Source organism: Serinus canaria, chromosome 14 (genome assembly GCF_022539315.1).
Source record: "Serinus canaria isolate serCan28SL12 chromosome 14, serCan2020, whole genome shotgun sequence".
NCBI classification, from domain to species: domain Eukaryota; kingdom Metazoa; phylum Chordata; class Aves; order Passeriformes; family Fringillidae; genus Serinus; species Serinus canaria.
The window spans coordinates 4,727,314-4,871,492 of NC_066328.1; positions in this window are offsets into that span (position 1 = coordinate 4,727,314).

Genomic DNA, 144,179 nt, shown 5'->3' on the forward strand with positions numbered 1-144,179 from the left:
CCCTTTAGTCCTCACCTACTTCAGCTACAATTCCTAGAGAAGAACTCTTAAGCTTGTGATGTAGTGAGGACAAATAAGTGTCAGGAGAGAGAGATTTGACCCTTTTAGAAAGTGTTTGGTGTTGTAAATACCTGTCCTTATTCTGTGCCACCAATGGAAAGGGGCAGGTGAATTTTGAACCTAGAAGGGAATGATCTCTGGCAGCAAAACTCTTATTGCATCAGGGCTCTGTGTTCTAAGAATATTTACTTCTCCTTACTGGCTTATTCCTCATTGTTGTTGGTTTGTTATTTTCCCTGTCTTGGAGTGGATTAGCACAGTTTGGGCTACATAAAGATGGTGTGAAGCAGACAAATCAGAGCAAAGCCAGAGATTTCTTCCTTGAGAAAAAGAAACCCTCTCACAATTGGTGCAGCTGCTAAAGTGCTTTTCCCTCTCTAATCTTTCTGACATCTGGAGTTGCTGAATCCAAGCAAGAAATACCAGTACTTCAACAGATCTGTTCAATAGAGTCTGTAAATAGATAAGATTTAATTCAATTAATGGAGGGGAAAAAAGAAAAGGTGAGGACAGTAGTTTTAGTAGACACTGCCAGCACTGCTTGCTGGTTTTTTTTTCTTTATCCCTCCCTTAGCAAATGCTATTACTGTAAGAAGCAGAGCTGATAGATTGAGTTTCTTTGCTGTTGTGGTTTAGGAAAGTTCAAGAAGTCACCTATCAGAATCTGGGGGCCTTACAGGCAAAGGAATTTCAATTTCAAAGTACAAGAGACAGAGGTCTTGAAACAAAAGATCATCAAACACTAATAACTCCTGACTGTTGCTGGAGCTGTGGAGTGGGTAGAAAACTGTGTCTCTCTTTAAGGGGCAGAGAGTGTAACAGTGAATCTTGCACTCAATCCTTTGGGACAATATAAGGGTGATGCCAGGCAAGTCAGATGTGAACAAACAGATTATTTAAGGCCACTGGAAAAAAAAAAAAAACAACAAAAATCCAAAACCAGCATGTGCATGGCTGGGAAATTGCTGCAATGTAAGAGGAGTTGTATGAGAAGTCCCAAATGCCTTTTCCAAAGCACCTCAGAAAGGAGCTTGTCCTGGTGAGTCCTGCTGGTGTGAGAGTGTGGTGTCCTTCAGACCCCAGCTCCAAGCATGGGTGATGTTCACTGGTGACTGCAGCATCTGCAGGGGGGCACTCAGGTGTGGTTAAAGGTGTGCATATCACCACAGACATGGCAGGCACACATTTCATTATTAAACTGCACAGAAGTGATATTCCATGGAACAAAAATCTGAATTTTCACCTTTGAAAGCTCTTGCAAATGTCACCTTAATTACCCAACAAATTTTGCCTTCCCTAAAGTGCAGTTAGGTGGAGTTTTCAGCAAATAAACTGTTTGTCACAAAAATTGTGAAACTTTCCTAAAGAGTGGCCTTTAAATCTTCTTGTGTTGCTGCTTTCCCAGACAAGCTTTCTCAGCCTGCAGATTTACTTTGCAGATTTGTTTGTAGATTTAGTAGACTCTCTTTGCTCCCAGTTGTATGATGTTGCATTTGGCTGTATTAAAATGCATTTTTTAACTTGCAAGTGATTCACATCTCTCTGCAAGAGTAAAAGTAACCTGCCTCTGCTATTTACTACTCCACAAAGATTTGCAGCAGCAAAAAATTGTACCAGCAAAAAATTCATCATGTGGTCTTACTGTGGACAAAAATCCACAATGATGTGGGATTGAGCTCTTGCTTTGACCTAGGACTGAAAAGAGACCAGTTCTCATTTCTTATTAACACCTACATCTTGAATCCAAGTCTTGTTTGTATTTTACAGAGAAGTTCTTCATGAAAAGTAGAATTAAAAGCCAAGATATCAATTGTAGCTGACCTATAACTGATCCAGATTTTCTTTAATAAGCAGATTAAGTAAATAATGGATTTGCAGCAGCATCTCTGTGGTATGAAATCGCTGCTGTGTGATTGTTTTTGGTTTTGTTAGTGTCCCAGTATAACATTAAATGTCTTGTCTACTGCCAACCAGAGAAGGAAGTGATGTCTAGTTCTGCAGGTAATATTTAATAATAATGCATTTTGAAATAGTCCTGAAATGCTCCTGACAATCACAAAATCTTTTAGCATTAATGTTAGCAAAAAACCCAAAAAACAAAAAACCAAACCCAAACAAACCCCCCAAAAAATCCCAGAGAAGCAAAATGATGAGCATTGCTCTTCCAAAACCTGTGTAACTATTCCTGAAAGCCATTGGTGTGTATTCTCTAGGTTTGTCAATACAGAAAAGAGTGTGATTTAGAAAGTGGTCCCCACTACTTTTCTTTTGACAGAAGGTCTGCTCTGTGTTTTACAGACAGCCATAAAAGGCTCCTGGTTTTTATTGTAGCTTGACAGTTATGCCAAAAGGCCCCACAACCCCCCCAGATTTCTTTTATCCAAATTTGTTTTGTTGATAATTAGTTCTCTCTGGTGCTGGCCCTGTTGGTGGGTGGGGCAGGAGGTGGAATTGGTATTTCTCCAAAGCAATAAGTCACTTTTAGCTGGCAGCAGGGTGGATTCCTGCAGGGGAAGGATGGGACAGATCTGGGCAAACAGAGCTCCCAGAACTGCACAGGCAGGGGGACTCTTGAACAGAGCAGAAAACAAATCTGTAGCTGTGAGATTTCCCTGGACATGGAAAGAACCTCACAATATTTAACTCAAAGTCTACTGGAAGCTTCCAGGAACAAAGATTTAAGAAAAGAACTGGCCCTGTAGGGTTATTATGGGCTCCTGGTGGCTTTGTTTGCAATTTGTTTTAACCTTTTTTCCCCAGTACATCAGAGCTCTCTGTCTTTTAAGTCATTACTGACTTAAAATCAGTAGTCAGTGGTCTTGCAAAGCCTGCTCTAGTATAAACCCATTCTTGGTGTGTTTGCTTTAAGGAGAAAAATAATAAATAAATAAAGGAGGCTTAATATTCAGTCTCCAGGTGATTTAGGATGGTATTGTGTAGTGTGACATGTTTATATCATAATATTGAACACCTGTGTCTGCAAGATACACTTAGAATTAATGGCACCTTGCACAGAAGGATGACTTGGAAGAATTTATTGCATTTTCTTCTCGGGGTGAGTGTTTTGGAAGGGCAAGGTGCACTAACCACTAGGAATGTGTGAGAAGGGTCAGATCTGAGCTTCTCAGGACAGAAATTACAGGAGCAGTTCCATCAGGTGGGTGGTCTCCAGTGAGAGTCAGGAGGTGGGATCAGCAGGAATGCTCCATGGATCTGTATCAGTAGGAATAGTCCATGGGTGGGATCAGTAGGGATGCTCAGTGGGTGGGATCAGCAGGAATGGTCCATGGGTGGGATCAGGTAGGAATGCTCAGTGGGTGGGATCAGCAGGAATGCTCCATGGATGGGATCAGCAGGAATGCTCCATGGATGGGGTCAGGAGGAATGCTCAGTGGGTGGGGATCAGCAGGAATGCTCCATGGATGGAGTCAGTAGGAATGGTCCATGGGTGGGATCAGTAGGAATGCTCAGTGGATTGCATCATTAGGAATGCTCCATGGATGGGACCAGTAGGGATGCTCAGTGGGTGGGATCAGCAGGAATGGTCCATGGATGGGGTCAGTAGGAATGCTCAGTGGGTGGGGATGCTCTTTCAGCTTGCCCTGGCTGTGGTCCATGGGTCTGCATCCACGATGCTGCAGACACACAGACAGCAGTTTGTGTGTCCCACATGCCCCAACACACACATGGCAGCTGCTTTGCTTCTCACCCCCAGTGTGGGGCTGTGACTGCTGAGGACACTGTGCCATAGCAGCAGGGACACTCCTGCAGCACTCTTGGCAGGCTGCTGTGGGGCAGCCAAAATAGGCTGGGCTTAGCTCTGTGATAGTCTGGTTCTACAGCTCCCAAAATGAGGTGAGCTTGAGTACAGCTGGCAGGGCTACAGGGAGCTTGGAAATATTTCCAGTGTGTTGTAAGCATGGAAATAGGTGGTACCCCAAAGAAAAGAGAATTTATATCCTGGTTATCAGTGGATTTCCCCAAAACTTCACATAGGGCAAATTATTCAAGAATTTTAATCAAGTGACTGGGTTTGTTTGGATTAAAAACCCTTCAGCTCTGTTTTCTCACAGCTTCCATGTTTGTGTGATTGCTTCAATTTGCATTTATGGGTCTAACATATTGAAGTATCAGCACTCAGATCTAAAATCATCAGTGTTAACACTATGCACTAGGAATTTTTATTTAATGAGAATACTAGTTTTAAAATATATATATAGACAGTGAAATAATGAGAGAATACCAAGGAGCAAACAGGCCACTTCAGTTTTTAAAATCTTCCTCTGCCACTGACACCTATGGGAGCCATTACAATAATTTATTTTCTTTATCAATTTATTGCTTTTGCCTTTAGGCTGGAGAGAAAAATAAGCCCCCAGCCTTGTGTGGCTGTACTGAGGACAGCAGCAGCATTCACTGCTACCATGTTTTTTGGGATGTTTTGTACATTTGTCTAGAGGACTGATAATCAGGGGAGAAATAAGGCACTTTTTCAAACCTGTTCGAGTCAGAGGAATATTTGGTGATTTTCCTGGTGATGCATCACTGTCCCCTTCCATTTCACTGCAGTGAAAGCTGAAAGCTCTGTGCAGGGTGGTGCAGCTGGGGTGTGGAAGTGGGGCAGAGGAGTTTTCATTTGAGCTGAGCATCAGACAGTGGAGCAAACACTGCTTGGGGCCATGCTAAATGTCCAAGCAGAGACCACCACAGCCCAGGGGAGCATCTGTGACCCAGACACCCTGGCAGGATGTGAGGGTGAGCTGCAGGGAGGAGTTTCCAGCACTGCTCCCCTCGCTCACAGAGGGAATCATCAGGAACAAAAAGCACCGTCACTACAGATGGGTGCCAAGATTTCTTTTGTCTGTCCAACACTGCCAAGAACAAAGTTTTGATCATCTTGGCTGTCCCAAGTCCTATCAAACAGCTTTGAGATGACTGAGTTTATAGTACTTGAGTTAATATTCTCTCCTATTATTTTTTTCTCAGCTGACTGTAGGTAATAGTAGCCAATTTCTTGTGTGCAGAGAAAACTTGTATTTCAGGGAATGCTGCTTCTCCCCCATGTGAGACTCTGCTGATCTCATCTCAATATTGCATTTTTTAGGCCAGTCAGACTGAAGTTAGAATATATGAGAGTTTTCCTCATCTGAATTGTGAATGGGCCTGGATGGAATAGAATATTTATTTGTGTTTGATCTGTATGGTTTGCATCATTTGCAATGAGTTTGTATGGAATGGTAATGTTTTAGTACTTAGATGATAAACTGTTGAAAAGTGACAGTCCATTCACTTTGCACCAGCAATAATGTGATGTATTGCACAGGCCAGTCCTCTGCAATACAGAGAATTTGTAGTGAAGAGGTTTTCTAGTCCTTGAGGCACATCAAGTGTTTTCTAGCACTTCAAAGCACTGTGTGTGAACATATTACAAAAGCAACACCAGATATTGTGGGTTTTAAACCTTCTGGTTCTACTCCATCAAATGAACTATCCCCCTTTTTGATTGTTTTATTAAAAAATAAAAAAGCAAAGACATGGAACACCCCAACCCCAGTGAATTTCAGATGAATTGTGTGGGTGTCCAGATTCAGGTCTTTGTGCCAGCAGAAGGACTGTTTATTATTTCTCCATACATATTGCAATTATCCACCTACACCAACATGACCATGGGATAAAGGATTGTTCCCTTAGCACAAAATCTCCTACAAAGTGCAAGGTTGGGAGGAAGATCCAGCTGGAATTAAGCTGTTTCTAGCTCAACTTTGCTCCCCTTTTTGTTTTAGGAACTGGGGAAAACTGCTGCCCTTGTCTCAGCAAGACTTTTTGTTACAGGTGCCTGAGCTCAGAAGTGCTGGGGCAGGGAGTGCAAAATGTTTGTCTGTATTTGGTATTAAAAACCCAGGAATGGTGGAGAGACCAGGGAAATGGGTGGTGCCCAGAGCTTTGGAGTGTGTGAAATGCTTTGTTGGTGAGCAGTGTTAAGTTAAAAAGGGAGGCAGGCACAAGGATTTGTCAGCTCTGTCCAATAGGAAACATCCCACCAAGTTAAAATAAAGAAAAGGTTTTTTTTTTCTAAGTTTATAGAGATTAAAGTCTTGGTTTATGATTAGGACTTGTTAGTAAAAGTAGGTGTATAAGGCAGTTGATAATGCTGGTAATGTGGAGTAATATTTGCAGTAGGAATCAGGGGGTTTTGGTACTTAGTTCTGCCATTGATTCACTCTGTCAGACTTTGTCAGCACAGTGTCTTCATTTCTATGGTGATAAAAGATGGCTGATAAATATGCTCCTAAAGATCTAGTGGATTTTTCAAGATTTTGGGACTGTAAAATTTTCACATAATCAGAGTGGTATGATCATTTGCAGCAATATTTTTAATTTTTTCTCTTCATAAGGAATATTGCTTCATTCTTCTTTTGAAAGTTAGTTTAATTAGGAGTAAATGTTTCATGATACACCCACAGGAGACGTTTATTTACTTCTCAAGGTTTCATTAGACCCCAAACTGTTATGTCTTCTTTGATGATGAGACAGCTTGTCTCATTCATGGTCAGCCACTAAATCATTCATGTCAACCCTTATGTTTATGTAACACCACTGCACACAGGGCTGAAGCTGGAGTCCTAAAGCAGCTCTCCAGTAACTTTTCTAGGAGTTGCTCTTGGGTTTGACTCTACTGGAATAAATTATTGGGATGAACAGAGGCAGCAGCAGGGAGCATGGACCCAGCTGTGCATTCCCCAGGCACGTGTTCCACAGGCTGGGGCTGCCAGCCTGCCCTTGTAGGTGCAGGGGCCCTTGTCCTGAAACAGCTTCAAATGTTTGATTTGAAAGGGAAAACTAGAAATGGTGTGAAGGCTGTGGAGAGGAGGAGCAATAAAGATCTGCACTTGGGCTCAGCCAGCCTGGACAGGCAGACAGGAGTCTCCAGGATGAGAGAGGCTGAGTCTGTGGGCAAAGGGTCAAACTGGGGCTGAGACACCCAGGTTCCTCCCTGGCAGGAGCAGTGTCAAACTGGGGCTGAGACCCAGGTTCCTCCCTGGCAGGAGCAGTGTCAAACTGGGATTGAGACCCAGGTTCCTCCCTGGCAGGAGCAGTGTCAAACTGGGATTGAGACACCCAGGTTCCTCCCTGGCAGGAGCAGTGTCAAACTGGGATTGAGACCCAGGTTCCTCCCCTGGCAGGAGCAGTGTCAAACTGGGATTGAGACCAGGTCCCCCTGGCAGGAGCAGTGTCAACTGGATTGACCCAGTTCCCCCTGGCAGGACAGTGTTAACTGGGATTGAGACCCAGGTTCCTCCCCTGGCAGGAGCAGTGTCAAACTGGGATTGAGACCCAGGTTCCTCCCTGGCAGGAGCAGTGTCAAACTGGGATTGAGACCCAGGTTCCTCCCCTGGCAGGAGCAGTGTCAAACTGGGATTGAGACCCAGGTTCCTCCCCTGGCAGGATCAGTGTCAAACTGGGATTGAGACCCAGGTTCCTCCCTGGCAGGAGCTCTGGCAGTGCAGGCAGCTCAAGCTCTGTGCTCAGGGGGCCTCTGCAAAGCTGAGATAATAAAGTTCTTCTGCTCTCACCCACGGCGTGGTCTGGGAGGAGGCTGAGCCCCCTCAGAGAGAAGCTACTGTTCTCTGTGCCTCCTCAAGTGCCACACATCTCTATAAATTTAGAAAAAAATAACCATTTCATTATTTTAACTTGGTGGGATGTTTCCTATTGGACATAGCTGACAAATCCTTGTGCCTGCCTCCATTTTTAACTTAACACTGCTCACCAACAAAGCATTTCACACACTCCAAAGCCCTGGGCACCACCCATTTCCCTGGTCTCTCCACCATTCCTGGGTTTTTAATACCAAATTCAGACAAACACTTTGCACTCCCTGCCCCAGCACTTCTGAGCTCAGGCACCTGTAACAAAAAGTCTTGCTGAGACAAGGGCAGCAGTTTTCCCCAGTTCCTAAAACAAAAAGGGGAGCAAAGTTGAGCTAGAAACAGCTTAATTCTAGCTGGATCTTCCTCCCAACCTTGCACTTTGTAGGACATTTTGTGCTAAGGGAACAATCCTTTACCCCATGGCCATGTTGGTATAGGTGGATAATTGCAATACCCACATCCCAGAGTGGTTACCTCAGTGTTACCCACTCCACATGCTTGGCACTTGGATCAGTAACATATCACAATCTTGTGGGGTGGAAGGGACTATCACCAGGTTTCTTTTTTCTTGAGGATAGACATTTTGATTAATTTTTTCCTTCTCTTCAGGGTTAGCACTTTTCCTTATATATATTTCAAAGTAGGGAAATTGCTCATTTGACAGCTGTGGATAAAACATGAAATTTTAGATAATGTTTTAAATTCACCAGAGACAAACCTGCTTCAAGGTAATTTATAAATTAAACTGAATTCAAATATTGTCTTGTGGCATCTACCTGTAATGAGAAAACTTTCTTGAAGTGGAAAGAGATAGCTGGTATACATATGATTTTGCAGCTAAAAATAGGACTTTTAGGGGTTGGGTGAATCACTTGTTGAATGAGCTTTTTTCATTTTGTATTTAAGTTTTTCTCTGCTCACCAGCTTGACCAATTTCAAGCTTACTATGTGAAATTTAATGGGAGTGTCAGAGTGTTTGCAGTTTCTTTGGTGTGAATTTGATTTCAAAATTATGTTTTCTCCCATCTCTTTTTTCCTCTCTGTTGTGGGACCACGGATTGCTTTGGGTTGGAAGGGATCTTAAAGCTTATCCCACCCTCTGCCATGGGCAGGGATTCCTTCACTATCCCAGGTTGCTCCAAGCCCCAGTGTCCAAACCCATCTCCTCAGGGCTGCTCTCAAAATACTTTCTTTGCCTTTTATCTGTCTTTTTGATGCCTTAAGGGAAGAGAAATAATCCTTTGAGGAAAAAGTGGGATTTTTTTATATTTTGGGAAATGCTGTTTCAGAGCTGCTTTATTTTTCTTCCCTTGGATTTGATCCCTATGGTTCCATCAGCCCACGATGGTGGTATGGAGAGCAGGGCAATGCTGAGGGAGGCTGTGCCTCAGCTCACTTCCAAGGCTGGGAGCCCCTGCCCTGCCCTGCCCTGCCCTGCCCTGCCCTGCCCTGCCCTGCTGGGCACTGCCCTGCCTGGCTCTCCCCTCTCCTGCCCTCTCCCTTCTGTATTTAATTCAGTGCACAGCATTCCTATCTCCCTTCTTGCCCTTCACCTGCCCTGCCAGTTGATTTTTTGGAGCAGTTCCTCACCCCTCACAGGCTGCAGGGGCCACACCTTTAGCAATGGGCAGGGAGGAGAGGTCACTGGAAATGTTTGTTTTATGTCACAAGCCCTGTAGCTGCATTGTGGCTCCTGAAGGAGGGCTGTGCTGCCCAGCAAAGGCCACTGCCTCTCCCAGTTTTACAGTTCTGATAAAAATTCTGAGCACTGAGAGATCATTCATTCAAGCCCATGAATCAGAAAAGAAAAGAAACAAAATTATCCTTTGCAAGCAGTAGTGTGCTGTAACATGCCTCTAACAGATTGCACCTTTATTCAATTTCTTTGTAAGGGGCCATGTGTCAAAAGGCTTTTTCCCTAGACCTGCTAGCATGTTAAATGGAAGGACAGCTGATTTCCTTCACCTTTTACCTTGCAGCAGTAAACATTGTGGCTGGGAGGTGACATCAGTCAAAAACTGTGCCAAATCCAGGTATGGCAGGCTCCAGGGCAACCTGTACCCAGTAGGTTTCTAATTCTGACCTGTAATTGCAGTCATTTTCAGAAACTCAGTGCTTTGCAGCTGAGTTTGCCTTAGTCCACTGAAGTGTAGAGCTAAAGCTGCTGTGGTCTTGCAGCTGAAGGACGTGAGAAAAATATGTGGTTAAATATCCATCCTGGGAAAGCAAGGATTTGTAGCATTTGGGTGGTTTTCAAGTGGGAAGGGCAGTATTGCTCCATGGTTTGTAGGACATGCAGCAGCTCACGTGTCCTCTGCTCACCAAGTGACTTAATGACAATCCCTCATCTTCTCACTAAAAATATTTTGCAAGATTGCAGAAGTTTTGAAAGAGACAAACACTATGGAAATCAAGTTATTGGGTTTTTCACTTTTAAAGTGAAATATTACATTTGTTTCAAAAGTAAAAATGAAGGCAAAGATGACATTAAAATCAAAAAAGACACGAAAGCAAACCCCCTCTCCCTGTGTGGATTGAAAGATAGGGAGCCTCCCTAAAGTTTTTCAAGGTTTTTATTTCAGAAAGTCAATATTTTAGCAGAAATTACTCCAATAAACCAGTTACTTCCTGTAATGTGTGGTATCTGGACTGAGATCACAGGTAAAAGAACTGCCTGGTGCAGACACCTGGGTTTGAGCATTTCTTTATTTTTGCAGCACAGCCCTCAGCTGTCAGTGTGTTTTTTGTATTTTGCCTTAATAAAAAGTCTTTATTTCATCATCTCAACAGTTTTGCCCTCAGAACACAGAGCTTTGCCTACTGTGTTGAATGGAGGGCCTGGAGGACAAATGATCCAGCTGTATTTAATATACAGCCATCAATAACTCCATGAGTTACCTGCAGACTACAGGGGCAGCTTTATGAAGGTGAAGGAGACAACAGGAATAGTGTGTGGTGGTGTCTGTGTTCTTGTATGATGTACTGGGGGAGTATTAACAAAGATAATAAGGTTATTTGTTCTTTATGTCCTGGTGTGAGGGGGATACCTGAGCCTTGCAGCAGTTTTCCTGAGGTATTTCCAGGGACATCACCCCCAGGAAGCAATCTGGATGCTGGGGGTTTGTAAGCTGCCTTTGGGACAGCAAAGAGAGCTGCTGGAGGCCAGACTTGTGGTGCTGGTGGCACACAGGTGAGGTGTGGTTTTGCTGGGGCAGGGGATGGAGCTCACTGCCTGGTGCTACTGGGGTTTGGTTCCCAGCACAGGTAGCAAAGGTTGCATTTGGCTTGCTAGTAGTGCAGAAGGTCCAAAATAAGGCTATAAAATGCTTTTTTTCTCTTTTTTTTTTTTTCTTCCATGTTCCTTAGTTCCTTATCTTCTTTGGTGTGAGGGTTTGGGGCTTAAAGGGAGGAAAAGTGATCACAGACGTGAAAGTCAGCCCTAGTGAGAGAGGAAGTGATAACACCCAATACTCTGCTGTATTGCTCTGTACCATGCAGTCAGTTTTTCAGGGTTTTTATCTCTCCTTTGGATTAAGAGGCTCTGAGGCACAAGAAGGTTTGATGTATTTGCTGCTGCACAGAGATGTGTCTACGGTGTGTTGGGTAAAGGAGAAACTGAAGAGCAAGCAGGCACATGTCAGCTTGCCCTCCTGCAGCTGATACAGACTAAAAAGGAGGCAAAACCCAAGAGCAGGAGCATCAGCTGTGCAACCCCTGGGGGCTGCAAGCAGCTCAGGGAACCTCTTGATGTCCTTGCAGAAGTTAAACTTGGTCAGTCATTTGCCATCACATTGCTGAAAGTGCTGTCCTCACTTATCAACAAAGTGCAGATCTGGGGAGGGCAGAGCCAGGGAGCCACCACGACATCTCAGAGCAGGTCCTGCCAGCAGGTACAAATCATCCCCCTGGAAATGTGCCCTGGCAGCTCTTGGGAGGTCAAAACAAGCAAACAGAGCTGGCTTGGGAAGGAAGGGCTTGTCTGGATTAAGGGCTCTGACTGCTCTCTGTAATCCAAATGTATTTAAAAAAATGTTTGGAATTGTGCATGTGTTTGCAGCTGCTGGGAACAGGTTATTGACAACTTGTGGATTTAGGAAACATTATTTTTGGCAGTTTGCTGCTGAAGGTAAAGTGAGTAGTGGCGGGCCATAGGCATCAACAGGCAGCTGCAGGTAATTTAGATTTTAGGTAAGTTTCTGAAGCTGTCATCAGAGGCTGCTCCCTCCCAGTATGACCAGCATGACTCCAGAACAGCCTGGGCTTTTCTTTTTGTTGCAAGGAAGGGTTTAAACTGCTGGATTGTCTTGTTCATCTGTGCTAGAGAGAGCTGGACTGTCCAAACAGAAGAAAACAGGTCCCATATCACTCACAGATCATATTTGTCTGACAGTTTCTTGTGCCTTTCAGTCATTTTTAATTTATACACTGTCTTCACACACACTGCATTTTTTGATTCATTGTATAGGGAATTACTGCAAGCTGTTTTTTTCAGTTTTCCTTCCAATACCTACACAAAACTCAATTAAAACTAATACCAATTAGCTGTGAATGACTCTTGAGAACCCTATTAAACAAAAAATACGAGCAGATGAGACCTCTTTAAAATATGGGAGAATGTCAGTTTTAACATCCATTATGTTGCTGTACTTCCAAACCATAAAAGTGACAAGAACAGCATGCACTGTGTAAAAGAAATTTGTTATGGTCACTTAAAAAAATGTTTTTATTATTATTAACTGCTGGAAAGTCAGACATAGATAGTAAATATTCTTTGATATGGAGTACAGATTTTCATGAAGTGACATTTCAAATTTCCCAACTTCAAATATTTGTTCCATTAAAAAGTGTTTTGCTGCTGCTCCAAAGTCCTTACAGTATTTTTAAATGCTGTAGATGTTTGTGAGGTCTGTGTAGCTGTTACTACCTTATGCTTGCTCTGTGAAAAGGTACAAATTGTGCAAAAACTGAGTTTTGTGTGCAGAACATTTGCTGAGTGAGTGAGGTGGTAGGAATTTGCCTGAATGAACATATTAAGCCATACCAAAGGTCCAGGTAACCAGCGCTGGTCAATAAAAGGTGTCCAGGGCAGACAACAAGAAAAATACATGAGCAAAAAACCAAAAAGACCTTTTAAGATACTTTCCCAATCATCTGTGACTTACAAATTTTTGGATACTTGTAGTTGTTAACCCTGAATGAGATTTTTTTTTTCCTCTGAATATATGAATATACTTATGTCTTGAATCCATGTAAAATTTCAACACCAGCAAAATCTCATGGGAATAAATTTCAGTAGCTCTTTATAATGAAATGTATCTTTTAAATGGTCTGATCATAGGTTAAATAGCTTTGTTCTTTTGAATTTCAAATTTGCATCTGACACTGGTTTCCTATTAACCAACTCCAGTTGCTTAACTTACTACAGAAAATGTTTCAGCTGTGGTCCTGATTTTTAAACATGAGTTTATCCCTCACCCATGCCTTTTTTTTAATTATTTTTTTATTATTTTTGTTAATTTTTTTTTCTTCTTACTTGTTCTTTCTAATTAGAAATCAGCTTGAAACTGAGCAAACCTCAGCCCCAGTTTCTGGACTTAGTGAGTGGAAAGGCAGGAGTTGAGGAGCACCTTCAGAGCAGGTTGTACACGGCAACAGCCTGGGCAGGAACACATAAAAAAGACATAATAGATGAACTGCAGAGCAAACTGAATTAGATGCACTTAGAGCAGTGTAATGAACTGGTGCCTTTAGTAATTAGCCAGGGCTGAAGTGATCTACTGTGGATTATATTCTTTGACTCTCTAATAATCTAAGTCACATTTCCCCTGGTTGACATTTACCAAAGGCCTCAATTTTCTGGTGTTTCATAGCTCACTTTTGAATGCTCAAAACCTGGATGTTAATGTTGAGAGCTTCAGTTTAAATTGTCCTTTCTGCAATTTTGTGCGCTTCTAACTTTATTACAATTCTGTCCTTTAAGTCAGATACATCAGACGTTATTGCAGACATATTAGAGTATAAAACTTGTCTGGACTCAAAAATGGTAATAAAATTGAGATCCTTTTCCATGGAGCTGGCTCTTTATGGACCTGTTTTCCCTATAGAATATCCACCAGCTTCTTCAGGGCTTCATTAGTGTCCAGGCCTATATCAGACATGTGCTGCTGGATATATTCTGGTTCCAGGCTGCAGATGTACAGCAGAGGTGCACCCAAAAGGGTGACTCAGTGCTGCTGTGACATCCTGCTTGACAGTCCCAAAATCTCTTTCAGGCCTTGCTCTTTTTATGCTGTTTTCAGTTGGTTGATTGATTTTGGTCCCTTTTTTTCTTAACATTTTATTTCATTATTTGAATCAGAAAATATTGTTCAATATGTGCACTTTTATGTTACTGCAAACTTCAAAAGTTAAAATAATGCAACTTTAAGTAATTTAAAATGACAAAAATGTATAAAGGCTGAAATGTGCATCTAAATTCCCAGTGGTGATGCTTCCCTGTGAAGAATTGAAGAACCTTAAATTTTTAAGTGTTTTCTGAAGGTTTTGTTTATTACTTTGAGGCCTATAGTCTACCCTTAATATGGGAACTCATATTCTCATCAATGTCTTGCCTCTGAGAATGGAAGTGCTGGGTAGAAGTTCAAGTACCTTGATGGTCGTGTCAGTGTGTTCAGGTTTCATAGGAAAGAAACCCTAGAGAAAACCACAGAGAAATTCAAACACTCCTGCAAGCCATGAGTGATGGCAGGTAGTTAGTTAAGTGTGTTTACAGGTTTCTTTTTGTCTCTTTTAGGACATCTTTGGAATCATCATCTCATAAGTCTCAGGCTGGTGTATGTCAGGTGTTGGCATCAGGATTAGGACTTGAGCAGTCAACAATTTTTTTATTTTCATCAAAATATGTGTATGTTGACAGTGTTTACCAGCACTTATTTGCATAGGGGAAAAGCCTTTAAATGCTGCTGCTTATCTGGTCTTTAGCCCCATAGCATTTATAGCAAAGATGCTGTTAGCTGAGTTGTGTTATTTAATCTGGTGTTCAAAGAAAATGTCAACCAGACCAGCTCTGAAAATTAAACTGTTCCAATGCCTTTAGGACTTCTTTCTTCCATTGGCTTCAAATGAAAATAAACAGAGATTTTTCTATTCTTTATGGAAATCCATCTGTTCCTGTTTCTCTTTTTGTGTGGTTTTGAACTATTGCATCTGCTTTTCCTTGCTCCTTTCCAGTATCTGTCATTGCTCTTGTTTCCTGTTGTATTTCATTTCTTCCTCTCTTCTTTTAATATTTAAATCACTCAAACCACCCGAGTTTTTAATGATCTAATTTTCCAAATCAACCAAATACCTAACACTGCTGGGATTTCCTGTCATTTTGCCTGAAAACATTCCTCTCCTTGGCACCCATTCAGTGACTTGCAGTAAACCCACAGCACTTGAAACAAAGGTTACATTGCTTCCCTGAGGTCTCTGCTCAATCTTTGCTACCTTGGCAGGCTTCACAATTAGCAGTAAATACATTTCTGGTTGCAACTTCTCAAATTTAGCTCCTGGAACACCACCTGGAGGATTGTCTTACATTTGAATTTGCCAGCTCTTAGAAAGGCAACTGTCAGAGCTGCTCTGAGTTTTTCCTTCTATTCCTACAGCTGATTGACTCTCTTTTATACTGAGTTCCCTTCCAGATGAAGCTGGGAGAACTCTTGGTTTTCTGTGTTAGTTGAAGGTATGGGCTGTTCCATTTAAAGCAAATCACATTGTTAAGCCGAGCCTGGGTGAGCTCCTGTAAAAGATCATGAGAGGGGGACTGAGGGAAAGGCATATGGCAAAACTGGCTGGAGAGCTTATGGACACCCTGAACTTCACCTTGTGTCAACCTTAAACAGCCCCAGGAGGTCACTGTGCTGGAGGTTATAGGGCCTTCTGGGGCAGCAGAGTTACCTGAGGTGGGCTGCAAAGGTGAGCGTGGCCTTATGGTGTTCTCAAAAGAGAGAATTGCAGGGAATTGAGGGAGAAAGGTGAATATTTCATCCCACAGGCCTTTTACAAATGCCAGTTTTGGCAATAGCAAAGCTGTGCCTTCTGCAAGAAGGAAAAGGGCTGGGTGGCTCCTATGGCTGTGCTGCCAAGGGCTCGGGCTGCAGAAAGCAGCTTTGGGCTGACCAAAGCTGTAAAAACCAATGATTCAGTGGAGTGGACTGCTCCAGATCCCTGCTCACACACATTCTCTATAAACATGACTCAAGTCAAATGTTTGCTTCACATGTCTCAGCATAATTGAGTAGGTTCCCATGCGTGGTGATAGTGTGTGGTGGAGCATGTGGCTGGCTTGCTCAGAAATATCTTTCAAGAGCTTTAAAAATCTTGACTCCCTCCTATGACTGTTGGACAGTGCATGAGGTGCATAAAATGCATTATTCTTCCACTTGCTGATTTCTAGTGTCATACAGGACTATTGATGTTTTGTTTGATTTGCTATTTCTGGAAAATGATACAGTAGGACTTATACTTTGCTTCCTTTAATTGTTTCAAGTGGAAGAGGCTGTTAAATGAGCATTTTCCAAGCCCAGCCTTTGCTGGAGCAGGGTATTTTATTCCATTCCCATCACAAGTGCTTGAGCAGGTATCCTGGGGAGGTAGGCCTCTCCTCCTCATTTTTGTAGAGGCATGTAAATGGAGAGTGGGGATTTTAGGAGCCTCTTGCTCAGCAGTAGATAATTTAAAATCCAGGAAAAATAACCACTCTGATATTTTGTGAAAAGAGAATCTGAAAGATGTACAAGAACCAACTGAACTTTTTAAAGCATGAATGAACATGACCAATAAGTGAATGGTCCTGGAAGCCCATTCTCTTTTGCTGTTCAGCTGTTTCAAGTGCAAGCAATCACAGTGCAGACCTCTGTGTTTCAGAGCCTGGACATGCCTGCTAACCCAAACAGCAGTCTGGGGCTCTTAGAAAGCTGTTTTGAGGCAATGAAGAGGGGATTTCATCTGAAAACAAACTCATGTTTATTAATGAGAACAAGGTATTTTTTCTTGCTGTTTGAAGGATGATGGATCTTGGAGTGATTGTTTGTGACCATGATGTACTGCTCTACCTGCTGGCTCACTCCTGACTCCTGTGACATTTCCCTTGCATTCACAGACAGCTTGGCACTGGGGATAGCCCAGATCACCTTCCAAATATCTCCAGTGAGAAGTGCCCCATGAAGACAAAACAAAAAGAAAATCTTACAGGTGTTTTAGAATGCCAGCTCTTGAGAGACTTCTTATTTTAACAAGTTTGAATTAGGTTGTAATGGCTTGAGTTTTACACCAAGTTCAAGGTGAAAACTGTTCTGTTTGACATGGCTGCTCCCATCTCTCATGGCACTGCTGTTAATATGCTGCTGTTGACTTTCAGTGAAAAAATAGCAATTTTATATACATCTTCTACCTTAAAATGTAGCATCATCATAATCCACTTTTACTTGGCAAAAGTTAGAATTTCAGTTACCCGGGGTTAAAGTATTGTTGGAAGAATTGTTGGAATAAGGCAAAAGTTAAGGTGGTCACTCATCCAGAACTCCAGCCAGGCTCTAAATGAGCCATTCTTTATCTCTGTGTAGTTGAGATCACTTTCCTCCCTTTCCCCTTGTTTAGCTTTGTGTGCTTTCATCTGAGACTGAAATAAAAAGACCTAAATTCTGAAAAGATACATGTAGCACTTTTTCAGAGACTCAATAGAACTGGAATAGTTAGGAGCATGTTTTGGGCACTTATCCAAGCCCAAACAAATCTCTACATAGTCTGAGGAACAAGAACTGAGTTGCTATTACAGAAACTGCTTTCACAGGTGAAAAAGAAAACAGCTAGCAAGTGAGATAGGCAGAGTAAAACAATTCTGCCTTTCCCAGCTGAATAACAAGTTTTTTCAGCCTCTAGTTTTATTTGGGTTTCTTTTTCCTTTCCACTTCACCTGTAAAAGCTGTGGGTTTGGGAGCAATATATTTTAACTCAACCTAGGAAAAAAATAGTTAAGAAATATCAGATCACGCAAGACAGGCCACAAAGCAGTGGGGCAGAGAATGGAGTTTAATTTTTTTTGTTCAAAGCAATTCTACAAGGCAGTTCCTGATCTGGAAACTTGGTTCATTTTGTTGTATGCAGAAGCAGCCTGATATGTTTCTTTACCCCAAGTCTGTATACTCTGTACAATCATGTACTCTTGGAGTGAATGACTTTTGGTGTGCACACGCTTTCCATAATTCATTTAGAATTCTCTGCTCTCATTAATATTCCAGCTTAAACACTATGAACTTGGTCAAAGTAAGTTGTTTTAAATATTTAAATAAAATGTATTGAAAATAGTCGGCAGTTCTTGCCTCCCTTCCCCTTTTGTTATTGATGACTCTCTTAAACTCCTCCAGTCTCTTCAGGGAGCATTTCCTCATCTTGGTACAAAGACCCTGGCTGCTGCCTAACTTAAATGGAGAGTTTTGTCATTTCTGTCAGGGGAGAAAATCTTGTCTTTGTGACATGCAAAACCACATGCAGAAAGCCTCTAGGAGACATTTCTGTTTAAAAGCTGCTTGCTGACACTATGGGGAGGTCCATCTGCAAGTGGGGAATCCATGTGTGTGGTGGTCATTGCTCCCAATGTCCTCCTCCTCCTCTCAGGAGAGGCTCTTGAAGAGGGCAAAGCAGCACCCCTGCTTCTTTGGCCTCAAATTTGCATTTTTTTAGCCTAAGTGCACATACTGCACCTTTAGTCTGTAGTTTTAATTATGCCATGTTAATGCTAAAGACACAATCATGGGGTTTTCACTTTGCAAGAGGGGAGAATTGTTTCAGATTCATTTCCTCTGCCAGTGGCTCTTCTGTATGAACACTCAGACTATGCAGGAGGGAAAATCTCCCAGTAGTCAGCCTGCAGCTGATGGTTAAAGAGGCTTGGAAACATCATAAAGGTCAAAAATATCGTAGCTATAAATGGAAGTGTTTCAAGTTGGGGAGCGATTTATGGAAGAGGACAGAATGAATTGGCACTGGAACCATTCTTTTCCATTATTTCCCTAAATGACTCTTTTAGTAGTGTTGAAATCAAGATAATCAAGTTTGAAAATTAATGGGAAGGAACAGCAAATAATTAGGAACAATGCTATCAAGTAGGTAACTGCTCTGACTACTGGCATACCTGATTCTGTAGCTGCAGTGAATGCGACTATAGAATGAAAATAGGAGTAGATTATCTTTCCATTCAGCTCCCCCACCACCCTACTCCCCCAAACCATGAAAGTGTTGGATTTTTTTTTGTTTGGTTTATTTTATTATGAATAAAATAACACTTAGAGAAGTGTCACTAATTCATAAAAAACAGAGAAGGGTAATAAATTAGAGAAGAGTACAAAGACTTGTGGTGATTTTTTATAATGAAACCTGTGGTGTTAGCTTTTCATTGTGGCCCAGATGCAACCAGCTCTCATGCTGTGTAGCCCATCCCTGTTTCAGAGAATCCTGACGGTCAGATGCCTATTCCTAATGGACTACCAAATTAACATGACTTTTTAGCACAGTTTTCTTTTGGGTTTTTTTGTTCTCATTAGGATTTTATCCTTTGGGAAAAAAAGAATCACTGATGCGAGAAACTTTGGGAAGTTGTATGGGGTTTAAAGCGTTGTAGTCTTGAATGCATATTCCACTCTGGATCTAGTGTTCTGTGTCTGTGAACCACAAGATTTTTTTTTTTCCCACCTATTTTTTCATTTTTAAAGTGCTGTTCCTATCTTGGGCCGCTGTCCTCGATTGTGCTGCCATTTTTAACTTTGTTAGAAACACTCTCACTCCAATTGGATTATTAGTGTAAATGGCAACCGGCTGGGAAATCTTTTCAGCCTTTTGAGTGCTTTGAAAGGAAATCTTTCATGGCTCTTTGTATCCCACACGCACACAAATTGTAGTGCAGCCTGCTGCAAGCTGTGTGTAATATTGGCCTGTGATCTAAATTGGCTTAGGAATGCAGGAGGATTCACAGGCAGGGCGGGGGAGTCTGAGAGGAAACCTCCATGCCCGTGCATTGTGCTGTGCTGTGGCTGCAGTGCAGTGTCTCCCAGCAGGCTCTGTCACCCTTGCTGGGGACACAGAAAAGTGCCAGCCACACTTATTTCCATGGGACAGACCAGGGGCACACATGAATGCAGCAGAGCCAGACTGAAATCGCAGCAAATTCTGGATCTGCTTCTTCCCATCTTAACTTTAATTCTTCAAATAACTTAATATTTTTTTATGCTGATCATGCTGTTTTCTTTATCACCATAAATCATTGTTTTATGCTGATGACACTGTATTTCTCTATCACCATTAATCATCTATAATGCTTGAGAAGGAAATGTTAATGAAGAATACAATTTATTAAATGTCACCCAGTGGGTGGGCTACAAGGTGGATTAAATGCAAACCTTATTATAAACAGGGCCAAAATAAAGTAATGACCCAAACAGACTTGTAGATCTGTGTGGGAGGTACTGGAAGGGGTGAGCAGGACGTGGTCAGTGCCTGGGACAGCAAGGAAGGGTTCTGCAGGATGGGACAGCACCTGGGAAAGGCTGGGACAGCCCAGCAGAGTGGGAAGGAGTTGTTCTGGAAATCAAGGGGGTTCCCTTGCTGTGTGCAGTGTGCTTTAGAAAGTCCCAGCTTCCCACCTGGCACTGCTCTTTGGGGAGGCATGGCAGAAACAGGAATTGGAATTTAACTCTCCTCCTCCTCAGGCTCCCCTGCTCTTTGGAAGCCCAGGATACCCTCTGATATTTCCCTTGTCTGATCACAGAATAACTAACTCTTGCAAATCAGGGAGAGAGACTTGAATGGCTGACAAAACAAATGCCTGAAGCCATAACTATTACTTAGAGAATGTTTTAAATCTTAATTCAGCTCAATCTTTGATTGGCTAGTTTGTCTCTGCTATAAACTTTAAAGACACGTTATTTACCTGTCATTTTAGAGATTGCTTCTATACCCTGTCCACTTGTAGGCTGCTTGTTTCCCAGAAGGCACAGATTTCTTTTTAGATTTTAATTTTTAATTTTTGCCACATTTTGATTATGGCGTTATTAAATGGGGTCAGTGCTCAGTCAACTGTTAAATAAATTGCAAATTCTACAAAACACAGCCAGCAGAGTCATTACTAACTGTAATGCTGAAACTTCAAGCAAAATTACATCTGGCTACAATGCTATTCAGATGCATAAATTATACAGCCTCTGATTATCTTAAGGAAAATTCAGCTATTAAACTTATTTTATGGGCACAAAACAAGGGGAACTGCCAAAAGGAATCTGTGCATCCTAAAAGTCATGAGAAGAAAAATAATTGGCAAACCTTTTCCGCCTGCAGTTTTATGGAATGTTCCCTCTCCCTCCTGATGTTCAATCAGCCTCCACCACTGGCACAGATGAAATCACACAGTGTCAGAGCTGGTGGGGGAATGCAGCCTGTGTAGCTTTGGAACAGCAGGTGGGTCCAACATTTCAAATCTGACCCCAAATATCTCCCACCTTCCATAGGGACCTGGGAGGGGTGAATCTCCAGGGGAGAAAATTGTAATTCAGTGCAGAAAACAATAAGGATGTTGGATGGTGGGGTGTTGAGTGTGCTGCACAACTCCTCCTGAAATCTTCCAGCTGCCCTGGAGCACACGAGGGACCAGCCCTCTTCCTGTGCCAGCAGGGCACTGGTGCCTGACTCGTGTCTGGGAGTGGGGAAGGATGAGGAACAGAGCCTGGAGTGGCTGATGGCACAACAAATGGCGTTAGATCACACACCACAGCTGTGCCAGAAACCCCTCAGACTCAGGGGGATGGCAGAGTGCTTCTTTCCTTGCTCTCCCACACCCAATTTTATTTCAGTATTGCCAGTGTTAAATTCCAAATTACCTTTGAAGAATAGCAAGTACATTGCTTAAAACAGCCCTGTCACCAGATTTCCTGAGTTGCTTCAATATATTTTAAACCATTCTTATATTTGACAAGTAATTGCCAAAATAGGTTATATGCCACTGACCTTTATCAAAGTCTGATTTTTTCCAAGCCTTGTCTCACAGTTCCGTCCTGTAAAGACATTCAGGGAAGATAATTGCTCCCTAAACTAATTGCCTTCTCTGCTGTTCTCTTCTGGACTTTTGCAAGACAGAGGAAATTTTGCTGTTATTTGTTCTTTGAATAGGTCCCAGTTCCTCAGACTGGAGATAAGAGAAGGTACCCAGTTCAGTTTTCATTCCTTCCTTCCTTCTTGTAGCAAGAATTATGAGTCAGGAGCATTGCTGCTTTCTTTCTGGTGTATTTCTACACAGAATTTGTAGAGGAAACCATAATTTTATAGTCCAGTATGTGGTGTTATATCAAATATAAATATGGCTAACAGGAGTAATGGATAGTGCCTGGGAGTACACGAGGAAGTACTGCATTTCTGTTCCTAACATTATGCAACCTGAATCTGCTCTTTCCTCCCTGATTAATCATAACTATTCAGTATTTCAATATGTATTGATTTTTAAGACATATTTGATCTATGAGGAAGGGAAGATTAATCTTGTTTTAACGAAGCTCTTCTGTTTAATTCAGCTCTGTGAAAGGTTGTGAGTGATCCACTTGGTGCTTGGCACAGTTTTAGTGGAGCCAAGAGCCCCTCCTTGGCTGAGGGATATTGATAGCTGCTAAATATGAACAAAATTATTAATGGCACTGAAGCATACCTGGGTTTCCTGTAAATAGCTGGTGTCAGGACAGAGATAATTCCTCTGGTGTTGCAAAAGGAGTTGATTTTTTAACACTTGGACATTGCAGTTAGAGGAGGCACTGTCCCTCCTGTGAGTGGTTTGAGTGTGCAGTGTGGTTATGGTAGAAAAAGGAGAATGCTATTCTCTGAAAATAGAAATACACTGAAGGAAAAAATGTTGAAGAAAATTTTCTATTCCTGACAGAGGGAGAATGTTTGATGTATGAACAGATTAAAACAAAAATAAGCAGGACTACATCTTGTAATTGCAAGATTCCTCAGCCACTTCCCCTCCCTCTTTGTGAGGGTTTCTTCACTCCCTCTGGAAGATGCTCAGTAGACTGCATTTCTTCTGAGCTTTATTTACCCCTTTTCCAGTGTTAAGCTGAAATTATTCCACAAAGGCAGCTCCTGACCTAGTGTTTTGTACTACTGTAGCTGACAGCCATTCCACTTGGAGATTTAGAAGTTAGTGGAGCTACACTGCAGACTTTGACTCTGTGTGTGTGAATGTGAATTGCAATCTTTTAGGAAAAAATAAACATTTTGAAATTAGGAAGCTATTTAGAAACACAATTTTTTTTTTTTTTTTTTTTTTAATGCAGTTAAAATGCATAAACATCTTCTGTGTATTTGCTGTAGTTTTCTATCTTCAGTTTTGTGACCTTTAACAGAAGTTTAAAAGGAAATTGGAAAAAATATTTCTCTCAATTAAGTGGTTAAAAAAAGCCCAAAAAAACCCAACTATTGCAAATTTTGTAAGCAGTGGGTTATAAATCCAATTTTTTACTCCCCCTTCTGGTTGTGGTTTTAAGGAATGCACACACATGGAAAACAGGACCAAGATTGTCAATTTGTTATCTGAAAACGTTTTAACATCTATTTCTAACTGTGAAATGTGTCATCTTGGGAGCATATAATTTCTTCTATTAAGATGCTGTGTGTATATAATTTAAAATAACAATGCAAGCAGATATGGCAGTGTTGTGGTGTTTTTCATCTCAAGCAGCTTGAAAAGAGAACAATTTCTGTTAGCTTGGGATCGCAATCTGATAGTCCTCCTCACACAGAGCAATGGTTTATTACTTAAATGCTCCTACCCAGATCAGTGTTTACTGGAGACACAAAGTGTGGGTCAGACAAGTGAAGTCACAGGGCCAGCTCACTGAAGGCTTCTTAGCAATGTCAGGTCACTAAACAATGCAATCAGAAAGGCCTTTATTGGAAAATGCTGCTTTCACAAGAAATGCACAAAATTCCTCCAGTGCAGCACAGGATGCAAGAGCATAAAATAACCAGGTTTTGGAAAGCAAATAAAGACTTCTATGTGTGTGTGCAGAGGTGGATTTCAGGATGAAGCCTTGGCACTACACTGATTTTTATTTATTTCTGAGGGGGAGCTGTGGACTTGTCCATCCTTGCTGCAGACGTTGATTTAAGAGCTGTTCTGCCTGTGTGCTGCTCCCACATCCTTGCAGGTGTGGGAATGACTTGGGCACAGCTGTGCCAGCTGTGAATTGGCCCAGGGAAGCCTCATTTATTGGAGACTTATATTATTAAAAGTGTGCTGTTTGATCCATTAGGGAAGCTGCCATAAGTTTGGGAGTGCAGGCGATGCTGAGGAGTTTATATGTTCTGAGAGCCCAATAAACTTCATCTACTTCACTTAGAGAGTGCAGCAGTTTTAGATGCCTGGTTGCTTTCCCAGATTTTGTTGCCTTTCTAATTGAATCAGACTTGGGGATTTGGAATTGAATTGGTGTGAAATACACAATAAAGGTCTGTAAGTAGTGGAAGACTGGCAAGGCCTGGGCTTATATTTAACTAGCATGGGAAGTGAGAGGAACCTGACTACAAGAGTCTCTGCAAACAGTTCCAATGCTGTTCTCTATCCCTTTTTATTCTGTAAATGACTTTTGTTCTGAAGTGAGATATGACTCCCTTCCTGTAGTGCTGCACGAAATGAGATGACAGCAGCATCACATCCTCAAATTTAACTAGCATCATCAGCATTGAGAGGGAAAAATTGCATGGCCCATAAAAGCATCCTAAAGCTGGTTGCTTTAGGACGAAAGATGACAGTTGGAAAGGGAACTGTTCTCCTAAGGAATATAAACCACCTATTCAAAAATAGGAGTAAGAGATATTTTTGGATAGTAGTACTATTTTTTGTTTGTTTCAGAATGAGCAATAAATGGAAAGTGCAGATCAAATCTACCAAGTCTATTGACATTGTGGCTGTGTGTTAAATGGAAGGAAGACAGGCCTTCCAGGTTTGCCAGAAAGAATAACTGAGGAAGTAAATTATGTGACAACAATATCACTTAGGAAAGGATAAAGATGAACATCTCTGATCACAGTGTAAGAGATATGACATTGTGAAAATGGCAGCTATAAACCAAAGAGGTCTAAGGAGGGCAAGCAGTGTTTCAGATAAAAGTGTGAAACAAGGGTTACTTGCAGGGTAAGGAGAATGAGACACTGAAGAGCTGCTGCCTTGGGCAGAGGGGCAGAACTGTTGAGCAAGTAAGTGGATGAAACTCTCTTATTTCTCTGTCTTACAGTTTAAATGACTTCTTTGTGAGCTTCTTGCAGCTTTTAAAAGATGTGTAGGAGCCCATTGTTTAGAAAATTTTCAGCCCTGCCAAAACCCATGTGGGGCTTCTGAACTACTGCATTTTGCAGTGCCTTAGTTCAAGGCCATACAACTCCAATATAACCAGAGAAGCCACTGCTGTGACACATGATAATGTGCCATTCCCAAACAACATAATTTTGTATGCATTTAATTAAAATACATGCACTGTTTGCACATTGGGCTGAAATCAAAAGAGGTGCCCACACATTGATCAGAAAATGAAGCATAGCCATGGTTAGAGCAGAAGGAAATAGGTTATGGCTGTGACAGTGCAGCCTGTATCAGTGCAATGCAGGGGCTAATGCATGTGCTTAATGCAGAACAGTTTTAAAGATTGCTGGGATATCGAATTCAGACCACCTTTCCATCCTTTTGAAAGCATTTTTCTTATTTCATACCCCCATAATCCTTTTAAATATGTATAGATTGTGCTCAGGTTATAAGGTAGAATGATTTTTACATGTATAAAAATATGTTGACTAGTGCCTAAATGCTGGACTCCAAGGCTGTCAGTGCCTATTGTATATAATTTTCCCAGACACACAGCTAGCCTTAGGCTGTGAAGGTAGGAGCTCTGTGTCAGAAAGACTTTGACAAAAGATATATAGCTTTTAATTTGCCCATGGAACAGAGGGGGCAGATTTATGACCTAAAATACAAGGCAGAGAATTGGCTGTATACTTTCAGCTAATGGGTATAGAAATGAGGATATTCACAATGGCTACTCCATGTACAGGCTGCCTTTTTTGCATGTTGAATAAACAGTTCAGAAAAATTTACAGGGCTATAATTTAAAACAAAAATCAGGCAAGTGACTGAGACCTGTGAATGCATCTTCTATCTTCTATCTTTTCTTGGGCTTACAGTACCTTGTAAAACTGTAATTCTGCTTTATCTGATTACTTTGTTTGCATGCATATCAGGCTAGATTATTAGCATTTGTTTATTGGCTGTTTTTCATTAAGGGCCTTTGCAGACATTAAAGAGGCTGACAAAATTGTGGAACTCTCAGTACCAGTTTTTACCAGATAGTAAAAACTCCTGTCAACTTTATCTGAATGAAGTTGTACTGATTTATGCTGGCTGAGGATTTGGCCTGCAGAATTGATCTTGGATTTTAAGAGAGAAACTCTGATGATGTCCTCTGTTCTTAACTCCTTTGACAAAGATAGCTTTAGAAAACCATTTTGATTTTGTGGATTTATCCTTTGTCCTGGCTGTCAGAAGACATAGCAGTTAAAGATCAAAGGGGAAGAGATTTGAAGATTAAACATCTTTGAACTGAAAATGTCCTGCAGCCCCATAAATTCCAGCAGAGATCACTAAATCCAGAGTGCAATCATCAGCTGATTTGTGTTAATGATGCACTGATGGAAACCTTCAAAGTGCTGTGAGCTCTGTCCCTCTGCCAAAAGTGATGGAGCCCTGTCAGGGATCCCACTCAGAGCTGCTGGAGTGCCTGGACCAGCCTTGCAGAGGCTCCTCATGGTGCTGTGCACGAGCAGGACTGGCTGCACAGGACGTGCTTTCAGCCAGAGGGATCCCAGAGGCACAGAGCTCTGGGACCTGTCACCACAACACCTCACAGGAGTCTCGTGGTGACACTGATCTCATCCGTCCCTGTGCCAAGGATGTGGATCTGCCACTGGGTGTAGCCAGGAGAGCAAAGGAATGAGACACAACTGCATGGCCTTCAGCAACCTGTTCTAGTGGCAGGTGTCCCTGACAGGACAGCTGGGACACAAGGGTCTTCGAGGGAAAACTGAAGAGTTTTTGAGGAACTAAAATGTCTTTGAGTGATCACAGAGTCTTTGCGGGGCCACAGAGTCTTTGAGGGGCCTAAAGGGTCTTTGAGGGGCCTAAAGGGTCTTTGGAGGACTGAATTGTCTTGAGGGGCCTAATTTGTCTTGAGGCAACTTGAGGGGCCTAAAGGGTCTTTGGGGGCCTAAAAGTTCTTTGAGGGATAAAGGGTCTTGAGGGGCCTAAAAGCTCTTTGAGGGACTGAAGGTTTTTTGAGAGACTAAAGGGTCTTGAGGGCCTAAAGGGTCTTGAGGGCCTAAAGGGTCTTTGGAGGACTGAACGGTCTTTAGGGGCCTAAAAAATCTTTGGGAGACTAAAGGGTCTTTGAGGGACTAAAGGGTCTTGAGGGGCCTAAAGGTTCTTAGAGGGACTGAAGGGTCTTTGAGGGACTAAAGGGTCTTAAAGGTCCCTTCTGCAACTTTCCATGATCTGCAATGACAAAACAACCACAGCTCATAATTCCAACAGAGGCCTTGTTCTGTGCTCTTCTATCTTTGCTTGTTAAAGACACTGCAGGATGGAGGCTCTACCTCATCTTAAAGAATTCCCAGAGGTTAATAATCCCAGCAATTCAAAATTTGTTTCTGTTTTGCTCCTCAGCTTTCACCAGCTGAATCTCATTTTGAGGATTCCTGTTTTTACCAGAGGTGTAACTGCCAGGCTGAAAGGAGCCCTGGGCTCCAGTAGTGATGGATGTTTCTTTGGAAGCAGTTTTCTAATGAATAACTTCTGTAATGGAGCACCTGCAAAAGACAGAGACATAACAACTTACTTTATTCTTTAATTCTTCAAAGATTTAAGAACATGAAAACAATAGGCTAGGAAAAAAAAAAACAACTCTGGAAGGATTATTCTGATATAATCCCTATTTATTCTTTTGTTTCTTCATGTAATAATAGTATTTGCATGCTAATTAGTGATTAGAACTGAATTTTTAGGAAGAAATTTGTTTTTCTCACGAAACTTATTTTGGGAAATACACTTTCTACTACATTCATTTTTTATAGATAGGCAATCTACTTAAGCCTGCATACCAGAGGATAACATAAAGATGTTATTTGAAAATAAATTACTGCCTCAAGTAGCTTCTGTAGTGTATTTGCAAAATGCCAGTTCTAGAAGGGCAGTGGAATTATTAACTGAAGATAAATGGCTAGAGATTATATAATTATGAATTCTGTGAGAAGACCTTGTCAGGAGAAAGATATAGATTTAATTTTTTTTGCTTTGTTAGCATAATCCATATCAAAAAAAGAATTGAGACGTTAGAATGACAATGATTCATACTTTCTGTGACTTTCAATGATTGGATTATGGTTTGTTGTTTTGGTTTTTTTTTATTTTCTTACCAAGAGAGGCTTGGATATTCTTTGTAACTCACTAGGTTTTAACAAATGCTGCATTTGCTGAACTGCAAAACTGAACTGTATTTTCTGAAGTAAAAACAAAAATAAAATAAAATGGTTCTTCCTGCATTTAAGAGTGAGAAAACCCTGGAGCAAATGGCAGCTTTCCAGTGAAATCATCTTGGGATTTCGATAGAAGAAAGCAAAAATGAAAATTCTAGTACCTTAGTACCTGGGATAATGATTCACACCTATGTAAAATACACTTAAAGAGCTGGAGGTCAGGTTTGGTGGCACTGCCCCATCTGGTTTTAAACAGTAGACACTTTAGGCCTGTAAGCCAGATGGTTTTGAAATTACCGCATAAAATCCCTCTTACATTGGCTAATTTGTGGTGATGGTTTCTAAAGTCTGATTTCCTTGTTCAGATGGAAGTTTTCTAAAGTGTCTTTTGAAGTTAGAATTTCCTTTTTTTGCTGTTGTCTTCAGATTCTGGCATTTTCTAAATGGTGGGCTCACGAGTCAGGGCCAGAGATGGCAGGTTCCTGGGAGTGAAGGAGAAAGAAGTTTGTTTCAGTGGCAAAGATTTTATAGACTAAGCACTCTAAATGAAAAACAGTGGCATTTAAGTCAAACTCATCTCATTTCTCTCCAGCTTGTTCTCTGTTCTGCATTTTAGCATTGAATGATTGCAAAGAAATATAACTTTGTGCTATGTATGGCAAAGCTTTTATTCTTGCTTTTTGATTGTTGTTGGGCATTCAGAGCTCTCCCACTGATACTCATTTCATTAGTAGGCATAAAAGTTGTCCAGGGCCCAAAGAAACATTAAAACATGTAGCTGTTACTGCTCTCAGGAGACAGATAAATGTCAGTGTCAGTCAGTGATTAAATATGCAAAAGAATTCTTGCATGTGCTAGAAACTTGATGTTACAATTAATTAAAAAAGAGGAAATCTTATAGACAGAGCAGAATAACAGAAATTGTATGGAGATCACATCAAACTCAGAAATGAAGAAAGTAATTTTAGGAGCTTCTCAAACTGTAATGAAGTCTGTGAAAAATTAGCACTAATCAAGGATCATCTGAGTGCTCAGTCCAGCTAAAATCTGCCCTGCAAACCTATGTGTCTCTATGAACCTTGCCCATGGCACCCCAGTTCCATCTTTTTTTTTTTTTTTTTTTTTTTTTTTTTGCCATCTGCACGCACTCTCTAACTTCTGTGTTGGCCCTGGTGGCACACAGGCAGCCTTGGTGACAGGGACTTAAGCTCTTGAAATCAGAGATAAAAGAGCTCAGGTGGCTTCAGCAATGTTCCTGTCCCCAGCCATGCCCTGGAGAACAGAGGTGTTTCTGGGTGGCACCTTGAGCCACTACCAGGCACTAATACCTGCTGTTGATGCCTTAGGATTTTAGCTTTTCTATCTTTCATAAATTTGTAATCCTGCAATTTTTAGTGTAAAACTATAAACTCCATATCCAGTGTGAGCTGCTGCTTTCCCATTTTGGGCAAACACAACAGTTCCTCTCCAGGCCTGACAGTCAAGGACACCTCACTGCCTCAGGCCCTGAGAAATAGAAACAAAAGGGAGGTGCGGGGAGCAAACATGGGGTAAATGACTTCATTACCTGAAGCTGTAATTGGAAAATTAACCTTCAATATGCAAAAGAACCAAATTTATAAAAGTATGAAAACCTGTGTCCATTTTTGGGTGTAGCTCCTCTGAGGGGGGCTTCACCTGCCTGAAATGTACCTGAAGAACTGCTTTTTATTCCCCTAATTTTGCCTGGCCTCTGTTTTTGGGTAGTCCCAAAGCACCTCACAGGAACAAACCCTTTGGATTGTCCCACCAGAGACATCTGCTCCCCATGGAGTGTCCCACTCCCTTCCCAGTGGCTGTGACTGCTCCACGTTTCTCCTTCCTGATGACAGCCACAGTTCTTGTCCAAGGACTGGGGAGAAAGGGACAGACCTTTGGAGGGGTTTCTTTGGGGAAAATATTGCTTTTCCTGCCCTGCAGCTATCATCATATATGCATGTATGTTCTCCTCTGTCAGAAGAGAGAAAAATTTTCTAGGATTCAAGAGCCCTTGAAAATTCTTAGGAAAATGAATGAGCAATTTCCATCCCAGTGGGAGGGGGGTTTTCATTGGAACTGGCAGCTTCTAAACATAAAATACACACAGGGACACCCAGAGTCACTCTTTGGAGTCTGGTGTGTCAGGATGGTGGAAAAGGAAAAAAGATTTGCTTACTCTTCCTACCATATACATTTCCTTCCCATTCAGGGAGGGCTGGCATGGCCCCTCTGTGCCATTCTGTCGAGAGGCAAGAAGACATTTTTAATAGCACTGTCGCTTTTCAACCAATCCAGTGACAGATACGAGTGAATAATATAAATTCTCTAGCCATTCCTTGGCATTTATTTCAATGTGAGTGTATTTTTTTTTTCAAGTAGAAAACCCAATAGTAATTTATCAAGGGACAAATCATTTTTTCTGGGCAGTGGAGTCTGCAAAATCCCCATTTTTAAAGCACTAAATCTCCCTCCTTTGACAGGAGTAAGAAAGCATTAAAAGCTTTGATTTAGCTGGATCATACAAAATAGTTTCTCATAATTATCCTTTTGGATGATATATGCTTGTCTTTTTTCCCCTTCTTATTAAACCTGAGGTTTCCATTTTTCATCCAGCTGTATTACTAAATTAAATTGCCTTTTGTTGTATTCAAGTTAAGCACTTTGCCGAAAGCTTTCCTTGTTCAGGGAAATAACATTTACCCAACGTGCTCCCTGTTTTACTGTTTAAATTTACTGTTTGCAATTTTTTTGGTTTGCTAAACAATTGGAGGGTATTGTTTGTTTTAATAGGAATAATGAATCAGTGGAATTTAGTGTTGTATCTTAGAGTACAGTATCTGGGGCAGGGGGAGGGGAAAAGCTCCCAAGGAATTCTTATTTTGAATTGAAATGTAAATTGCCAACATGACAGAAAAAGGTTCTTGCATGTCCAGCTTTAGAAACTTTTCATTTTTATTGCTGCATGAAAAGGAACTCTAGTTGGCTATGGAAGAATTCCATGGGGGATAAAGTCACGCTCATTGACAAAATAATAGAAAACAGTTCAATATGCCACTTTTCTTGGGCACTTTGCATCTGCCCATTCGAAAATTGCTGTGAAAGCCAGAGGCAGCTTCAGCCAGAGTTTTAATTCTGTTCTTGCAAGGAGAAAGCTGAAATTTGGTCTAAATGGACTAAACCATATTAAAATCTATACCAAAATTTAATAAAAGACTACCCATGATCAGCATAGCAAAGTAAGTTGCATATTGAAAGATTTATGAGATGCTGTTGAAGAAACTACTCAAAGAAATGAATTCAGAGGCCACTGTTTGTCATGTACTTCTTTCAGGTGAATTCTCAAAGAGCACAGGATGTGTGGAGCAGATTCCCTGGTTGCTGTCCCCTTCTTACTCAGGACATTTCAGATCCTGCCCCGGATCTGTCATTGTTTGTCCTTTGCTCTGTTGCTCCGAAGGTCACTGTGTTGGAGCTGGCCTTCCCTGGGCTGTACCAGCCAGGCTCTACAGATCACAGCCTGGAACAACACACACTCTTGTCTTGAACACAGACTCCAAAGTTAATAATGGCATGAATTATACAAGGCCTGATAAATATGGAATTGAAGGTGATAAAGCAGAGCCAGTGCAGCTTTATGAAAAGTAGATTGTGTCAGAGGGTGTGAGGGACTTTTGAAAAAATTTTAAGTGTCGTGGATACAAACCAACATCCCTGATGGAGGTCCATCTCTGGGGTTGGGTTCTGTGGTGTGGAATTATCACTAATCAGTTAAAGTGGTGGAAGATCAGCACAATGCCCCAGTGGGTCTGATGGGAAAGACTCTGAACATCACCAGGCTTTGCTGGTGTGATCAAGTGAAAGAGGAGCTGGCTTTCTGTGGAGAGGTTGGAGCACAATAAGGAGAAGGATCAGAGAGATGGAAAAGAAAGCACAGAAATCCATATAAAACAAGCAAGACACGGGATTTGAATCTGCACCTGCAGAGGTTTACTTTGGCACAGCAGGATGCCAGCAGGTACATGAAGGTTATGGCACTTCTTTAAATTGGGCTGTTTTTAAAACAAAGATACAGATTGCCCTGACTTGGAATAAGAGGAATGGAATAGGTGACTTCTGAAAGTCATGTGCAACTTCCATGATACAAGGGTTGGTGAGAGCACATGCAGCAGTGGCAGGAGAGAGAAAACCCTGAGGGAAAGGGGACACACACTTGTATAAATGGGGAGCCCCAAAAAACAATTAAGGTACAACTGGTATGCTGAAGGAGCTTGTTAAGCCAGGTGTTAGACACTCAGAGGATGCAGGTACAGGCAGCAGAGCTGGCTCTCCATTTATGCACTTGCAAGGTTTTTATTGCACTGGAAGTAAGCAGGAAGGGAAGACTGAAGAACTTCAGGAGAGCCAAAAGATTTGTGGTGTGTGTGAATGTGGAGCATGAGTTTTGACTTGTTGGACAGGAAGTTATGGTTGTGGTGGCCTCTATCAGCCCTGAAGATCTATGAATGTGTGATTTCCAAGAAAGCTTTGAAAATCTCATCTAAAAGGCTCTGTTTGCCCTTTGTATCCTCTAAAATAAATTGAAAAGACAGTCATTTAGAGAGAGGCTTTTTCTTCTCCATCATATACTCTCATTTTTCCCTGGTTTTCATTTAAACCCTGCTGCTATTAACAGATGCTTCTTGTCTTGATAGTTTCAGGCACAGCACTAGTTTGTTGCAAAACTGATCATATTGTTTATTTATTTAATTATTAGTATATTGTCTTTTAATTTGTTTCTTCCCCTGCAGTGCATCCTATAAAAATGCCTTGGAAGAGAATGCAAGGCTTGGTAATAAAACATTGCAGGAAATATTTGGCCTCCTGTATAAGTTAGGCAGTGGCTTTTCTGCCCCGTTTCTAATATTTTTGTGATTTTGGTATTAATTATGTGGAAGTATCAGAAAGGTGGAGCTTCTCCTCCAGGCAGCTAAATATTGTAAAAGGCTTCTTAAGGCTTGTGAGGAAAGCACAGACCTATGAGTCAGGGAAAGATGAAAATTTCATAACACAGCATTTTGGTTTTGATGCTTTGAAGTTGCAATTTTTTTTTTCTTTTTTTTTAATCTCAGGTTTTACAGATCATTTAGATCCTAATGTTGATAATAATTAGAAAAGTGTGGGCACTTAATTTGTTTTAGGATTGCTGCCAGCACTGTGTGGATATTTGATGTGATAAAGGTGCACACATTGTTACAGGTAGTGAATGCTAAAATTTATCTCATGGATGCTCTGATTGTAATTAGTACTCTTTCCTTTTGCTGAGGCTTTGGACCATAAAATTCTTGTACATTCTTTCCCAAGTTAACATTTTTTGGCTTTTCTTTCTGGGAAAAAACCCACAAAAAACAACCCAGCTCTAATATTACCAAAATGAAATTTGTGCTGCTCTAGACATGTGCTCCTGCACTACTGATTACTTCCTGTTACAAGATTAATCAAATATTAATAAACTAATAATGAATGCCAGATCTACATAACTGTCAAGTTTTCTTCTGGATTAACAGCACTTCTCATTGAATTATCTCTGGATCTGCCTGACAGCCCAAAGCTGGTTATTAGTTTCTCAGTATTCTGAAATATCAGCAAAAAGGCAATATGAAAGTAACAGTTTTTCTTATTGAAGTATGCTGCATGAAACATCTATCTGGTTTCCAGGCTCTTAAAATAAACACATTTTTTTGCTGAATTTGGGCTGGAATTTGCATCAAGCTTTCAGATAGGAAACTCTACCTTGTTTCCAAAAATACAGTTTTGATAATCCATAACTCTTGTATGATTCTGTTAATTATGTGGTCTGGTTTCAATTTAGTGCTGTTAGTAAAAGCATTTAGTTATTAATCAGAAATATTTCCCAGAAATATGGGAAAAAGCCTTACCCAGTAGCTCTGCTAGAGTATTTTGCTAAGCTTCCCAAACTATCCTTCAGTTTTGAAAGGGAAAAGAAATTGTGCAAGACTAGAGGGGTCTGAGCCCCTTTCATTGCACGTGTTGAGGTTGTTGATGATACCGATGTGTTGTCAGCCACGTGGCAAAATGACAGGGGAAGGACAAATTGCTACTTTGCTTGTGTGGCTAAGAAGATTTGGTAGCAATCAGAGGGTTGGATGGATGAGAAATGCAAGGAGAAAACATCCCTGTTCCACTTTCCATGGGCAAGGCACTCTGTTCTTGAGCGAGGCATCTGCTGCTGTTGCCTGCAGCCCTTGGGGGTTTGTCACTGCTCAGAGACTCTGCAGCCTTGGGCCTTCCTGGGGAGGATCTGCTCCTTGGGCTCTCCCAGGGGATGTGTCAAACCCATCTAAAAAACCTTGAGAGCCTCTAAGTAGGGGCAGGCACAGGAAAACTGAGGAACCAAGTGATTCTACCAATGAAATGTAAATTGTAGTGTATTGGGTATGTCTGGAGACTGGGGGGGTTGGTTGTTCTCTGTTCTACCAAGGTGCTTTAATTTTTTTTTTTTTTGGAATATCTAGGAGAAGACACTCTAGCCCCTACAGAGTCCATGGTATTCATTGTCTCAGGTGAAGTTCTGTTAGGTTTGCACTGTCTATACTGTTTTAAAACAAAACTCATGCTTTCCTTAATTATTAATTATCTTAATGTATTTCCAGTATTGAAAAAGAAAGGGAAAAAAAACTCCCAAATATCTCCCCTGCTCCACATCCCCCCCCACAAAAAAAACAAAACTCCAAAATAACAAATGTCTCCAGAGTCCCCTGAGTGAAGTTCTACAAATGCAATAACATTTAAATTATACATATCCATGTGGTGGTTAGAATAGTTGACAATGTCAGGCAAAGACTGAGGACTACCACAGTCACTTTTATTTCTAATGAAATTATGCTCATCTGCACTCTGTTAGGGAGTATGCAAATTGATTCAAATTCAGACTTTTTAAAGTGCACCTAAGAGATGACCGAAAATCAGTTCCAAACGCTGTAGAACTACAAGGCAATGCAGATATTTATTGTCATGAAAGCAATTTCTGGCTCCTTTGTATCCCCTAGGTATAAGTTGAGGGCTTCATTCATTTCCTGCTGGGATTTAAAGAGAACCACAAATGCTTCTCCTTATTCACTGGCCCTGTAATTTAAATAGAAAAATCACTATGCATTATCACTGCTTGGCAGTCTTTTATCTAATTATTCAGGCCAGTTCTTTTCTGTAACAGAGGAGGTTGAACAGATTAAAAAAAGGCAGGTCAAGTTGGAACTTCAAGAGACATTATTAAAGTTATTTATTCTAGTGGCTCTTTATGCCAACAGAGAGCCAATGATATGGGGATGGGGGACAGTTCTGAAAGTGACCACCTCATTCAAGAGAGCCAGCAGCTCACCTCAGCTCCTGTCATCAGGAGCTGGTGGGAAAGGGAATCCCAGATGGTAGATTGAGACAAGAAAAGGCAAAGGAATTGCCTGGGATCCAGGGAGGGAGACAGCATTTCCCATGTGTTGCACCAGTGGCTGTGTGTTCTGCAGGCTGTTTTATTGATGCAGTATGATTTAACTTACCACAAACGTGGGAATTTGGTTGTGTGTTGTGGTACTCAGCCATGTTCAAGTTTCTGATCTCTGTATGAAGCTTCTCCAATACACAAGGCTTCTTCTTGGATACTTTTCCAGGCAGAAGCTTCATGAGTGGTCCCCCTTTACCTTTGGCAATCTGGTAGCTCTGGGCCTCAACTCACCTTTCCACAGCACTGTGGTGCAAGCCCTTTTTTTCCTTCTGATAAATAAACTTTTCCCCTATGTCTGAAGAGGATATTCTCATAATAGACAGCATGAAGCAAGTCTAGAGAATTCAGCTGGGCCATGTCCCCGTGCTGCTCTGTGGAATGTGGCTAGTGACAGGGGTGACTGCTCCAGACTTAGTCAGAAGCAATCTGGAAACCTCAGTAAGATGCAAAAAAATCCTTCAGTCAGATTCAAAAAGTCCTTACTGCATCTACTGTGTCCTTCTAAAGTGGCACAGAAAGATGTTAGCAGCTGTTATTTTTCATGTTGGAATGGGAGCTTCAGCATGTTCATTACCTTTAAAGTCAGTCTTTCTGCAGTGTGACCAGACTTATGACAACAAATACCAAAGGAGAGGAATTCTCAAGTTTATTATGAAATGTATTGTGAGGCTATGATGAAAAACTCATATATGGAGCCAATTACTTCATATATACATATATATCTATATCTCTGTCTATACATATATCTCCATATATATATGTGTCAAGGCTTTCATTTATTCAAACTTCTGAGGATATGCTTAAATCCATTTCTAACCCTCAAGCACTTGGACTTAATTCTAAGCCTTACTATAGAGAAAAGTGACTAAAACTTGTTGAGGGTTTAAATGTTCTACTGATAGATTTAGGTTTAAAAATTGGAGATTAGGCTACTGTTCTTGAGGTCTTTTGATGGTGGAGGCCTCACTCCCTGAACCCCACCTTCACAGCAGCATCCTCCCTCTGGAGCACTGCCCAGCCCTGCCAGGGTCCAGCTGAAGGGGTTTTTCCACCTGGTGCTGGAGATCCAAGTGACTGGGCTGGTGTGGCATGGTCTGAGGAGTAAACTCCTCATAGTTCAACTTTGTTCAATCAATACTTTAATAGAAAGTTGCTTCCAATGTCTGCAGGTGAGGCAGCCAGAACCTGCACCCTCAGAGCAGCACTGATATTTCAGGGCCATTTAAGAATGCAGAAATCAAGAACAAGGGCTGAATATTAACAGTTGTCAATTGACTGCCTTAGCACATGGTTTTATTATTGAATTAGAAACACTCTGGCATGCACAACTGGCTCCACCAAATGCCAGAAGGAGTTCTTAAGATGAATAGTAAAGACTGCCAGATAATGTAAGGAACATTAATTGGAAAAAGAAAATCATACTCTTGTTAGAACTGATACAGACCATAATGAAATATCAAGGCCAAGACTGAAAAGATGTTTTTTAAAAACAAATTCATGTAAGATAGGCTCATTTAAAAGAGACTTTGGGGAACATCAGCCTCCATATATATTGACTTGAGTCCTCGCTTTCATGGCTGACAGGAAGAAATAGAATATTGACATTGTTGGGGGGGATCTCATCTCGATGATGATGATAATTATAATAATAATACCACTATCTGATAGCCAACTAAACACACAAAAACCACAACTGATATTGAACACTGCCTTTATACCCACACTGAAATGCTGCTAATGTGTGTTTTCTTATACATACCTGCATACCTTGAAGGTGATTAGAGGGCATTTGCTTATTCAGAGACTCCCATTAAAAACAATGGGATTTTGATTATGCAAGTAATTATACATGAAAATTTCATTAACAGAAAATGGGCTGTTATGTCTGGATTTCATTTCCATTGTGTGTGCTTTTGGTGATTTGTGTGCATCCAGAAAGGAACTTTTTTTCCCCAGCTTTGTTAGTGGTGAGGCACAGGATGGATAACAGCAAGTGCTGCTGTGTCTCATTTCCAGCTGGGGTTTTGGTCTGACTGAACCTGGGTTAGGTTTGTGTCTGCAGTGTCACTGTCTGAAAGGCTGTGCTAGTTTGGAGGTCAGGGCACAACTTTTTCCTGTTACTGTTAATAATTGCAACATGTCTACTACAGAATCCTCTCTTCACCTCTTCCCTCTCAGGAGTTTCACATTATCCATATTTTTTTTGCATTCCTGCAGAGGCACAGCCACCCCATCAGGCTGTGACTTCAGCTGTTTGGCAAAGGGCTGCTCTTTGGTAGTGAAGATGGATTCAGTCCATCTATTTTCAAAGTAAATTCTGGCTGTCAAAGAACAGCTTTGCCATCTATCAACAAGGTAGATTTATCTATCTAAATTTCTTCTTTTCTCTCTCTTAAGCAGCAATACCTGAGACAATGGCTGCTGTGAATCCTCAGCTGGTTCATTCTGTGGGGTCACCTTTAGCCAGGCAAATGTATAATAAAACTACAATGTTTAAAGCAATTATTTATTGGTTACCTCAAAGATTTTCTGGATCTTTAAGTAGCAGTATGTTCACTGGCCCTCATAAGACATTCCAAGACTAAATCCTGTCTCAGGAAGCATCCTTCATGACAAGTGTTGGTCTCCTAGGGTGAATCTTCATTGTGGAACAGGTATTTATTTGTCTTTTCAGGCAGGTTAACAGAAGCATGTGTTGAACTCATCAGATCCACCAGCAGTCTGTAAAATGAGAGAACAGCCTCTCATGTCTGGTATCAGGACAAGATAGTTAAAAAATGAAATTAATGAAATTTAAAAATCAACAAGACAATTTTTACTTGAATTAAAGTCAGTGTATTCCATTGGGTAATATCCTGAAAATAGAAAAAATTCATGTCAATGATTCAGTTCTGAAGATGCATATTCTCTCTCATAATTTTTCCCTTTTAGTTTAATAATGGTGCCTAGGAGAAGGAAAGGAGCTGGTAATATCTCTCTTAAAAATTTTCTAGTGAATTCTGACATTAAAAGAAGTGTGATAATTCTGATTATATAGTAGTAGACTTTAAAAATTCAGGAGGCTTTGTCTGTATAAATGCAAGACGTTTCCTGGATCCTGTTAGGTTTTGTTAACATGACTGTATGCATAGACTACAATGTTTAAAAGAAAATTACTAAAAATGTTTTAAAAAAGTTAAAAATATCAAGGTTCTTTACATCTATAATCCTGTATTAACATTAAACTGACAAAAAGATCCATGCCCAATCTTTTACCAATCCAGTGCTGTTGTAAATTCAGGTACATTTGCCCAGTACATTACCCAGATAGCAAGGTGTGGATGTGTAAAAGGCTGCTGGTCCCTCAGGGCTGTCATTTCTGTCTCTCCTTGCTGTTCAGGCACTGCTTCCTGCAGAAGATCTTACTAAAGTACCAACTGAGAATTTGCATGCTGACTAGCAGAGGATTCCAGTAATTTAGGTGATCCTCAATCCTGCTCCTTTTGAGTTTGGCTCCTGATTGAGAGGCTGTCTCTGACTGGGAGTGAGGATTGTTTGTCCCACAGTGCTGTACTTTATGGGACAGGCACATCCAGCCAGGAGCACTCACACCACAGCATCTCTCAGACCTGCCCTCCACAGCAAATGTGGAGGCCTCTCCCGGGGACAATCTTCAGGCTTTGTGACTTTATAGCATCCCCCAGGGATATGTGGGCGTTCTTTGTATCTCACTGTATCTTTGTATTTTCTCTGTAAAGCTGGATGCACACCAAGCTCCTCTATCCTGAATATTTATGGGATAGACTTAGTATAAGGTGAGGTAGTTTCTACTGAGTTGCAATAATTGCAGGAGCCAAGTTCAAACCAGAGTGTTGTGTAGTGTCTGATTTGCTTACCTTTCTTATCTATTTCAGCATTGGGAATATAAATTTTATACTCCCAACAAATGACCAAGACTAAAAGTACATTATAGTGCTGTACTGGGTGCATTCCTATTGTTCAGCAATGTAAAATGTGCTTTTAGGGGACTTTTCTGTAAACACAGTACTTTTTTTGTTGTTTTGTTTTCTTAATTTTTAAAGCTTTATTTTCAGAGCACCACACTTTTAAATGTGAGTAAGGTCCCTAGCTTCTTTTATTGCAGAAATAAATTTGTTCCAGTTATTTTCTGAGCCTTTTTTGTCACTAAAGACTTGATCCCCTAAAGTAGGAGTTGTTTTTTCTCTGTTTTAGCAGTGTCTGCTATGAAGGGATGGCAGATAATTAATGACCCCAAACTAACAGAAGACGCTGTGGCCTTGGGATTTGGTGCACCCTATAAAAATCCATTCACAGTTATGTGTTTCAGAAATTTGGAGAGATACTTCTTTGACAGCTACACAACACAGTAAAATGGAGAAGGTGTGTTTGGCCAGCAGAACTTCCTCCAGATTATATATCTCAGCAGTCAATGTTGCAAGAGCTGAGTAAAGGTAATTGATAGTTTTAGACCCTACCAAAATTCATCCTGTTGGGCTTTTTATAGAAGGCTGGGGAATCCAGCTGCTCTGCACCTTGGCTAGTCCTATAACATACTGTCACTATTCTTGCCTCCAGCAAAGGCAAGTTGAAAGAAAGGTAGATCATCCATCCAGCCTGTGGAACAGAAGAGAAATTGCAATGTGAATTTTGCCTCTTCAGTAGATCTGTCTTCCTTCTGAATTTTCCTTTTTTTTCTTTTCTTTTTTTTTTTTTTTTTTTTTTTTGGCTTTTCTATATTCGCTTCTTTAATCCAAAGGGGAAAAAACCAAATCCAGTAAAGATAATGAAACAAAAGGCAAAAAGCCCTTAGGAATGGTCCCTGCTCAGTGGAATTAGAGCTAGTCAGCAATCAGTGTGGTGTGCATCCAGAAACGACACGGAGGTGGCTTTTTTACAGGGCCAGGCTATTTACAAGAAGTAAAGCCTGAGATGAGTTATGGGAGTCATTTCCTCATGTATAGAAGTGAATTTTATCACATCTCTCTCCAACTTTATGTCTTCTACTTTATCACTAGAGATCTTGCTGGCTTATAGCCACTGTCCCATTTTAATAAAGTAAGGAGAGAAGGCCTAATCTGGAAAATGCTTTAGGCCCATATTTAATTTTAAGGCTGCAGAAGAGTTGATGGCATTGGTGGAGATGTTCATGTTCACATAAAATGTACCATGCATGTGTTTAAAGGCTTAGTTGGACTTTTCCCAAAGGGGGCTGCTGAAGTCCTTTGCAAGTGTTTCAAGTCACACTTCTGAACATAAAGGTTTCTCATGGGGTTCAGAAACCTTGGGTAAAATACAGCATGGTTCTCATTTCTCTCTTGAATTTGACAACACATCTTAGAAAAGGAGGTGGAACTGCACAAGAGAATTTTGTTGCATGTTTTGCTGCAACAATTGGGCCATTTTGTTTAAGGTGGTAGAAGAAAAACATGATCTGTTGGATACTTCAGGAGATGGATGGAAACTCTGAACGAGGTGTACATTTTGAAGCGAAGCAAATTTTCTTGAAAATCAGAGTGAGGAAAATTGTCTCTTCTACTTTTCTAGTTTGATAAATCAGTGTTTGGGAGTGTAAGCTGTGCTTTCTTCAGTATTAGCAATAGTGTGTCTCTGTGTCTACAAAAGAACAAGCTGAAGATTTCTTAGCAGCTTCTAGGATGTTTTTGTTTGGTCATTTTTGCCTTGCTGCTTGCACCATGGTTCACAGGCACTGTGAGAAAATCACAGAATAAACCTGCTTTTTTATATGCTCCATCTTTGTATTTTGAAGGCCAAATAATTTCTCATCCTGGTTTGCAATAGTGTTCGTGCATGAGGGATACTTGGATTTATCTTTCTGTTGGACTCATTGGTGAATTCATTGTAATAAAGCATAATACAGTTTGGATGGTTTTGGAAGCAGATAACCTGGCTGCTGAAATCTCAGAAATACTCAGTTGATCCAGTTGTCCCCTGCTCTGCCCCTCATAATCTGCCAGAAATAATGTGAATTTCCGTTTTGCTTTTGGAGGGTACTGAGCTAAAATTTTCTGTAAGTGACATGAAAACATTCTAGAAATGAAACAAATACAGTGTGACTGTGTGGTGTAACCCCATCTGACACAATTAATTTGAATTAAGCTGTGATTCATTCTAGTTAATATTACAGATTATGCCTTTTGAAATAGCATATATTTGTAACTGCTGTCCTATTCTTAACATAGATAAGTGAATTGCTCTATAAAATACCATGTAGACTTTTAATTCTTTATTGATACTGCTGGAACTCTGAATTCCTTTTAGAATATATGCTGCAGTGTTGTAAAATGTGATCCTTCCACACACTGTATTGAATTTCATGGCAATTTAAATCCACTGAGGATATTGCTGAAATAATTTGATGTAGATATTTTTTCCAGTTTTAACTGTCAGATTGATCTTTGTTATCTTAAAGTCTAAATAATCATTTGTAAATGGTTTAAAGTGATTTGTGAGTACTAATAGTCAAAAGTCAAGGATTGAAATGAATACATTTCTTGCTCTTCTTCTTTTCCTCTGAATTGACTTTTTCCAGGAATGTGTGCCATCATCAGTTCTTTAAAGGAAATCCCAGAGAAAATTATGTTTGAATGCTCACATATGTGGCTGACAGAGGCACCACTTCCAAGAGCAGCAGGTACAGGTCATTTTCAACCTGAGAAAAATTATATCAGGCCCCATGGACATTAAAGGCCATTTTAGTCCCTAGAGCTTTCTGAAGAAAGCAGGTATTTGATTTTAAAATGGTTTTCTCTGCTGCTGTGGAAGATTTATATATTCTAAAAATTTATTTAAACAATATTTTATCTTCAGCAGTCTTTGGTGGGAGATGGGAGATTTAGAAGGTCACATGAGAGAAAATATATAGCAAAATCACTGAACCATTAGAGTTAAATGAACATGGCCAGGGAAGGACCTGTGGACTCTTGGAGCAGAGGTGAATTTCACCTGTTCTCAGGTGAGACAGATTTATCTAAAAGCTGCACTTCTATCACTGAAGATTGGGAGTTTTTTACATGGGGAAGTTCCTCCTGCATATTTGAGAAGCTGAAGAGCAATATGTTTTCAGACAAACCATAAAGATCAGTGTTTTTCCTTCCCTCTAAATCTTCCAAAGATCCCAGTTTGATCTCAGCATGATTTTGAAAGCTTTGATCTTTTAAGGTTTAATTTAGTCCAATGACAACATGGTTCTCCAAGGCAATTCACCTTTCCCTGACTTGTTTAAAAGAAGAAGAAGGAAAAGGGTGAAAAAGAAAGGCAAAAAACACTTTGTAAGTGAGGAACAAAACCTTCATTAGAGAGAAAGCATCTGAAAATCTCTGCTCCAGCAAAATAACCCTTTGCAATCCCATTAGCCTGCCATCAAAAAATTGTTCTCTGTGGTGGTTATACTCTCTACACACCCTTCTTAATCTACTTTGAGATACTAAAAAAATCCAAATAAATAGTTTATTTACTGTTTCAGTTCAAAGCTAATACATTTAAAAACTGTAAAATTGTTTCACAGTTGTGTAGGACAACCTTTGCTAAACTCAAATGGAAATAAATAACAGTTCATTGTACCCCAGCTGAATCTTTTTTGTCAAACACTCAGATGCAGCCCTGTGTTAAAAATCTCATTATATCTCTTATCACATGGCTGCACGTTCAGTTTAAGTTGCAGCAAGAATTGGCTGCAGTAGCCATGCCTGCTGTAAGATGTGACCTTAATAATGAATGTTGCTTTGGAACCTAATTCTCTTTCTGTTTTCCATCCCTGTATGAGAAAGGGAAGGTGCTGGTAGGAGTCCACAAATAGGCCTTTGCTCCTGGGTTCTTTGGCTGGTTGGGGGAGCACTGGGCTGTGTGATTGCAAACATGAGCTCTTTCATGGTCATTTGCCAATTGTCAAGGAGCACAGAGAGAAAACAGGGGCTATGTTTTAATGGATGGAATTAAACAGAATAAGAGCAGCACGGCTGGAGTGCTGCTAATATATTTATTTTGTGTCATTCTGGTGGGTACTGGGCATTGGAACACTGACCCTTTGCCCACCTACCCCAGCAGAAGTTTCTGCTGGACCAAGGCTTAGGAAGAGCTAAGAAACCATAATGTACTTAACAGATTATGTAATTCCCTTCCCTGGAGGGGAAAGAGAGTTTCTCAACACAGTTTGTGATAAGCTTGTTCCCTAGAGCATGAAACATTAATCTACATTACTAAAGCCTCTTAGCTGAATATTACTTAGTGCCCTGTGCACCCACTGAGGTTCAGAGCAGGGTGAGGGGGGCTCAGTTTAGTGATGCCTTGCAGTCCCCAAGATCTGTCTGTTTGTGCATTAATGTTGTTCAAAATGACAGCTGAACATGTTTTCTTAATTGTCAGTAAGCTGCTCCCTTTAATTTTCATTTTGTCACTTTTCTCATTCTTTTCATTGTCAGTTAGATGTGACAGAAAAACAAACAAACAGCATCTCACCTTGCCACTGCCTTGGCAGTGTACTGTGGTGTTTCATCCCACAGTCATTTTGGCAGGTGTATAGAAAGGATTATATAGCACAAAATGTATGCTTTTGGAAGGAGAAAATTGAGGGTGGGATAGGAATCTTTGGGCTCTCAGCATGCTGGTGTCTCCCGTGGGGTTTAAATAAAATTCCATTTGTCTGCACCACATACATTGCACTAAGCTTTTGAGGTTTGCGGTGTACACTGGAATAAATGAGCAGCAAACTGTTTTGCCTCTCAGAGTTCTTGAGCTGAGTTCTTTGTCCCTCTCCATCTAACTCTGAAACACCAAACACTGTGGCAAAAGACAAATTAGAATCCCAGAAAATGGTGTGATGTGCTCTGCATTTGCAGGGTGTAGATGATCAGCTCAAACTTACACCTGCACGTGAGATGCACAGGAATTTTCCCTCCCTCAGAGCAGCTGGACCTGCTGCAGGTTTTTCCATTCTTCTACAGAAAAGTTGTGCAACAGGACATGATCTGGAAGTTTTGCCTAACAAATCCCCTGCTGTTACAGAAACCTAAAACCCTGGGGGTAGCTTTGCTCCTACCTCCACCCTTTGATATTTTATGATTTCTATGCAATTTTAACTATTCTGGTGCTATTTCTTGAATATTGGATACTGCATTGAAGATTTAGTTCAGTGTTCTCCAGCAATACTTAATAACCATTTAATATTAATATTCTTCATCAAAGTCACGATTTTATTTTAAATAATTCTTTTTCTCATTATGTCTTAACAGTTGATCGTGTTATCATGGATCTGTACTCAATATGATAGCTGGGGAAGTTTTTATTTTCTAATAATGAAAACTGAGGTTCTCATGTTATCACTAGCATCTGAAAATGATAGTTTTAGACAGCAACAAGAGTAATGAGACTTTCAGTTTGGTCACAAGAGATGGCAAAACTATTTGTTGTAGCATTTTCAATTTTTTGCCCAGGTGAGAAATAGAAAAAATATTCTGATGTGTTTTGACTGTCTGCTCTGCTCCCAAAAGGATTAGAAAAACCTCTTTCATATTAACTTAGAAGGAAAGGTTGGGGATGTTGTTTCACTGATACATTTCATACATTTCAGTACCCCAGGTCTAAATGATTTGGAACTTCAGGGATACATAAAAACAGCCCAGGATTAGTGATGGCATCTAAGACAAATGGATTCATACCTTTTTTTATGCTGTGTCTTGTCAAATTGTTAATGCATTTACATTAGCTGATTCTACAAGATATACAGCTCTGTGTGCCCACATATCTAACATAAAAATCAAATCCTTTATCTTTTCCCATCATTTGCTCGGTGTTTCTCTCTTCATCTTGCTAATTTTCTTCTTTTATGGAATTATGATAACTTACTGATTTATATAATTGTAGAATGCAAGGAAGACTCCACATAATTGAGATTTTAATTAATTTTGTGGCCCTAACTTTTTAATTGTGCCAGTATTATCAAAGAGAAGGGAGAAATTTAGAATCGAATGATAACAGTAAGTTTGACAAACTGTTAAGAAACCTTTAGTCTGTTACTAGTCAAGAAGAGACCTTGACAGATCTATTTGTAGGTTTTTGTCTGGAAAAGGCTGATAGGAGGAGGAATTTAACAGAATTTGTGTATTTTCAGATAATTAAAAATAAAAACATTGCATCCTCCAACTGTTGTCTCAGAGTAAGGCATTATGGATACATTCAAATCCCAAGCAGAGCTGGTTTTTCCAGAGTCCTGAGGAGATGTCAGGTACAGAGAGCAGCAGAGGAACCAAGCCAGTGGAGGTGCTGAGAAGCAGGGCTCCAGTGGGGCTGGGAAGGGCTGGCAGGGCCATGTGCCAGCTGTCACTGAGCTGTGCATCCAGAGCTGCTGGAACAGCTTCTGCTGCTGGCCTGGGGCTCAGGCTGTGCTTGGAGACGAGACCAGAGTGAGGCTTCTGGGGACAGTGAATCTCAGGGGTACACTGAGAGCAGGGAGCAGGAGATGCTGCTGCAGAGGAGTGAGAGTGCAGGCAGGCCACTCTGTGAAACATCTGCTTCAGGCTCTGGGAAGTCCCATGGCTGTTGTCTCATCTTAGAGGAAAATTTGGTGTTTGAGGAGGAAACAAAGGCAGAGAGGAGCTGACAAGTGTCTGCCTGTGTGATCCCTCCCTGAGAGCACTGCAGGGCTGGCTGGCTTCAGCTCAGAGCCCAGCTGGGCTGAAGGTTCAGAGAACCCCTGTAGAAAGAAAGGGGCTTCAGGGATGTTTTGAATAGTCAAATATGAGTTACTCCTAGAAATAACCACTGCACAATCTTAGCCTTGGACATCATGTAACTGCATAACTACAGGTGAAGAAAAGCCACAAAGCATAACTGGTTTGGCTCTCTGTGTTAGAGGCTTGGGTTTGTTCTCCTGAATATGTGATTTTTCTCAAAATTGGAGTTCTGAAAAAGATCAGTGCAAACCCCACAGGAGCAGAGTTAGTACCTGTGTAGGGTTTTCTGTCTGGCATTGGCAGTAGGTTTGGCTTTCATGTTGGCTTCAGAGAGGGAGAAAAGAGAACCTCAGGGAGAGGCTGACCTTGCCAAGGTTCCATGAGAGCTGCTGTTGTGTTCTCTGCACAGCCCTGGGGATATTGTCCTGGGAAGTCTGACCCTCTCAGAAACTCAGACACCTCTCCCAGTCTCTGAATGTCATGTCACCTGCAGCAGGTGCTGTCACACACCTGAGAGAGGTGGGGACTGACCTGTTCCTGCAGCAGCACAGCCCTGGGTGACTGCTGTGCCTTCCCATGGCCCTCAGGCTGCTGAGCTCTCCCCAGTGCCAGTGCTGCTGTCCTGGTATTTGCTGAGATAAATGCAGTCCACTTCTGCAATCTACTTCTGTTATTGATGTTTATGGGATTTTTGTGAAATGTCACCTGCTTGGGCTTTTTCAGCGTTCATATTGATGGTATGTTTTTTTCTGGTTCGACAGTTTTTCTTGTTAATCTCTTTTTAATTAAAAAACAAAACAAAGCAAAATGGTTTTCTGCACATGCCTCCAAGCATGGAACTGAGTGTCATATGTCTCTGCACCTGTCAGGGCTATACAATAGGTGACAAAGAACCAAAATGTGACACAATCATTACTGAGCTTGGGAATGTAAAAGGAATGGGATCTATTCCCCTGCTTAATAGCTCTTTGTGACATATAGGCATCTTAATGATGTTTTATTTTGGATTGAGAACATTTTCAGCATGAATTTTTGTTAGCGCTGGCATGAAGCATTGGGATTTTTGAGGATAAATGATGTGTCTTGAGTTAAACCATTCATGACATATTGTTAATAGATAACCATGGGAAAAAAATACTGGAATTTACAATTCTGGGGAAAGAAAGTGGAACAACTGCTGCAAGCACATGATTGAAAAACACTACCTGCTTTTTTCACTGTTCAGAAATGTGAAGAGGGCTAAGCTCTGCTTTTGTATTAATTCATGGCAAATCATTTGCCCACTTCTGACACTAACAAGAGCCTATTCCATATTTGCAGGCCCCCAGACCTCCCGTGGTAGCTGAGAGCATTTCAGCACGATGGCTGATCGGGCCTGCACTCTGACACATCCTGCACTGATCATTTATCACAGTCAGAGATGATTTATTTACTTCCGACCCTTCCTGAGTCGGCAGCCTGCCTCCAGGATAATGTGGCTACTGACTTTAGTTGTGTTATAAATTAATAGATTCATTTCACTTCGTGCTCACAGACTGTGCTTGCTTGGGTTTCATTTTAATTAAAGATACAGTGGGAATTACTACTGAACCTCAGAATGCCGATTTTGACCAAATTACCTTTGGGTGTAACTCTGGAAGAATTTGGATTTTTGCACCACTGGAGAATTTGGTGCTCCCTTTCCTGATGTTTTACTTCTCTGTTTTATGGAACCATTGCAACTGTTAGCCTCATTATAGTTCAGAAGAAGTTTTGTCCCATGTGTCCTTTTGTGCAAGTCAGTCTGGTGGCATTTGGGATGAAAATGAACAGAGGACCTGAAGGCAGGGGTTTTTTACTCCTCTAAAGTGGAGAGATAGCTTTACCAACCCAGCAATGTTCCCATGGTAAATCCCAACATTTTTTTGGTACCCCTCTAAAGTGGAGATAGCTTTACCAACCCAGCAATATTCCCATGATAAATTCCAGCATAAGGGTGCACACTGGTAGCAGGGATTGCAAAGCCTCTTCCATGGCACACATTGTTCTCCTGGGCTTCTGTACTCTGAGGCTCCAAATTGCAGATGAGAATTAAAGGTCTTTTCCCAACTATTCTATGATTCTCTATCAATGCTGGGCTTTTTTTTTATTTTTCCTACCATGGAAGACTACTGACAAAGAATGGTTCAGTTGCCTAGAGGTGTCTAATTTTGTTGTTAAAAATTTTAGAAATCTATCAGCTAATTCTGGGGAGATATGTTTTCTATCTGCTCTTTTAGCAGACAAGAATATGTTAGCATTTAGAGCTGATCAGAATTTGAAGGTACCGCGAGGCTGCTTTTCTTTAGCTCACACCGTATATGCGTGCATATTCCTGTAGGCATCTGTCATAAAATCCTTATGGGGTTATAAAGATTTCCATTCTGCTGAGACTCCAGGCAAAGCATCACAGGAAGGAGCTTCACTGGAACCCATTCCTGTGAAGTAAAAACTCTGCCAGTCCAGCATTAACATAACAGTATCAAAATAGATGACAAGTCTCTTGGTCTTTGGCACGCAGACTATGCTTTACCTGTAATAGGGATGAGTTTAGCCCATCTTTCCTAAAAGGAGTGCAGCAGTAACACAGATCAGTAAATGTTGCAGTCAGTGCTGCAAATGGGAGAATTATAGATCGTCTGCATGTATGTGCTGTAACCTTTCAGAGTGAAAAAGCAAATTTATTTCTATATCTTTCATAATTCTCTCCGTTTGCCCGATCACTGCCCTTGCTGTGCTGTGTTATAGCTTCTTATTAGCCTTCCCCTTTGTAATGGAATATTTTATGTTGGATACTCAAATATCTATAAAGCCACTAGTAAAAAAGTCTGCATTTACAATGTAACACAAAGAGGGCTGCTGGGATGTCTGTAATGCCCCTCTATTGGTATTGGGCATGGATTTAGTAGCAGAGAGATGCAACCAAGATATTGCAGCAAATAGATTTATTCCAGCTGGAGAGCAGAATGTTTGGGCCAGGCTCCAGGCAGCCTTCCCCAATAACCTCCATACTGGATCTCTTAAGGCCAGGGAGCTCTGCAAATAAATGGGGGGGAAATTTCAAATGTAGAGGGAGGTAGGCTCATTAAATATTTATTTGGCTTTCAGCATTTTTCTTTTCCTTCTGCAGAACTGTCTTGTCTTTCAAGACAGCAGACTGAGGGTATCAGACTCTTGGACACGGCTCTTGTAACAATCCATTCATTTGCTCGTGGCAGCTCATGAGCCCTTCCATAATTTGCTGCTTTGGGGTATTTTTTTCCCCCATATCCCTGCCTGAAATATTGTGCTGAACTACAATCTCTTGTTTGATTAAGCATAGTTCAAATTTACCTGCAGGCTTGGGAGGTTTTTTTGTACGACTTTTTCAAGTTCAAATTGTGTGATTCTGTCTTGCTGCTACAGCTGTGGCAACATAGGCATGAAAATCAACACTCTGTTTTTTCTAAACATTGACATAAAGTTCATGATCTACTGTCTGTATCATTATCTTCAGTCACATTAATTTGGGTTAATTATGCATCCTTGTGTGCACTGATATGTCTAGCTTCATCAGCTGTCCCTCACCCTCTTTCCCTGGAGTTCTGGTCAAGAGCATAATAACTGAAGATTGGATTAAAGAATCTCCATAAGTAGTCTGAAGTGAAAAGCTGACCACAAAGCAGCTTTTGACTATTTGCTTTTTTAGCATTAATTGTTGTTGAAAATCCTATACAGTAGCCAAAGCTTCTAGATCATGTTCTTGAATTGTGGTATCTGTCTTTCTTTTTAAGATCAGCAATTCCATTCACCCTTTTAGCTAACTCTTTGCTATCCTAAAACACATCTGAGTTATTCAGAGCCTTCTTGACCAAAAATAGCATGGTGTCATAATTTTGCTTTATTGGTTCAGTTGAAGTTGAATGCTATAGATTCATTTCTTGAAAACTAAAACACTGAGCTTCTGACAGTTACAAAAATGTTGAATTTGGAAAGACATGCTCTGATTTAACTTTAAGTAATTACAATAAATTATCACTTGGGGATAAGTTTAAAATGCTGAAGAACTTGCAAGAAAATGTGTTCCCATTAAATAATGGAGTAGAAAACAATTTCACCTATATCAGTATTTATTGTGAAATTACTTCTGGTAACAGGGAAAAGGAGGAAGGAAAACATCCCTACAAAATAGCTGCTAACTAACACATCTCAGCAAAGCAAATTTTAAGAGTTAATAAAGTCCCACAGAGACTGAGCTTACAAGGATTTTCAGTGTTGTGCCTCTCAGCATGTTAGGGAAGAGAGTTTGGGAACCAGAGCAATAAAGGGGGTGTGGAAAATCCGTGAAATAATTGACACCCTTTAACATTCCAGACCTTTGCTCAAGCACCCAGCTGGCCCAAGTGGGTGCAAAGGTTCCCAGGGCTGCTCAGGGATCTGGCTTGTGTCTCCACTGAGCAGAAGGGTGAGTCCTCCAGTCCCAGTGGCACTCAGGCACTTGGCTCAGGTCTCTGCCTTAATCTTGGTCTTTTTTACTCAGCCATTACTTCTGCAGTAATCAAGCTCTGTAGAATTGGTAATTATTTATCATTTGAGGCTTTTTCCCCTCTAGGCTCTGTCTGTTTGATTTATGTACCTGGCACCTCCTTTAACAGCTGCCACCCTGGTATGTATTTATTTATCACTAAAGAGGGAAGAAAGTGGACTAAGTTCAAAGCCTTTAAGCAATCTGAGCATTTCTTCCTAGAAGAACCTTACATAGCAATAAAGTGTGGAAATGTAGCTAGGCAAGCTTGGGAAAGTGAGACATGCAGAAGTCCTTACCTTTCTGAGCAGGAAAAGCAATGTTCTAGTTACTATGCCTATTTTTAAAATAGGAAGCTAGTTCTTACTTAGTGAACAGGTTTAAACTAGTCTAGCTTGATGATGAAGGTTTTATGGGAAGATTCATGCAGGTGATTTTAAATTGTGGGTCATTTGAAATGTGATAATGGCCACCAACAATAATCTCTCACACTTGGACAGTATCACCTTATACCATTATATATTCAAGGATGAGTTAAAATCTGTTTGTGACTGCACTTTTAACCAAACAGTAGAAGTAAACTTATGTTTTAAGTGTTGTGAGAAGCCTTTTGGGTTCACAGTACTAAAAAACTTCTAAGCTGAAATACTGAGGGGTGGTCCTCATCATAAATGGGATTGATTTCACTGAGATAGGAGTTGGATGCTGCCCCCTGCTCTCTGGGATGAGAGAAAATAGATCCCTCTCTAGAGAGGTGATGGTTCCTCCTCAAAAAAGCGTTTTGGAACTCATAACACCCAGACAAAATCCTTCTCCTTGGTGTTGGCCCTGGGTGCTTCATCCCCACGGTCAGGGCAGCTGGGATGGATTTTGCTCTCAGCCCTGTTCTCCTTTGCTGTGCTGGTGTGTGTTGTCTCAGCCCTTCCAGGATGCAGCATCACCTGTCAGCTGCTTTGGGGAGCACTGATGTGCACAGGGGGCCCTTCATCTTGAAATCAAACTCCCTTTCTCATCTGCTTAAAAAAAAACCTGTTGAATATCACACATATTAATTTGGAGGTGTTTCTGAGGGTGGACTATATTTTTTTTTTATCTTTTATTATTTTGTATGATTTTATGTGTATCATTAGGAGGGGAGACCTTGACAGACTATAATTTTGAAAGTCTTTACTCCTTCCTTTCCTGTTTAATGGTCCCTCTTCAGCAAAAGCTTTAAATACTCATTTAACCTGCCTAAGTCCATCCTGTTGGAAATTCACTTAACAAGCACATGGGGTAAAATTTTGACCCTGCTGAAACCTGATGGTCCTGCCTTTGGTGGCTGAACTTCCTAAGCACATTTATTTTAATGGGATGTGAGTTAATGTGTGGGTGAAAGAGAGAAAAATAAGATGTAAGAATAAATACTACATGGAGGTACTTAAAAATTGTAGTACAAAGGCTGTGCTGTGGCAGCAGTGATCCTCTGTGGTTGCAGTGAGGAAAGAGATAGAACTGCAGTTTGGTTGAAAATGATGTCTGGGATCTTTATGAAATTTAAAGAAATGTGAAAACACCTGCATAACCCAGGAGGAAAATTTAAAAAAAGGTAGTTTGTTGAGGGTTTTTAATAATTTGAAATTTTCTTAGAAGTCAGCCTGGCATTTTGTCCTGATTGCAAATCAGCTGGTAAAACAATGAAGAAGCCTATTCAAATAAAAAATTTCACAAACTTTTCCTTGTCAAACTTAGGATGTGTTACCTCCCTCTCACATCATAGCTTTTTCCTGAAAATGTTTTGAGAGCTCAGCATTTATTTATATCATCAGAGACCTCAAGTCTAAATCTTGTCTTTTTTAAATCAATACAATGAAGCAAAGACAACTGGAATGTTAAAGATGGTTTTCTTTTAACCAATAAATGAGGTTTGTAAGCTTTGCTTTCTCTTCTTTCTACCATGCTAGCCTTTAACTCTTTTATCACATTAATGCCAGTGGCTCAATACTGTGAATTCTGTGTCCTGCAGCTCAAGCTCCTTAACCCAATTAACAGAATGCACTTCCCTAATGCTGTTTGGGCCCCAGTGACTGATGAGTTGAGTGACCCTGTTTGGACATCCTTAATATTCTTCAGAGCCTAAAACTCTGCCTCACGCTCAGTCTGCCTGTGGGAAAGACTATTGTCTGCAATTCATGAAAGGAGAAGCTTTTGCCATCCCATCCCTCATTAAAAAAGGGGGGAAATACCAGGTAGATTAAAAGAATTAAGGATCAAAACATTGGTATAAAAGAGAACAGTTTGGGTTGTTTGTTTGGGCTTTTTTTATGTGTTGATGAGGACAAATTTAATTGACTCGTGGCCTGATCTCTGGAGCTTGATTTGGATGTGGAGCCCAGGTTCAACATCCTGGAGACCTGAAGGGTATCTCCTCCTGTGTCAGAAATATTCCTCTGTCATCACCCTTACTTGTGTTTTGCAGTAAGGTTTTAAGATGCATTTCAGTGGCATTAATTTGTTCCTTTAAGATATTACCACAGTGGCAAAAATCCAAAGAGGCACTGCTACATGGACTGTCCTTCCTCCATAATGCTAAGAGTTGTTAAAATTAAAAAAAAAAGATCTGCAAATCAGAATGTTGTTAAAATTTAGTTTAGTTTTGTTCATCTGATACTGTTGCTAAGACTGTTATTTCAAGTGATCAAAAAGACTGAATGTTTCAATCTCAGAATTGGTCTAGGAATAAAGTTTCTTATAATTAAAAAGAAACAACAACCAAACCTGTGTTTTTGCCTCAAGGTAAAATTTCTCTATTCCTATGAGGTTATATTATTAAATAGATGATATAGATTTTTTTGTTGTTGTTGTTGTTGTGAAGCTTTTAGTCACTTACAGTGGTCAGTCTTTAATAATATGTGTTCACATAAAAGTGTTGTGCAAAACTTACCTGATGATGATAAGGAACCCCTGGCTACATAAGAAGTGTTATTGTTTGTGTGAACACAGTGCTGCAAAATTGACAGACAAATATACAGATTAATCTGTGTTGAAAGTAGCTGCTATAAGTATTGCTTTTATTTGCAGGAAGAAAAGAAATAGAGAAATTAGCTGAGCTCAGAATACACTTAGAACTGGGAACTTTCATGTTTTCAGTCTGTGATGAATTCTCTGGATGATGCTGCAGTACTTTCTTGTAATAAATTCCTATTAAACTGTCAGAATATTCAGCCATTCAGTCTTCATCTCCTGATTTTGTGAGTCACGTTGCAACAGCATATCAGAAGAAAGGCAAACATTTCTCATGTTAATTAGGAGACTGGGAATTCTTTGTTATTTACTGCTTGCACCATCAAAGGTGGTTGCAGTTTTCAAAGAACTGGTGGGTTTGCTCACGTTGTGATTTCTGCAGAGAAACTCACCAAATGTATTCCATCAGTTCAGCTTCCTGCAGACCAGAAAGAAAAGGAACAAGCTTTTATTCTTATTTATGGCACCAATCTGGAACAGACATCTCTGTGAGCACTGTTTCCTCCTTTTGCTAAGCAAAACATGCACTTCACTGTACAAAGCAGGGCTCAGTCACCACTGGGGACTGAAGTGCTGCAGGGAACAGCCTGGGGAATGAATCAAGGAGCAGAGAGAGCTGTTCTCTTCCCTCTGCTCCTGTGGGTGCAGGTTGTCTGTGCTGACCCTCCTGAGACAGGGCTTGCAGAGGTTTGCTCTGCTCCTTCTCCCTCTCCTGGCAAAGTAGCCTGTACTTTGAAGTAGCTGAGCTTCAGAAACTGAGAAATCATGAGTTAAATTCCACAGCATTAAAAAAAAAACCCACTATTTGTTTGCCTCTCTGCTTTTAACATGCTCTTTCTTATGGCCCTTCCTTCCCCATTTGTTTTCCAAAATAGCACCAGAAGCTGGTAGAGATTTTCCTGCTCACAACTGATGAACTTGTGGATCCCTCAGTTCAGAACCCCAAAACCCCATGTTTCTTTTGTCAGTACCTTGTCATATATATGCCTAGATGTTTCTTTTTTTCCATGTTACTTCTTCTTCCAGTCAGCTGAATATGTAGCAGGAATTTGGCAAGCTTGCCTTCAGAAGTTGAGGCCATGAGTTAAGGACAAAACTTATTGATAATGTCATGATGTAGGTTTGGAATTAAATGTGTTTCAGCTACAACTACTGCACAACTGTGCACCAAGCCAACCTTGCAAGGCAGTAAATCATTGCTTAGGAGCTTTTACAAACTCATATTTATGTTACAGCAAGGAAGTTTACCTTGGGAACAGTATAATTTAACTGTTCTTTGAAAAATTGCTATAATGGATTTTCACATGGTAAAATGTATGCTCCACAGATAGCATCTCGTTCGTGTCAGATAGTGCTGTGTAAATAATTGTAGGCAACATTTTTAAAGTAAAACATAAATACCTGATAGTGAAGAAGTCAGTAACAATTTGTGTGTTTTCATCAAGAGATTTGACACAGCTGTTTCCAGGCAGAAAATACTATATGGCAATTAAGATTAAGAGTTGGGCAAACTTAATATATTGTTCAGAGCTCTCAGAAAAGGTAATTTTTGATGTCTGAGTGGCAAGGACATTTGGAACAGTTTGGGAATATTTTAGAGATTTAAACTGAAGTTTGCAGAGTGGTGTTGGCAGCAGCTGTGGCAGTTCTGGATCTACAGGCTTTCCATCCTGGCTGCATGGGATCACTGGGACTGCTCTTTCTCCAGGGTATTTTACCCATAGCAACAGCAGAGCCATGGAGTGAGAACTCAGACATGATCACCCTGGAGTCTGCTGTGAATGAAATTGCCCAGAATTAAACTGGGATATGTCCTCACTAATCAGAATTATGGACAACAGTGAATTTATGCGATGCGCTGAGCTGGCCCCAGTCCGTAAGTTTCCCCTTATTCTTTTACCTTTTTGTGCACCAGAAGCAGCTAAAAGTGCTACAAATACACCAGAAGAACATAAGAGATTTTTCAAACATCCAATTTTACAGAAGTGGATGCAATTTGTAGATTTGGATGTAAAAAAACCAAACAGAGGCAATCTGTGCCAAAATCCTCAACTGAGAAAGCCTTAGGGATGTCAGATGATTTTTTCTTTGGGTCAGCTTTTCTCTCTTGGTACAATTTGCACCTTAATTCCATTATTCAAAGCTATTGACTATTCTGAAAACAAGATCTTATTCACTTGAAGTCTCTCTATATGAAAAATCAGACGTGCAGGAGCTATTTTAAGAAGCATTTTAACCTCAGACTCTTTATAGACTTCATTAGACATGAGAAGACAAGAAATAAGGATTCAGCATTTGTATGATTTTTGAAATGACTTTTTCTGTCTTAAAGAACACTTACTGTATCAGTTCTCTTTGTAATGGTTCCCTCCCTCTCTCACTTAATGAAACCTCCTTGGCTGCCCAAGGTGCTATTTTCAGTCATGAAAGGGAAGCTTGGGCACCCTGTAGAATGTTTGCATTTACAACAGCACTGACTGACCTTTACATAAGGTTCAGCAGATGCTCTGGATTGATAGTTCACATTCCTCACTCTGAAATAAGCATAGCTATTTCCAAAGAATACCAATTCATGGTTGGACAATGATCTAAATCCATCTGAAATTGCTGTATTTTAATACTTAGAGGCTTTCTATAATGGGAGAGAGGGAGGCAGAAATCCTTGTTTAGAGTTCAAGGATAGAAAAGGAATGTCTGCAAGCTCTCTCAGTATATCACATTTATTGTGTTCTTATGCTTTGTTGCAAATGTCACAGCTCTACAGTTGCATGGAAAGTGAATCTCAGCTAATAAAAGGCTTCACCTTTCTTTTCTTTCTCTACACAGTACTTTGTAATAAATATCCAATACAACAGCATTTATTTCCAAGTATATTTGATGCAGAGAGATGGGGTTTCCTCACAGGGGAAAATCTGAGTTCTGCACAATGCTGTTCAGCATTTGGAATGAACTCTCACAGCTATTTTTCTTATGTTAACGTGCCTTGCTTGCAGTTTTGATAATTTAAATTTTGCTGAATTATTTTTTTTTCTTTAACTAATTCATTTGACATTAGCTATAACTTAGCATTGATCAAGAGGAAGTGGTGTAACCGGTTTCACAGGTACTATCTAATGATTTGGAAAGCTTAAATATAATTAATTTAGTCACTGAAATGGATTGTTGGCTGAATTCATGCAGTGTATCTGTGTATGAATTGCTGCTATAGGTTGCATCCCGTGAAATGAAATTCTTTTAAAGGAGTAAATTGTGTTTCCCATCAGTTCCCTGAACATGGAGAATATAGTACAAAACCAAAGAGCAGAATAAAAAATGAATGCTATTCCCCTTTATCATTTCTTCACATATTTTTCTTGTCTAAAAATGAGCCTGTGTATCTCTGTAAAGTCAAAACACCTAAAAATTCTGAACCAAGCAAGCTAAAGATACATAAAAAAAGGCATAAAATTATATGAAATTCTGTATCCTCCATGTCAGGATCACGGGACACTGAACAAACAGTGTAGAGTCTTTGAGATGGCTTTGTACCAAGGAATTGTTTAAATGGAAATTTACAAAAAAGTGCTGACTTGCCTGATGAGCTGTCAATAGGAGATTTAGGGCTCCCCATGTGCTATCAGCATGCTATAATTGATTAGAGTGTTGCTATCCTGGAGTGTGCTAAAATAAAGGTTAGAGAAATCCTGAGGATATCAACTACCTTTATCAAACTGCACAATTAAGGGTACAGTACATAATCTGGGAACAGAAACCATCCTTCAGGAATGAGTGATCTGCTTCATTTGGAATGAGGGAATTTTTTCTAAAAGTCATGAAATACTCTGAAAATGGCTGCTCAGAGGAGGGGATTTAAACTGGCTCATGATCTGTTTCAAAAGAGTAAGACTGTGGATTATTGAAGACAGAACTCTGAGGAAGGTGCTTGATTTGGAATCCAAGCAGTCTGGGGTGTAAAGTGGCTCTGTTAAAGCTGTTCCCTATTTTTGTGAGCAATTTTGAAATCAATCTGCTTTTAACATCTCCCCAAGGGCTCAGAGAGGCACCTTCTGTCACCCAGTGGTGAGGCTGGTTGGGGTTGTTGGAGTCCAAGTGGTTTGGTAGATGATTCTGGCAGCCCTTCAAGGCTGCAAGGCACAGCCCAGGAGCACGGAAACAGAGGAGGGAGATGGATGAATTATTTCTGTGGTTGTGCCTCAGGTGTGCAGGAACACCAGCAGACAGAACCCAGTGAGGTTTAGGGACAGGGAGGCAGGAGATGGACAGCACAGGGAGAGCTCTTGGTCAGGTCTTGGTCACTCTGAGATGTCTTTACCCCCCACTGTTGCCTGCTGGTCAGTTTTCAATTACTCAATTATATCATAGAACCATTTAGGTGGAAAAAGCCCTCCAAGACCATGGAGTCCAACCATGAATGCAGCACTAAACCATGTTCCCAAATGCCACTCTACACTTGTACCTCTCTCTAGGAATGGGGACACCACCACGTCCCTGGGCAGCTGTGCCACAGCTGGATGGCCCTTTTGGTAAAGAACTTTTTCTGAATATCCAATCTAGACTTTCCCCAATGCAACTGAGGTTGTTTTCTCTTGTCCTCTCATCCTTTCAAATACTTACTGAATTTTTTCAAAGAAGCCCTCAGAGTATTGGGCAAGATACTATTTCCTGCAGAGGAGAAATTATCCTAATATTCCTTAGTGGGCAAAGATTACATTTAAAATCTCATTGCTATTTTAAACTTTGGGCTTCAGCTACATTATCCCAATAAGGATAGTAAAGGAAAGAAAATCCCATCAATTTATTCAAGGAAAACAACATGATATTTCAACACCTCCACAGATCAATTTATTTATTTAGATAAATATCTGCTTGATACAGTATTGAAGCACTTCACATTTTCAGAATGGATTATGTTCTTTAAAAATGTTACCACGTAGTCAAATGCAACACTCCAAACAAGTGAAAATTTATTAAAACTATTTTTCTAGGAATTTAAGAAATATTGTATTTCATCTCTGAACAAATGAAACCAAAATTTTGAAATGTTCTGGTAAACAAAAGTCCATTTTTCTTTATCAGCTCTAAATGCTGCTTGCTGAAAAATGTTTCAAGATATTGAGAACGACAGTGGAATATTGTGGCTTTCATGAACAGCTGCAAGCAGAATGGTGGTGTAATGCATTTATAGCTATAGTAAACTTAAATTGTTGCAGACTCAATGTTCTTTTCCAGCCAATAATTAACATTTTTTTAAATGCTTAAGCATTGCATTTTATTATTATAATATATTTGTACAGATATATTAAAAGGAAAATTAAAGAAGCTAAGAAAACTTGATGTATAAAAGAGCATTTCAGAGTTTTGAATATGGAAAATCAAATTACGAGTGTCTTTGTAGCTTTTTCCAAAAGTATGAGCAAGATGGACTCCCAAGTCTAAAAGCACTTTTGATCCAACCATAGGGTAGCAATCATTAAATATATCATGTGCAGTGACACTGGGGAAGGCACTGCTCTCCATTCTGCTCAATGGACCATGCTGCAACACTTGTTTCATATCTGGAAACCATTTATGATTGCTGTTAAAGAAGTCAGTGCTTTACAGTGCCAATGAATCAAGTAAAGTCATCCCATTCATCTGTCTGTTCAAAACCAAAATGTTGGAGAGAACAGACAAACACAGACTCTAACCATGCAAGGAGTTTGATCAGAATTGTTCCTTTATCTGTGTCAGTGGAATGTGCCAGACCAGAAAGGAAGCATTCTGCATATTGTTCAGGATTTAGGATTGCCCCCACCTCAGTCCTTACTGTTAAAGTAATTTAAATGAAACCAAAAGTTTCAAAAGGACAAACTGCTTGTCTTTTCAGCAACTGTTCACTTGAAAATTTGGCTTTTTGCAAATCTAATTTGGGTGGGATTTTTGTGTGGTTTTTCACTTATTTATTCTTCAACGTGACCTTGTCTTCCTCCTTTGTAACAAGGACATAGAAAGGAAAAAATCTGTAATCTCAGTTCCTGTGGACAATGTCAGCTCAAGGTGAAGCCCTTTGAGTGAACAGACTTGAGCAAACTTGAGTGAGCTTTTTTTCCATGTAGGCAGGTCATTGTGCATTCAGCCCTCACAGACAGAAAATAACACATTCCAGCCAAGAAGGACAGGGTGTTTTTATTTTCTTTGTGAGGAGAAGAGGTTTGCCTGGAGGATTCTCTCATTAATGCCAGGAAGAGAAGACCACCAGGCAGGCTAAGCCTGTCCACAGTTCCAACCTGTAACAAGTGGATCCCTTTTTCCTGCAAAGCAGAGCCACGTTTCCAAAGGGGTCTCAAGCAAACAAGCAGCTGCTTTTTCCCTCATTGGTCACATGGGGAATCTTGGAGTGCTGGAAATACTGGGAAAATGAATAGCAGGGAATACCATGATTGATCTGAAGTCATCAGGATTGAATCTGGATTCAGAAAACTTTTGAAGTGGTGGGAGTGATGTGTGAAACCAAGTGTGAGAGCGGGGAGCAGGAATTTCCCGTCTCTCAGTACTGTGTTCACTGATGGGGCTTTCCATTTAGAAAGGAAGGATGCCACAGAAGTCAGGGCAAATCTCATTTTTCAAATTCCAGATTCACAAGCAAATGCAAGGACTTGTGAGTTCAGCTGTGTCTTTTCAACTGTGCCTCTTATGCTAATGTCTGGTGGAGATGTAAATTTTCTTGAGGTGCTTACCATGTGTTTATTATTATCTATTCCCACTGAAGCTACAATTCAGAGCTGCTTCTGATCAAGACTCGGTTATTTATGCTTCATTACAGTCCCATGTTTTAGGTTTTAGGGAGTAAGGACTATGTGAGGGCTTTTTACGTGTTTGCATGGCAGTACTGTAATTAGATTTTTATTACAGGCTAGACTTAAAAAAAAAATTATGATGGCTCTGAGCAGGGATATTGATGTTCCCATTGAATGCAAATAGTAGAATAACAAGGCTTTTTTACTTCTTGCTAATGAATAACACATATTGCCAGGGCAGACTGGAGGTGTGCTCCTCAGAAAGTCAGTAAGAAAAGTCAGTCAATAAGAAAAGGAGATGCACAAAAAAGTTGTGTGGATGTATTGATTGTTTCCTAGTGTATAATGAGATGTTGGACTAGGGAGAGGAGGGAGATCCCAGAATGGAATTACAGGGGTTTTTTTCAGGATCACAACCTGGGACAGGACCTGATAATTGCAAAGGACAAAAGGAGTGGAGCCCTTATCACACTTAGCCAGTGCCTAAACAAATATCCTTCTCCTCAGTCCTTGATGTTTATATCTGTGATTTCACTTCATTCTCAATGCCTGCCAGTGGCTGATATAAGTAGAGATTTTTTTACTCTTCCTCTACTCCCTGAGACAACATTAAAATTACCATTTTACCAATTTGTCAAATATTGTATCTCCTGTAAGTAGTGTCACATTGCTTGCTAGAATCCCAGGCCATGGGATAAGGTGCTTGTGTAAAGCAGGCAACAAATGACCACTGTGGGAGCTCCCCAGTGCTCTCTCTTGATTTCAGCTGGCATTATAAAGACATTTGTTATTGAGATTGTGGATAAAATTGAAACTTTACAAATGTGCCAAAATGTATGTTGCAAAATTGATTTCTGTGTCGTTATTTCCTTAGAATTACATGATTAGGATCTGAAATGGCTGAAATCAAGACATATACATTAAGAATGGCTCAGAATTTGCCTACTGCTCTCAGATCTTTAAAAGACTGTAATTTTAAACCTTAATTCCTTATTGGTTCTCAATTCTTGGGAAACAAGGAGCTCTTCTGCAGTAAGAGTTTATTTGCTAAGAATTTATGTGTGCACACAGATATGTAAGCACACAAATTTATTACTGACTGTTATATGTGTGTTAGACCACATACATGCCTGTAAAAGATTTGTATATAAAGTTCATTCCTGTTTTTGATACAACTGTCTTATTCTGTTATTCATGGTTATAGTGTCACTGGAGACTTAAGAGAAACTATTTTCAAAGCAGGTGTCAAAAAAGTAAAATGGCATGTGATTTCTGTGAGCAATACCTGCTCATGTCAATTGGATAACTCCAGTTACTTTCCCAGACCTTGGATCAGGACCTGGGCAGCAGGCAAACTCTCATACTCAAAACCCCCAAGGAATGCCTGCAGCAGGAATAAATGCAGCTAATTCCCATTAGTTCATCTCTACAGCCACATCTCTTAATTTATGTCTGAATTTAGGCTTGTATCTCAAGCTTATGAATTTCAACTTTCATTGATTTACAAGGCTCCAAAATTAAGGTTTTTATCTGACCAGAGAGCAAGTATAAGACCAGAAAAAACAAATTCCCTCATAGGTTCCTGTTGTAAGGAAACCTTGAGGCTCACCAGGAGGTGTCAAAAATCTTTATGGCACAATTGACCCAAATCCACTGGGAACAGACTGAAACCATCAATTGCTGCTTAGAGTAGGACAGTGCCACCTTCTACAATCAATTTTCAATATGCCATTAAATCACTGGGTTTTATAGTAGATATTTGGATGTAATTAAATTATTCATACCAACCACTGCATATGAAAAATTAAAGGGGCTACCTTGAAAATGATGCAAATATTACCTATAAAGGATTCCAGGCTTTAACTTAGACCTGTATATGAAATATTAACACAATTCCATCATGGACCTTAGTACCAGCTGGAAGAGGGCACAAATATCTGAAATTGCTGGGTTTCAACCACCAGTTTACTGACCATCTCTAGCAGTAGGACTGCTAACTCATTGATTGTAGCCTCATGTTGGATTTTTCAGCTTCCAAGGAAAATGTCTGAGTTTGAGGATGTGGATGAAGACTGACTGCAGGATTGCACCTCACCAGGTAAAACCTTGTTTACCAGGGAGCCCTGGGTTACTGCTCTGCTTAAAGGCAGGTTTTGTGCCAGAATTCAGTCCTTGGTCTTTGCTTTGCTCAAAGGGGGGTTTCTGCAGCTTCTGGCTCAGCACAGCACAGGGCAGGTGTGAGGTGCTGGTGCAAGGGACTGACTCACTAACCCCAGATTTGCTCAGTGAGTTTGCTCCCCTGTGTTCATGCAGTTATTGCCCAGCACGACAGGATTTCTCTGATGAGATTTTTCATTTATTGGTTGGCTTGCTGAAATAGGAGGTGGGGCTGTGCATTATTGACTGGAGAAAGGACAGAAAGGAAAGTAAGGGCATGTGGCTGCTGTGTGCCCCAAGCTCTGCTGCCACCTGTGTGGGTGACACAGCTTTCTGGGGCCATGCTGGCCCTTCCTGCTTCCCTTCTCCCACAAAGTCTCTAGGTGTCACAGCTGTGTCCTATTTTACGCAGTTTAGGATAAATGCATCAATTCCCCCTTCAACATTTTTTGCCAGCTACTGAAAAAGTTTTGAATTAATTCAACAACCTCCCCCACAGACAGACAAATATTTCTCAGAAGCCAGTGTGCCTTTTGTTTCTGTTAGGGATAAAAGATTCAGCCAGAGATGGTTGGCTACTTATGTAAAATATTAAAAGTTTCTCAGCTATCATGCTGTACTAGGCTGAAGTCTGCTTGTTTTCTGCTGTTAAACAGCCCATCTTTTGTCGTGCCAGGGAATGATACCTGATTTAAGATAATATATTTTCTTTGCTGGGTCTGTTTATGCTTGGAAATGATCTTGCTATATCCCTGTATTGAAAATTTATGAAAGGTACTAACATATTTCTTGCTGTATATTTCTTGTGAGCACACTTTTGCAACTTTAGCACGGTTTGAAAACTACTTCTTGCCCACAGCTAGCAAGAAACAATGATTTCATATTTCCCAAAATGGAAGCCAGTCAACAGCATTCCTCTTTATTGCAAGGAGGGGATACAATAATAAAAAGGCATTTGCTAGAGGAATATTACCAATGAAGTACAATAATATATTAAAACAGATACTTAAAGTTGAAATTTATGAGTTTGTTTTTCTGTGCCAGTCATCATATTTTCATATGTTAACATCAAAATGTAGGATCTCAACAAAACCTTTAATAATAAAAACAGCATCCATCAAAAGCCAGAGTAGAATTTTAGCCCATGATATGAAGAGTTTATTCTCTGATTTTGGGGGTGGCCTTTTTTTTTCCCCTGATTAATTTTATTTTCCTTTTTCTTTTTTTTCTAATTAAATATTTATCAGTGTGTTCCTTCATATATCCTCAGACCAATAATGCATCTGTTCTGCCCCTTGTTTTTGCAGGAGATTAATTTGGAAAATGAATGTTTCATTTAGAGAATAACAAAACTAATCAAAGCTGGGGATGGGATTCTTGCTAATGAAGGCAAACACTTCTGTGTGCCATGTGTACACACTGCCAAAACCACAGCTAGCTCTGCACATCTTCCAAGTCATCTCCTATCATCTCTCTTTTCTTGTGGCTTCTTTTGGTGTTTAATAAACCACTTTTGAACTGAATTATTCTAGAATTTCTTAGAGTAATCCCCAACAGGCAGTGCAGTAATTCTGTGGAGTTCCTTCTTCATTTACCCCGTTGTTACTGAAACCTGGATCTGACCCCTGGGGTTTGCCAGACTCCCTGGGCACGTGTGTGTGTGCACATAGGCAGCAGAATATTTGGAAATGAAACCTGGCTGTTGCTTTGGGACCAGCAGAGTCAGGCAGGTTCAGGCTGTTCAAGCACTATCAAGTGCTAAACAACACTGGGTACAGCCACAGGCCCTGTGCTGTCTCTGGCATCCTCAGCAGAAGGTAAGTTTATTTTCTTCAGTGCATAATGTCATCTGGAGCCCTGGCAGAGGTATGATAAGGTCCCAGAAAAATTAATTTCAGATATCAAACTGGCAGAGTCTCATGACCAAAAGGGTAATGAGTGTTTTTCAACCCTCAGACCTCTGATTATTGATGTTCACATATTTAAACCAGGTCTTTCCTCTGAACAAGGTCTGGAGGCAGCAGCAGCCTAAGGTTCATCAAGGAGAGACCAGGCAACCACAACGTGTTCATGATGCACCTCCAGGGGCACTGCCTGGAGAGGTCATGAGGGCAGAAAAACAGGAAAATTAAGCTACAGTTTTCTGTTTTGAAGCATTTAATTTGATTTGAATGAGAGTTTTGAATGAAGGCAAGAGAACGCCTTCTTCTGGAAAATTAATTAGCAATTTATGCTCTTTATTATTTTATTTTTTTTAAAGTGAATATTGGCCAAAGGCTTGCATTCAGTCATACCTGAGAGCTTCCTGGGGGTGAGAGAGAGCAGCAGGGCAAGGTTTCAGGGCTTTCTTCACCTCAGGACATACAGAACCTGCTGCAGCTTGGCAGGGGGTGTCTTAGCAGGACCCAAGCCTTGGGTACTTGGTGTGGCTGTTCAGGTTTCAGAATTATTGAAGAGGGAAAGGAAGTCACAAGCTGCAGGTCCACAGGAGTGGTTTTGAGGGACTGTGAGAGCCTTGAAGAGTTGTAGAAGTATTGGAGAGCCAGGGGAAACAGAGGCAAAACATCTGGTGGGCTTCTGGATCATGTAAGGACAAGCAGGAGAAGACAGTGTTGCTTTTTGAAACAACAGCACTTCTGTTAATACAGAACTGGAGGGGTAAATAAACAGGGATTCAAGTTGTTACCTGGCTAGAGGATCCTGTGGTGCAAAATTCAGTGATTTTAGCTTTGTTCATAGCAGCCCTTGAACTGACTCAGGACTAGATAAGCTGAAAAACTCATGTGTCACTGCAGCTGCTGTTACAGAGGTTCTCTTATTTTCCCTGGAATAGTTAGGTGTGATAGCAGGGACAGATTCACACCTGTTTATGAGCAACAGTAAGGCTGCACTTATGTGCAATAAAAAAGTGAGGCAAAAATACAGTGAATCATAACTTCAGGCAACTTAAGGTTATACTTCTGTTTTTTCCTCACTTCTGAAACTGTCCACATATACATCACAGCCAACAAATAAGTAAGAACTAAAAAAAATAAATGAATTACCTTTAAAATAGCAATTAAAGCAAAATAGGTGTTTTATTAAATGCCTCCATAGCAGCAACAGTCTGAATCTGGCTGTGGTTCTCAGCCCAGAAGCAGTTTGATTTTTAAGGACTTTTGCCCCCCTTACATCCCTTGTCTTTGATAAATGGGATCAGAGGAAACGTTGCAGTTCTGCAGGAGATTGGCCATTACTTTCCCCTTGGCTGGTGTGCAGATACTGTGTGGGGTTCTGGTGTCCATCATCCTCCTGTCATTCCCCCCACCCTCTTTTTCAGGTAGCCATCCTTTCCACAGAAATTGTTTGAGATTTCCTGCTGTCCAGCTGTGTGTGATACTCTCAAATGTTTTCTGTCTCTCTTTTGGATATCTCATGAACAAAAGGATGGGTCTTGTCTGGCACAAACACCATGGAGAGCAGACTCCCAGTCCTGAGCAGGAGCTTCCCTTTAAACAGGAATTTCAGCAAGACATCAGAACCTCCCTGTGTTCTCAGTCTCCTGGTTCCTTCTCTGTGCAAGGTTATGTGTTGCAGATATTTCAGTTCAGAGCCTCAGAAACTCTGAACTGAAAATGGGTTTAACCCTGTATATTAATCACGTTTTTCAAGAATTATTGTATAAAGCAAAGCTGTACTCTTACTTTTTTTTTACATTTAGCATTGTCTAGTTTATGTCATTCTCAATTTTCCTTCCTCTACCCTGCTCCAGCTGGGTTCCACATAGGACATCTTTGAAAAATTATTACATTACTTGCACATTTCTGGGGTTATTTTTGTTTTGCACTTTGAAGCTCTGAATGAACCCAGGCAAGAAACCCAAATTGTTAAATACCATGGGGTGAAGGAACAGTGAGAAAACATAATGATTTGCCTGGGGAATGATGAGAAGTCAAGATCAAGGTTATTTCTCAGTAAATGCTTCCAAGCAGGAGGCAAATGAATTGCAGAAGCCAGGGGTAGCATCAGAATGTCATGAGGGGCAGAGGGGAATTTACCTGGGTCACTGTCAAGCTTGCCAGCTCTTTGAACCAAATTGATGCTGGTTCATTTTCAAGCTGCTATTTTGGTGCTCCTAGTGCTGAGTTAGATGGAGCTTTCAAAGGCAGGAGGTGCACTGACACTGGCTGCACATGGTGGGGGAAACAGGAGCAGGATTTAATGGCAGAAGATAATGTATCCATGTAAACCTGTGAGGTCTGGCATTGCCAGCTGGAGAGTCATATTTGGCTTCCAACCACGTGTTTGACACATCTGGAGTGGGGCAAACAGGTTCAGGAGGTTGTCCCAACCTTCTTGGTGGTGCTGGTCTCCCTACCCAGAGCATGATTTCATTCCCACAGGTCTGGGGGGATGCTGAGAGACTGGACAGGGTCCTGAGGGGGTGCCTGGGGGCCTGGTGCATGAGCTGTGCATGCAGGATGAGGGGCATGAGTGGGTTTAAAGTGGTATAAATCTGATAACCTTGAACTAGAGGCAAACAAACTCAGCAGAGCCAAACCCAGCATGACCAGTGGCCACAGCCTGAGGCAATGGTCATGTGTTAGAGCATGGTGTGGGGTTCATCACTTGGTTGTTTTGCAGGGATTGTTCCATGCCCTTGTGCTTGAAGAACCTTTTTTGTGCTTAGCTCTCTGTGTCATCGTCCCCAGTGCTAGAGGATGGCAAAGACTATAGATCAAAGTTTCTAAATTTACAAGAACTGCCTTGAAAACTGAGAGCCCCTGCAGCAGGACCTGTGGAACGTCACCATCTGCTCTGCTACAGATGTCACCAGCCTCTTGATTAGCAGTCATATCCCAGGATTGCTGTCTGGTGACTCTGGAATGCAAAGCTGGTGTTAGAGTTTTGTCACAGTCAGCCTAATCACAGACACTGCACTGAGAGAGCTGCAGTGGAGGAAAAGAAATGCCACGTTAGGTACCAAGAGCACAAGTTTAATGTAGAAGTATATTTAAGATGCCCAAACAAATCTGCCGAAATTGGGGAAACAGGTTTTGGATTAAGAATCTTTTCTGGAGATTTTCATTCAGTGATTGTTGGATTATCAGTTGAAGATTAGAAAACAGCTTTGGTGGTTCCTTTTCTCAGTTTATAGCAAAGTAAACCAAAATTTTTAGCATCAATACCAGTTCTCCATGCTGGTCATTAAATAGCCTCAGTTTCCTCATATCATTCCATAGAGTCCTCTTGGCCAGCCCTGCTAATTCAATTTTTATATTGAAAAGGAAAACCATGTTCAGCCAGGTTGAGTACATCCCAGAATTTTACCATGGTCTGCATAAGCAAATGGCAGTCCTAAAGAACCACAGATTTCTGGGATACTGGGATGAAAATTAATGTTGGGAAGTGATAGAGGGAAAGAAAAATCTCTTTACCTAAACAAGCTCCAAGGACTGGATTGTTTTGGTTTTGGTGGGGGCTCCTTGTTATTTTTTTCTTCTCTGAATCTGAGTAAATATCTGCATTCTTCATTTATACCAAGTGTAAATCAACCAATTAAAATGAGGAGTAGGTATTAAAGAACAGATTTACTCAAACAGAGAAATCACCACCATGTGATATTTTGCTGAGTAGGCTCATCTTGACCAATATGAGATTTGGACCACTGAGAACTGGAGACCTGAGTCCCATTTGGAGCTCATCCCATCTTGTTTCCTTTTTGAAGCAGGGTTTCTTTCTAAAATCCTTTTCACCGGAGGCTTGTGGTGCATCACAAAATCATGCCAGAGTAAATACAGATGGAATATCGAGCTGCTTCATTAAAATCCCTGTGATTTGTGTAAGGAGCTCCAATCTATTGGAACCTGACTTGTTAGTTTAAATTCCCTTACTGAGATATAGGTCAGGTTTAAATTAATAAGTGGTGACTGCAAAATCTTAATTAAAATGATACAGTTTTGTGAGTAGACAAGCACTCCTTAATTCATGTTGGGCTGGGAATATCTTTTTTCTATTGGTAAAAACCTGCTTGCAAAGGTGTCAGACCAAATTAATTCCTGTGGTTAATGTAAGTGACTTAAATTACCAAAAATTATAAATCTAACCCTTCAGTCACAACTACTACCTTCAAGTATTTAGGAAAAATTACTGGGTTTTTTTAGGGGTGGAAGGGAGGAATGGGGGCGTGCTCGATATCTGTTGTTTCCATTGAATAGTGAAAAGCTTAATCATAATTTAAAAGGATCCCTGATATTGTTAAATTATTGCCTTCATGTGGGGCTTGATTCTACACTGCCCTGCAGTTTCTGTGCCACAACAGCAGGATGAACATCAAATGGCTCTGAATTCCATTTTTCAAGTGTGCCGTGCCTTTTCCTCCCCATTTGCCATTCACACAGCACTGACATCAGGTCTGAAATAGTGTGCTGGCAGCGTGGGGGGAGGTCCTCAGGCAGTGATCCCCTCCCACCAGACACCTGAGAAATCGTGCTGCAGATGTTGATGCAGAAATCCAGAGGTGCACCAGGCCTGCCTTGCACAGCTGGAATGGTCTGGCCGAACAACAGGCTGAGGGCAGGAGAGAAAGAGCAGCACAGGTTGGGGGGTTTGCTTATACTCCACTAGAATTCCAGTTCACACAGGTTCTTGAGTCACCTTCAGAGGTACAGTGCTGAATATAAAAATTATTGCTAATCTCCCTTCAGTTCTCCAGCAGGCAGAGGCAATAAACCTCAGGTTGATATTCCTCCCTGCCACCACCTTCTTTCCCCTCCTTTTTCTCCTTTGTCCTCTGCAGGGCTGCTTACAAGTGCAGCTGGGAAATAATATAATGTCTGGTCTAAGGATATATTGTGGAATCTGCTTTTTACCCCAAGAAGACTTCTATATTTCTCTGCAATAGCTTTCCATGGTAGGCACAGCCTGGATTCATGATGGCTACGTGGAGGAAGGGGATTGTGTGAGCCTCCAGCGTGGCTCCTGCTATCCTTTTGTCTCTTCCTCTAGCCCTAAATAAGTATAAACAACATGTAGACAAGACAAAACCTCAGCAGTGAACAAAAGCTGCCTGCATGTTATCCATCAGTATTATTTAAGTAGGACATGCTGGGCTGTTCATGATACACTCATACTGTAAGTGATAAGCTATAACGTATGGTATTCATTTACTTCTCCATTCCAACAGTAATATAGCAAAGACAATAAATTTTCCTGTTTGTTCTCTGACCCACTGTTCCTGGGTTAAGCAGCATGTTTGTCTACATTTGTCAGTTGTTACAAGCTTCTAGCTGCTACAGACTAGGGTATTGATGAACCCTGGAAAATGGAGCCTTGAATAATGTATAAAGCATTAAACATGCAACCATTTCGCTGGGAAAAAGGGGGGAAAAGTGTATTATATGTTTTCTCTGTTGTAGTTCCTTCATTTACAAAACATATTTGTCAAGTCTTTTGCTAAGAATAATGCCAGGATGCAGTTTCCCATCATTCTTGTTAATGGGACTGTCTTAGTGTTACAGTAAACAACCATAAGTCTTGTGTCTCAGCCATTGTGCAGCACGCTTAGTTTTTTCAGCTTCCAATTAAGGGTATTTTAAATTTGTTGTCTACAGTCATAAGAGTGGTGGTGCAATTTCTGGGCTTGCATCAAGAGAGGGGCACTAAGGAAAAAGGTGTTTTACAAAGCAAGAGAGTACTTGCAGAATTACTGCGTGACTGAAGTACATATATCGGGTTCTTTAAAAGCTCAAAACTTATTCCTACCTGTTATAGCGATTTATTACTAAAAAAGCAGCACTGATTCATGCATTTTCCTGAACAAATTTACGTGATAAACCATCAATATACATTTACATTAGCAAATGGAACTCTCTATCATATTTCTGGGACCAGAGTCCAAGACTTCAGTGGCTGTGAATCAATGCAGCTGCATTAGCTTCAGCGGAATGGGGCTGATTTATATCAACTGAAGCTCTGGTTTGTTAAATTCTTCCTCTTTTGGAAGCATGTATCAGAGCAGTGGAAAATTGCTGGATGTGATTTAGCCCCTATTTGATATGCCCCAGAATTCACCATTGCACTGGGAAACTTGAGCGAGCCTGTGATGATTTTACTGACACAAAAAAAAAAGTTTGAATTGCCCTCTTCTGCTGGCCAAGGCTGAGAGGTTCTGCTGGACTCTCTGGAGGACAGTCAGGGTGCTTCCATTTGTCCTGTCTCACTTCTGTAGGTTAACATGAACTGGGATATTTAGAGCTGTTTCCACAAGGACTAAATCCATGTGAAAATACAAACACCTCATTTTTAAAAAAGGAAAATTGCTGCACATAGATGTGAGCTTTCTAATGCTGAGCATTTAATGAGCTAGCATGGTTACCTCCATAAACTAAGGATACTGTCCCATCCTGCCACACGTTGGTTTCTGCACATCAATCCCTTAGAGAGAGATGTGGATGCACTGAGATGGGAATGCAGCCCATCAATTTCCTCAGGCTGACACTCCTGAAAGCCTCAAGCCCTGCACAGAGGCCGAGTCTGTGCAGGCACAGAGACGGAGCTGCAAGGCTCCCATTAACAGTAACAGCCAAATCTCTGGTGATTGAAACAAGTGTTTACCCCAGGTGTGGTGCTCCTCTGCAAATCATCTGTGAACAGAGAAGCACAACAGTTTATGAGACAAGGAAGGGAGTGGGCATGTAACTGATGTCAGAAATATAAAATGTTTGGGACGTGAATCCTCTTTTCTACCTTTCTTGGAGGTCTTTCCTATCCTACAGATATGATAAGGAAACAAGCAGTGCAGCAGAATATCTGCTTCACATCCATAGCTGGAGGGATTGCTGTGAAATGGGTTTGGGCAGGGTTATTCACCAGCAAAACAGAAGGGGTTAGCAACAGGTTTATCCAATACTTGATATGGGGGCCAAGTATCACTAATGGATTCTTTCAGTTAAACTTCAATTAAATTTTCAGGATCAAAGCAATTACTCTTAAAGGTGAATATGACTCCTTTGCAGTGACAGTTTTTTGGGGTATTTACAAAAAAAAATTAAAATTCTGAAGATAAAGATTTTTTTTTCCATTGGTTGAATGCATAGCTTTGTGTTGCTGGAGAATATCCCCAATGGTAACTTCCTGCAGCTCTTTGTGCTTGTTGGCATTGTTTATTGGCATTTGGAGGGAGCAGCTCCATGGCTTTTTGCTGCATACAGGCTCTTCCTTTTAGAATTAGTTGCCTGAGGTGTCCTTCCCCCCATATAGGTAGCAAGGGTGAATTGACAGTTCCTAGGAGGGGAGTGCAGGTTTCTGGTGCTTGAACAGGTGGGTATCTATGAAAGGCTGATGTTTAACCTCAGGACTTCATTACCAGACTCCATCATAAGCAGCATCTCAGGATATTGTCAGTCTACAATTCTGAATCTATGACATTGCCTTCACTTTTTGATTTACTGACTATGTTCTTAACATGAACCTTGCTAGTTTAATTCTCATCAGTGCTGCTATCTGCAATCCATCTTCTGAAGGAAATTATGGATCTCCTGAAAAGCAGGAGGAGATATATAATTCAAGAAGTTTTCAAGATTCATTTTCAGGAAGATGAAGTGCCAACCACATTATGTGCTGAGTGGGGTTCTTTGAACAGTAACAATGCCACCTGCAGCACTAAACATGCATTATGAATAAATGTTTTATGGCAAGCAAGCCAGGAAAAAGAATGGTCAGTCACTACTGCCGTGTCTTTCCCAGCAGAAAAAGAATTCCTCTTCTGCAGCTCTAATGACTTCTCTAAAAAAAGTGGATATGAATATGGAACTGGGTTCCACTCCTGTGTGGTTTGCAATGAGGAGAGCAATCCATGCATTTCTGGAAGAGATGGAGGGAACACACCAAATGTGGAGCTGTAAAAAGAGCAGGAAGCCCATTCCCAGTGAACACATGATTAAAGTGCTCCATCCTCCAGAGGGGATGGGTGAGGGACCAGCAGGTGCTGTGCTGTCAGTAACACTGGAGGGAGGTGTTCCCCTCTCCATTCTCCCACTCAATTAAATTAACAGTGCTCCACCTCACTGATGCTGGGCACTAGAACAGAATGTGAAGGAAGGAATGCTGAGTGTTTAATTCCAGGTGAGAAGCCATGGCTGGGTGGGGAAGCAGGAGCAGGTGAACTCTGGGCTGGTTACATACATTGGATTCTTGAAACTCTTCCCAGGGGAACCTGAAGAAGAATTTAGCCTTTGAAAACCTAATATTTATACTTTATTCCTGCCACTCTACGTCTAAGTTACTCCAGTTTTGAGACACCTTATTGGCATAAAGTGGGAAAAATAAGGAGTTCCTGAAGAATAGGGGTCCTGATCCAGCTTGTCCAGTGTTCTCAGGAACATTGCCAGTTTAATCCTGGCAGGATCAAGCAGAATAAAAGCTGAAATCATAATAGAGTAGGGCTTGTATAAAAAGTTATCTGAAAACTTTTTTTTTGATCCTTTGATAAAATAAAAAGTTAAGAATTTCACAATAAACCATCAAAAATTCTGTTGTTTTCAACAACTGTCTTCTAAAAGTGAGTGACTTTCTGAGCTGCTGAATAATTTGTAACAGGTAGGATACCTCATAATCTTTTTCTCTCCCTTCACAAATTGTCTGGCAACACTTTAAGAGGCTTTCAAATGATCTCCTGGATAAGAATTATTTTTCTACTCTGCTTTTCCTGACCTGTGGCTTGTCTGTAGATTGTGTGAATAGTCAGTGGAATACTGAGTGGAGCTCAGAAGGGCTTTGGGAACAGGAACAAAATGCCTGCTTTAGAGGCAAAAGAGCCACTCTCCTGAAATTCAAAGTTTAGGCTAGCCATGCTCATCATGACATTGATTATTAAATTATTAACATCTTTGCAGTGTTGGGGCCTTGGTTTGTTTTGGGTTTTTTTGGATTATTTTTTTTGTTTGTTTGTTTGTTTTTGGTTTTTTGGTAGACAGTTACCTCCAGGTTTCAATAATTTTGGACATCTTAATTGAAATGCAGTCCAGCAAATTTCTTTTTCGTTCCTCCATTTTCATCATTTTTACCTTTACACATATTTTCTTTCTCCTTCTGAATGTATTTTTGGAATTAATGTAACTGCATGTCCTCCACAGAAAATTTCAGATTCTTTGTTAACTTCCCTTAGGGACTGGTATTTCTTTCACTTTTTGATTTTGCTTCAAATAGAAATTTTGTGTTAATTTTTTAAATTGGGCATTAGCAACACTATTCCTTTGTATTTATGTTGATGATGTGGGTTGAGGGAAATGTTTTATGGTTGGGATATATATTCCCTCTGACATGCCTGTGACCACTGTACTTCCATGTAGGGTTCTCCTTTTGCAGAGGAAGTTGTGCAATATTTTTGAGGAAATTTGCTAAATGTTTTCAAAATCTGATGGAATTATCATCTACCTGTAAAAATAGTTGGAAAGATAAATGAAAAGTGACTGAACCAAACCATAACTATAATACACAAGTGTTTGTGTTTTAATGTAGACGAAATAATCTCTTTTCATCAAGCTTCTGAAATTTCTCCAGAGTGCTTTTCCTTTCCTCTCCTATTTGTAAAATTAATCAACCCAGAACAAAGAAGATGACATTTGGAAAAACTAACTCTTGGTTTGTTTATAAAAATAAATTGAGAAAACATGGTTTCCCCACATCTTTTAAGAAAGTTGTTTTTTAATATAGTCACAACTGGTTAGATCATTCCCTTGTGATCAAATAAAAATATATTCATCCTTTGAATAACTCTTCCTTCATTGGGCACCTCCCTCAAAATTTCTCATTACTCATTAATTTCTCATTGCATTTTGTTTACTCAAAACAAAATGCAATCCTCGATCCTTTCTCATTCAAAGCTGCTAGATGAAAATGAACTTTTAGAAACAATCCAGAATCCATTTGTCAGGATAATAACAATTCTCTGTAACAATTCTTTCTGCCTCTTCTCGCTCCCCCTACCCACATTAATTATAATGCTCTAACAGAACAGAGCTGGATTCCCTTTTTTATTAAGGTTTTTTCACTCTATTATTGATTAAGCTTATTTCCCATGATAAATAACCTTCCTGTCAAAAAATGATTTATGAAAGCCAGTGGTCTTTCTTTTTCCAGTTTGCTTTTCCTGTGGTTACATATTACATATTATCTCCTGCTGGCTGGTTTGGGCAGCCTTTGAATCCACAATTACTGATCCTCATTAGAAGAACTGAATTTCAGTGCTGTAAAAGGCTTGGAGATCTATCAGGTGAATCATTTAATTTTAAGTTAGAAACAGAAGCATCTTTCCACAGCCAGTATATGTTCTTGTGATGTGCCTTTAAGTCTTCAGAATGTTAATAAAATAACAAGGATTGTGCTTCTGGAGACCAGCATTATGCTGCTTGGTGGAAAGACTGAAAACCAGCCAGGTTGCACCTGATGTGTTCATTGCACAGGACGAGCTAACCTGATTAGTGATGAAAGCTGCTCTGGGTTTTATGTCTTGTATCCACAGCTGAGCACCTTTCCAGGAGTGCTTTGTCCAAAATTCCTGTCCAGTTCTTTCACAGTCTCACAACAAAATCTTCATCTGTGTCTGGGCTTTTTCCACGGCATTCTTTTTTGTTTGTTTTATTGCATCTGTGTTTTCTGTCTCCCATTTGTACAGCTCCAAATAGCCAGTCCTCTGTTTGAAAAGTGTTTCAGAACAAGCAGTTCAAGCCCAGGGGATCACAGCCTTTCTGTGGGGTGGTGGGATGGTGGCTGTCTTTGGTCTGGGCTTGGCACTGCAGAATTCTGATCCACAGGCAAGTTTTCTTTGCAAATGAGCAGTCTTCAAAAATGTCCACAGAGAACTGTCCCTGCTTTTTTCATAAATCCTGAAGAAGGCTGACTGCACAACCCCAGGTTTAGGAACTTTTTCACCTAATTCCCATTGCAGTTCTGCAGAGATAGATATTGCATTAGAGAGACCTAAAAAAAGAAAAAAAAAGATTGTTCTTACATACCCTTGAATGGTCTCATGAAGAGCCTAGTGCTTATAAGTGAAAAGGCACAAAGCAAAACCTGATATTATCATTGCTTTAATTCTTAATCTTTGTTCCTTCAAGTCTGGGTTCTTAATAGAAGCTAATGGGAACTCCGTTTTTTTTCCCAAGCCAATGGCAAAATTAAGAGTCCTGAAAAGAGAGCAGGCTGAAATTTGGTGTATTAAATACCTAAAACCAAAGAGAATGAATCAGTGCCAAAAACATAGCAAATCAGCAGAGACAAATTATTTTTCCTTGTAGTATCTCTGTCCTCTGAATTAATGTTGATAAGGATTTCACAAATGTGATACTTTCTTGCTCCAGATATCCTGCTTACCTGGAGGAAAAAAAAGGTAAAAGGTCCTTATCTTAGTCTAGAGTTGTGTGGCCATAATATTTCAAGTCTCACAAATTTTGAAAGGAGCACTTGATGCTGTGACAGGTGATAAAATCAAAGGGGCCAGCAAAGGACAGGACAGTGCTTTCTTGCTTTCTTTTAGAGGGGTTTCTGTGAACAGGATACTCTGTGGACAGCAGCTCCCTGAGATCAGAGGCTGTTCTCAGTGTCACTGATGTTTCTGCTCTCGTGTTTTCCACAGTAACTGCCCTGCCCAGCTCTCCCCTGTGTTATCCTGCCTGGAGATGGGGAGCTGCACTGCAGAGAGCCTTGGGAGAGCAGGCAGCAGGAGCAGAGTCTCAGGCTCCCATCCTGCCCTCTGACACAGCCCCTGGGCTGGGCTGCTGGATGTGCTCTATCAAATCTGTCATGGATGCTGAGCTTAAAAGTGGTTTCAGTCAGGTTCAGCCATGACAGCCTGCCACCTCAATTGTCATTTTCTGGGTAATTGAATTTTATTTTTTTTTTTTTGCCTATTAAAGTAAATTAATGCATGACTGTTAAACATCTACATTGTTATCTGTAACAATTAACTACTGTTAAGTCCAAATATAGAACTTTGACTCTCTGAAATGAAAATCAAGGGCCTTACTGTGCTCTGAGGTGTTGTGTCACTGTTCACTATTTACAGAATTCCTGGAGAAAGGGCCTGGATTGTAAAGATGGACTCATTGCCTATATGCATTAGGTAACAGTGGAATGAGTATTATGTAACCAAATCAAAAAGAGTGAGGGAAATTTCAATACAATAGGCCAATGAAGTTTTAAAATAATAAGTGCATGAAACACATTTAATTTTACCTCCTTGCTCAGGTTTAACTACTGAAAAAAGGGATTTTGCCTGAACTCACTGATTAATTTTCAGACTTTATGGTTGAGGTGCCTTTAAATCTATTTAGAAGTTGCAAGAATGACTTGCTAAAGTGAGAGTTTGTCTGGAGGGAGACATGAATTAAACACTGGATTGTGAGCTGAGCAGGCTGGGCTGTGTCCTGTGCTGTGAGGACTGAAAGCCCAGTGGAAGAGAAGGTTATGTATCTTTAAACTGCCTCATCTCTCTCCTGGTTGCAGAGTGCTCTGGGGACTGGGAAGGCCTCCAGCACCATCCTGCATGTTCCTGATGTCCTGTTTGAGGCACTTTCACTCTCCCTGGTGACCCTGTGCTCCTTGCAGTACCTCTGGAGCTGTTATCAGCATCCAGCCCGCCCTGAAACTTGGGCATTGCTTGCTCTGACTGATTTTTTCAGAAATCTTCTGGGAGCTGAGCAGAAGAATTTAAAGTTTTGCACCTTTTGTCAGGGCAAGGAATATTACATCCTTTGCCATGTAGCCTTCCAAAACACCAGCCCAAGGTTACTCAGCGACCGAGCCACGCCTGTGACCCTGGATTTAGGCTGCTCCAACACTTCTCTCACTTTAAAATTCCTTGTTGCTAGCTGAGAATCTTACTCTCATATTTTTAGTGAATATTGGCCTTCACCATGTAAGGGAATCTGTTCCTGCTCAATCCAGATCTTCGCTGGGTTTGTTTGTTGCCCTTGTATTTTAAGTCACTTAACAAGAAAAGAGTTTATGCTTCTAGGGATTCACCACTCTTGAAATAATCCACTGTCCTTGGGATCACAGGGATTTATAAATCCTTGTTTATTTTTGGAGGCATAGATTGGGAGAGGGAAGCAGAAAGATTCAATTGCTTGTAAACTTTCAGTTTGAGGCAACTCTCAAATGAGGACGTTTATAATCAGAATATTTCTCTCACACACTGAGGCATCCATCTGGTGAGTTTCCCAGAGTTTCAAATCCAAAGAATTTCTTGGTTTTCTGAGATTTTTGTTTTCTGAAATGCCGTCAACAGCACAGAACCAAAAATCTGCATTCTGCATGGCATCTACTGTCTTAAAAAAAGCAGAAATAAGAAAAGGACACCACACTGTGTGGTTTTGTCTTCTAAAATGGATTTTAGTTTTAAGTCATGTTTTTAAGTCTTTTTGGTTTTGCTATCTCTGCTGTATTTCAGTGATATCTGCCATAAATATCTCTGTTTGTTTTAGTAGGAGGCATAACATCTGAGAGGGGAGCTTGGCATTTCAGAGACAGAGAATTGTTCTTATTTCCAGAAATAGGCACACTAGGAAGTGATGATCTGATTAGCTGAAGTGTCTGGCACTAGGGATTTAACCATGAAAAACAGCCAAGGAGGGATCCAGAGGCTCTGCAGACACATTGGAGATGCAGGACATATCCCACGAATCCTACACATTCTGCAGGGAATGTTCTATAGAAATGTTCTATTGAATGTTCTATTCAAAAGGGACAGCTTGTTCTTCTTAAAAAAGTCTAGGAAGGTCTTGCCCAGGGTACTCTATGTTCTGATCCATCACCACGAAATCTTTATTATTGTTGTGCTAAGTAACATTTGCTTTGATTTTTATGTTTGCTGTCTGGGATTGGTTTCATATTCTTGAGGTGTTCCATCCAAAACCTTCTAGAATCTGGTAGTCTAAAAATAAACCCCAATCTGAGTCGTGCACAGATACCTTGAAAAACAGTCATCACTTAGTGGTCAGCTGGCAATTAATAGTGTGTCCACTAAGAGCTTCAGGCTTTTGAAATCTTCACCTTTAGGATCCACAGAAAACTTTACTCTGGGGAATCACTGGAGTGAGCTGAGAAGGCAGCTGAGTAAGATGTAAACTGCAGCAGGAGTGACTTTGTGCAAACCTGAGTTGGATGGGCAGACCTGAAAACTTTTTATACTTTAAAGGGGAAAGTTGTTTTCCTATAAAGTTGGAAATCACTCAAAGACCTCTCCTCTGTGTGGCAAATCATTAGCATTCTGTTTCTACATGCTTTTGTTGGTTACACTTTTAAATGCTTTGGCTTAATGGTGTTGAACAAAGTAATGTTCAAAAGAAAATTCTCTGAGAGTAAATAACTGGGGCACCTCCCTACTAGGGATATTGTTTAGATTAGGTAATTTCAGCACACTGAATCTCCAATCATCAGGTATTTAAATAGGAAATGCATGGAATGGGTGAAGAGAATGTGCTGGGAGAGTGGAATAGGCACTTTGGGTGCAGCTGGCAGTGTCATTGAGCAGGTATTCCTGGGTGCAGGTTTACATGAGACTCTTACTGTCTCACATTTTTAGTGAATATTGGCCTTCACCATGTGAGGGAATCTGTTCCTGCTCAGTCCAGATCTTCACTGTGTTTATTTGTTGCCCATGTATTTTAAGGTGCTTGACAATAAAAGAGTTTAGGGATTCACCATTCTTGAAATAATCCACTGTCCTGGCAAGGAGACTAGAGATGGCAAGGAGAGTAGAGATGTTATCTCAAGGTTTGAGCAGCACATTGGTCTCCTTGGCCATCCATAATGTGAGACCTCTCTCTGCAAAGAGATCAGAAAGGCCTGTCCAGAGCCTCTCCCCTGAGAGGGTGTGTGGGGTGCCTTGTTGTCTGACACACTGCAGGGAAGGGCAGTAGATTGTTCCCCTGCAGCTTGTGAAGAGCAAAACCCTTCAGCAGCTGGAAAGCAGTGAGCCAGGGAAAGGAGAGAGTCCACACAAAGGGCATGTCCCTCTGTAAGGAGGGAGAAAAATGTGCACCCAACAGCTGGCAACAGCTGTGCTTCTCATGGAAGAGCTGCTGGGAACCTTCTAAGCACATGGCTCTTGGAGGGTCCTTCCCTTCTTGGCTGCTCAAACACAAGGAAGGGTTGGAGGGTGGCACTCTGACACTCCCCGCCAAAATGGGCATCCTGCACGCCATGGTGCCACTAATCAATGCAGAACTCTGCTTGGAGACATGGCACACTGTGCAATGTATGAAAAATATTGCTTTAACTGAGGAGAGAAGTGAAATAAATCATGTTGATACAGCAGCACCAACATGTGAGTGCAGAGGCTGAAGTCCAAGGAACACGAGGTAAGGATTTGTTACTTTAGTTGTTACCACTGAAACACTTTTGAGTGCTCCTGAATTTAGAAGTGCATTACCATGCTGGCTCATGGTCTGTAACTGCAGAAAGTGTGTTTACCAACGAGGGGAACAGAGAGAGAGAGAGAGGTTATTTTCAAACTGTTGAGAGGTTATTATACAATCAATGGAGAGTGAAACACCTACATTAGAAACTGCATAAAAGCACTTGACAATGTCCTTTTACTAACTTTCAATAAAATGTATTAGTATGATTGCTATACTCCTTGTGTTCTAAAGCATGAGACCTTTTTTGACCTATAAGTGCAAGATCCTTTTGGAAAACAGTGATGGAAATGTTTTCTCCCTCTTCTGTCAGCAATTTCTGTCATCCAGTTTCCATTCCTGTTTTTGTTTAGAAAGGGGAATTAAAAAGTATTTTTTTTTATTATTTTCTCAAAGCCTTGCAAAGAGGTTTTCTGACTTTCTTTTATATTTCCATTGACTCAAAGGGTGTTTCTTTCTATGTGAGCCTTCTTAGCATGTATAAATGAGCAAGATGAAGGAGGAATTGTGCTTCATCCCTTCTGTAGGCAGGTGGTTTGCAGTTTTGAGGGTGTGATTTGGTCTAGATTGAAGAGATCCTTGCTTTATTGAGAAGGCAAAGAGGCTACATCCATGTTTTAAGTAAAACTTAAATGTATAGGTACTTTTCTCCTGGAGTTTAACAGTTCCCTCCCCATTTCCACTCCAAAGAGTGAAGTCTAATTAACATCAACAATCTTTCTATGGCTAAAGTGTTTCCTTTAAAAAAAGTTTTTAGGAACTGCTTTAAAATTATCAAAAATGGAGGTCAAGCAATGGCTTTATAACACTCCATTGAGCCCTTCTGTATGCCAATATACATTTTTCATCCTTAGCTTAAGGTTGTATTAATAAAGAAGAGGTCTGCTGCACATTATGCATCTCCTGATCTCGGCTATTTCACAGGAACAGTAAGCTGTGAAACTTGAGGGTGATTTTTTTTCTATAATAATCTGCTTCTGTTCCTACTGATGAGGATCCAGTGCTCCTCTTTCTGACCTTCCATGTTCACCAGCCAATCAAGCCTGAACAGTTTCAGCAGTGTTAAACTTCACAGCTATTTCTGTTACTCTGAGGTCTGTCCCCATCGATTTTTAAGAAGTCAGCATGCCAGGAATTCATGTCAGATGTCAGCAAGCTTCAGAGTCACCACTGATAACCTGCTGTCTCAGCACATCACAGCAGAACAGAGCATTCATGTTGTTCTGCTCCTGATTGTCTGGTGAATTGGGAAAACATTGTGCAAAATGCAGCAGCTTCACTGGTGAGAGAAATTGCTGAACAGCACCTGCATAGTAAAGAAAGACCATCTGCTTATTTTCCATAGCCACTATTTCTCTACCCTGGTATCTGGTTGTTGTCAGGCAGGATCATGCAGCTGGTTCAATGAGAATATATATGTATCTGTGTAAGGAAGAAAGAGAAGAGAGAGAGAAATCAGGAGCAGGATTCTCTTTTCATACAACTCAGAATGTTCCTGTGGGACTGACAGCTACAAGACACCAGCAAGGACAGGAATTCACCAGTGCTCATTAGGCTGACTGGGCTGTTTATCAAGAAAATGTAAACAATTATGGTTTTGTGTAGTTTAAATCCATATACTTAAACCAAAAAGGCTTGATGGGGTGTAAACTCTTCTTTCAGAGCATAAACCTTTTTGCTGAGAGAGATGGGAAGAGCTACTTCCCATTATCTCTATTTATTCTTCCCATGTGTGAGGCAGGTTTTTTATTTTCTTGTGCAGCACAGAGTAGTGATTGCTGTCACAGCCCCTGCATTAGATCAGATGAGTTAATTCCAGGTTAGTAATTTATACACTGTAATACAAGTACTGTCCTTGGACAGTAAGAACACCTGCATTTTCTTTTTGGTATATGATACCTTAGAAAGTTACACTACACTAAAATTTAGCAACTTCTGCTGTTGTGGGAGCAATTGTGCTCCTCTTTACTGGAGGTTTCATAAACCTATTCACTGTAACATTCTGGTTAAACTGAAGACAGCTTGTATTGATTTTCTCTTCCTCTTCTCCTCCTCCATTTTTTTTTTCTTTTTTTTTTTTCCCTATTTCTTGTGCTTATCCATGTGGAGGACAAAGAGAGTGTCTAACTAAGTATTTTTCCCTTAATCAGGCTGAGAGAAAAGAAGGGTTTCAAGGTCAGTTACAGTGCAAGATGCTTTTTATAACCTCCATCATCTTGTCTGTTTCTTCTGCCTTGAAAAGAGAGGGTTTTTTCCATGACACCAATTACTATACAGTCTCTCTCACAGAATTCTTCCATTTGGGCTCATGTTTGCTCTCTCAGGGAAGTCCCCCATCTCCCCCAGCACTGTTTTGGTGATGTGAGCTTCTGACCTTTGGGAAACTATCCTGAACTCCACGAATTCCTTCATCCTTCACTTCACTTATTACAGCTGGTGGTTACTATTTGTCTTGTGCTGTGTTAGCAAAACCCTGTGCAGATGGGGAGTATAGATTTCTTCACTGAGGCTAAATTGGCAAAATATATAATGCAGTATCAATTGCCCTTGGTGCCCTGAATTCCTGCCTTCGTTAACTAGGCTGCAGCAACTGTTGAAGTTAATCTGTCCACTGGCTGGGGAGAGAGCGTCAGAAGAAGTGAAGATGCCTGTCTCAGGTTTTGTCCAATTTATCCTTTATTTATTTGGTGTAGGTCCTGACTGCAGTGCTGTTTGAGGTGCTGGTGTGCTCTGAAGCTGTCACCCTCACAAATCCCTTACCATGTGAAGCAGTCCTGTATTCCCCACTTACATGGAAACGTTGAAGCCTGGCCAAGTTGGATAGATTTTCCATGACATTTATGACAGAGGTGGGAGAGCCCAGACCTTCTAACCAATCTGGTGCTCTACTCATATTTCCCTTATTTGGGACAGAAATATGCATTCACTTTGAAAGCAGCTGAAGTACTCCAGGACATTTCTGCTCTGTGCCTGTGTTCAGCTGAAGTTAATACAGAGCTTGTTGAATAGATCTCCTTTTGTCCCCATGTGGGAATGGCAACTTCCAGCTGAGGGCATTGCACAGAGGAATGGGGTTTGTGTGTGTGTGTGTTTTAAACCCCCATCTTTATCTTTACAACAGAGGGGGAGGTGTTAAAACATTTGGATATAGGAATTCTTTTTGGGGGGAAGAAATGGCACACAGTTTTCCTGGTTTTGTGCTAAGCAAAGCAGTCCTCACTACTCAGGAGCACAAAATGTTAGCAGGGATGTTTTGGAGACAGCAAAGGAGTTCCTGCTTCTTTGTACCCTGTGGTGTCATCTCCACCTACACATTAATAAGCTCCTGTACCCAGTGGTTATCCTTTTCTTCCAAATTCAGCTTTGAGCTGATATCTCTGTTTACCTTTGTGTTTCTGCTGTAGGAGTCTCTTGGCAGAATGGTTAGAACAGGTTCGAGGTTACTTCAGATGGGAAGTTTAATACTTTGGTGCATTCAAAAAAGGCAATATCAGAGTCTTCTCTTCCTTGTCCAGTGAACTGACATTCCAGCTACCTGATCAATATATCAAACATTCCTCCTCTTGCATATGTTTAAACTCAAGCTCTGAGTGAGAGGAACACTGTATGTGATCCTCAGAGCTCTGCCCTGTGAGAGCACCTTGCTTGCTCTCCTCCTGTCACAGATTTGATGGCTGTGGTGCTTCACTCTGCTCCAGCTGTTCAAATGGCATTCAAAGAGCTGTGTTTCCTCTCCTCTCTCCCAGGAGCTGCAAGTTCTGTTTGAGGCCATTCTCCTGCTGCCTTAAGCAGAGATTCAGAAATATCCACATCTCAGTGAGGGATCCAGCCACTATCTGGTTCTGGGCCTCCTCCTGGAGACCACCCCACACTTCTCTCACGGGCTGTCCCTGATGAGAATGAAATACACTTTAGTTTCTTCTACCTCTGGCTTGAAGGGCTATCCTTATGTCCTCTTACCAGTTTCACTTGAAAACTACTGCCCTTCCTTGGAGTCCTTCATTAGTAACACCTGAAGGTCTTCAACACCTGAAGCTGTTTTATTGAATGCAGCTGGGGGCAATTAGCAAGAAGGGCTCTTAAGGAGGAGCTTCTGCTTCAGAAAGTGGTGGATGGCAGCACTGGTTCTGAGTTGTTCCTGTATATGTGCCCTGAACACTGAAAAAGCCTCTCTAAGGTAAGAAAATTCTCCTTCTGTTGTGCTTTGTTGTTTCCAGAGTGGTTGAGCCTGTTGAGTACACGTTGGGAATGGGAAAAGGAGCCTGTGTGGCAGAGGAAATTATGGAAAACCCCTGCTGCAAGAGCAGATGATCAAAATGCCTGCTGAGAGGTGACAGAGGGGGGCCAGTCACTGATGGTAGTGAAAGGCAGGAGGTAGACCCTTCTGTTTGGTGTGATGAACAGCATCTTTCCTCTGTGGTACTGCTCACCTAGTTCATACCAAGGACGTGCTGTCCCTTTTCAGGAGCTGCCCAACCTCTCTGGCCCCCACCAGGAGGGTGAGATTGGCCTTTAGTGCTGCCCTGAGCCTGGGCACAGCTCTGGGACAGGCTTGGCTCCAGCTCTCCTGCACCTTGCAAGGCACAACCTGCCCCTGCTCAGTGTCAGCTGGCTCCAGGGGAGCTGTGCTGTGTCCCCCCATAGGACTTGTGACTGGGAATGGAGGCCTGGGCTTTGTTCCTTTGTGGTGTTTATTGCTTTGGGTTGCTGAGATGGCTCTGTGCACCATCCCAGTCCTGAGACATTGCCCAAAGAGAGACTGAATTTACAGAGAGAGGCGGGAGGAGAGAAGTGGCAGCAGGGCAGAGACAAATAGAATCACCATGAGGCTGGAATAAGGGGTTTTAAAGCTTTCCAAAGACAAAACAGTAGATTTATCCCAAAATGAAAGTAAATTCACACTCATAATCTTTCACCATGTGCAGCTTTCTGCAGCTATAATCCACACCCTGATTATGTTGCTGCCATTATGATCAGAGTAAAACAGCATTTAACACAATGTAGCTCTGCTGCTTAGATCAGCTGGTGGGTTTTTGTAATATTTACATTCTTTGTACCACTTAGGTCTAAATTCTGAACTGAGTTCAAGAAGCTGTGAGTTTCCTTTTCCATTATTCCTGATTTCAGCAATAGTCAGTGTTTTCCTTTATAGATCACTGCATTGCAGCAATGTTGACTATCCAGAGGTAACAAGGATTAGCATGGGCAGAATTAAGCAAGGGATACTGAAGTAAATTTTTCTCTCAGGGCACCTGCTGTTAAGGGGAATTTTACACAGCCTTGGAAAGAAAAGTCTCAGAGTTAGCTCTGGTTACTGCAGTGTGCTCTGCAACGCACTGTGCAAAAAATTATGTCCTCTGGTGAGGTAAGAAAGAGCCATTGCATTGTGTTGGTTATTAAGTATTTATTCTTGCTTTATTCCCCATAGTTTGCAGTCACAGCAATAGTTGAATGTGAGTTTACAAGGAAGCTGACTGCCCCAAAGCTCTCTGCAAAGTGAGAGAGAATAAAGTGGATTTATTTCAAAGGCATCCCATCCCAGCGCTGCTCAGAGTCAAACTCGTGGCTTTCAGATCTGCAGGGGTTTGTCCAAGGGTTCTCCCTGATGCTCTGAGTGTTTTCCCCTCTGAGAGGGTGTAGCAGGATGGAGCTGCAGGGTGTGGGTGCCAGCCTGGCCCTTGGCATGGGCTGGCAGCATCCCTGGAGCTTGGGAGCCCTCAAAGCCAGCCTTGCCCTTTGCCACAGCTGCTCACGGAGGGGTTCACTAAAATCTGCCATCTCCAAGGAGTGCAGACAAGGTCTTTGTTTCTATTTGTGGAGGGAGTTTCTTCTGTTGCTTGAAAGCTTTAAACTCTTTTTCTTACCAGAAGAAGAAAAGAAAACAGGGAGAAGAAAAAAATCCTCCTTACCATCTGGCCATAACCTTGTACAATATGTTACATTTCAAACTGTAAGAAAATTTTTATGATCAGGTTATAATTTGTCAACTGCCTACAGATCTTTAACTTAAAAATGTACAGTGCAGAATCAAGTTGCTCTGTATATTGTTTTCTAAGATGAGTGGAAGGAGAATGGAGGAAAAGAAGACACTTGAAAGTGTTTTAATTGCACAGGGATGTCATTGCCTCTAGCAAGAGTTCTCCTGCTTCTGTCATAAATTTTTCATATTGCCTCGTGAGAGTGAAAACTGGAAACTTTACCCTCTAAGTGAAAGTCGATGAACCTCACCCCAGCCTCAGATCCCAGCAGCCTTGCACTCAGGAATATTAATTTAATTAAGATCGCTACAATAAATTCTGGGAGGGAGCTCTCCTGGCACCTCAGGTAACTCGAGCAAAGAAGGAGGGGAAATGCAGCATGGATCTGGGGCAGAGAGGAGCTGTGGCACAGAGCCCTCAGAACAGCTGTGCACTCCTCTGAAGGGACAGCTCAGAGATGGGGGACACCTCCCAAAATAGACAGCGGGGGTTTGGCTGGGAGGATCCAGGGCATCCCACGGAGCAGGATTGTTTGATTTGCACTGCCCTGGCCTGGCTGCAGGCTGGGAGAAGGTGGCCAGGTGTTTGTAAGGATTGCCTGTGTCCTAGGAGCAGAGGGACAGCAGGAGTGTGGCTGCCACCCTGCCAGTCACAGGCAGTGGCCTCTGCAGAGGGACCTGGGCTGCTCCTGGGGACAGGGCAGGGAGCTGCCAGCTGGGGCACTCGGGGCTGGGGTTTAATTGGATTAGAGAGAGGGGGTTAATTAGTGCTGGCACAGGAGGTGGCTGACCTGGCTCACCCAGGAGCTCCAGGAGGGGTAACCAGCAGATACCACATGCCAATTATGACTTTTGGGGTTTTTCTTTTTTTTTTTTCTTTTTTCTCTGAAAAGGGAAGCTGGGCCACAGAATCAGTGCCACAAAAGATATCAGAACAATGCCAAGTTCTAGGAAAATTACAGCCCAAAGTTAAACTATTTCATAGTATTGGCTTTAAAAGAAATCTGAGCTCCCTAAGAAGTTCAGTGTGAAATGACAGGCTTAATAATTGGGCTTATTGTGTGGATTTAAAGGTTGAGGTTCCCTGAAGTGAGTCTCTGTTGCAGGGGTTGGGCAGAGTTTGTGTGTGGCCACCAAGGGATGTATGAGAGTTCTGGTCTCTAATGCTGACCCTAGAGCTGCATGTTCCTTCAGTTTAAAATAATTGTTATTGTGACCAGTTACTGATTTATTTCCTCAGAAAGTTTAGAAGTATTTTACTTTAAAAATGGCATGTTTGGTACTATGAGAAGAACAAACCAAGAATGCAGTTTTTTCTTTTCTTTTCTTATGAATCAGCTGCTATTTAAGTGCTAGAAATGGCATCATTTGCAAGCCCATTCCATGCCCAGGGACCCAGCTCAGCACACTGCTCAAGCTGGGCTCTGCTTTACATCCTGGACTTTGGTCGGGGTGCTCCTTGCAGTCCTTTCTGATTTTTAGTAGTTTTGCCTCTGCTGGTGTGATGCACTCCCTGCAACAAAGGGAGGTGTCAGAGTCAGGACTGTGATGCCTCCTAGGACAAACTGTCCCCAGTGGGACCAGTCACACAGCTGGCATGAGAAACTGAGTCTGGTGGGATGGGGAGATGTGCTTTCAAGCTGCTCTCAGGCCCCCTGTGAGGGAAAAGGGATTGTGGGACTTAATAAATGAAATCTACTTTTTTACTTCCTGAAATGCTCCTTGAACATCATTTGTATTTTATTCATGAGATTTAAAAATTGAGTTGAACACCTAAGCTGACAGAGAGCACACAATGGCTGAAAGGGTGCTAAAAATAAAACAACAAGAAGGAGAAAATGTGTGTCTTGAATATTTAATATTTTAAATTTTTTTTTAAATTATTATTATTTTAAATTAAGCTTGGGTTTTTTTTTCCTTGTCTGTCCCTCTCTCTGCCCTTTGCTAAATGGCATGGCTCAGTGAGATGCACAGACTGGTGTTACTGCAGGCATTGCAGAGCCCTTAACTGCACTCTCTGCTCCCCATATTCCTTCAGGCTTCATGTGCAAAAGGGCAGCATAGCCAAATGGGATATTTAGGCTTTGGTTCCTATTAAAAGAAAACAAATGCAAGGCTCACTGGTTTCAAGGCAACCTGTGGCTACTTTAACAAGTTAAAAAAAAGGCATTTTACTGGTTTTCAGATCTTAGGAGATGCAGAGAGAAAAGATAAAAGTAAATGTTTTTCTGGATAATCTTGCAGTTCCTGAGAATCAACAATAAAAGGCAATGATTGCTGGCCAGTGAAGTGGCTGCCAGGTTCAACTAAAATGATAATTTTCCAAAATTCTGCCTTTGTCTACTTCATCGACCCTTCTAATTCCCAGGAGTAATGACAGCTATTTCTGTTCTAGCTGGTGCTCAGGTGAATTTGGACCACTTGCAGCTGTGTGTGTGCTCTGCCCTGGCAGTGGGCTGGGCCCAACCTCCCTTCTCTTTAAGCTGCAATCTTTCAAAATCCCTATTTGACCCAGCTGCTGTGGATTCAGCTCCTCACCCTGTATTTTTTGGGATGGTTTCCTCCATTCACCCCATTCATGGGTCAGGTCCGTGTTCTTGATTCCTATTTCTTCCATTGCCCCCAAAAAGGGAAGACATCCAGCTCATTCTCTCAAGGGAATGAGTGCTATGGTGTTTTCTGAAAAAATAAAATGCAGTAAAATAATGGAGATCAAAACTGGTATGGGAGAAAAAGATGCTAATTTTATCTTTTAATATTTTATTGCTGGTATCAGTATTGCTAATAATAATGGTCAGTTTTAAAGTGGGTAAAGAGGATCATGCAAGAGGTCAAACATATTTAATATTCTGTTTCCAAAATGCTTCAACTGGGATAAACCTTTCATTTTAAAAATGAGGAGTTAGGGAAGCAGATTTCATCATGAGGGTAAATAAACTGTTTTATTTGGGAAGTTATCCTGAGAGGGACAGTCACCAGAGGTTTACCTGCAGCTGGGTATTTCTGAACAGCTATTTCATGCTAAAGGGCCTCAGTGATTTCTCACCAAAAGTGTTTGTTTTGTGCTTTCTTTGTGGCATTTTCTGTTATTCTGAGCATCTCAAGTGCTCCTGTTGAGGGTCACAATCTGTTGGCATCCTTTACTGGAAGGGCAGGAGCTGTTACCATTCATGGAGGAGTTGCCAGGATTTTTCCTCTCAGCTTTTCAAGTTCAAAACTAAGTCAGTCTTTTGAAACTCTTCTCTCCATCTTCTTTCTAGCCCCTTTAAATACTGAATTCTGAGCAGGAGCCTCTTGGGCTGTGGGGTGGTTGGCAACTCCCCTGACCCAGCTGAATTATGCAGTGCTTGTGAGTTACCAATATTCTGAGCTGGATCCTAGTCAGCTGTAAAAATGTCATGTATTACCCTATAATTTCTCTGAAGCATGTAGATTCTTCAGTGTAACTACTGATGCCTACATAACTTTTCCTTGTGTCTTTTTTTAGCATACTCTAATAAAATTCTATGATTTTTTAATAGGAGAAAATACATTTCTTCTCAGTTTCTTTTACTTTGATCATAGGCCTTTCTTTCTTCCTCTCCTCCCCCCCATGAACTGATACCTGGATTCATTTTAATGTTTTTAGTTTCTTACCATGCAGCAAGATAGCCTGAAAAATGCTGCTGTGATCCTGAGACAGCAGCACCATCAGGATTTTGCTTTCACCAAGAAGCAATACAATTTGTAGAAAATATGAGAGAGGACCCAAGGTCTCCAGATCATATTGGGTAATAGATGGATTCTGGTGCCAGGGGCCAATCTTATTATTCTTGTTCACTGCTGGGGGGGTGAGCAGCTTGCTGACTCAGCACACACAGCTGCTGCTCTGGCTCTGCCCTCCACACATCTGGTTCTCTGCTAGGTTTGAAGCTTGGCTCACTGCAAGCAAGGATCTGACTCTTCTTTTTAATAAAAATTCAGATAAATGTTCAGGACAGCTTTTCTGGATGCTCAAAAATGTATGGACTAGGGCTGAACTTAGGAGTGGAGAAAATTTGCCATGTCTTTCTTAAGGCTTTTCTTTATAACTGTATTTTTTGGATCAGGAAAATGGAAAAATTATCTGAATCTGGGCCTTTAGCCAGGGCTGAGCCTAAGAGATGAATTATTTAAGAAACAAAGTGAGGTGATTGGTTACATTAAATGTGGGTTTTTTTTTTTTTTTTTTTTTTTTTTTTTTTTTTTTTTATCCTGCACTCTCATACTGAAGTTAAAGAAGAGTGTCAGGGTGATGAGCTGCCAGCTCTGATGGGTCTGAATGGCCCAGAGCAGCCTCCCTGGGCTGAGACCACCCTCTGCTCCTGCCCAGGAGCCCCAGTGATGCCCAGCCCAGCCTGGGCACTGGAGTGAGCAACCTGTGGGCAGCCCTGCCTGGGGCTCTGAGCCACACTGGGGCTCCTCTGCTCCTGCACAGACAGAGCAGAGCTCTCTGGCTGGTTTGGGGACAGCAGAGCACCCAGCTCTGCCCATGGCTGGCTCAGGGGTCACCCTCCTGTCCAAGGTGAGCTCTGTGTCAGCTGAGCTTTGCTTAGAGAAACATCCCCACAGAAAATGTCTGCTGAGTGCTGAAGCTTTGTCCTTTCTCACTGCTGCCAGTCTCTGTAAGGAGGAGAGATGTCCCATAAGGGAACCAGAGCCTCCTGGAAGTCACTCCTGTGCCAAGCAGTGTGCCATGGGACAAGCCAAGAGGGACAACTTGCCATCTCCTGAATTTGACCCTTTTGCCACCCAGCACAGCCCTTCCCCTCGGTGTCCTGGCTCTTCAGGACACCCACAGCCACATTTTGGGTGGGTTTCACTTTCTGCTGGGGGAAGGCTGGTGGGGGCTGTTGGAAGGGCCGTGGGGCTGCCTGCCAGGAGCTCTCGGGGCTGCTCCATCCTGCTGGGCAGGGAGATTTCAATTCCCTAGGAGCCAGCCTGCCCACTGTGGGGCACAGGACAGGGAGATGGGCAGGCCTGGCTCCTCCTGCAGCCCTGGCATGGGCTGGCTCAGCCTTTAAGGTGAGGTCAGATATTTGGGCCAGCTGCTGTTGTGAAGTTTCCCAGTTGCACCTTTCTGGCAGGCTCTGTGGCTCTGCCTGCCCCCTCCCATCCTCCTCTTCCCCAGATGCCAGTGAAGCCCTAGCAGAGACTCTTCCTCTCAGGTAGCCTTTATTTTTCCCCTCATGTTGCTATTGTGTTGGCAATTCCAGCTGCAAATGTTGTGTTTGACCTTCAGGAAGGGAGCCTGGTGATTTGAATTCATTTCAAGCACTTTTCTGACAGCAAGCCTTAGCCAAAGCCCTTAAGGTTTCCCCTACAAAAGCCTCATGACAGCTTTGCTTGAGGCTTACAATGGCCAGTGCAAGTGGAGGTGGTTTGTAAACTCTAAGTGGCCTTATTAACTCCCCTGCAGAACTGAAATGATGCCCAAGCCTGTGCTAGGCTCAGTCCCAGGAGCTGAGGCAGGAGCCCCATGCACTTCTCATCCCAGCACACCAGCCTGGGAGGGATGGGGGTGCCTCTGAGCCTCTCCTGACACCACAGAGTGATGGAAGATGGGAGTCATTGGAAAACCTGTGAGTTAATCAGGGTTCCAACCTTTGGATTATCCATTGATCTCAGTCAGAGCCAGGCTGGTGCCAGTTTTTCTGGTAAAACCAGGTGGTTGCACTGCTGTGCTTGCCTGGGCTCGGTGCCAGTGCTGCCACCAAGGGCAGCCCTGTGCCCTGTCCTGCCTCTGGCTGAGGGGCTCCAAGCCCCTCTGCTTTGCTCATCCCAGTTCTGCAGCACCAGCACAGCTTCACTGGGAGCTCCAGGGCAAAATAAACAGTGCCCAGATCCATTCCTGGGTCAGGTGCTGGCACTTGGCAGCTCAGCTCTAGGATCTCAAGAGACCTTTGGGTGAGATGCTTCATTTCCTTCTTCTTGATAGCTCCCACCTCCCTTCCCTCTGTTTCCTTCAGCTCAGATCCCTGTAAATGCCGAGTATGATTGCTAAAATTGTCTTACTAACAATAAATTAACATCTATGCCTCCTGTCATATTTATTACTCCTCAGAACCAAATACACAAGAACTACAAAATGTCATTTTGTCCTCAAAAAACTGCACTCTTTGTCAAAGCCAGAATTTCATTCCTTGCTGCTTGGGTAGGCAGCCACAGACATGGATCCTGGTTCTCAGACAAATTACAGATAACCTGGAACACGTGGCTGGAGAGGCCTCCTGGTAGTGCACACTGTCCCAGCAGGATGGCAGGAGTTTGTAAATGGATATTTTTATTTTTTTTTTAGTGTTATTTTTGTTGATTTTTAGTGCTGGTTTTGGTTTTGTTTTTTTTTTTTTTTTTTTAGTGTCATTTTTCTTGGGCTTTTTGTGTCATTTTCTCATTGCCAATCAAAGCTATTTCAGACTCTTACAATTCTAATTGGTAAAATCCCTTTCTAATAATTGGCACAAACTTCTAGGTAATCTAAACATGCTTTTCCTGCTCTAAGTGCCTTCATGTGTCATTTTTTCCCTTCTCAGTATTTTCAATTTTCTTGTCCCCATTTAGGGACCATCCTCTAAATTGTTAATTTTTCTCCCTTCAGAACTTGTTCCATTGTTGGATTTGCCAGCTTGCAATTGCCCAACTCGCTTTTATTTTTTTGCTTTCTAAAGTCAACATTTGCTGTTCTCCAGCTATACAGTAGCAATTCCAGCATTAAAAGCTTATTTAAAATGCCCTGAAGCCAAATGAGTGACTTTGGAGGCAGCAGGCTGATCCAGCAGTTTGCAACTAATGTGAGGTCAGCATTAGATCCTTTTGTCTACTGCATTTGATGTTTTCTCAGCTTTCTTGGGCTCACTGTCTGCTAGCAGAACTTGTGCTCTTCATTGTTTCATTTCTTTTATTTTACACTGTTTGTGATGCAAGAATCAGGTTGGGCATCTCTCTACAACAGAATATTATCATCTGAGCATAGGCCTCTGTAGGATTTGCAATTCTGAGTTGGAAACTAATTTCCTAGTTTGCCTAGTGTGGGGAATTAATGGCAGGGGTTCTTGGGAAACAGCAAAAGGATTGGCTCCATGTGCTTTCATTTTATCAAGTAATGGGAAAGTTTTGACAGGCAGATGTTCTTGGCTTGGGAATAAGAAACAGATGAAATATTAAAGCTTGACTTTGGAAGAATTTTTGGGCAAGAATGTTTTGTCTGGAATATTCTTGGGGGGGTGGAATGGTCATCTCCAGCAGACAACATCATCTCTATTGCCTATGGTCTCTAAGGCTGGCAGGCAGGCAGAGGGAAATCAGGGATGAAAATATCAGTTATGGTCAGGAAGATATATTCTCATCTTCTTTTGAGATTTAATAGAACCTTTTAATCTGTTTGTTTGCCAAGCTTTAACTACTTAACACAGAGTTGCTCAGTATGACTGACCAGAAGTAAAGGTCTTTATAATATAAGGGCATATTGAGGGCTCCTGACTCAGTTTTAGTTCAGTTTCTGGATTTAAACCAAGCCTTTAAACATTCCAAGTGCTTTTCCAACCCAGACCTAAGAACACATTATGATAGATGATTTTTAATAAATTGAGTTGTTCTCTTTGATGGAGAGCTTGCCAGAGCCAGGCTGTGAGCTGTCCTAGGAGTTGGAGCCTGAGTTGTGTCAGCTGCTCTGGGGAGCTGGACTTGCACTTGGAGGAGGAACTGAACAAACTTCAGAGTTTCCAAAGAACCCTCAGCACACCCAGATGTGATATGTTGTTTTCACATTAATAGACAAGGTATAATAGGCTCTGTACATGCTAGTTAACCCCTAATGTTTAAATCCATAAAAAATGAACATATTCTTAAAGAAATTAATGAGTAGAAGAAGCAGATAGTGAATTTTAAACCTTCCCTTGTGTGGCCTGACAAGGTGTCTTATGATATCTTGTTGCCCAAGCTATAGGGTTAAGGTGGGCTACTCCTTTTATTTCTTCTTTTTTATTTGGTAGTTCACGTGCTGTGTTGCAACTGCAGCAAAAAGTGCTGAGTGAAACTGTTGAGTTGTGAAGCCCAAGTTGGATTAAATCTGAACTTTCTAACAGGAAATGCACTTAAGGAACCATTTTGTCCTCAGAGGAGTATCACCCCATGGCTTGAATGCTGATTTGGTGCTTCCTTTGATCCTGCTTATATGTCCAAAGATAAATTTATCTGTGCACTCCATGTGATTGTGGCAATGGTTCTGCCACCTATAATAACAAACTGGAGACTGCAAATATACTCAATTAACATGATAAAATATTTACTGTTCAAAATTTCAGGGACATTAACATTGCTTTAATGCTCTCAAAGAAATACTTTTGTTGTTGCAGCTAAGTGGATAAATTGCTGAAGGCAGCACATGCTTAGAGACTCAAGGCTAATGGAATAACTTCATTTTGGAGTGTTTCTCTAGCTGGTAGAATTCATTTAGAAAAAGCTTTTAAGAGGCATGATTTGTGTATTGTGGTTCCCTCAGCTTTAGGGGTTTTGGGGTTTTATATTTGGGCTGGATGTTTTGGGGGTTTTCTGTGAAAAACTGAAGTGTTTTCAGAGTTCTTGTAAAGTTCTTATAAGTTCAGAGGAATTTGCTATAAATTGCATTACTTTCTGAGGAGGAAATCATTTACAAGTATACTAGATGGTAGAAGCTTTCAGTGGAGGAAAGAAGTGCTTACTGGTGCTCTCTGCAGAAAAAAGGAACTCCAAGTTAATTTAATTAGGACTTGAGGATTTTGAGCTGATGCATGTGTGTGACAAAATCATGACCTGTATATGTGAATTTTTATTTCTTTATTTTGGGTGACTGAGTCTGGAACCGACTCGGAGCTTGTGACATAATTAGTACAATAGTGCAAATCAGCCATTTTTGAAAAGAGTAATTTACTCCATATGCAGCTTCTCAGCAAGAGCCCTCATTAATCAAAGAAGGCCATGTACATCAAAGTGTTCCTTGCTTGCTACAACAACATCCATCATACAGCCAGTAAATGTGCTGTGGCAGGGTTTGATAAATATAATGCCTTTGATGTGCTGATAATTCTGTGTATTGGCATGCTGCTGCCTGGAACTCCCTGGGTATGCACAAAACTCTCAAGCAACCCAGCACTCTGCTCCAGAATTCCACCTGGAGCACCAAAAACCCTCACCCAAACCCTCTCAAAAGCCAGCTGGCTGTGAAGGAGGACTTGAGTGCATTTTCTCTGTTGCTCACGAATTAGTGGGGCCAGTTTTTATAATCTCTTTATTTTCATCTAGGTTCCCAGATGCTACAAAATTCCTTTGTGAATATATTCATGTGTAGATGCAGCTTTATCTGACAAGAGCTTCTGTTTGTTGAGGCACTTGAATTTAACATGGTTTACTCTTTCTTTTGTGTGAATGTGCAGTGGAGATTTAGTGCAGAACTTGTAAGAGATCCATGATATGAGGAGATAAAGCACAAGGTGGTGGAGGTTGGAGGGGGCATGGTCTTATGGGAAAATACCAGGAATTATCTTTGTTAGGTGGAAGGGAAGTTGGTTTTAGGAGCTCAGTCCTTGAGGCACACAGAACATAATCCAAGTGTTTGGATTAATTCACTGCCCTCTCTGCAGTTTCTCTACTGCCAGAGTGAGTGAAAACTCCTCTTCAGCAAATAACAAAAATGATTGCAAATGAAGGTTTCTGACATGTCAGAGAGGGGAGCTCCCATTTTTGTGCTGTTTGATGCAAATAGTGGTGTTTCAGCTCTGAAGCCATGAAGAACAGCAGCTGTGCACTGAAAAGCAGTGCTGGTGCATTTCAGCTCCACTGTTTACTGAATTGTACTTTAATTGTTTTATTGAATTATAGCTTAATGAAAGGACAAATTACAAACTGGGAATTTTTACCCAAACTGTGTTATAGATGCAATATGCCAGCTCTTTGTTCCCTTTGCTTCCTCCAAAGCTGATGAAGCTTGCTCTCAACTGCTGCTCACATTTATTTTTTTTTTTTTTCCAAGAGTGGGGCATGAAAGCAAGGCAGGGAAGAGACTTGGAGAGAAGTCTTTGCCCCCTGGGTGTAGCAGAGCCCCTCAGCAGCTGCCACTTCAGCCTGAGGAACATCTGCCACCCTTTTCTGCCCCACCCTATGTGACACTGGGGGTTACAGGACCAGTGTAAGTGCAGATCCCAAACCCTCTGCTGTCACTGCTGGGGTGGCCCTTCAGTGCCAAAGTAGGGGCAGCTGTAGCCTGCCAGAGCCACCCCTGATTTCATGGGGTGTGAAGTATCTGAGAAGAAAGGGAGGTGGGGAAAGCAGTGGCAGAGGGTTCCAGTGCACGACCTGAACTGGGTGCTCTGCTGGGATGTTTGACCAGCTTTTGCCAGCACCTCTGGGCACTTGGGGCAGAGTTTGTCAGCCCCAGGGATCTGGTGGTGACTGGTGGGGAAATGAGACCAATGGATGAACAGGAATTTGTGTTATCAGTGAGGGTGGAGGGTGCCTGGGGGTTCCTGCAGTGAGAGAACTGGAGAGCAGCAGAGATCTCTCACTCCGTGCTCATGCCATGGTGAGGGAGAGAAATCCCAAACAAAGCCTTGTGCTCTCCTTGTTCTCACTTGGTTTCAGCTCTGCTCTGGAAGGGTGAGGCCAGGAGCTTCCCAGTGCATCCCAAGGACTGTGCCAGCTGTGTTGAGCAGCTGTGGGCTCTGCCCTTCTTAACTTTGTCTGGGGGTGCTCTCAGTCATCCCCAGATGTGTCATTTGTCATCTCTGAGAACTTGCAGCAGGAAGCATGCAAGGACCTGGAGAAGGAGAGCCTGAGGTACAGAAGTGCCCAGGAAATGTTGAGTAGCCTGCTGCTTCTGTGGTTGAGTTGTCTTGGTTGGGTTTTTCTTGAAGCTGAGTGCCAGCTGAGATGTATTTGTTTGTGGAGCCTATAGCACAACAATCCCTTCACAGGAAAGTAAAACTGAAAGCCAATGGATATTCTAAAGGAGACTTCTCTGGAGCATACTCAAGTTAAACTCCAGGAGAGCCAAGAAATACATTTTGAGGGAAGGAGATGCATTGATGGAGAAGGATAATCTGCATTAGTTTATAGCTTGTGAGTTGCTGGCTCTGTGCTTACTGTTTGTATGGTGGAATGTTGCTCACAAAGCACCACTGCTGACGCTGTGAATCCTGCATTCTGTAAGGTTGAATATGCATTTTTGATGTGCAAAGTAAGAAAAACTGAGCCATGTGGTGTTGGCATTATTGCTTCTCTGTAAGCTAGCTCTGCAATTAAAGAGATTATTAAAGTAATTAAAATAGTCAGAATGGAATTTCTCTGGATTCTTCTCTTGTTTCTCTTTCTTGGAGTGTGGTGGTCTGTGATGCTAACTGTGATACTGAACTTTTACTGGCAACTGAGTGAACTCAGGTAGTTGGCTTCTCCTGGACAATGTCTGTATAGATAATTGACTAAAAACATCTCTCCTGTACCACTGCACTGTGTAGCACAGGGTAAAATATCCACTAAGAAGCGTTTTTTGTTAAGTCTGACCCTCAGGTATCCTACACCTAGAGTGGCAGTAAAGGAAAAATACAGCTTGAATTTGTACATCCATGTAGAGAATGTGGGTTTTGTCCTTTACTAATTTTAATCTGTCAGTATTGATTCCCTGAACTTGAAACAAAGAAAATACTGTGGAAGATTTTCCTTTGAGTGATCTGGCAACACCTGATTTTTTTTATTTGTTTTTTTAATGATGATCAATATTTTATCATGGTCTGTGTGTTACAGAACAATCTCTGTTCATGCTCACCAGTGTATTGAGTCTGGCTGTTCAGTGCCAGGTTCTGGAGATGCCAGACAATTCCAAACTCCTGCTGTAGGAAGAACATTCATTATTATTTACCTATTTTGTGGGCAGAATGCAAATGATGATACTTGAAATAATATTGTTTTTCTCTTTTTTGGTATGACATTCTCTTTCCCAGCCTGGCAGACACACATTTCCTGAGAGGGTCTGTCAGAAAAATACAATAAACTTTATTTTGTGAAGTGGGAAGTATTCCCAGTTGAAAGGCACTGGGTAGCATCAACTCCAGGTGAAAAATCATTAATCAGAATGATCAGTTTTCCAGTGATTTTTTTTTGGGCCTGAGCACTGCTTCCTTCCTAGTTCTGCTCCTGCTGACCTGTGACACTTGCTCATGTAAACAAAATCTAAATCCACAAGGTGTGAAAAGGTAGGATTGTGTTTAATTAGTCCTTTAGTGTGTCTGAAATTGAGTTAAGGCAAAACTGGGTGGAGGTGAAAGTGTCATAAATTCTGTTTTAGTCCAGGTAACGTGCAACTGAGCAGGGAGAATTCAGTCCTGTGCAGATCTTGCTTGCATCTCTCACAATGTGTTTTTTGGAAGTCGATGATGTTTTAAAATATAGAGGAAAAATAAATGGTATGAAATGTGCTAGAGGATAATAATCTCGGAGAATATTAAAATACAACACTATTTGTCCAACTGTAACTGTTGACTTATTTTGCCAAATTACTTTCCACTGGCATGAATTTACAGAGCAGGAGACTAAAGTTTATGGCTCATTAACAATAACTGTTGTACACCTACACTGCAATTCCTCAAAATGTATTCTCTCCTTTAATACTGCATACACTGTGTGGAATGACAGTAATTACAGAAACTAATTGAATGAGATAGTCATAACTCTAAAAGTCATATTACTCATTTCAAAATGGTTTATTTCCTGAAATAAACAATCTTTACGGAGTGAGCAGATATAACATCCCTTTAAGTTTATTAAACTCATTAAATATCCTTAAATATGTTGAAATGTGTATGCTGTGCATTTAATGGAGGGTATAGATACATGCAAGTAAGACATCCATAAAAATTATAATCCTTAAAATGAAATTTCAGTGAAGCAGTTTGTCTCAAAAGTTGGTCTTTCCACAGCTAGTCCAAAGTTGGCTAAGTTTTCAGAATTTTATAGCAAAAGGTTGTTGCAAAATGAAATCTCTGGATTCATCCTGCTGGTATCCTGGCCCAATGGAAGTCAATGATGGCCAAAACAAATCAATCCTTCCTCACTAATGCAGAGCTGGCCTTCCCCAGGGGTTATCCCTTCAAGCTGCAGGTGGGAGGGGAAGCTCCAGGTGCTGAAAACTTGGGCTCATGTGGGTACAGGGTCAGACCCTGTCCCTGGGCTCACAGTAGCCATGGAAATACCCACGGGATGGGCGATAGTTGGGAATTGGAAGGTGGAGGGGTCAGCTGGGCTTGGGGCAGGGCTGAGCCCTTCTTCTGGCCACGCTGTAGCTTTGGGAGAAACCCTTTGAGCATTTAATTTCATTTTATTGTCGCACTGTGGAGGCCCTTTCAGGCAAAACACCCAGTCCTGCTCATGCCTTGCAAGGGAGGGTCCAGGAAGAGGCAAAGATGCAGCAGACCATGACAGTGGGGAGGACAGGGAAGGAACTCTTGCACCAGGGAGGTCGGTGGGGCCCTGGGGTCCCTGGCCACAGATGAGCATGAGACAGAGCATTGCTCCACAAGAGCATGGCTGTTTGGGTGGGTCCACCTTCATCCCAGAATATGTTCAAAACCTTGATGTTTAAGTGGTTTTTCTGCTGAAGAAATTTGGGAGTACATCAAATACTCCCAAATCTTTTGTTTGGTTGTTGGGTTTTTTTGTTTAATTTTTTTTCTGGTTTATTTTGGATTTTCTATTGTCTGTTTTTTAATTGCTGAGTGTAGCTTGTTTTTGCTGTTTAAATGGACAACGATGGGTTATTTGTAGGACTCAGTAATGATTTCAAAAATTCAGCTTTCTAAGGGTGTTTCCTATATAATTTGATGATTATATATTAATTAATTAAAATTCTTCTTAGTTGATCAAATGAGGTTTAATGACAATGGACTACTGTAGAACAGTGTAATGTATACATTACACATCAATGAAATGTGTAAGCAAAATAAACATACCATTTGCATGGAGTGCAGTCCTGCCCTTCATTACTGCTGTAGGGTTCTCAGTGGCTTTTTTAAAACCTTTGTTATTTTGTTATTTTCCAAGGTTTCAGTCTGGCTGCTCTGTGCTTACCACTAGAGTGCTGTCTTCAGTAAACAGGAGCCCATGTTTAAAACAAAACATAAAAAAAAAATCTTTAATAAATGAACAACTTACAAGATGGAGCAAAGCAGATAACTGCAGATAAAGCAATAATGTGAATTTCCTCCTGGTGGAGAGTCTTTTAGCACAGACTCTTTTATTCATGGACTTGCTTTCCCTGACATTGATGCTGACAATCTTCATCAACATTCATCCAGGGTGTCATATAAAACAAGGTGATAAATGTACCCCTGCACCCCAGGGTGTTACACGTGCAACCATTTTTCTCCACTTCCCTTTCTTTCAGCAGTCCCTGTTTCGCTGGACTGCAAAAACCTAATTGCAGTGTCTTCTGCTCTCCTAAACAAGCTCATTTTTCTCCAGCCTAACCCATCAGAGATGCTGTCAATCAACGAGAAACCTGTCACACCGAGATCAGGGTGGCACAGGGCTCCAGTGTTTAGGTTCTTCACAGGAAATGCTTTAAACCATTTTGTGCTAAAACCTAGGGTTTTTTTTTTCTATTTGCAGTCTTATCAAATGAATCCTAAAATATCTTCTCTCTTCTACAACAAATTGTAAACAACACAGATAAATGCTACGAATAGGTCTGTATAATGGAAGAATAAAATCCGAGACTAAGATGATATTTCCTCCTAATAATTTTGAATATGGATGATTTCCCTGTCATATCACAAGTGACTATAATGGAATTTAATAACCATTGGAAATTATATTACTCTGCACTCTCCCTGTATCTAAGGGAGACAGAAACCTGAAAGCAAGTGGATGGGTCAAAAAAGGGTGACTTTGACTCAAACTCATTGGCTACGAGTATTCATTATAAACAAAATCTGTCAAAACTTTTCACTAATAAGGGTGTAGATCTTATTACAGCCTCAGGACAGTGATAACTTATTCTCTGACATATTATGTGAATTTTATGTGCCTACTCTATAAAAAGTGCACAGTTTCCATAGCAATTTTGATACTTCTATGATACGTGATGTGACAGCATGTACCATTTTTCCTTCTTCCATGATAAATTGTCCCCACCACTCACCCACTAGATTGCTGCTAGAAATCAGAATATCATTTTGATGTCACTAAAAACTAATATTAATAATTAGGCTTAGATGTTTGCTCTGGCAAGAAGAACTTCTTTATTATTATTTCACTGCTTCATTAGTTAGGTTAACAATTTTGAAACCATAAATCAAGGATGCTAAGTTGAAGTCTATGAATTGGTTTAGAAAATATCAGGGATAATCCCAAACTTACAGGAGGATGAGGTGCTTTATTTTTGGTTGAGTTTTAAAGAGACTTTTTAAAGCATGTTTTCATTGTTGCTCTTGCCCTGAAGTTCATGAAAACTGCTTTAGTTTTTGCTCTGGGGAAAGCACAAAGCTCACATGGGCTCATTGAGATCTTGGGAAGGTTAATTTAGTTTCCCATGTCTCAATTTATCCATTCAAAAAATTTCTGCTTGCAGTTATTCTCCTTGGAAGGGACTCTGCTGCTGAAGGTTTTTAGCTGTGAGAATTCAATTTTTTTTTTTTTAATTTGGGGCTGCTCAGTGTGGTGACTTTAGCTGCAGCAGTTTTCTAGCTGCATCATTTCCATCAGAATGGAAAGTCAATTACCAGAGGAGTTCAGGGGATAGCTGACCCAGAGGGCATCTGAATCCCAAAATAATGTGTAGGACTGCAGGAAGGTACCAGAGGTGAGCAGGAACCATGCACTAACCGTGTGCAGGGCTCAATTTCTTCTTCTGTGCAGCAGATTTTAACCCATGTTCAGTGCTGCCCCTGTTAGTACCTGATGATGCTCTGGAGAGATCAATGTTTGCTTGTAACAGACCAGCTTAGGAGAAATTTGGGTCTGCTTCAAAATGTCATTTTTTGATGTTATTAAATTAAACTGGATGGAAGGAACATTGATTTACAGGTGTAAAATGCTGTTGTGTCAGAGAGTTCTATTGGTATCTGTTAAATATATTTGCTATGAAGGTTACTCATTCTGCATAAATATGGGGATTAATTTGCAGTGCACTTTAGATTTGTTGATTTTTATGTGCCAAAAAGTGTTCTTCCATAGTGCATGCCAGTAATGCTGCTTTACATTGGGTTTTGCATTAGAAAGAAAATAGTTGATTATCTCTCATTTACTGATTCAGCTGTTAATTCTGTTGCTTTTATGAGAAAGTCACAAAACACAATCCAATCTTATTCTGGTAGGCTTACACAAGCTCCAGTTTATGAGAAGTGGAACAGGTGGAACTTGTCACCATTATTATTGCTTTTATTATAGTTGCAAATACTGTCTTTATTATTTTTCAGTGGAATAAATGCTCCTAGCAAAACCAATTTAACATGACCTTGTTATTGCACAGTCCTAACTAGCTAAACGTATTTTGGGGCTTCAACTACTGATATTTCAGTTTGCTGGCAGCCTAGAGAAAGCTGTTGAAAAGCTTGGCAATTCTCCATGAAACAGAAAAAGAAGGTAAAATTGAGCTTTGGAAAGGCAGTCTACATGGAGTTTTTGAGAAGGCCCCTCAGTTCTTGTTCAGTTCTGTGTATCTTTTATGGAGATAGTGGGGTGCCAATATAATATGGATTAGCTGTCTGACTCTGCTGATGGTGGGGGTTCCAGCTCTTGAAGGCTTTTCTGTAGGGACAGGGCGAGCCTGGAGGAGAGGCCAGGCTAAGGACAGAGAGAAATGCAGCTCCTGCCCTGGCTCCCATTGATAAACCTGGCACAGGAGACACAGCCCTTGGGCTGCTCTGAGGTGCTGCTGCCCCTTCCAAAAAGGCCTTGGAGAATGCTGGGAGCAGCTGGAGGGCACAGGAGTGTTGGGGAGGAGGGCATGCACACCAAGCAGGTCATCTGGCAGGACTTGAAACCCCTGAGAGCTGATAACCACTATTTCAATGGATTCATTTGGCTTGGTTCTGGCTGCCAGCGTAGCAGTGTAAATCCTGGGAAAAGGCCTGGCTTCTGTTTGCTGTTCCTTCTTTTATGGCTGTTGGGTTTGCTGGGATGCTGACCAATGTTATTTTCACTGAAGTTTCATCTGTCATCTCTTGCTAGCAAAAGCTCCCTTAAGCTTCACTTGCCTTGTTTGCATGGTGCTCTCTCCCAGCACGCGGGCTGCTCTGGTGACGAGTTTGTTCCTCTACACCCTCTGCAAATGCAGCTCAAAGGAACAAGAAGCTGCCTGACAACAGCTCCTGTTCTCTGAGGAAAAACTCACCCAGGCAGAGGAGGCAGGGGAATTTGGCAGAGCCACGCTGATGCCAAATGTGAATTCCCAAGCACTGATTTGTTAAATAGGAGGGCAACACGTGTATGATTGCTGTTGATTTTTACCTTTTTTTTTTTTTGTTCTGCTTTTTTGCTGAATCCTTTGGCTTCCTGCTCTCTCTGCAGTGCTTGCATCTGCCCCAGCACTAATAACTGCCAGTGCAGAGAGCTGTAGAAACCAGGTGGTTATTTAGCAGACTTATTAGAGATCTCATTCATTATTAAATGGAGGCTTATTGGCACACTCATCATGGTTTTCCCCCGTATGTAAAATTCCAGTTTGCCATGATCTTTCAAGTTCAGTCAGGGGTTTGACTTAAGTGGGAAGCTGCTGAAAAGTTTTGAAGGGAAAGTAGTTTGAACAAAAGAACAATTTTATAGAAGTCAAACTGTTTTCTGCATTCATTAGATTCAGATTTGTTTTAATATTGTAATTTCTATCTTCAAAGGGTTAGAAACGCGAGAATTCATTTTGTTTATAGAACTTTCATGGATTAGATACATCCACTTAATTACCTTGGTAGTCTTCAGTTCTTTGTTACCATGAATTTTATCTGCAGCTATTATGAAATGACAAATCAGAAGTGACAAGTATTGATCAAATATTTTCAGCAATCAAATTTTTTCAAGCCAAACTGAAATGTGGAAACCAAAATGTTTTTCTGGATCCCATCTCTTTTCAATAAGTTTTTCTGCGGAGGAAACTCTAAAGATTGCATTAGGTCTCTTTTTGTTATGATTAATTGCTTTTTGACTTTTTTGTAAAGTGAAATCAATACAAATACCTTACAAATCATTATAATATCATTGAGTGTGCTGCACATAAACCAAATTATAAGCATGTAGATCAGGGAACTGCAGAGTAATAGCAAACCCAAACAAATAACTGTAAAGTAACAGCCTGGTAGAGATCTCGCATAAAGCAGCATGTTTCATTGACAAAGCAATATATTTGGTAGACAAAATAATATGTAACTCTAATGAGGTGTTTAAATTTCAGTCCATGTTTCACCTTGTAGTATTTCTATTTTATGAATGAACAGAACCATTAAATTAAAAATGAAATGAGGTGGTAAATCATTGATTCTGTTGTATGTGAAGTTGTCGTACGCCTCTGGATTTTTCTAAAAGGATAAAAAAACCCTTACAAAGCTGTTCTACAAGTGTTGCCTTCTGCTTAGCTATTTTCCATTTATTTTACTAAAGCCTCAATCCTTCCTTAAATTCTGCTCTCTTGGTAATTAATGACAAAAATTTAGGCACTCTCAGCAGGGTTTAGTTCAGTGGTCAGGCAGCTCAAACTGCTGGAGCATTGCTTGTCTCGTGGCTTTGTTAATGCTGGCACTTGCTGGAATTCCAGAAATCTCTTCTAGTTTGCCATGTGACTGCCCCCACTTTCCCAAGGACTCTGGCTGCTTTAGAACTATCAGGATTTCAATTTTACAGCATTAGGCAGATGCTGATTTGTAATTAGCCCGTCAGTGTGGTTGCTGCCCTTGCAAAAATCCCGTTTGATGCTGGCATTGCTGAGCAGCCCTGGCAGTTTGGCCCCTGGTTTCAGGCTGCCCATCTCCCTTGCCAGGGCTGGCTCTCAAACCATCCCAGCCCAGCAGCCCAGCCTCAGGGCCCCCCTGCACCCTGGGTGCTGTGGGTTTGAGCTCTCCAGGGCTTTAAGGGCACCGTGGTGTGGGGCTGGTGCCAAGAAGTGTCTGTGGCCTTGCTCGTGCTGTGTCTCTCCAGGAGCAGCACTAAAATAGAAAATCCACACACTTCTATTCATAGTTGTTGGATTGAAACCTTTAGGCTGCATGATGGTCAGAGTTTCAGGTGAGCCATAGCATGGCAGGAGAAGATTCTTGAGGGCCAGGCTTAATAACTGTCTCTGTACCTATTTCCTCAGACACCTGCTGTTAAATACTTGGGTTTCAGCCCTTGAGAGATCATGTACAGGATCCTGTTAGAGCAGGTGGCACTGACAGGAAAAGGCAGTGTGACATCTCTTTGGGTGACTGATAGTTTCTCTGGGCAAGTTGCCATAACTCTTTAGGGGTTCCCCTCCAACCTTCAAATCTGTGTGTGTTGCTGGAATCCATGTCTTCAAAACATCTCTTAAATCAAGCATTCTGTCAAAGAACCAAGAAGTTAAATCAGCAAACACCTACTTCCTCCCTGAAAAGTGATCATGCTCTTCATCTTTGCCTCAGGTGAAAATAATTGCGAGAAAAGTGTGAATCCTAACAAGATTGTTATTGCACCTGGCTTAGTTCTCTGTCCTCCAGGTTAGCTCAGAGCTGCTCAGTGGCCTCCAACAGATCACACAAATCATTCCATCCAGGCAATTGCTCTTTTCCTGCCCTTAGAATAAAGACACAACAGTTGTGTACAGTTCTCACTTTTTGTGACATTTAAAGACTTCTGTAGGGTCAGCAGCCACAGGAGTGAGAGTATTTCTATGAATTGTGACAGCCCCGAGGTCTCAAACCGGTCCCTGTAAGTGAAACTGAAACAAATGCTTCTGTCTGTCTTGGGAACATTTTTCATGGGCATCAGGCATGAAAACCAAACCCTCTTTGTACCACCCAACTCCAGGACTCTCCAAGTCACTTCTGTAGCTGGGTTAGTCTGGGCAATAGTACAGCCTGTAGGGTGGGAGAATTCACATTTCAAATAGCAACTAAACCTCAAACTTGATGGGGAGGCTCAGAACTTCAAAGTTTTTCTTCTATATTTTTTTTCCTTACATCATCTGACATAAGAGAAGATATAACCTTTCTCTAAGCTCTTGAACACTAAGGGCTGCTTTGTCACTGATACATGAAGCTATTGGAAATAGGCTTGATGAAACACTTGATGAGGATTTTAATTACTTAATTTTTACATTTGTGGGTGTGTGCTTACCTTTCAGTTTTCCAGTGTTTGTATTCCCTTTCTGTGAGCTTCGAGGCCTGAGTGTTCGCATTCAATATTCTGGTTTTGATGTCCAAATTCTCAGTTCCCAAGTTGTGGAAGAGAATTGTCTTTGCCTCAGAAATTCAGGTTCTTCTAAATACCAGCAACACTCTGGGAAACTTGAGCCTGAAACAAAACATCTTCCCTGAAACAGGCTGATCTGGGAGTGAGTTAGCATTGTGTACTTTGATATAAAAATGGATTTTGGGTACATAAGACTTGGCAGGTTTGTTCTTTCTTTTCCCGATTGCACGATCGCTGTGCTTTGCTGTCACACAAAGAACTTCAAATATGCACATGCTAAATGGTATATTCTGTTCAAATACATTGCAAGGAGAATTGTGTGATTTACTTGCACTTTGTAACTAAGCAGTCCATGGAAAGAGAATAATTTGCTTTGGAGAAAGAACAGGTAATTTTGAGTGACAGAGGCAGCAAAGGTTCTTTTGCAAGAGTGTTCATGAACAGAAAATGACAAGATCTGTTGATACATTTCCTTTGCTTTTGTTTAATATCAAAAGGGGTTGGTTGTCCTGAGTTGGTAAACTTACCAAACTGATTTCTGACAGCTTTGTACCTTTGACATGTTCCTCAAAGGCTTAGAAGTATGAAAATAGTAAAAAGCAGAGACAATAAGGTAGTTAGTTTGCAATGTTCCAAATTTAGGCTTTTTTAGGTTTCTTAATTTTTAGCATTTATGTTCTTCTCCTAGAAACACATTGAAAATGTGGCACTCTGAGGTTTGTGTACATACAGTTGGCCTTAAATTTTGTAGCACCTCAGCACAGGAGTGGCCCATGGCTGTTCTGTGGAAGGAGAACAAGGTTCTCCTGCACCTCCAAGCCTCACCAGAGATAAGATGTGGCCTGGACTTGCCAAAAGGGGATGCTGAGTTACCCTTTCCTGGTCCTTTTTTCCATTGGAGGTCACTTAGAGACATTTTTCCTCCACTGGTTGAAAAATGCTTTGTGAGCCTGTGAAGAACCTCTGAAATGCACAATGATGAGGTTGGAAAAAAAACACAATGAGCTTGCTACTATGATGGCTGTTGAAAATTTGTGAGACCCACTTTGTACCAGCAAAACAAACCCAGCTGCCTCCTGCCTGTCTGCAAGAAAAAATGTCCCTATTAAAAAAAAAAAAAAAAAACAGAAACAATCAACAAAACAACCCCAAAAATTTTACATTGTTGAAGTGCAGAGGTGTGGGAACTTCTCAGCTGGAGAAGTTGCATCCTTTGTGCTTCAGTCTTCTTTTTTTCTCAGCATTAGAGAGTCTTTTCTGACATGGGTCCTCCTTTTAAGGAAGCCCATTCAAAAACCAAGCAGACTCCATTCACTCATTTAAAGGAGAGGTGGGGGCTGAAGAGAGTTGGTTTGCATTGATTAATGAAATCATGAACCACATATGCTGTGATTCATTTAACCTCCTGCTCAGCTGTAAACTGGAGGGAAGGCAGTGAGCTTTGACTGGCTCTTTATGGTGCCATCCTCAGCTCCTCTGTTTTATCTGTTCATGTCTTATCCACCCTCTTTTGGTCACAAAGGCGATGTGCTGCTCTAGGAGGATGCAGTTAGAAGTGCAGAATCAGGTGGGGGAAAGAAAAAAAACAAAACCAATGAAACAATACCAACAAAAAATTCAACACTGAAGAGCCTTTAACTTAAGTGTTCTAAAACTCAATTTGTGAGGCACATGGGGCTTTCTGGGTTCATTACTCTTGTTCTACCTCATATCTAAACCCAGTTGTTTATTTTCTGAGCCTATTTGCACAAAAGAATTAGAGGAAAGGATGGAAGAGAATGGGGGTTTGAGCTGTAAAACAGATTATAACTAATCTGGATCTTTCCTGGTGCTCTTTTCCATTCTGTTCCACTTATAATGTGACCAAGTGTCTGTCTGTGCAGCTGATGAAACCAATTTCATTAGAAACTCAGTTGTTCAAAACCTCTGTATCTTCCTCCTCACCTTTGACTCTTCCTGAATCTAATTCATTCACACATTTGACTGTGCATTTCCTTCCTTGTCCTTTTTCACCTGTCTGCATTTTGCCTTGCTGAATCCTTGCAGGACCCATTTTCCCCCACAAGGTCTGTATCAGTGCAAGACATTCCAGTGATGTATTGCACCTATACATCATCAGAGCAACAGGGTTTTGATAAACAGCTTTCTAATACATCATTAGATCATCACTGATGGCACTTTGATGATGTATTATATTAGTACATCATCAGAGCACTGTCATCCCAGTGATGTATTTATAAACAGATGGTGCTGTCATGCAAGAAAGAAGGGAAAGCAGGAGAGAACATTTCACTCTGTTACAGCAAAAAATGCATCCCCACCTCTCATTGAATGAGATGAAAGGCAGAGACCCTGTGAGGGCATAATTGTCTCATTAGGTGTTTGGCTCCAAGTCCATGGACTTCCCTGTGCAGCACCTGGCAAGCAGGCACACAACCCTGCTTGGCCAGGAGCACACAGAGCTCTTTGCTACAGATTTTTGTGTTCATTGTCACTCATAAAGCCAGGGTTATGTATCATTCTTCACAGTTGCATGCTTGCAGGTGTCATTAAATTCTATTTAATATAGGCATAACTAAAATGGTATTTGTGGCATGGTGTTTGTTTGTGGCTTGGGAGAGGGTGTTTGTTTGTGGCTTGGGAGAGGGTGTTTGTGGCAGGGGTGTTGTGCTCAAACCCTCGAGCTGGGTGGCCTCCAGCAGCAGTGGATGCACTGCTGAACACTCAGGGTCCACTCCAAGGGTCCCTTTCACTGCCCTAAGGACAACATCTTTTGCATGCCAAGAAAAGAAGGTGAAGTGCTTTGATTTTAAGAGATGCAGATCTTGTTCTGTGTAGTATCATAACTGCTAAGATAATTATTGAACTTGCAGTCAATATCAAACATTTTGAGAGCTAGCTCTGTAGATTGTTGGATCAGGTGTGTTATTATTTCCCCATAATTATCAGGATCATCAATGCCTTCCTTTGCTGGGTTTGTGCATCTGTTGCTCATGTAATGTCTTGCTGAACTGTATCACTTGACTACTTTTGCTGAGGAAGCCTTTTCATTTTTCTTTTTCAGATGAGGAAACTAAGATAAAGATGAGGTGAACTGTCCAAATCTCCCAGACATTTACCTGGGGCTGGCAAACTCCAAATGCTTTAAACCTTGGTCCTACACACAGGTGATGCAGCAGGTAGGTCAGCCTTATTCCATCATTCATTTACAAGGATTTGGGATGACTCTGGTGAAATAGGACCAAAGTTTTCCTGATGTTATTGTTGGATGACTGGTTTGGTTGTTGATTTTTTTGACAGATGATATTTTTCCAAATCCTTGTGAGATTGGTCATCAAAATGAAAATTGTTTCCCTGCAAAAGATTCACTTGCAGATATAACGTGTGTGTGTATCTAATTGTGAACAATTATCACAAAAACACATTCAAAATATCTATCAGCGTTTTAACATGTCAGGAAGTGAAATGGAGTGAGTTTTGGTTTTCTAGTTCTCCTAATATTATATTTTCAGACTCAAAACTTATTGTGCAAGGGACTTTGAGGTCAAACAGGTTCATTTTGCAGTTATGGAAATTTCCCATGTTGAATTTTCCATGAATTGTGGATGAATGGAGGTGAATTTGTCCTTCACCTCCAAAATTCCACCAAAATTGCACACAAGGCAATGGAAATATGTAGGGAAAAAATGCACATGTTTTCTTCAGCAGAGATTCATCAAAAGGAACACAAGCAACTATGCTGCCTACTCAAAAGCAGAGCCAGCACAGTGTGGTATCTGCTAAAACGTTGTAAATGTCAGTATGGGGCTAATTCCCTTCTTTGTATTGCTTGCCTCGAGTAGGCATTGTTGCAGTTCTCATATTTCATAGGACTTGTGAAGTCGCAGGTTAGAAATAATTTCAAGACTGAATTTTGTAATTTAAATACAAGAGACAAAAAGTTAAGAAACTAGAAGATACTGTAATATTAATTCTACAGATGGGAAAGTGAACACAGAGAAATTGAGTATTTTCCCTGAGGTCCCTGTGTCTGTAATAGGGACCAGGCTTAGAGGTGCTAAGATCTGATATCCAGATCTTCAGTATTTGGTTCTGGGGTGTCTGCTGTAATTTCATCCTGCTGCTTGGCACTGGCAGTAGAAGCGCTGTGTGTATATAGGGGGAGAAAAAACCAAATTACAAGTGTTTTGCTGCTGTGCTTAATATGAGAGTTTGACCTGGGAAATGCTAAAGCATTGCCAGATCCACAGGGCGCCCTCAAAAATTGTGTTCTTCAACTCAGAATTTCAGCATGTGATCAAACTGAGCACATGCTGAAATCCTTACTGTGCTGGGAGAGGAGCTTGGGCTTTTTTATCAGATGGTGTTTTAGCAGCCCTGAAACTGTGTCAGACACCAGCAGTGCCAAGGTCCTGTTGGGCTGGGTCAGCAGGAGTGCAGCAGCAGGTCCAGGGCAGTGCTCCTGCCCTCTGCCAGACCCTCAGGGAGCACATCCTGGGACAAGACAGGCACTGACCCATTGGAGGGGGCCAGCTGAGGGCTACTGAGCTGTGGGGCAGCTAGAGCACTGAGCATGCAAGGGGAGCCACAACCCTTTCCTCTTCTGAGGAAACACTGAACCAGGGCAGGGGCTCTTCAGGGACAGCTCAATATGCCCAGATATGCCATGGCTTTCCTCCCAAGCCGTGCTGCTCTGTGCTGTTTCAACCATCAGGATGTGAGAAAGGGAAAACAGTGATCAGGGGCGTGGTGGATCTCATCCTGCAGAAATGTGCTGGCCAAACAGACAGTGGGGGGAATATGAGGGCCAATGAAATTCTCTGAGCCTTGGAGAAGGATAATTTTGTCCATTGGAGGTAATGGAAAATATGGCTTGGCAATCACTCTTGAGCAATATTTAGTACTCAGACAAGGAACAAATCATTGCCAAGACCATTCATGTTAATTTATGCAGCCGTTAAAATGCAGAGCAACGGGGTGTTCTCATACAGTACTTTCAAAAGTGGGGATGCCAACAACTTCTTTTAACACTGGTGGGCATTTTGCACTGGCAGGGTCTCTGGGGCTAGCTCCAGTCCATGTGTGACTGTTCAAGGAGTGCAGCAGGCTCTGCTTGTGGCTCAGCTCTGGCTGTCTAACACCCTGCAGCAGCCGTGGCCTCTCCGAGAGGAGCAGGCAGGGCCAGCTGAGTCACAGCAGCAACCTGATCAGGTGCTTCTGATCACACAAACCTTTTCAGCTCAGTAAGCAGTCAGAGGGTGTTGTCTGTAAATCTTGCAAAAGTCAGGCCTGGGAGACTGTGGTGACAGTTGTTATAACAAAGGGGGATAACGTGATGCAGTAGAAACAGGTTCCTTTCGGGAGGAAATGGTCTTAATGCTAACACAAGGTCCTCATAGATCATTCAAGATTTCTTTTTTGTCCCAGTTGCAGACTGGTTATCTGTTATAATATATGCATTAATATATGTAAAACCAACTGTTGCTCAGCCAAAGTAGAAATTGCTGTCAGATAGGAATCTGTTTTTTGGTTTTTTTTTTTTTTACAAAACTGGAAGCAGGGAAATGTCTTCTTAATTATTAAATTCTCCTATTGTATACAACAGGTAGATGAAAAGGAACCAAATATTACCTTCGTGTTTAAAAAATTCTATTTGTTGGTCATCTTTAGGACATGGTTTATGTGTTGTAGAGAAACAGCTAACTGGAAAAATTCAGCTTCAGGGAGATGAGGAGTATAGGAGCATAAAGTAGTGCTTGAAATACATTTTTTTTTCTTCTGATTTTTTTTTCTAAAACAAAATGAGGATTTCTTGAGTGGAAGGAGAACTTGTTCTCTGGTGTACAGAAGTGGATTAGATCATGTAGTTAAAAGGGAGCAGACTGTGTGATAGAAACATTTCCCTGTATCTGGCACTTTAAACTCAGATTTGTGAAGCTGTGTGCAGTTTTGGACCTCCAATAAAAGGTGTTGATAGACTGGATCCAAGCTGAAGGGGCTCCCAATAGCCCAGGGGCTGGAAGGGACAAAAGCCAAAGGAAAGAGGCTCCACTGAGAACAGTTAAAGGTGACTTTGCATTTATAGCTTTATTCTGGAATTTTCTTCTTGGATAAATCAGTCGCAACCCACTTTAAAAAACATTCTTTCCAGATATTACACAGATTGATATGACCCAACATTTTCTCCTCATTTGAAATGTGAAGCCTCCGTTTTTGAAGCTGTGAGATTTAAATGTGAGAGACCAAAAGTTTTTGGCACGTGGGCAATAGGGAAATGGCTCCAAAATGGATATCTGAGATGGTATGTGAAAAGACTGAAAAGATATTTCCATCTCAAGTACACAGGAAAGAGTTCTTGTCTCTTTGGAACCAACACTAGTTATGAGTAAAATGAAGGAGTTGGTTGTTCTCAGATTTGTCTCATTTGGGTTTTACCCAACATAAGATAAAATTTGATTCCTCAAGCTTTCAGCAATTATTTTTCTATATTGATCCAGGCCAATGAAATAAATTCCAGTCTTTCATTTTAAAAGCAAAATGTGTTGGGAGGCCTTAAGTACTTTTTCAGATATTAAATAACATTTATATCAATGTAAGAATGAAGGAATAGATCTGAAATGCTGGCCAGCCAAGTGTGTGTGTTGAAATTATTAGTGCAAATGGAAATCATGCATTTTGTTACTGCAAATGGGAGAGACAAAGGGAAATCATGCTTTCTGTCAGCAATGTGAAATGAGATTGATACTAGGTAGTATTCCATTATTTCAAGATGCCAACTGTTTTGACAGACCAATTGCAATTACTGGAGATAGTGGCTCAGCAAATTGAGAAGGAAATTAGGTTTGATCACACAGGAGAGAGGGTGCCATGAAGAGCCCTCCCTCCCCCTTTGCAAAGGTATGCAGATTCACCAGGCAGCTTTATCCTCAACAAAAGGCAGGGAGGGGGAATAAAAACCTAAAATCATCAATCAGAATTCTCAGGCATTGTGGAAATGGAGGCAAGTTCATCCCCTCCCCACAAATGATGTCGACAGGCTTGCCCTGACCTGTCCTGCTGTTCCATGTTCTCATTCTCACCCAGGGCCAGGTTCAGGCTTGCTCCTTGTCTCTTGCCAATGTGCTCTGTCAGCTCAAACTGCCACCAAGAGCCTTTGGTTCTTCTGGAGAAGCCATCACCTTGATAAAACTTGCCCTTTTTCAGGTTCCTTATAGTACCTATAAGGATCTTTAGGTTAACTGGAAAATTTATTTCTTCAGGAATTTCTCTGGGGGGGAGATGGGAACGTAGATTCCATGGCTGAATCAGGGCAAATAAAGATGACAGAGATACAGTAGGCATTTGCAAGTATTTAGGAATATTACTGAGCCTGGTTCTTTGCACTAGGTCTGCACAACTTCTGTAAAGAATAAAAGGAATTATCTTGACATTTCCCATGTCACTTCTTCAAAGATATTTTAATTGTTTTGATAGTGGCATTGGTAAAAATAAAAAGTGAGGATGGAATCCTATGTTTGACATGAAGAGTGGGAAACACCCTGTAAGCCAAGTATCAAAGCTGAAGCAGATGCCATTTTTTCTGGGCCAGCTGAATTTAACACTCATTGCTATGTATTTAGGGAGGTTATTTTGTCAGATTCACAAAAGCCTACCATAGTGCCAACCAAAATAATAATCATTCACTAGTCCAAACAGAGAAAAATACAGTATTAGAAACAGAAAAGCCCATTGTTGCATAGTTGCATCTGAACTGCTGCTGTTGTGGTTCTGTAACTCACAATTTTCTGGACAGTTTCCATGCAAACAGATTTTTGTGTGGCACTTTAAAGTCTGAATTTAACGTTGTCTTTTGAACATAAGTGTTGATGGTCAACATCTACTGTGTCTGTGTGCTTAGATGTATATGATTAGCAAAGAGTTCTGTGGCTTTATTTCAAGGAATTACACATGGGGTTTGATTTCTCCCATAAGTGAGCAGAGGGTCCAAGCCATGTGGAACTGAATTCCCCTGCCTCAGATCACTGGGGTACCCTGTGCAGTCCCCAGAGGCTCCTGGAACGGGGTGAACCTCCCCTGAGAGGTTTGTAATACCCAAAATTAATCTCATTTTGCTTTTACCATGCACTGTTAATTCTGGCTTCACAAGCACAGCCTTTTCTCAGTGTGATAGAGGATTTTAAAAGCTTATGCAATTCAACAGCCATGCAGCAATTAGCAGATACTGCAGTTTAGGAGAATAATATTTATTAACTTGGGAAAAGCACAGTGACTATAATCCCAGCAATTGTTACAGGAAGCATGGAAAGCCTCGGTGGTGAGGAGCTCCTGTGTCCCTGCCATCAAAGAGCTGGGCCTTGTCAGATTAGGGCAAATTTGTTTTCTAAAATATTGTCTCTGAGAAGTTAAAAAAAAACCCAAAAAAACAAAAAAACAAAAAAACAAAAAAAACAACAAAAAAAAAACCGAAAAAACCCAAAAAAAAACCAAAAAAACAAACAAAAAAAACCACCAAAAAAACCCCAACCCAAACCATAGCAGCAAAAAAGCCAGTGCTGTGGCCTCATTCCCAGGGTGGCAGCAGCAGAACCAGCAGGTAGGTCTCAGGCTGTTCAGAGCAGTGGAGCAGCCACCTTTGCACTCTTGGTACCAACTAAGCCCTCCTCTCACCTTGGTGGTGCTGGAACCTCTCAGGTATTTGAAAACAAAGAATTGTTGTGCAATTACTGTGTCAGAGTTTTTGGGATGAGTCTGTGGTCACTGCCCTGCTTTGTTCTTCTGACTGCCTACTTTGCAAGGAGGTAAATTGGGGTTTCTGAGGCAGGAGCTGCTGTGGCTGCAGGTGGGAACAGACATTTTCTGTGCTGCAGCAGTGAAAGCAGGCAGTGCAATTCCCCAAATGGAAGCAGCTACAGCAGGGTTTGGTCAGACCAAGGCTGAGAGAGGGCTTTATTTGTCTGGGGCAGGAATTGTGCTCACAAGAGGGACTGTGCAGTCTGAGCCTGTGTCACTACAGAGGATTCTTCCTTGGGCACTGAACTGAAGTTAATTACTTAAAGATACCAAAAAGGGGGGTAATTGACAACACAATAATAACAGGAAGAAATATTTCTGAAACATTTTGCTGTAAAGAACTGGTGAAGTTATACTCAAATAAAGACATGGGAAGCACATGTTTTCCAACACCCTAGGTACTTTTGCAGAGGTGATTTAGCCTGTCTTCCCAGGGTATAATATTCTGTCCAAAGGCTTGTGTAATAGTTGGAGTATCAACCCAAAATTGCTGTAATTTGTGGCACCAGCACAATCCAAAAACTGCAGGGGATGATCCATTACACGTGTGTGCATAAAGACACAGCTCTTGATGCTGTGTCAGGCTAACATCTGCTTGTTGACCTTTATTGACTTTTCTGTGTCAGGGAGTTCCCCTTGTAACCTTTTTCCATTTATCTGCCTGTCCAGCCGAGTGCTTGTTCTGAAGGATCGAGGGAGGGAGGATTAAATGCCTCCAAAAAGCCATGGATAATCAGAATCAAGGTGCTAAAACACAGGTAGATTTTCACCAGGTTTAGGTAAAGGATGAGAGACCTGCAAGTGTGTGGTTTTGGGTTTTTAATGTCTTAATGCAAGACCTACTCTTTTTTAATAAATTATAAGAATTTTCCTAGATAAGATTTATGTACATCAGTGGGAGGTTTGATTTAATGACCTCAGAAGGTCCCTTTTGGAGATGTTTCAGTCATTTGTGACAATCTGCTCTAAACATACCAAATGAGTGATTTTACTGTCAGCATCAAACACATGTGGGTTTCTGCAACATGCAACAAGTTTATTTCAGACTGGGAGGATTTATCAATAACTCCTGAGGAAAAATATTACTGATAGACAGTGGTAGGTGTTTTTACACCACAGTCCTACCAAATATTTGGTTCATTTGAAGAGATGAAACATACAAGGTTTTTTTCCATAAATAAGTAGTTTGAAATGTCATATTTAATTTTTGTCATAGTCTCTTAACTTTACATTGCTATTAAAAAATAGGAACACAAGTGACCAAATTGGTTATTTGTTAAAAAACCCAATAATTAGAACGTTAAGGACACAGAACTATCTCTTTAAAGAAAGAAACAATTTCTTTTCTGGAGAAAAAAAACTGTTGGTACATAAATCACAATTGCTCCTGGAACAGAAAGCCAAAAGGCATTTTAGATGCAAGCCATAGGTGTCACCTACATGTATAAATGTGAGAGATTATTTGCAGATTATGAAACACGAGAGTTTATATTCAGAATATCATGGGCTATAATTTTTTTTCAGATTTGCTTAGCACCATGTTTAAGTCACAGAAAATGACAATTTTGGGAGCTACAGGTCGATCAGCTCCACTTTGTTTCTCTCGTGTGTATCAGAAAGACCAATCATGAGTGGGACCAGGTAAAGCCTTCCTGGCCAGCCTGATTGATTGCTGGGAAAGATGTCTGCATCATGGATGAGGGGAGAGCAGAGAGAGCATTTGTCTTGACATCAGCAAGGTGTGGGACACTGCTTGTCATGGCAGTCTTGTATTCAAGGTAGGATCTTCCAGTGTGGATGGATGGATGGATGGACACCCAGCTGGGTGGTCACAGGATGGAGGTCAGGGATGCTGCTCTGTCTGGGGCTGCTCACAAGGGAGGCACTGCAGGGTGGGGCTGTGTAAAACCCTCCTGTTTCACTTCTCTATTAGCAGGGTTTCAGGTGAGGGGTTGCCCTGATCAGCCTCAGAGGGGACTGGAACTGGAGGCACCAGCTGGGAGAGCAAGGGCAGGGCCACCATCCCGAGAGACCTGGATGGGCTGGAGGGGTGAGCTGACCTAAACCTCCCAAAATCCAGCAGGGAAAACCCCAACCATTGCAGGTCAAGGAAAAAGCCCTTAAAAAACCCAGCAGGAGAGGGTCAGTCAGGATGCCTGAGCAGAAGGAGCAGTGTCTGGGCAGCCAGGAGGGCTGGTGGTGCATGGGCTGGGCTATCAGAGCATGGCCAGGAGATCAGGGGAAGAGAATGTTCCTCTCTCCATGGGCTGGGCTATCAGAGCATGGCCAGGAGATCAGGGGAAGACAATGTTCCTCTCTCCTTACAGCAGGCATCAGGCTGTGTCTGTAACACTGCATTTGCATTGGGTCTCACATCACAGGCCCTTACAAACTGGGGGTATTGAGTGAACAGCTCCCAAAGTTAGCTCCTTAAATTAGTTCAGAGCAGGTTTCTATTTAAAAATTAGAATACCATTTGCAATAGAAATTTTATGTTTAACTCCTCAATATTTTTCATTTAAATTCTGCCTTCTTTCCTTTATTTACAGATTATCAAAATCTAGGTTTACCTCATTTTCTCAGGTGATCTTTTGTTTATTTAGGGAAAAATTATATAAGTGCTCCCAAAACACCCAGGCCATGAAAAGAAATAAATATTGATTTATTATGCAATTGAATGAACTACAGTGTATAGGTAATATACAGGGAGAAGGGAATTGTGATTCCTCAGCTTTCTGGTTGGCTACTGATGATGTAATGGTGTATTATTAAGTGATAATTGTTTTATTACATTGTTTACAAGGAGACAAATGGTTTGTGAATCAATGCACAGGGAGGCCACAAAACAACTTGCTTATTGATTCACAAGCTGTTTGTATCAAAGTTTGCTGCTCAGAAGAGAAAACAAAACCAATGTACTCCAGGGTGTATTCATAAGGATAATGGTCTGGGAAGGATGGAGTCTGAATTTACATTAAAAATTGGCTCAGCTCTGAAATAGACTTTTCTCTTCAAACTATTGAGTGGAATCTCACCTCCTGAGCCATGCCAAGCAATTCCTATCACACCTTTCTCTGCCATCCTCTTTCATCAGCCATCAGGTTGTGGGGTTATATAAACTCATTCCTCAGTTCCTTGAGTCATCTCAGAAAGGTTCTTTGTCATTGCTTCTACAATTTTTTTAAAGTTACAAATACTTTGCTGAAGTATCTGCCGTCTTGGAGGTTGAAGTCCTCTCAGTGTTAGAAACTGGAGTAGGAGATGTTTTCCCATTCTTCCAAATGGTGGAATATAAAAGAGGATTAAATTGCTGGCCCACATGATCACAGAGTGCTGGATCAGCCCTTCTGTCTCACACACAACTTTCACTGATTTCAGGAACACTGCTGGAGTATTTACCAATGTAACCTGCCACTGGTTTTCTGATTTTGCAGATCAGTGTCTTTAAGAATTCATATCCATAGACAAGTCACTGAAGCTTAATCAATCACTATCTATCTGCTGAGCAGACAAAACCCTATTTACAAGGCACTGCAATTTAGCTCATGTGTTGGAAACCCTTAGGAAAGAGCTTCACCAATGTCAGTTTAACTTGCAACTAAGATTAAAATAGGCAACACAGAAATAGATATTGAGCCTAAGCAGGGCAGTGTGGTGAATCACCTTAACTCAGCAAAATGTTTGACTCTTCATGGCTTAATAACACACTAAAAAATCCCAAATCCCTCTTCTCTCTAAAGTCACATCACATTCTGCACTGAAGACAAAGTTTCTGTAAAGGTAAGCCATGTGAAAGAGGAAAGGAGTTGAATGGCATTTTGTACCTGAGCAATTCTGGTCGAATGAAAGTATTTTTGTTTGAGGCTAAGGGCTGGTTTGTCTTCCTCTGATGTCTGTGTTTTTCCTTTCATAAGAACTGCTCACACATGAGAGCCTTCACAAAGAGATGCTGGTGCTCAGCGGCTTCATCTTTTGCATGCATTGTTGAGGGACTATTGCAAAAAAATACGGCTTTGTTGAAATGTTATCTTCTGTTTCCTTTAGAGGTGTTTTAAATCTAAGCAGTTTCAATGAAATCATGAGCAGATGAAATACAATCTTTTAGCACTGAGGGCTAAGTGTGTTGGGTTTGGCTGTACCTAAAGACAAGGTGGGACTAAGCAGATATTCTCACAAATAATGGATCCCAGAGTTGGGTGTGAGAGAGGGCTGTGTGCTGGAGCTGCTGGCTGAGAAGGAGTGCTGGAGGGAACGTGGATCTGTGCATTTGGGTTGCAGGCGCAGGTATCTCTCAGATTTGCAGCCAAAGGCATGGGACCAGAACAAGGTGTCAATTAACAAAGCCTTTTTATAGAATCACAAAAAACCACAATGGTTGAGGCTGGTAGCCATGTCTGGAAACCCTCGAGTTCAACCCTCCTGCTCAAAGCAGGGTCAGACAGGGAGGGTTGTGTAGGGCACTGTCCAAATGAGGTTGAATAGCATCAAGAATGGAAGAGAAACTCAGATTGTCTGGGCAACATGTTCCAGTGTTCAGTCACCACAGAGAAAAAAAAGGGTTTTTTTGGTTGTTTAAATAGGTTATCTGGTGTTTTGGTTTGTGCTTGCCATCTTTGGCTCTTGCCCTGGACAGCATGAGCTCCATCTGGCACAGTCCTCACTGCATGTGAATGAGTTGGTAGTGCCAGTACAAGGGGCCTATTGATTATTTATTCTTAAAGTCAGCAAAAGGACTGACTTCAAGCTGATAATTAGGCAGAGGCCAACTAAAGTAGTGCAGAGTAAACAGTGAAGTGAATGGTACAAGCCTTGCTGGTGTTTGAGTTCTGCGTGGCAAAGATCAGCTCAGGAATGGAAAACAGATCCCACTGTGTGCCTATGCCCTTAAATGAATTATTTTGCCAGACGTAGAAGTTTGATTTACAAACCTCTGTGACCGCAGGGGGCATGGTTAGGAAGCCAATTCTTTACATGAAATAAAACCCTTTGGTACCAGACTAACCCACAAACTTGTAAAAATGGCTTGCTATGCTGCTTTCTTCATCCATGTGTGGACTGTGTTCTCTGAAGCAGAATCCTGTAGAATTTCTTTTATGAGACTGTCACTTTTCTTCCTGAAGACATGCCCAAAGCCTCTCTGTTGTTCCCATCAGTAGTGTGTACATCACCTGTACCCAGCTTTTGAAGCATCCTCTCATTGATCCTCCCACCTTCAAAAACTTGAGGAGAAGCTGCTTAACAGCATGATGTCTCTAAAGCCTCCAGTTGACACCAGTTCTGATGTTTGTAAAGTGATTGACATGCATTTCATGGGTGTATTTTAAAATCCCAGCAATTTTATGCCTTGCAGTATTCTCTATTCTTCCCTCTACAACAGACTTCTCTAGTATGAATAAGAATCAGTTGAGATATTTTGCTGAAACTTGATTTTTAATACTAGGGATTTAATTCTTTTATCAAAATAGAGATCAAATCAGGAAGAACTGGGTGTTTTTATGGAAAATGACTTATTGTCAAGTTAATCAGGAAAGATCATTAACCAGAATTTTTCCAGGGGTTTCCCCCCTGGGCACAAACTGAAACAGAGAATAATGACAGAGAATATGAAAAACACAGAATAATGAGAAGATGTGATTTTTGGGTGGAAATAACTTCTGTAATTCTTTTATTTTTGTTTGCTTCATGTTTTGGGCTGATCTCAACACATATCAGAGTCCAACATTGTTTCCAGTAACTTCTTGAAGCGATGGCAGTAGCACCTGGCTGGAGTCATTTGCCACTCCACTCCATCACATGGCATTCAGGGATGCAGCCATTCAGAAATGCATCCATTGCATTATTGCATTGTTATTTATTTCTTAATCATTAAGCATAATGTGATTTTTATGTAGGTTTACAGATATATCAGTAAGTTGTAATGACTTTATCTCATTTGACTGTATGCTTGGGAAGCTTTTGTGGGGCATCAAACTTTTATAGCCGTGATGAACTTGTATTCTTAGCAGATGGGAAAATCAGGCAGAATTCCTGAGACCTGACAATTAAAAAGAAATGTTTCATGAAAGCTCTTGGGAAAACAGTGGAACACTAAGAATTTATAACCAGGCTCAGTGATTAATCTCACTTGACAAATTTTTGTGGCCACGTTTGATATTCATTCCTTTCTCTCCCAGAATTTTAGTACTAGGTTTAATTTTCTAAAGATTAATTTGGAGTTTCTTAACATGTCATGTGGTCTTAATGGCAGATTGGAGCCCAAGTGACAGAGAATTCTGCTCTGTGTCTGTGTGGTTTTCATGACAAAATCACCCCAACTGTTGTGTTTCCTTCACACATCATTCTCCAACATGCAGTGCTGGGTTGGGCTGGTTTAACTCAGTGTGCTGTCTGAAATTGCTGTTGACTGAGGCCTTTATATACAGGTGTGCCAGGGAGCTGCCTGCATCAACTGGATGTTTTTAACACCACAGCTCTACATTTACTTTTCCTAAATTCCTTATATTCTTCTTCTCTCCAATGTCACCCTTGAAATTCTTTCTCTGCTCACCTCACACAAAATTTTTAGCAAGTGTTAATTATTCTAAGTATAGTAATTATTGTTTTTATCTCAGGAATTGAAGCCCTCCCTTTGTATCAACCTCCAAAAAAGTGAAAACTTAATATGAAATTGCTGAGAACACTAAAGAGCAGCAGAGTTTCTCAGTCTCTTTGATCAGATCCTCCTTCCTTTCCTTCCTTCCAAAGTACTGTAGCACTAATTTTCCAGAATAATCTTTGAATAAACAATACAATAACAGTTATTTAAAAGTTTCATATGGTTTATAGGTAAAAATAGGAATATCTGGAATAACCTCTGAGCATGGTCTCAATAATGGAATAATGTTTGATGATGAATTAAAGGAGACAAAAACCCCTCTGCAAACAGCTGTGCCTACCTGCATACATGTACAGGTGTGTGTATGCCTGCATTTTGTCCCCCCAGCAGGGACCCTGAGGTGAGGTCCCCATGAAGGTTCCTTTTGTATGTCCAGACCTGTCCCTCTTGTATCCTTGGCAAGCTGTGAGCTGCCTCAGCTCAGCAGGCTCTTTCCCAGAGAATTGCCCTGGTCTCAGCAGCAGTGCAGTCAGTGTTGTAGTGCTGTGCCCTGTGACTGGGAAGGAGAGAGGGGGAGAAGCCATGGCTGAAATGCATTTTCAGGGACTCTTCCATCACCTCTATGGCACAAATGTCAACTGAAGCCATTTTTTTGCCTGCTGGAGATCTGGCCTCTGATTATACTGCTTGCCCAAATGTTTTACAAAATGGGTAATATTTCTGATTTCCTGGTTTAGATGAAAATTTCTTTCCCCTGCAGTTTTTACTGTAAGCAGAATGCAGAGTACTTGGAGCAGTGCTGCACAGAGGGCCCTCCCCCACCAATGTTTTATGCATGCTGATGCCTTGCACAAGGCAGAAACAAGTAACTTAAACAGTACAATAAATTTTACTGAGACGTAGATACAGGTCTTTCCTGGCTTGTCTATAAAGTGAAAAATATGGAATGATTTGCTTCCCCTTTAAGGAGGTTATTAGCTTGCTTGTATCTACCAGAGGAATAGAGGTGCACACAGTCTCCCATTATTCACTGGGTTTTTAATCTTGATCCCTGGCTCCTGCGATAAGTTATTGCTGGGGACTGGAATTGCTTGGGGAGTGATGCAGGTGCCTGAGGGCCAGCAAGTGGCTCTGTTATGAGAACTGGCTCTAATGATTAATGGTAGGATGCAGTGCACTACTGCTGACTTCACTGGGAAAATACAACGTTGTTAATTTTATCATTATAAACTCCCAGCACTGCAAGAGAATGTGTCTGCCTCCAGGATGGTGAATTTGATAAGAAGGCTTTTCTGATAAGATATCTCGTACTCCCAGGGAAAAGCATTCATGTTTAATCAGGCAGTATTTAACTTGCAATCCAAATGTTACCAAATAATATGTACAGGTCGTTTTAAATTTGTGCTCTACAGTACAGGTCACAACATTATAAATGAGTTTGTATACACACTGAGGAAAGAATCAATATAGCACTGCTCTTTACAAAGACTGTCATAAGCCAGAGAAACTAAATATTTTTTCACTTGAAAAGGGGACAGACTTTTTAATGACTAGTAGTACTACAGACAGATAAATGCATACAGAGAGCCCAGCAACCACCCTGTTAAATACTCTGCAGCTTCCAGCCTTGCTGGTGGCAGTGTCTGTGATTTCAGAGCAAACCCCTGAGGACAAGAGGGATTGCATCCTCTTCCTATTAATTAAATCAAACAGGTTGTAGGACTGGCATGCAGTGCTGGGCTGTGACAAGACAATAGTCCTGAAGGTGCCAGTTGCTCCTTTCAGGGTGTGTTTGTGGGATCAGCATGGACACTGCTGTCTTGCAGAGACATTTGTGCTGGTGTTGGCTGGGCTACAGAGAGCTGGCTTCACAGTGGCCTGCATGGTGCTGAGTTTTGAGTTAGTGATGAAAGCAATGTTAACAGGCACGTTTTAGTAAAGCCTGAGCAGTGCTTTTACAGCCCCAAGGCCTTTTCTGCTTCTCACACTCTCCCAGCACTGAGTTGGCTGCAGGTGCACGAGAAGCTGAGAGGAGACACAGCTGGAACAGCTGGCCCCAGCTGCCCAAAGGGAGATTCCATCACACAGGACACTGTGTGTGGCAATAACAGCCATAGGGAATGAGGAGGAAGGGGTATGTTCCCCCAGGATGAAGCTGCTCCTCCCTCTCAGTAAATAACTGATTTTACAGAGGATTTTGTTCATCCTTGGCTCTGCTCAGCATGTGTGTTCCTACAGCTTCATTGCTCTTGATAGCATCTCCCCCAGTTTTGCACCTCTCCTGCCATGCCCTCATCTCCCATGCCTCCCCCAGCACCTTGTGCCCTCCCAGCCACCTTTTTGCTTCCAAAGCTGTTGAATGATGAGCATTTTTTTCATTCTGTTTGTGCATTGCATGTGTCTCTCCAATGTGTTTTTTTTTCTCTCTCTAAATTAAAATTCTTCAGGCTGTGATCCTTCTGCCTTTTCAAACAGTGCTTGGGACAGTTTGGCTTTTATTTTGTAACTCCTTAGGCTATTCTAATACATTTGATGAAGACTTTATCAAAACCTTTGTCAAATTTTCCATGAAGGTAATATTAACACTAATAGAGAAAATTTTGAAATAGTGAATAACTTTCTTTTCATGAGAGGTATTCAGTCTAGGAGTTATGACATGAGGAAGTGAACAGCACTTGAACATAATAAGGTGATTTTTATGGAAAACCTAATGGGGTAGTGTCACTTAGTAGGTCATTTTAAAACTAGGCTTGCCTTGGAACTGGAATAACATTATAGAACTGAGTACAGATGTCTTGCACTATGGCTCATGGTCTTTGACACTATGTACTCTGTTAATCATTTGATCTGTCTCTAACAAAATAGGTTTTGATAATAATGCAGATATTACACCTGCTATTAGGTGCCAAACTGCTGCAGTTGTGACTCATTTGATAATTTTGTTGTACTGACACATTGCACACGTTGCTGGGAAAGGTGTGAAAACTGAGTCCTGTCATGTACTGGACAAAATACTGGAGTGGCAGGAACTGTCTGGTTCTCCTAGTCTGGTTTAGATTTACAGCCAATGTTTCTTTTGTGGGGAATTTTGACATTTCAGTACTGAAACAAGTAATGCTCACCTCTAATAGTCCAACAACCAAATTTATAGCTAACCAATTGCAAAGTGTAGGTTTTGGCATCTCAGGGTGTTTCATAATCTTTGAGCTAAATGTTGCAGCACTTCCTGACTTCACATGCCACGGAAGAGAGAGCAATGGCAGGCTGATGTCTGTCAACTCCAGCATTCCTAGCTCACAGGAAAGGAAGTGGGTAGGATCAGCTTAAGTTAAGCAGATGATACAGTGGAAGCATGTACCTAAGTGGATAATGGGAATGCCATCCTGAATCTCCTGAGGGATGGTAATCCATAGCAATTGAGGTGCCTCAGAGGCACAGGAGAAGTGCCTGGGTGACTGGGATGTTAATGTGTGCAGACAGGAGCTGCTCTGCACTTTCCCTGCTGCTCCCTGATGGCAGTGTCACGTTCTCTGTGTCCTGCACACATCTGTCTGCCAGCCTGGCTGTGTTCTCTGTGTGTCCTGCACACATCTGTCTGCCAGCCTGGCTGTGTTCTCTGTGTCCTGCACACATCTGTCTGCCAGCCTGGCTGTGTTCTCTGTGTGTCCTGCACACATCTGCCTGCCAGCCTGGCTGTGTTCTCTGTGTGTCCTGCACACATCTGCCTGCCAGCCTGGCTGTGTTCTCTGTGTGTCCTGCACACATCTGTCTGCCAGCCTGGCTGTGTCTCTGTGTCTGCACACATCTGTCTGCCGCCTGCTGTTCTCGTCCTGCACACATCTGTCTGCCACCCGCCAGCCTGGCTGTGTTCTGTGTCCTGCACACATCTGTCTGCCAGCCTGGCTGTGTCTCTGTGTCCTGCACACATCGTCTGCCAGCCTGGCTGTGTTCTCTGTCCTGCACACATCTGTCTGCCAGCTGTGTTCTCTGTTGCCTGTCTCAGCTGGCTGTTCTGGCCACACATCTGTCTGCCAGCTGGCTGGTTCTCTGTGTCCTGCACACATCTGTCTGCCAGCCTGGCTGTGTTCTCTGTGTCCTGCACACATCTGTCTGCCAGCCTGGCTGTGTTCTCTGTGTGTCCTGCACACATCTGTCTGCCAGCCTGGCTGTGTTCTGTGTGTCCTGCACACATCTGTCTGCCAGCCTGGCTGTGTTCTCTGTGTGTCCTGCACACATCTGTCTGCCAGCCTGGCTGTGTTCTCTGTGTGTCCTGCACACATCTGTCCGCCAGCCTGGCTGTGTTCTGGGTGTCCTGCACACATCTGTCTGCCAGCCTGGCTGTGTTCTGGGTGTCCTGCACACATCTGTCTGCCAGCCTGGCGTGTCTCTGTGTGTCCTGCACACATCTGTCTGCCAGCCTGGCTGTGTTGAGTGTCCTGCACACATCTGTCTGCCAGCCTGGCTGTGTTCTCTGTGTCCTGCACACATCTGTCTGCCAGCCTGGCTGTGTTCTGGGTGTCCTGCACACATCTGTCTGCCAGCCTGGCTGTGTTCTCTGGGTGTCCTGCACACATCTGTCTGCCAGCCTGGCTGTGTTCTCTGTGTGTCCTGCACACATCTGTCCGCCAGCCTGGCTGTGTTCTCTGTCCTGCACACATCTGTCTGCCAGCCTGGCTGTGTTCTCTGTGTGTCCTGCACACATCTGTCTGCCAGCCTGGCTGTGTTCTCTGTGTGTCCTGCACACATCTGTCTGCCAGCCTGGCTGTGTTCTCGGTGTCCTGCACACATCTGTCTGCCAGCCTGGCTGTGTTCTCTGTGTGTCCTGCACACATCTGTCTGCCAGCCTGGCTGTGTTCTGTGTGTCCTGCACACATCTGTCTGCCAGCCTGGCTGTGTTCTCTGGGTGTCCTGCACACATCTGTCTGCCAGCCTGGCTGTGTTCTCTGGGTGTCCTGCACACATCTGTCCGCCAGCCTGGCTGTGTTCTGGGTGTCCTGCACACATCTGTCTGCCAGCCTGGCTGTGTTCTCGTGTCCTGCACACATCTGCCTGCCAGCCTGGCTGTGTTCTCTGTGTGTCCTGCACACATCTGTCTGCCAGCCTGGCTGTGTTCTGTGTCCTGCACACATCTGCCTGCCAGCCTGGCTGTGTTCTCTGTGTCCTGCACACATCTGTCTGCCTGCCTGGCTGTGTTCTCTGTGTGTCCTGCACACATCTGTCTGCCAGCCTGGCTGTGTTCTCTGTCCTGCACACATCTGTCTGCCAGCATGGCTGTGTTCTCTGTGTGTCCTGCACACATCTGTCTGCCAGCCTGGCTGTGTTCTGTGTGTCCTGCACACATCTGTCTGCCAGTCTGGCTGTGTTTCTGTGTGTCCTGCACACATCTGTCTGCCAGCCTGGCTGTGTTCTCTGTGTATCCTGCACACATCTGTCTGCCAGCCTGGCTGTGTTCTCTGTGTATCCTGCACACATCTGTCTGCCAGCCTGGCTGTGTTCTCTGTGTGTCCTGCACACATCTGTCTGCCAGCCTGGCTGTGTTCGGGTGTCCTGCACACTGCCTGCCAGCTGGCTGTTCTCTGTGTGTCCTGCACACATCTGTCTGCCAGCCTGGCTGTGTTCTCTGTGTGTCCTGCACACATCTGTCTGCCAGCCTGGCTGTGTTCTGGTGTCCTGCACACATCTGTCTGCCAGCCTGGCTGTGTTCTCTGTGTGTCCTGCACACATCTGTCTGCCAGCTGGCTGTGTGAGTGTCCTGCACACATCTGTCTGCCAGCCTGGCTGTGTTCTCTGTGTCCTGCACACATCTGTCTGCCAGCCTGGCTGTGTTCTGTGTCCTGCACACATCTGTCTGCCAGCCTGGCTGTGTTCTGGGTGTCCTGCACACATCTGTCTGCCAGCCTGGCTGTGTTCTCTGTGTGTCCTGCACACATCTGTCTGCCAGCCTGGCTGTGTTCTGGGTGTCCTGCGCACATCTGTCTGCCAGCCTGGCTGTGTTCTCTGTGTGTCCTGCACACATCTGTCTGCCAGCCTGGCTGTGTTCTCTGTGTCCTGCACACATCTGTCTGCCAGCCTGGCTGTGTTCTCTGTGTGTCCTGCACACATCTGTCTGCCAGCCTGGCTGTGTTCTCTGTGTCCTGCACACATCTGTCTGCCAGCCTGGCTGTGGTGTCCTGCCACTCTGCCGCCTGTGTCTCTGGTCCTGCACACATCTGTCTGCCAGCCTGGCTGTGTTCTCTGGGTGTCCTGCACACATCTGTCTGCCAGCCTGGCTGTGTTCTCTGGGTGTCCTGCACACATCTGTCCGCCAGCCTGGCTGTGTTCTGGGTGTCCTGCACACATCTGTCTGCCAGCCTGGCTGTGTTCTGGGTGTCCTGCGCGCATCTGTCTGCCAGCCTGGCTGTGTTCTCTGTGTGTCCTGCACACATCTGTCTGCCAGCCTGGCTGTGTTCACTGGGTGTCCTGCACACATCTGTCTGCCAGCCTGGCTGTGTTCTCTGCTGCATTGGCAGAGGTGCAATTGTGGCATTTGCTCAGGAGAATTTCATGGCTTAGCAAATGAGTAGCAGGGCACATCACCGACAGCTGATGGCTTCAGAGGCGAATCTTAAAAAGCTGAAACTTAGAAGTTGTCACAGGAAGAAATAATTGATCCAGGTTTGGAAAAGGGACGTGTTGGACCTGCCAGTTTTTGAATCACCTGTGTCTTGTGCACCAAAATAAGTAGCAGAGGCCTGACCTGCAAACTGTTGTATCTGACCAGAATAGCAGGACTGTTTTAAACTCATTTTTTATTTGTATAAAACCTTTCACAGAGCTGTTGAGGCTCAGTCTGAGATTCTGTACTCCATTGTTTGTACCTTAGTCTCCTACTGCATTAAAAGGATATTTTTTTCCCCTCCAGCATGTGCTTGGCTGTATCCAGTTTGTTTTTCTTCCTTATTCTGAAGCAACAAAAATCAGCCATGGTTGGGAACAGAACAGCAGATAGGCTAGGAAAGTGCTTGGAAGCAATACAGAGAATCTTGTCTTCTCAGTGTCTGAGGTCAGAAATTAAAGCTTGTTTGTTTTGGGGGGATGATCTTGTTTTGTTCTCCCCTTCTCACCCTCCCTCCTGCCCCAATCCCCGAACTAGTTGTATTGTCAGAGCTCTTTGAAGGATATTTCTTCTTATGGAAGATGGAGAGTAGTTTAAAAGATGACTTCATTTAAATCTATATCTCTCCCTCAGAGGGTGTCTCTAGTGTCCTTAAAAAGAAAGTAGTAAAGCATTGTTTACCTCTGACAGCTTTATTAAGAGATTAAATGTTAACTTTTATGTGACTCTTATGAAAGTGGTGAGCTAGAGAGCAATGAGTCCTTCCAAAAGGGAGGGACTGACTCTGAGGGCTGCACTGGTGCAGGGCTCAGGGCACCTGTGCTGCCTGGAAGGCATTCCAAAAGCCTTGACTCAAGGAATACAAAGGAAGGTGTTCTGGCACAGAAAAAGGCCTGGATGTAGTATAGAAGTGTATCTAAATCATGTCAGAAGCTGTCTCCTTAGGTTTCAGTAGAAGCTTAATAAATGAGCACCTGAGCAGAGCACACTGATTAATATTCAAGCTCTAGCTGACTGAAACTGATCCTGTTTTGGGAAGGCAGGTTGTAGCCACCACACCCCCTCAGGCAGTGGGGAGTATCTGTACAGTCAGCTACTCACTGTGTATCTGTGTGCCCACACACCCAAACCCCTGTTGGTTACTTCACAGCAGATAAGCTGTGGTACTTTTCCTGTTCCACAAACATGAGGAGGAACAATTTAAGTTCAACCCATTCATTTCAACTAATGCATTTAGAGGTGTTTTCTGCTTCAGGCTAGGAATATGAAAACAGCAGAGCTCAGGCACTGAATCGTAGCTAAATAATGCATCCCAATCCTTTGGTCTTTCTGCCTCTGCTGTGCTACTTAATCTTCTGAGGACTAATGGGTTTAGGAGTAAGAGGATGTCTGAATGAATCATGACAGAAGGTTGGTGTGGAGAGCCAGTTTTCCCTCTCTAAACCAAAGCTTTATCAAAATCTACATGTCTCTGCACTGCAAGTGCTGCCTGTCCCTGTAGTGCCACATGCATTTATGTGCATTATACTCATGATACATGATCAATGGGCCTAAGAGGGGCAGAGGTGACACAATAGAACCACAGGACCCTTGAGTCCCAGTGGATAATGGCAACATTTCCTCTTGCCCAGAGTACAGTGTTCCTTCTCTAAATAAAAGCCCCAATTCTCTTGTAGCCTGATTTTCCCCATACCTACTTGCAAAACTTTCTATCTGATAAAACACTCTTATTGCATATAACCCTTTCCAAATGGCAGAAAATTCCACCAAAATTGCAATAATCCTGGCTCACCACTACAAAACTGAGCAGATTTAGAGGGAAGAGCAGAATGAGCATCTGAGCCAGTCTTGGCTGTAGTATTCCACTATGGTTCTGGGGCCTGCTGCACTGTTAGAAATAGCATTCTTCCCCTTATTCTCTTCTTTAACTGACAGGATCAAACAACCTCTACACACCCAGTAATGCTCTTGGTGGTGCAAGATACAGCGTGGAATTCTCCTTCTAAGAGACTTTATTGGGCAGTCTTTTCACATGTCAGGCTAGTTGGAAAGTGATGCGCGGTTCAGTAGAAACAAATTTGATCCAATTTAGAGGAAACAATGTACACTGAAATACAATTTCAGAGCCCTCGTGGCTCCCCAGGGGCACTGCCTCTGCCAGCTCAGGTGCTTGTGTCCAGCTGTGCAGGTGAGAAGATGCCTCGTGGGCAGCACAAGTGGGAACAAACACACCAAGGGTAGGGCAGGGGAGGTTCAAACTTTGAATTTCTGCTAAAGGACAGGAGCTGTGCTTTTGTGAAACGCTTTATATTTGATAGAAATGTTGAGAAATAGGAGCGTGAGTCCACCTCAAAGCAGTCACAGATGTCCTCTATTCTTGGCAGTCAGGCTTTGTGATCTGTAAGAGCAGCTTTCCCATATTCTTTTACACATGGGTAGTTATTGTAGCTATGTATGAACAGGAGTGTGAAGAAGGAGAGAGGTATGGAATGGAGCTTTTTTCTTTTTCCCTGAGCTAACAGTGTGAAGCCAGGGAGCCGTGCTCTGCTCTGTGGCAGGTGTGTTCTGGGCTGGAGTGTTTGTGTGTCACAGAGAAACTGCAGGATGACAAGCTGAGATAACGTGATAAAGAAAACCATAAATGATTTTTGCTGTTCCATACCCTGTGCTGAATGGAAAATAGACTAATTTATTTATTGACATAAATAGCCTTGATGTATTGAGTTCCATTTTCGACTCCATTGTCTGAAAAGCCCTTACACCTCCCAAGGCATCTTCTCCTCCAGAGTTCTCTACAAAAAACAGAGAATTCATTGCTTCCAGCCTGTGATTCCTCTGACCTATTTTAGATCATCTTTGCACAAGATGATCCACACTGTAGTAAAAGCCTCAGTTGTCTTCCAGTGGTTGTACAAGGATAACTAAGGGAGGTGTCAGTGCTCCGTGAGCCCCTCGGAGTCGCTGAGATGAATCCGCGCGTGGCTCAGTAACGCACTGGGTCAACACGGCGCTGTGTGCAGCGGTGGGAGCATCACAGCTGTGGGGCTTTGCAGGTGCTGCTGAACTCCATGTATCAGCCTGTCCCTGGAGGCATTTGTTGTTCTCCTTCCTGCATGCTTGGGATGGCTGCCAGGAGTTGCTCTGCCTTGTTTTCCTGCCTCCACGGCAGAGGAGCCGCACAGTGCGGCACCGAGCCCGGAGCCTGATTTGTAGAGGCTTCTGTGTGAACTTAGGACAAAACTTACTTGCCCCGTCAGCATCCTCTGCACTGCTGAGTGTTTAGAAGCAAATGTGATAAAGAAAGTAGAAATGCAATTAACAAAGACCAATAGATACAAAAGCCCAGAGCCAGTTTTAGCTCCTCGCTGTCGATGCCGGCTGCCACGGCGCCCACGCTGAGACACGGAGTAATTGCAAAGTCGATAGCAGTGGCCTGGCTCGCAGTAATGATTTCAAGTCAGTCCTGGTATGCTGTGGAAAGCACTGCAGTCAGCTTGGAGTGCTCCTTCTTGCTCTAAGAAGTTGGAGGCAGAGCCTTTTCTCCTTGTTCCAGTGACTTGCTGCCTGAAAGCTTTCTAGCCTGCCAATGTGGGCCGTGCATCCCTTTGTCTACTTTATCCACAGAGGAAAAAAGAAAAGTCTAAACCACAGTACCTGTGCTTCTTTGGATAGCACTTAGCTGTTTAAATTTGCCTCTCACTGTAGAGATTTGTCAACCCCAAGCTTAAGGACAATTCCTGCCCTCAGGGAGACCCCGCTGTATTTTCCTACACTGTTTTGAAGATTTCTGGAAAATAAAGACTTTGCACATTTAGGTTCAAATGTAGTCCTTGACATGCAGCATGCTACTCTGTGGAGGTTGTGCAGTCTTTAAATAAAAATCAAGGGAGAAAATCTGGATAAATGTAAATGCGCTGCAGTTGAGCTGCACTTCTCTAAAGAGTATCAAAGGTGGGAAGCATCTCTAAGGAGTACCAGGGATCTGTGGCCTTAGGATTTAAATTTTACCCTTTGTGTAGCCCAGGCACCATTTACTGGTTTATAATATTTACAGTGCTTCTGGTGTGCAGGAGATATTCTGTCTCTTAAGGTCCTGTTCAGTGTGCTTTAAAAAGTCTTGGGACCTATTGTCAGCTACTTATCTGGTCTTGTAAACAAAACTCCAGTTGTTTAGGTTGCTGAAATACTTTTTGGAAGTTCCAGAACTTTGTGCAGGTATTTGGTGTGATTAGGCAGTGGCACAGAAGCGAAAGAATGTTGTAGATCTACGCAATCCTTGTTTCAATGTAGTATTGTTTCATAAAAATACAAAGGCCTGAGATAATCCTTGATATGAAAAATAAAGGCTGAGAAGCGCTGTGCAAGAGAAAAGGCAACATTTTTGGGTGCAGAAAAGTCTGTGTAGGATTAGTGCTTGTGGTGAGGTTTATGCTTTCTTACAGAATCATCCCAAATAAGAAGGAACATTTAATACTGTAATGTGTTTTCCACAGTGGCAAAAGGGAGTTCTTGTGATGGGAGTTGGGTCAAGTTAATATATTTGGGAGCAGAAAAGCAAATTGCTTCCTTGGCCTGAAGGTGGAGGCCAAGCTGGCCATGAGTGCTTTCTCCTCAGCTGCTTGTGCCAGTCTTTGGTGTTATTTCTCTTGTTGTAATGAAGGCAAACATTGGCCACACTCGTGGGCACAACAGAGGCCACGTGAGCCAGGATCTGCCTCTTTGCTAGAGACCCTGGGGGATGTGGCTGGAAAATACTGAACATTAATTGTGGGCCATCTCCTTGCTCCCCTTGAGCTGCTCTGGAGACAGCTGTGCTTGCCAGCTCACTCCACACCTGGATGCCATGTGCCAGTCCAAGTGAGGTCCTTAATTACCTCAGTAATTTACCTGAAGCTGTTTCAATGCAGGGTACGCTAAGTCCAGTCTGTGCACACACAGAGTTTTATCCTAGTTCTCTGAAATCATAAATTTAGAAGAGGGAAATTCAGTGTTAGGAATTTTTCTTGCTAAAACAAAGAAAACCCCCTTTATACCTGCCCATACTAAGCAGGGTTGATCTGGGATAGCAAACTACAAAAAAAGAGTAAAAAGCAAATTATTTTTACTGATCCACCATGAAATACTCATATGGGTGGTAACATATCCTTTGAAAATAGTAGTCAGGATAATGTGATTTCTAAAGACAAGGTGAATGTAATTCCTATGAGCCTGATAAACACGAGATGGTAAGTTTGAGTTCAAAATCAGTTGATGGATGGGTAGAATTACGTGCATCATGAGAAAATGCCAAGAGCTCAGAGCCCAGACTGCAGCTCTGGGGCTTCAGCTGGAATTTTAAAGTTAGCTCTGGGTAGGATGTCCTCAGCTGAGGCGAGTCAATCCAGTTAGCATGAGAAAACAAACCTTAAGCTGCTTGAGAGGGTGGGTTGACTCAGGACCAACCTTTGATTTCACAGTGCTTTGTGGCATTGCTGCTTAATTCTTTTAATTTCAAAGAGTGTTTTTCTTTAGGAACTGTCTCATCTAATTGTGGTTTCTATCTGTTCTGGTGATATTCTGTTCTGAGTGCATCAGCCCATTTCAGCCAAGTCTGATGGAGAATTAATAGTTTAAACATGCTTACTTGAAAATAGCAGCTAGAATTTAGAATGAGTTCCCCTTCTCCTTCCCTTCCCCACAGCAAGATTTCCAAGTTTCAGGTTTTACACTGTAATAAATTTCAGTCAAATCCCATCACAAAATAGAAATCTCTATGAATCCAGCTTTATTATCTCTCCTGTGCACTCATCTACTTGCACTAAAGAGAAACAAAGACAACTCTAAAAAGATATTGAAACATTGGAGGTAAGGAATATTCATTTCATTGAAACATTGGAGGTAAGGAATATTCATTTCCCTGAAACTGTACCTGGACTCCAAATAAAATTACTTTTGTGCTTTACTTTTGTGTCTCTGCTGAGGATGACTGGTTTTCTCTGCTGGAGAAGTTTCACAGCAAAATTCCTAAGCTGATAAATTTCTTTTTTTCCTTCTTGCCCTCCCCACTCTTCTTTTCTAGCAATATAATGACCCCTCTTCCATCTTGTGAAAGCCAAAAGCTTCTCCTTCTCACTGGCCCAGAATTTAACATTCTTGTTCCCTCTGGAAACCTTTTACCCCTTTGCTGAATTTGGAACCAGCATAGTTTAATCTCTTTCAAACTCAGATCTGTGTGAAGGGTGAGTGAGAACAGAGGTGTGAGTGGAGCTTTGGCTTAAAATAGCAAACAGCAGAAAAGCAGTTCATTTAGGGGAAGATAACAAATGAGGCCTCCCAGGAGTCAGCAGTGCAACTCCTGGCTGTTTCTCATCTAAATAAATGATCTAAACAGAGATAGCCATGGTAAACAAGCAAATTCTACTGATAGCAGAAGTATCAGGGAGTAATAAGCCCAGAGCAAACTCCAGAGTGTTCAGGGGGGTTTGATCCACTGCATCTGCAAATGCATAATTGTCAGTCTTTCTGGCAAAAATAATTAAGATAATGAGCACAAATAAATGTGACTGAGCAACACTGTGTTACACAGATGTTTTAGCAAAGACCTTGAAATTAAAAAAAAAAAAAAAAAAAACAAAACACAAACAGAACCTTGATGTAAACTTTAAAATGAAGAACTAGTGGTGAGCCAGGATAGCACAGCAGAGTGCTCTGAACTAGCCAGGTCTGAAGGGCTGTGGTTTAGAATGTGCACCATTAAACAGGGCTTTCTGAATATGAGCACCACTGTGACTGAACAGCCTGTCAAAATTAAATGAACATTTCCTTTCTTTAAGTCTTTTATTTTTTTGCCTGGGGTTTAATTTAATTAAATTATTTTGATCAAAACAAGGCAAGAAACAATTTAGACAACTATGAACAGAAGATTGTTCATTAATTATCAATATTTTGCTCCTGTGGATTTTTTAACCTCTTCCATAAAATTATAAGATAAGTAAGAATATTCTGCAAACCTTTCCAATGCTGCTGCTTGTTGTAAGTGTCTCTGGAAGCTCAGTCTCATAAGCAGGTGTTTTTCTGAGTCTCTGATCACTTTCCTTTTATTTTCTGACTTTCTTTTATTCCTGTTTTGTGTTTTTGTGAAGGACAAACAAAATGAAGCTCAGTGGCTAAAGCATGCAAGCAGCAGCCTTGAGAAAATGCTGGTCAGAATTATTGCATAGCATCCAGTCATAGGGAGATGTATTGTGTGATGGTAGGAAATTCTGCCTGGCCAGTGGAGCACCTGAACAGCTGGGTAAAATAAAACCAATCCACACCCATCTCTTTGTGAAGGGCAGCTGCAAAGTGGTGATTTCAGAAGCAGAAGGGAAGCCAGGCTCCTGCTGAGCTGTTTTATGGAGCTCTGTGTTATCCTCACTCTCCCTTAGCTCAGGGGTCTTGGGTTGTGTTGGTGTGGTCAGTGGTGGGCCCTGAGAGAGGAAAATAAAATTATTTTCTTCAAAGGAAAAGCATCACCCTCGTGGATGAGAGGATAAAAATTGCACTGATAACTTGTTCATTGAGAGGAGCAAACCAGGCTGAGAAAGGGCAAGAGAGAGCATGCCTGCCAGGATGGGAATGAAATAATTGGCAAGGCCGATGATTCTGTGCTCAAAGTGATCAAAACCAAATAATCTTGTATTCTGCATTTGTAATGTGAAGGTGAATGAGGCTCTTGGGTGTCTAAAAAAAAATCAGGCTTCAGAATAGAGAATTTTGTGGATTTCGGGTCAGGAAGAGAGGAGCCTGAACATGCTGGCCAAGAGAGATAGAAAAGGCAAAAAAGTGAAATAGAATTTTGCTGAATACCAAAGTATTGATCTGCTGATATTGCAGGTTTTAGTCCCCTGCAGGCTGAAGGCTGTCCTTGTTACAGTGAGGAAAATCCTGGGCAGCTATGGAAGCCAGGGAATAGCACTGGAGCTCAAATACACAGTGAATGTGATGCAAAGGACACTTCCTGATTTTATTGGAATCTTTTTGGTTTGGCTGTTTGAGTTTTTTCTTCAGGCTGGGTGGTGTTGGTATTTTTGTGGGCTTTTTCCACAGATAGCTTACTCTTGAAAAGCCTCTCATTTTTTGGCATTGTTCCCTGTGCAGAAACCTCTGTGCTGTGATTCTTTAGCTGGTGTTTGGTGTTCTGGGTATAGGATTTCAGACTCTGGATCACCTTTGCACTATGCTGCCTTCCCTCTTACCCTCCCCCCTCTGATGTGCTGTTGAGAGCTCTGCTTAGCACAACATCCTCAAAACCCCCACTTTTTGTGTGCAGTGGAAATCTCTGGCATCATGTAAATAACTGATAATGGAGCAGTGGAAAGGGAAATAAATGTTGCACAAACTTAATGAAAGCCATAGGGGCAATGAGAGCTGCCCAAAAATGACTTTGCAAAACCCAGTAGGGGTTGCAGTGTGTTAGAAGCAGGTTCTTTGTGTATGTGACCAACAATTAAGAGTATTTTTCTCCTCAGTGGCACTGAGGGTTTGGCTACCCTTGAGATGTCCCTTTGCACAGAAGCCACAAAGAGCAGTTCAGTAGCCCAGACAGACTTGAGGACTGAGAAGACAGCTAATTGTGCCAGAGAGCAGGAAAAATGAACTTACACATTCCCTAAGTGCAAACTTTTAAAATAATACTAGTTTGGAGCCTTTTGGTTTTCCTTGAAGAGAAGGCACTCTTAAACATTTCTTATTTATTTGTATTATGGTTGTGTCTCAGAGTTGCTGTCATGGGCCAGTGTCCTGTTGTGCTAGGAACTTCAGAAGCATCAAACAGAAAGATGAAATCAAATGGAAAAGGAGCAGAAAGAATCTTGGTTAGTGTCCTCTTGTCATTGCTGGGTCCTTTAGGTGGTGTCAGACGGGAGTGAAAAGAGAGGAGATGGCTTTGTTGTTAATGGGAGTAAGGGTGGGCATGTCTTTCAGAAGAAAACTCTAAAAGGAAAAAACCAGTTTGAAAACTAATGATTTAGAGCTTTTCACTGATATATGACCTCATTAGAGTGTAAGGGAAGCAATAGGTGGGATATGTACTTGCACAGAATTCTGCAGTGGTGCTGACCTAAAATATTGAATGAGCACAGACCATCCTTCAGTTTTGTTTAATTAAAACAAATGCATTGAGGACACAGTGGTGTAATCCATCACTGAGTTAATGGGAGGAGAGATGCTTCAGTCCTAAATTCTATCTGAGTACACTAATTTTCCATTTTATCACCTTCTAATTTTTACCTAATTGTTTTGTGGCAATGCCTTTTCTCTTCTGCTGAGATGCCAACGCCTCACAGAAACCACCCAAACTGAGGCTGCTGCCCTGATCCCAGCACGTGCCCTCCTCTGTTGTTATGGCAATTTAACTCCAGGAGCAACAAAACCCATCAGCTGAGCAAGGCTGGATTTTTACTTTAGAAAACTTCCAGAGAAACCAAAGTCGTGAAAGACATCTGAAGTCTGATGAAACAAAATCTGGGGCAGGGGGAGGAACCACCACCCTCTGCCTGACTCCTTGCTGTGCACATAACCCACATAGCTCAGGGAAGGGCTTGCTGCTCCTGCTCCATCTCCAGCAAACCCATCTGTGTGCTTTGGGTACAAGTTGTAGAGGAAATACGTGGTGTTTGTGGGAGATGAGAATCTGACTCCATGTTCTCAGAAGGCTGATTAATTATTTTATGGTATTATGTTAAAGAGTGCTCTACTAAAACTATACTAAAGAATAGAAAGGATACAGACAGAAGGCTTAACAAGAATGATAATAGAAAAACTCGTGGCTGACTCCTCAGAGCTGATGGTGATTGATCATTAAGTAAAAACAATTCACAGGTTGGATAAACAATCTCCAAACACATTCCAGAGCAGCAAAACAGGGAGAAGCAAATGAGATAATATTGGTTTTTCTCTGAGGCTCTTCATCTTCCCAGGAGAAGAAATCCTGGCAAAGGGATTGTTCAGAAAATATGGCAGTGACAGAAATAGGTGCAGATTCTGCCTTGTTTCACCATTCTCACTCTTCTCATCTCTGAAACCTAATTATCCTGGTCTTTAGAAGAGGTGATTGACTTTGAAATACAAAGAGCAGTGCCATTGTTGGTGTGGAGTCTGAGTGGCTCCTGTGACTGATGTAATACAGGGCCATTTTCTGCCCGTGGCTGGCAGCTCTGTCAGGTCATAGGAAGATAAACTGAAGACTTCTGACTAAATCACATCATTTCCAGAAAGGTTTCACTTCTAATATTCAATAATATTGTTTTCCTTAGCTGAGGGGAGTGAGAGTTGTACCAAATTATAAAGTACATTAAATAATCTTCACAGATTTTCTTTCAATCTTTCTAATCTAATGGTATTTTCTAAATGTTATTCTTGGTGGTTTTTTTCTTCAGATTTCTGCCCCATTGCTCAACTAGAGCAAAAATAGGGTGATATATAGCATAACTAATTAGTGACTGTGAGATAAAAAGATACATTTGCACTCTACATTTGCATTACACAAGGTTAGACCTTGTAAATTAGATGAAACACCATTAATAATCAAACAAATGAGGTCAGATCCATTGTTCTTTTCATTTCCTGCACTTCTGTTAAGATAATTTTACACTTCTGCTCCACAATTGAACAATTATTAGTTTCCTAAGTGCTACATGAGTTTTGACAAAACAAACCCCTGCAGAATCAAAATAAGTAATTTTATATTCAGGAAAAATGATTTTCACATTAGCCTGCATGAAATATTACTCAACCCAATTATCACAATATGTGGACATGTATAATAAATAAGATACAGCAAATCTAATCCTCAATGACACTCCATCAGCAGTGTTTTGCAACAGAAATGTGTAATGATCTGATCTGCATCCACTGACATGTGGGCCATGAATAAATTGCTTTTCCCACTTGAACTTTTGATATGGTGCTGTGCCACCAGTTCTGCCTGCAGATCTGGTCTTTCCTGCAGGGCAGTATTCCCCCCTAAGGACTGTGCTTGTGTTTCTCCAGCAGAATTATTGGATCTGTTCTGGGCTGGGGGGTTTTTGTGTGATTGAGAAGCAGGGATGGCTCTTTCTCTCTGCAGGAATTAATGGTGGGTTACACCATATTAATAGTAGGTGACTCTAGCTCTGATTTATCCCAGATATTCAGATCCTTACTACCACAAGAAGCCAGTGGCTGGACTGTGCAGAACTCCTCAGCCAGCCTTTATTGCCCTGGGAACCCTGTTCAGGATGACCTGAATTCACACCCAGAGGCAGAAGGAAGGTGTTATTTCCTTTTATGCACGGGAATATAATTTTATCTGCCCCAATTAGATGTGTATTAGGAAGCTGCAGATTTGTTATCCCTGTCATTCCTTCCTTCCTAATGAAGCCTAGTTCATGCTCACCTTCATCTTCCAGGCCTATTCATTACTATTTTATTTTCCTTCTCTGAAATGCTCTGGCAGCCCATCCTTCCTCTCTGGTTAGTTCTATTTGCTCCACATGTTTCCACTTTTGCCAGGTCAGCACCTCTGGGAGCAAAATCAGCTGTTGAACACTTGAGACTTTCCTTTGAAGTATTTTATTTAACATAGTTGAACAGCCAGAGGACAACAGGAGTCAGGATGAAACAAGAAAGAATTTAATGGCCTCATGTTTCTAGGGTAGCTTTTCCAGGGTGATGCTTCCCTTTTATTTCATGTGATCTAAAACAGTACTAAAGTTAACCTGTTTTCTTTCCTCTTTTGCCCAAATCCATGCTGTTATTCTCCAATTATCTTTTTTCCTTTTAAGAATTCTTTTGCTGAAAAGTTTTACACCAAGCCTGTTTTATTTTACACTTGTCCTCAAATCACTCATATCTCAGGTCTTAGGGGTAATTATCAATATTTCTTTAATTTTTCACTGTATGTTCAAAACAAGAAAAGCAAATTACCCAAGAGACTGAATTATAGAACAACTGTAATGGCACAGTATTACATAAAGTTATACCTTAGGAAAAGGGGGACTGTCCTCTAGAGCTACATGGAAAAGCAGAAAGGATCTAGATCTTAATTTGCTTTTTTTTTTTTCCTGCTGATCAAGCTTTCTTTGGTTACAGTACTTTGAAAGTCCTAGAAAAGTGTATTTGCAGTTAGTCCTAAAGGAAAATAGATTTAGGAAGGAATAAATTCAGTGAGTTCCAGCAGAAGATTTTTGGGACATTGTAATTAGGCTTGAGATGAAAAGCATTGCCAGGAAGCAATTTACCTTTGTTGTGGATGTGTTTCGTGTATTATTGAGTAGCTTCACACTTTGGAATGTTATCTTTGCATAGACTCAGCACAAAGGAGTCTCATTTTCACACATGTCCTGTTTCAGAGCTCCCAGATACCTTGAGCAAAATGTGACCCTGGCCTCTAAGGGAAGTGTCTTAGTGCATTTAATTTTTATTTTTGTTTCTTTCATATGTTAATAGCTTTATGGCCACAACTGACCAAAAAAAAAAAAGATAAATGATCTTTGTTTCTTAGGGTAATGAACTTTGTCAAAACCTTAATCCACAAGTAAAGAGCAGAATGAGTGTCTAAGAGAGATGGGAATAGAGAGTTCAGTCCTGTCCTCACTGTGAGCAGGTTGTCTGCCTGGTAAAGGAAGTTTTGTGTAGGTATCACCAAACAGGCAAACCCACTGCAATCCTCCCTCAATTTTGTGGGGATTTTTCTCTACAAACACGTTTAAGTGGACCAAGTGTTTCTATGATAAAAGCCTTTCAGCATTTGTGCATTCTGTGGTTGGCAGTCGTGTCCATGGTGTGAGCCTCAGTGGGCTCTGGCTGTTGCACCAGTGAGTGACTTTTGGACTGCTTTTTTCTGTGTTTTGGTGTGCACCCTCTCTACCTCACAGCTGCATCCACAGAGAACACAGGAGAGCAATTCTCATTGCACTTTTTTTGGGTGTCTCCGTTGAAAATAATCAATGGGCTCCAAAGCTGCTAGGTTAGGCGAGCTCTCGTGCCAATACAGGATCACTTGTACCCTCTTACTTAATGAGACATTTCTGTATGGAACCTGGCTAAAAATGAGCTTTACAATGTGGCAGAGACCTTTACCACCCCAGTGAAGTTCATGAAACCTTTTCATGTCTGACCTGTAAGCCCTCATAGATTGATTTTCATATTGAAAGTGCTGTGACAACCGTAATGTAAAAAGCCTGAACTGCATCGTTCTAATTAGAGTTTACCTTTTCACTTTATCAGAATTCAGCTGCTGAATTCTGCACTTTGTGTAAAGGTTCCAACAGAAACAGAGGATTAAATACTTCTATCACAGCTTAAGGTCTCCTCAGAGGCTTATTGACTTTCCTAAGTTCACCTGCTATGGACTAGTAGAGGGCTCAGAATCCTTAATGGCAGCCATGGTAAGGAATAATTCCCTTGTGGGTGAGCTGCCCCAGCTAAGAGACAGTCCAAGACATACAAGGCTGATTTTGTCAAACACTGTATTCCACAGGACAATTTTATCCATGCTGAACATGGTGACAAAAGGACACGGGGGACAGGATGAGGAGAGAGGAGAGGAGCAATATGAGGAGGCCACTCTGAAATTACATTAATTAACACAGCTTGAGATTACATTAGGTGTGACACTAACAGTGGAACTCCCATGAATAATAACAATTCAGTGATCAGATGAAGCTGAGGACTTATTTTAATATCTCTCCCTGAGAAATACTGTCTCCTCAATTAGAGATGCAAATATTGAAGAGAAGTGATCTTGTGTAGATTGTACAAGAGATAGCAAAAATTAAGTGTATTGGGGCTGACTGTCCTCTTTCATATAACCATAGTACATTCCTGTCTTAATTAAGACATTTTTGCTTGAGTGCAAGGAATTATTTTACTATATAGCAATCTAACTTTTAAAAATCATGCTCCTGGTTTTTCATGTTAGTGCCCCGGCTTTACTTGGATTGAAGCATAAGTTACAGCCATGGTTTCAAATAATTTTTAACTTACCTGCAACTATTCTTCTTTTGCTGTATGAAAACTCTTACAAACATAAAAGGAAGAGAGTTTAGGAAGTGGCTGTGCTATACACAAGAAATAGAAGGGCCCTTCATTTCCCTTTCAGTACCTGTGGTTTCCATCAGCAGGTAATGAAGACTTTCATAATCCATTTTAAAAAGGAGTAGCATTCAGCTAAACTGAGAGTTACATGCAAGATTTTAAGTTCTAATGCTCTTAATGCATCCATCTTTCCCTCTAGTTCCATTTTATCCCCCTAATCTGACTGATTCTTGGATAATTTACTCAGCGGAACTAAAATCAGCTTTAAAAAAGTGATCAAGGTTGGGGAAACTTGCACAGGGAGTTGTGTGTCCTAAATCGCATTAGAATTTGGGATTTTTATCCTTAAACTCAGTCTAATCCCACTTCACAAAGAACTCCAGTGGCTTACTCTGTAGCAGCAAGCCAAGGTCTCCATTTCCTTTTCTTCCAAGACACACCATACCATAATTCCCCAACAAACAGAGATGCCTCAGCAGGTTTGACCAATGGAACTGTTCCCTTCCATTTGTAGCAGCCCATTGTGAGCACACAAAGCTTCCAGGACCCTCACAACCACGTCTGCTGAGGCTCACCTGGAGGTGCTTTATGGCTGAATTCCTCTATCTATATGCAGATTTATAACAAGCCAGTAAATAACTTGTAGCATTTCCCGTGGTTTGTACTCTTTGCAGTCCAATTCTGTTCATTTGCAAACTGCTCTGCTCTCGTGCATATTGAGAGTAATAAGACTGCTAATAAAAAGCAGTTAATATAATATATAGCAGGGATAGCAAGTGTAACTTAGAGGGATGGTTTTTGACAAAAGTGCTTTTTACAGCTTTGGGCAAAAATATATTAATATAATTTTATTTGTTCTTGTGCTTTTCTTCAATCTAAATACAGTCTTGTGGCAAAATTTCTATCTCTAATCCCATTTCTGTTTCTCTTGTGTGATGCAACCCTTGTGTTCATTTCAATATTTCGGTGTTTTGACAGTTTCTTGAGGTCAGGTGCCCAAACCAGTCTATTGTCCACTTCTGAAAGCACTTGTGCATTGTTTTCAGTCAATATTTTTCTTTCAAAAGAGAAGCAATTGAAGATGAACCTCCCCTGTACTGCTGACTCTGAGAGTAATCCAAAGTCCTGGTTGCAAAGTCTGTGTGCAGAGGCTTCCTTGGCAGCAATATCACTTGTGGTGCCCATGCAGTCTCTTCAGGTGACTCTTAAAATCATTTTGCCCTCTGTATTACTCCAGTTTACATGAGCATCACAATGTGTGTTGATGAGGCAGCAATAATCTCACTGACAGGGAGAATCCCACCTCCACTCCTCCTCCTCTGAGGCAGTCTGAAAACTAGCTCACCTCCAGCCTCCTGTTAGTCTGATTTGTCATGTCTGAGCTCTGAATTGTCTCACTGCAGTGATAAGAGTGCAGCTA